We start from the raw sequence: 144,179 nt of genomic DNA on the forward strand, positions 1-144,179 counted from the left end.
CAGTTATCCTCTGTTGACACCAAAGGATCAAGATTCTTCAGGGACATGGACATTATCAGAGCAAATTTTTTGGCATTAAAATTTTCTAGTTAGGAGGTCGGCGAGATAGCATGGAGGTAAGGCGTTTGCCTTCCATGCAGAAGGACAGTGGTTCAAATCCCAGCATCCCATATGGTGCCCTGTGCCTGCCCAGGGGCCGATTTCTAACATAGAGCCAGGAGTAAAAGCCCTGAGCACTGCTGGGTGTGACCCAAAAACCGAAAAAAACAATTCTAGTTAGGGGGCCAGAGTGGTGGCACAGGCAGTAGGGCATTTGCCTTGCACACACTAACTTAGGTAAGACCGCGGTTTGATCTCCTGGTGTCCCATATGGCCCCTCAAACCAGGGGCAATTTTTGAATGCATATCTAGGAGTAACCCCTGAGTGTTACCGAGTGTGACCCTAAAACCAAAAAAAAAAATTTCTAGTTAGGGGGCCAGAGCGATAGCACAGTGGGTAGGGCATTTAATCACAATGGTCACTGAACTCCCTATGCACACAGCACTAACATGCTAGTTAGCTGACCCAGATTTGATCTTCAACATCCCATCTCTCCCCAGAGCTTGCCAGTAAGAACTTCTGAGCGCAGAACCAAGAGTAACCCCAGACTGCAACGGGGTGTGGCCCCAAAATTAAAAACAATAAAAACTTTTTGTAGTTCATATTCCTTGTTTTCTTTTTTTCTTTTGTGTGTGTTGTGGGTTTTTTTTTGTTTGTTTGTTTGTTTTGGTTTGGTTTTGGCTTCATCAAATGGTGATGAAACATCTTTCTGCCTGTACTTGCTTTCAAATGGTCTTGGAGGCAAAGGGAATATGGATATATACACAAACAAAACACAATCACATATACAAATACACACATGTAAGGGGAGAAACAAGAACACAAATAAAGCACAGTATTAAAATTATGGTGCATTGAGGCTGGAGCAATAGTACCCTGGGTAGGGCATTTGCCTTGCACACTGCCAACCTGGGCTTGATTCCCAGCATCCAAAATAGTCACCAAGCCCCATCAGAAATAATTCCTGAAAGCAGATCCAGGTATAACCCCAGAGCACTAGGTGTGTCCCTCCAAAAAATACCAACCCCCCAAAAATTATGGTGTAAAATGCTTTTAAGTAAATGTTGAAAAAAATTAAGCATCTCTTTCAACTCTTCTGAACGTTTGAAATATTTTCCTATAAAAAAAGTTGAGAAAAGAAAAATAATATATCAAAGTGATCTTTAAAAATACAGCTTAAGGGCTGAAAAGATAGTACAGAGTGCAGGGCACTTGCCTGCATGCAGTTGATCTGAATTTGAACCCCAGCATTCCAAATGGTTCCCTGAGCACCACCATCAGGATTAAGTCCTAAGTGCACAATCAGGTATGGGTTGAACATTGCTGGGTGTGGCCCAAGTCCTCCTCCCAAACTCCCCCCAAATGCGAATAGAACAAGACAATAAACATGAGCCTAAGGAGAATTCTTTCCCGGATAGACATCTATATGAGACTAAAGATATATAATATATAATTGGGGGCCAGGCGGTGGCGCTAGAGGTAAGGTGCCTGCCTTGCCTGGGCTAGCCTTGGAAGGACCGCGGTTCGATCGCCCGGCGTCCCATATGGTCCCCCAAACCAGGAGCAACTTCTGAGCGCATAGCCAGGAGAAACCCCTGAGCGTTACCGGGTGTGGCCCAAAAACCAAAAAAAAAAAAAAAAAAAAAAAGATATATAATTGACCCCAGAGTGATTGTTTTCTAAGACTCCTATGATTTTTCTTTGTCAAAATCTAGAATATTCATTAAGAAAATGGATACTTGGGTATTGCTCACACCAGACTGAAGCCAGACAGTCATGAACCTATTGCATTATGGCCGCCTTTTAGATTATCATTGGTAGAAGCAGAAGCTGGTTGGATGACAAACCAGACAAGGCAAATTCAGTAGGACCTTCCTGCCCAAGGCTAACTAATAGACATCAGGGGACTTTGGATAGATGGTGGTGATAAGAGTCCCATTCCCTTGTGCAGCTAGTAGTAATTCAAGATTCTAGATCCCATCTCTGAAGGTTCAGAGCAGTGTTTTTTCTTTGACTTTCATAGGGATCCCTCTACAGGCCAGAATGTGTCACTAATAGTAGCAACTCTATCCCATTCTCTAGAATGATCCCTCCCACAGAGGAACTGGCTATAGTTTAAATAGAGGTCCTTGCTCATCCCAATATTTCATTCTTCCCTTTGTGAGAGAGAGGACAGCATTCCTCCCATGTTGGCCAGGTGAGCAAACTAGTATGTTAGTGCTGTGTGCATAGGGAGTGCAGTGATCATTGTGATCAGACGGGCATGGCATGTATGAATACATTCTGGGGGAGTGGACATGTTGAAATGATCATTGGCAATATGAAGTGGGAAATGGAAATGGGAACACCTTGGATCTAGAAGTCCTTGTGTGGGACTAAAATTTCAGGTCATGAGGCCAGAGTGATAGCACAGCAGTAGGGCATTTGCCTTGCATAACGGTCCAGGAAGGACCCCGGTTTGAATCCTGACATTCCATATGGTCCCCCAAGCCTGTCAGGAGTAATCCCTGAACACCACCAGTTGTGACTACCAAAAAACTAACAAACAAACAAACAAAATATTTTTTAAAAATTTTCAGGTTATAGGGGCCGGAGAGATAGCATGGAGGTAGGGCGTTTGCCTTTCATGCAGGAGGTCATCGGTTCAAATCCCGGCGTCCCATATGGTGCCCCGTGCCTGCCAGGAGCAATTTCTGAGCCTGGAGCCAGGAATAACCCCTGAGCACTGCCGGGTGTGACCCAAAAACCACAAAAAAAAAATTTCAGGTTATGGGTTTGGAAGGTAAAATGTTTTTTTTGTTTTGTTTTTTTGTTTTGTTTTTTTGGGGGTCACACCCGGCGGTGCTCAGGGGTTACTCCTGGCTGTCTGCTCAGAAATAGCTCCTGGCAGGCACGGGGACCATATGGGACACCGGGATTCGAACCAACCACCTTTGGTCCTGGATCGGCTGCTTGCAAGGCAAACGCCGCTGTGCTATCTCTCCGGGCCCTGGAAGGTAAAATGTAAGCTAAATATAAAATGATTGTATTAGGAAAGTTGTAAAAACAAGCCAAATACCCTGGAACTGGAGGGTTACCATTCTGTACCAATTATAATCGTAGTTATTTCTTTTAATGTAATTAATTTTATTTTAGCAGCTATTCTCAATCACTATTCGTGCTTTGGGGAACTTTAAGTGTAGGTAGCAATAGACTTTTGCTTATCTTGATTTCAGCAGTCATGTGGCTATTTACTAGACTTGGTACCAAAGCTAAGACTTCTTATTTTGTAACTGAATGGTATGCCATTGTTTGTATAGAATTAATTAACCCAAAAGTGTAATCAATATATTTGATTAAAAATGATGGCAGCAGAGGCCCGGAGAGATAGCACAGCGCCGTTTGCCTTGCAAGCAGCCGATCCAGGACCTAAGGTGGTTGGTTCGAATTCCGGTGTCCCATATGGTCCCCCGTGCCTGCCAGGAGCTATTTCTGAGCAGACAGCCAGGAGGAACCCCTGAACACCGCTGGGTGTGACCCCAAAACAAAACAAAACAAAACAAAACAAAATGATGGCAGCAATTTGTATTTTGAGGCACAGCTTGTGAACTGTAAGAAAATTTATGGCAGGGCTGGAATGAGCACAACAGGTAGGTCATTTGCTTTGCATGCTGCCAACCCAGGTTCAATCCCAGGCATTTCATATGGTCCCCTGAGCCAACCAGGAGTGATTTCTGAGCACAGAGCCAGGAGTAACCCCTGAGCACTGCTGGGTGTGGCCCAAAACCAAAAAGAATAAAATAATAGAAAATCTATGGGGCCAGAGAGATAGTATGGAGGTAAGGCGTTTGCCTTTCATGCAGAAGGTCATTGGTTCAAATCCCAGCGTCCTATATGGTCCTCCGTGCCTGCCAGGGGCTATTTCTGAGCAGATAGCCAGGAGTAACTCCTGAGCACTGCCGGGTGTGGCCCAAAAACCAAAAAAAAAAGAAAAGAAAAGAAAATCTATGTGATTTGTGACAAAATTACCAGTACTGCTAATACTACTGAAATGTGTTACTTTGCTTTCTATTGGAAGGAAATTATGATTTTGAAGTAAACACTAATAAAACAAATTAAAAAAAGTATCTTTATTCCCAATCAAATGACAGGCTGCAAAGTCTATTACTAATCTCCACTCTAGAACAAAATTCTAGAGTCATTTTATAATGAATCCAAACCCTGAGAGACCATTTCTAGCTCCAAACTCTACTCACGGGAAAAAATAGGACCAATTTTCCCAGATGATCTAATTCAATTGACTGAACAGTTACAAAGCATGGAGGCAAAAACTTTTTTTTTTTTTCTAAATCCAAACTTTCAAACATGTTGACGTATAAGCCATAATAACTGTACTTTTCTCTGAGATTCAGAACACATCCACAAAACTGAAACTAAAATTTCACAAAATGCTGCCTGACTACACAGTGTACAGTTTCCTAGGGCTGTTATAGCCAAATAGCCCAGACTGCATTGCTTGCACAGCAGTAATTAGTTTCTTACCAGTCTGGAGGCTGGAGTCCAAAACCAAAATATTGAGAGGTTTGGTTCATCCTGGGAACTCTCTTTGGTTTGCAGGCATTTACCTTTCATTGTTTGTTTTGGGGCCACACATTGTTTGTTTTTGGGCGGTGCTCAGGTTTACTCCTAGCTCTGTACTCAGAAATTACTCCTGGCAGGCTTGGGGTACTATATGGGATTCCGCATGCAAGTTAGACATCCTACTCACTGTACTATTGCTCCACCCCTGGCATTTACATATGCATTTCCTCTATGCTTGTCATCCCCGGTGTGGCCTTATTCTGTGAGAGTATAGTCCTTCCATAAGGCTGCTTTTTTTGTTTGTTTGTTGGTTGGTTGGTTGGTTTTTGTTTTTTGGGCCATACCCAGTGATGCTCAGGGGTTACTCCTGGCTCTGTGTTCAGAAAATCGCTGCTGGTTGGTTCCGGGATGCCAGGGGATGAAACTGTGGTCTGTCCTAGGTCAGCAGCATGCAAGGCAAATACCCTACCACTTTGCACCACAGCTCCAGTCCTGCCATAAGACTTTTATGGCTGGATTAGGAACCAGTCTTCAGAACTTCCCTTTTTTATTTTTTTGGTTTTGGGTCACACCCGGTGGCAGCGCTCACTCCTGGTTCTGTGCTCAGAAATCACTCCTGGCAGGCTCTGGGGACCATATGGGATGCCAGGATTCAAACCATATCTATCCTGAATCGACCTTGTGCAAGGCAAACGCCCTACTGCTGTGCTATCTCTCTGACCCCAGAACTTCATATATATATATATATATATATATTAGTTTTTGGGTAACACCCGGCAGCACTCAGCGTTACTCCTGACTCTACGCTCAGAAATTGTTCCTGGCAGGCTCGGGGGACCATATGGGATGCCAGGATTCGAACCAATGACCTTCTGCATGCAAGGCAATTGGCTTACCTCCATGCTATCTCTCAGGCCCCAACTTCATATATTTTTAAATTCCCCTTCCTTCCTTCCTTTCTTCCTTCCTTCCTTTCTTCCTTCCTTCCTTCCTTCCTTCCTTCCTTCCTTCCTTCCTTCCTTCCTTCCTTCCTTCCTCCTTCCTTCCTTCCTTCCTTCCTTCCTTCCTTCCCTTTATGTGTATGTATGCGTTTGTGTGTGTGTGCGTGTGTGTGTGTGTGTGTGTGTGTGTGTGTGTGTATGCCACACCCAGTAATGCTCTGGGCTACTCCTGGCTGCAAAGTCAAGAATCACTTCTAGAGGGATTGAGAGACCATACAGGATGCTAAGAATTGAACCCAGGTCAGTCTCATACAAGGCAAGTGCCCTACCTGTTATACTATTGCTTCCAATTCCACATCTTGGCATCCACCCAAAGGACACAAAGACTAGTCTTTTGCAGTCCTTTGTTCACTGCAGCACTATTTACAATAGCTGGAATCTAGAAATAACCAAGTGCCTGAGAACAGATGAGTGGATAAGGAAACTGTGGTACGCACACTTGCATAATAAAATACGATGCAGATGTTAGGAAAAATGAAGTAATGAAATTTTCTTATACATGGATGGATATGCAGAGTATTACGCTGAGTGAAGTGAGTCAGAAGGAGTGGGATAGACATAAAATACTCTCATCTGTGAGATATAAAAAAAAGAGAGGATGGTAATAATTTACAGAGATAATAGAGATGAGGTTAGGAGGACCTGTCCATGGTAGTAAGTTTGCCACAGATAGCAGGGGAGTGCAATTAGGGCAGAGTGCAGTCAGGGCATAGTGTCATCACTCTGACAATGATAGTTGGAAATGATCACTGTACAAGAATTGGATGCTAAACGGAGATAAAATTATAAGCATGATAACCCTTCAGTAATAGCAGTATAAATGACAATGTCTAAAAGAGGGAGAGAAGAAGAAAAATAAATGTCTAGCCTAGAGGCAGGCAGAGGGGAGGCGGGAGGGAAACTGGGAAACAGAAAATATGCACTAGTATGACTGAAACTCAATCACAAGCAACTTTGTATTTCTGGAAAAAAAACCAACTGTATTATGAATAATCTTGTAACCATGTGTTTAAATAAAATAATTTAAAAATGAATTTCAAGTTCATTCTTTAAAAATATAAATTAAGGGTCCAGAGCAATAGCACAGTCGTAGGGCATTTGCCTTGCATGTGGCTGACCCAGGATGGACCTAAGTTTGATCTTTGGCGTTCCAGATGGTTCCCCTGAGCCAGGAGCAATTTCTGAGTGCATAGCCAGGAGTAACTCCTGAGTGTCACAGGGTGTGGCCCAAAAATTTAAAAAAATTTTTTTAAAAGAAACTATAGCTAAAATAAAACTACAACCTTGTGAATATATGTACACCACATATATTTAATAAGGATCTCATATTCAAGATATATAAAGTTTACAAAAACTCAACAGCAGGGACTGGAGCAGTGGCGCAAGCGATAAGGCATCTGCCTTGCCTGCACTAGCCCAGGACGGACCACGGTTTGATCCCCTGGCATCCCATATGGTCCTCCAAGCCAGGAGCAATTACTAAGCACATAGCCTGAGTGTCACTGGGTGTGGCCCAGAACCAAGAACAAACAAACAAACAAAAACTCAACAGCAAAACAAGCATAATCAAAAAGAAGGAGAATAGATGCTTCTCCAAAGAAGACATCAGTAACGTCAGAAATACTGGTAATCATCACTGATTATCAGGAAGATACAAACAGAAATGAACCATCACTTCATACCATTGAGAGTGGCTTATTAAAGGCCAAAAACAGAGTTTGTAAAAATATTGATGAATTGTGTACTCATTTAGTCTCTATGGAAAACAGTCTAGAGAAGTCTCACAAAAATAATAATAGAACTACCATATGATCCAGTAGCCCTACTCCTTGATATCTATTCCAAGAACACACAGAAAAACATTGGTTTGAAGATACCTGGGTCCGGGAAGGTGGCGCTAGAGGTAAGGTAAGCCTTGCAAGCGCTAGCATAGGATGGACCGTGGTTCGATCCCCCGGTGTCCCATATGGTCCCCCCAAGCCAGGAGCGATTTCTGAGCACATAGCCAGGAGTAACCCCTGAGTGTCAAATGGGTGTGGCCCAAAAACCAAAAAAAAAAAAAAAAAAAGAAGATACGTGCATATGGGGCTGGAGAGATAGCATGGAGGTAAGGCGTTTGGCTTGCATGCAGGTCATTGGTTCAAACCCCGGCATCCCATATGGTCCCCCGAGCCTGCCAGGAGTGATTTCTGAGCATAGAGCCAGGAGGAACCCCTGAGCGCTGCCGGGTATGAGCCCCCCCTCCAAAAAAAGTAATTCATTGAAAATAAAATACTTAGGATTACATATTTATCCTAATTCTATTATCTGCATTAATTTTTTTGTTTGTTTTTGGGCCATACACGACAGCGCTCAGGGGTTCAGAAATAGCTCCTCAGCACTCAGAAATAGCTGCTGGCAGGCTCAGGGGACTGCAACCTCCCGTGGGGGACCCCCGACCCGCGGGGGTGTGGAAATGAAGGTTGCTAGTTATTCGCGGGTTTGCCCGAGCAGAACTGACCTGTGAAGAAAAACTTGAGAAGTTAGTAAGAGAAGCCCTCAAGATGACACATGCTGTTCAAAAGGGAAGTTTATTGTTGGGGGATCAGCTTTTAAGGGCTGAAATACGTCAGAGGGTGTTACGGGGTCTTTCCACCAATTACAATTACAAGCATTCATTAGCATAAGCTGGGGCAGGTAATAGGGAGGGGCAAAGAGGTAGAGAGCACGTTTTACCTGAAAGCATAAGATTCAAACAGAGTTCTATAAATTTTACTTAGCAAGCATAAATAAAAACATCAGTTGTAATCATAATAACCTTTTGCTAACACAAAGGCAAGTTGCTCTATATTTTTCTTTCTGGCTGGATGTATTGGGCTGCTTTGAATTACTTTAGTATTTGTCTATTTCCTTTGTTCTCAAGGCATGGGCGCCTTTGGTCACATGGGTGACAAGATTAGGAATTACTGAGGTGTCCTATGTTCTAGGTTTCATCAGCTAGGCTCCCCACAGGGGACAATATGGGATGCCAGGGATCGAATCAAACCTGGGTCTGTCCCAGGTCAGCCGTCTGCAAGGCAAACTTCCTGCCACTGTGCTATTGTTCTGGCACCGATCTGCAGTAATTTTTAAAAGGGGGTCAACAAGATAGTAGAGGAGGTAAGATGCTTGCCTGGCATCAGCTTGATTCCTCACACACATAAACTTCCATCAAGCATGGCCAGGAGTGACTTCTTGAACACAGAGCAAAAGTAAGGCAGTTGTGATTCATTGCAGGGCAGAACAAAATGACAAGTCCAGTATTGCCAGCATTGTTTTGGGGATAATACGGAACACCATTTCTAGTACTGGCATTTTGCTGATATTTCTAAAAAACACAAAGTATTTATTTATTTAAAGAGAATGCATCACATAGTGGACATAGTTTATCATAATACATTTGTTCCAGATAACTGAAAGCAAAGTTATTGAAAACATAGAAAGAAAAATAAGTAAAATGGAAGAGAAAAATTGAAAAAGGGAAAAGTACAGTAACAAGCACATTGGTGAAAATTATTGTATTTTACTGATTTATTTTTAACGTTCTATGGCTACTGTGGTGACATAGTTATAATAGTGTTCATACTGTTCATGTCAATGCTTTTTCTCCACAGTCATTGCCTCTCCATAACCACCAAAATAAAAAACCCTATACTATTGTCCTTATGTCATGTCTAGGCTACCACTCAAGCATTTGATATGTACAGAATTTATAAGATGAGGGTGAAATACAAATACAAATATTTATAAATCTGAATAAATGTCTCCAGTTCATCGAAACTTTGTCACTTCAGTCGCCCCTCTATCTAGGAACCCTTGGAAGCTGCCACAAGAATTATCTACTAGCTCTGTGTATATGCTTTTCCCCCAGCAGTCAAGAGCACATCCTCTGCTGGAGACTTCAGTCTAGCCAATGATCAAACTGAAGGGCTCGGCCGGAGCGGTGGCACAAGCGGTAGGGCATTTGCCTTGCATATGGCTGACCTAGGACAGACCTCGATTCCATCCCCCGGTGTCCCATATGGTTCCAAAAGTCAGGAGCGATTTCTGAATTTCTGAGTGAATAGCCAAGAGTAACCCCGGAGTGTCATCGGGTGTGCCCCCCTCCAAAAAAAAAAAAAAAACTAAAATAAAACCAAAACTGAAGGGCTTCCCACTTCTTTATTGTATATCTCGGACAATCTGCCTCTTTGTATATTCTGACTCCTCTGCGAGTTTAACCCAAAGTCCTTAAAAGCAAGAACCTATCCTAGATATGACCGGAGAGAAGAGCTGGAAGGAGAAAAGATTCAAAATAGAAGAGGCGGGGCCGGGCGGTGGCGCTAGAGGTAAGGTGCCTGCCTTACCTGTGCTAGCCTTGGACGGACTGCGGTTCGATCCCCCGGCATCCCATATGGTCCCCCAAGCCAGGAGTGACTTCTGAGCACATAGCCAGGAGTAACCCCTGAGCGTCACCGGGTGTGGCCCAAAAACCAAAAAAAAAAAAAAAAAAAAGAAGAGGGATTCAACACACAGTCTGATCTAAAGATAGAAAGAACCAAGACCTTATAAAATGTGGTAACGTAACTCATTTTTTCTGAGGTGGGGTCACACCCGGCAGCACTCAGGGGACCATATGGGATGCCAGGATTTGAACCACCGTTCTTCTGCCTGCAAAGCAAATACCTTACCTCCATGCTATCTCTCTGGTCCCTGGTGACGGAATTCTACGGAAATTCTACAGAGAACTGTAGAAGAATTGACTATCATTCTAATCCATTGTCACCTGGGAACCGTGTGGCCTCTGCTGGGCCAGGAGACCTGGCGGGAAGACCCCAGCCTTGAGGCCTTCACTGGCCGATGGGTAACTCTGACCACTCCAGCTCAGGAGCAGAAAGACAGAGAACACCATTGATAACATCTGAAAGGAAGGAAACAGTTCCCTGTGTTGATCTCAGTGTGTAATGAAAGAATTTTCATTTTTTTCAGCCCAACTCCCAACTCATCTCCAGCAATGGACTATCTTCTGTTCCTCTTGGCAGTTCTTTATGCAAATAAAGCTCTATGCCTAGAGATGCATTGGGATACAACTGTTAAACTTGCTGAGAATATGACTCTCGAGTGTATCTACCCAGCCAAAGGCTTCTTAACCCAGACGGAGTGGTTCAAGATCAAGTCAGGCCAGAGAGAATCCATAGCCATCTATAACCCGGACATTGGTGTCCTCATTAGGGATCAGTATGAAGGCAGGGTGTCCTTTTTGAATTCCACTGAATCTCGCAATGATATCACCCTGTACTTTCATAATGCCTCTGGAGCTGATGTTGGCTACTATAGCTGCTTTCTTCACACTTTTCCTTATGGACACTGGGAAAAGTTGGTCCGGGTGGTTGCAACAGATGGCTTTGAGATTGTGGAATCACCTGAAAAACAGGTGGTTTCGACAACTGGAAAAAATATCACACTCACCTGTCCTCTGCCTGTGGATTCACCAATAGAAAGGATTACCTGGGAAAAGATACAACCTCATCAGATCGATCTCCTGTCAAAATGTGACCTACCCCTAGGGCAAAGTGATGCTTCTAAGTTCCACAGAGAGATCTGGAGTTCCTGCTCTAAAGACATGCCAGTGAGCATCATTATCCTGTACCAGGTTCTGGTCTCTGACTCTGCAATTTACCAGTGTGAATTCCAGACCTTGAAAGCACAAAATGCAAGCTGTCTGATAAAACTGACGGTCAATTCTGATGACCATGATAGCCTATATATTCTCTTCATTGTTGGAGGGATAATAATATTGTTGGTACTGATTAGCCTAATTTCAATGGCCATTTTCTTTTTCTATAAGAAGACCACGACAAAATGAGATTCTATTTGAGATATCCTGGAAAACTCAGAATAAGGCTACCATGAACTACCAAAGTCCCACCTCACCCAATCAACTGCTGAATGATGCCAAGGAGGTTATTTATGTCAACTACCCAAACTTCTCTGATAAACCAAAGACTAGAGTCTAAGCTTTCTCCATAATCTGGGCAAATTAATTATGACCATGTCCAGGGATTTTTATATAATTACTTCTACCTTTATTGTGTACCTTGAATACTGGTTGACAAATTCATTTCACTTGACAGTAATAAACACCATCTTGCCTAGAGAAAATTCTTAGCAGAAATATTGCCACCAAACTGACCTAATTAATTTATGTATAAGGAAAAATTTACTAAATAATCGAAAAGAGTTATTCTGGTGAGATTAAGCTTTAGACTTGATTTATTTACTGGGGCATAATCCTTTGGTCTGGGAGCCAGATCAAAGTCAGGCCAGTAAATTGCCTGATTTGTACAAGTCCTAAAAACCACTGGTATGAACCACAATTTAAAAAAAAAATCTCTTGAAGAACCTTGTATCTGGAAATGTCTGACGATGGAATAAATATTAACTAGATTCTCATGAGCTTCTGAGGTGCTTGGGCTCATTTTCTGGATTTGAAAACTCTATCAGGATATTTCTCCTTGGCAAGTTGAAGATTACTACCAACATCTGTTGAGATGTCATGATCCTTCTATCTGCTAGAGACTTTGCTGCAATGAACAGTCATCTTGGGTAGGAAGGAAAAAAATGGGTTAAATAAGGATTCACCTATAGAGGAAGAACTGGGCTGAAGCACATTGCTGGGACATTGAGTGTCTACAGAGATGAACAGGGAACTTGAAGGCTTCAGAAGCTGTAACAACTGTTGACTGAGAGGCTATGCTAGTTGACACATTGCACATTGCTTAAGGTGAGTGCCTAGAACTATATGGGGGAACCAAGATTATCCCCATCTCCTTACTTCTAGAAACTGTTGTATCAGCATAGTGCAGAAGTGCCTCTGTCAGTAGAATAAATGAGTGGTTGAAAAGAAAATTAATGTGGCAGGAAAATCTTTTCCCTTTACCATCCCAAATAAATTCTCTGATTCGGGCCTGGAGAGATAGCACAGCAGTGTTTGCCTTGCAAGCAGCCGATCCAGGACCAAAGATGGTTGGTTCAAATCCCAGTGTCCCATATGGTCCCCTGTGCCTGCCAGGAGCTATTTCTGAGTGGACAGCCAGGAGTAACCCTTGAGTGCCGCTGGGTGTGGCCCAAAAACCAAAAAAAAAAAAAATTCTCTGATTCAATTCTTTAAAAAAAAAAAGGGGGGGGCAGAGAGATAGCATGGAAGTAGGGCATTTGCCTTGCATGCAGAAGGACGATGTTTCGAATACCGGCATCCCATATGTCCCCTGAGCCTGCCAGGAGCAATTTCTGAGTGTAGAGCCAGAGTAACTCCTGAGCGCTGCTGGGTGTGACCCCCCCCAAAAAAAAAACCCCCAAAAACCAAAAAATACGAATAAATAAAAAGAACTGAAGAATCGCAGAACAATAAGAGGAGTTCAACATGGGTTTTTTTTTTAAGCTATAGTTATTACACCAGCAATAAGAAACAGAATACATTTCAGATCCATACTAGAGGCATCAAAATGGATCATACAGCAAATCTTCCAGAGGTAAAAGCAAGGTGTTGTGGACATCCTACGCACCAGCATTTAGGGGCAGTGTTAGGAGGCTGGGCTCCGTGCGCACACAGATTTAGCCTGGCTCTAAACATGGTTCCAGTTCCTGGAAAAGATTCAGTTTTCAGTGACTGTCCGGAAGATCTCTATAAAGACCTAGAAATCAGCCGATCTGCCAGCCCTTCACAACAATTTTCAACTGTGGTTCTATTTTAAAAAACAAAACAAAACAAAACAACAAAAACAGCAGGTAGAGTGTTTGCCTTGCACGTGGCCAACCTGGGATAGAGCCAGGTTCGATCCCCATTGTCCCATATGGTCCCCCTCCAAGCCTGCCAGGAGTGATTTCTGAGCACAGAGCCAGGAATAACACCTGTCGCCAGGTGTGACCCCCAAAACAAACAAACAAACAAAAAAAAAACGAAACTACTTTAACAACTCTAAAGTGAGATTTCTGTGACCACATGTGCTTGAGAGTAAAAATAGTCATTATGTTGGCAACAAATGATTGGTTTCTTGACCCTGGTTTTACACTGTAAAGAATTTTTGTTTTTTGTTCTTTTTTTGGGGGGAGGGGTCACACCTGGCATCGCTCAGGGGTTACTCCTGGCTCTCTGCTCAGAGATCGCTCCTGGCAGGCTCGGGGGACCATATGGGATGCCGGGATTCGAACCACTGTCCTTCTGCATGCAAGGCAAATGCCTTATGTCCATGCTATCTCTCTGGCCCCTTGTAAAGAATTTTTGTTATATATTATGTGACTCTTCCTGAAGGTGATGATGGGTCTATTTCACTGGTTCTGCAGACCCACTCACTGGGTGACTACTGTCATTCAAGCTGTGACCTGGTCTTCTAGTCTGTATCATGGAACATGTGTTCTTGCTGTTCTCTCCTCTGTATGCTGGCTAGGTAATCTCACCTGTCATGGCTGATACTACATACACACACACACACATACACACACACACACACACACACACACACTAATCTAATCTAATCTCTGATGGGGAACTCTCAGTTCTGTTTCTGGCAGCCACTGTCACATCTCAGAGTTGGGGTCCAGGGCACCAGTATTTGTCACCATGGAAACTGCTTCCAACTACCTGTGGTTCCTTGACATCTCAGCAACCTACAGAGTATACAGTGGAAGAACACTTTTTTCTGTGGCTCTCTGTCCTTGGTTCCATGCGAATACAACGGGTGCTCTATGAATAGCTAATCTTGTCATTCTTTTTTTTTTTTTTTGGTTTTGGGGTCACACCCAGCAGCGCTCAGGGGTTACTCCTGGCATTATGCTCAGAAATTGCCCCTGGCAGGCACGGGGGACCATATGGGATGCTGGGATTCGAATCACCATCCTTCTGCATGAAAGGCAAATGCCTTATCTCCATGCTATCTCTCCAGCTCATTCTTTCTTTAAAAATATCCTGACCCGGGGCCGGGCGGTGGCACTAAAGGTAAGGTGCCTGACTTGCCTGCGCTAGCCTTGGACGGACCGCGGTTCGATCCCCCGGTGTCCCATATGGTCCCCCAAGCCAGGAGCGACTTCTGAGCACATAGCCAGGAGTAACCCCTGAGCGTCACAGGGTGTGGCCCAAAAACAAACAAACAAAAAAAAAATCCTGACCCATGGGTCTGGAGCGATAGCACAGTGATAGGATGTTTGCCTTACACGCTGCTGATCCAGAATGAACATGGTTTGATCCCAGGCATTTGGTTACCCTAGCCAGGAGCAATTTCTGAGTGTATAGCAGGAGTAATTCCCAAGCATCACTGGGTGTGGCCCCAAAACCAATATATATATCCTGACCCACTGTATATTGCTCTGTCATCAAAACTTATTGATCTTTAAAGAACAGACTCTTTCTCTTGGCTAGATTGGCAACAGATATGGTAAAGTAATTGATTTGTCTGATCTTTGTAGTGGGTTCCTGGCATCAAACATCAAACCCTTTGAATTTTCTCCAATTTTTCTACTGTTTCAGAAACAAGATTCAGTCTTTAATCATTCTGACCTCATTTCTCTATAGTATGTGAGAGAAATAATCACTTCTATGATGTGTTTGGGGGTTTGACTCCAAGACCAATGAAAACAGAAGGGAAAAAAGTGACTCTCAAACTAAAAAAACTTATGCATAACTGAAAAAACTACTAAAAGGTGAAGCAAAGCAATAGCACAGTGGTTAGGGCACTTACCTTGCATGCAGCAGATTCAGATTTTAATCTTGAATCACATACGTCCCGAGTCGGCCAGGAGTGATTTCTGAATGCAGAGCCAGGAGTAATACCTGAGTGTCTCGAGGTATGACCCAAGAGCAAAACAAACAAACCCCGCAAAACTATCACTAAAAGGAAGACATCCTACAGAATAGGAGAAAATGTTTCAGACATACAAAACTCAGCCAAAGAAAATGTTACACCTGAGTTTGCCTAAAGTCAATGAGTCACCAACACCAAAAATAGGAGAGAGCTGGACATAAAGTTTATTCTTCACTACAGTGGGGTCAGGGCCTCGAATCTGTGATAAGTGACTCAAAGACTATGATTACATTTATACCCTAAACTACTTTCCAATGTGTCAATTAAGAGCATGTAAGAATGGGGTGGGAGAGATAGCATGGAGGTAAGGTGTTTGCCTTGCATACAGAAAGTCGGTGGTTCAAATCCCGGCATCCCATATGGTTCCCCGAGCCTGCCAGGAGCGATTTCTGAGCTAGAGCCAGGAGGAACCCCTGAGCGCTGCCAGGTGTGACCCAAAAACCAAAACAAACAAACAAAAAACATTACCCCACATTTTGACAAAATGCCAGGGCAACAAGATAACGTTATAATTATAAGATTAAAAAGAGAAAAATGGTTTCTTTTATACCACTCAGGGTCAGTGCACACTTTCTCATAATTTATCTGAGAGTCAGTACAGATGGTCGCTGGCAAATCCCAAATTCTAACAGTGCAGAATTTCAAAGTTAGCATAGATGGGTGATAATAAAGCACAGGGACAGATTTTTTTTTAGTTTTTTGTTTTGTTTTGTTTTTGAGTCACACCCAGCAGTGCTCAGGGGTTACTCTCAGCTCTGTGCTCAGAAAATCGCCCCTGGCAGGCACGGGGAACTATATGGGATGCCGGGATTCGAACCACCGTCTTTCTGCTTGAAAGGCAAATGCCTTACCTCCATGCTATCTCTCCAGCCCCACAGGGGCAGATTTTTAACTGTTTACCTGACCAATAAAATGTGGATGCATTTTTCTTTACCCGTTCAATATGTAATATTATAGCTATTTATAATAGATTGGTATATAACAAACAAGTTAATAAATAATGAAGGTAAAGGGGGCCCAAGAGGTAATACAGGAGGTTAGGCTCTTGCCTTTCATGCAGCAGAATCAGATTTTTTGTTTGTTTGTTTGCTTGCTTGCTTGCTTTGGGGCCACACCCTGTGATGCTTAGGGGTTATTCCTGACTATGTGCTCAGAAATTGCTCCTGGAGATAGTGAAGCGGTAGGGTGTTTTAGACGCTGAAGGATGGTGGTTCGAATCCTGGCATCCCATATAATCCTGGCATCCCATCTGGTCTCCCGAGCCTGCCAGGAGCAATTTCCAAGCATAGAGCCAGGAGTAACCCCTGAGTGTTGCTGGGTGTGACCCAAAAACAAAACAAAAACAAAAACAAAAAAACAAAAAAAAATTGCTCCTGGCTTGGAGGACTAAATGGGATGGCAAGGATCAAACCAAGGTCCATCTTGGGTCAGCCGCGTGCAAGGCAAGCACCCTACCAGTGTGTGCAATCACTCTGTCCCCCATAACCAGATTGGATCTCTGCCATCCTGTATGGTACTCCAAGACATTGAGCAGTATTCCCTGAGTACAGAGCCAGGAGTAAGCCCTGAGCACCATCAAATGTGGCCCAAATACTAAAATATAAAAAATTAAAATTAAAAAAGAGGGGAATGAATACATTTTTTTTCATTAAAGAAGACATGCAGGGGGGCCGGAGCAATAGTTCAGCAGTAGGGTGTCTGCTTGCAAGTGGCCGACCCAGGACCAACCCTGGTTCTATCCTAGGCATTTTATATGGTCCCCTGAGCCTGCCAGAAGCAATTTCTTTTCTTTTCTTTCTTTCTTTTTTTTTTTTTTTTTTTTTTTGGTTTTTGGGTCAAACCCAGCGGTGCTCAGGGGTTACTCCTGGCTGTCTGCTCAGAAATAGCTCCTGGCAGGCACAGGGGACCATATGGGACACTGGCATTCGAACCAACCACCTTTGGTCCTGGATTGGCTGTTTGCAAGGCAAACACCGCTGTGCTATCTCTCCGGGTCCCCTTTTTTTTTCCCCTTAATTTGGTTTTTGGGCCACACCAGGTGATACTCAGAGGTTACGCCTGACTATGTGCTCAGAAATCGCTTCTGGCTAAGGGGACCATATGGGACACCGGCGGATAGAACCGCAGTCCATCCTAGATCAATTGTATATAAGGCAAATGCCCTACCGTTGCGCCACTGTTCCAGCCCCTACCAGGAGCAATTTCTGAGGGTAGGGCCAGGACTAAGCCCTGAGTGCTGCAGGGTGTGGCCTAAACACACACACACACACACACACACACAACACACACACACACATATACACACGACATGCAGAGACTGGAGCAATAATATTGAGTGAGAGCCTGAGCAAATGTTTTCCCTCACTCCGCCAAAAAGACTTGCAGATGTTAATAGGCACAAGAGTAAAAATATATCATTTACTATCTGGGAAATGCAAATGAAAACGATTTCACCTCATGCCTGTAAAAATGCATAATTCCGCATGACTAGAAATATGCTAGAGAAATAATTCAAAGGGCTAGAGGTTATATATGCTTTACATGTGAAAGCCCTCAGTTTAGTGCCCTGCCTGGTGCCTTGAGATCATTGGGAACAACCCTTGTCACAGTGTCATGGGGAGACCCCAAGCATTGGCAGGTATAGCCTCAAAAAAAAAAAAATTCTATCATATGAGTTAGGAATTCCATGCAAAGAACACACACCTACTAACCTCATTTGAAAAGATATATGCTTAGCTATTTTCACTGCAAAATTACTTAGTATAGCCAATATATGGAAATAACTCAAGTGCCCAAAGGCAGAAAAATAAAATGTGATATAGAAACACAATGGAGGGCCCGGAGAGATAGCACAGCGGTGTTTGCCTTGCAAGCAGCCGATCCAGGACCAAAGGTGGTTGGTTCGAATCCCGGTGTCCCATATGGTCCCCCGTGCCTGCCAGGAGCTATTTCTGAACAGACAGCCAGGAGTAACTCCTGAGCACTGCCGGGTGTGACCCAAAAACCAAAAAAAAAAAAAAAAAAAGAAACACAATGGAATACAACTCAATCATAAGGGAAAAATGGAATCTTATTTATTTATTTATTTATTTTGGTTTTTGGGTCACACCCGGCGGTGCTCAGGGGTTACTCCTGGCTATTTGCTCAGAAATAGCTCCTGGCAGGCATGGGGGACCATATGGGACACCGGGATTCGAACCAACCACTTTAGGTCCTGGATCGGTCGCTTGCAAGGCAAACACCGCTGTGCTATCTCTCCGGGCCCAGGAATCTTATTTTTTTTTACTTTTATTTTGATCATATTGGCTTACATATCTTTCACAGTAGTATTTTAGGTACATATTAACATTGAATCAGGGGAATACCCATCACCAAATTTGTCCTCCCCCGAAAAATGGAATCTTAACTTTTGTCACAAGATGGATGGCACTAAAGGGTAATAACTCAGAAGGAAAAAAGACAACTATTAGTTGATCTCTCTCATCTTTGCGATATATAAAGTATAGGAAAAGACAAAGCCAAATGAGAACAAGTCCATGGACTCAGACCATAGATCTGAGGACTCCAGGGAGAGAGGCGGAGTCAAGGGAGGAGGGATCAAATGAACTGTGGGTGTAGAAATAACAGTACTTTGGCTGATAACATACACTTTGATGTGATGTGAAATCATATAGAACATAGAAACTAATGTAAATGACCAGTAATTATTTTATATTAATACATTAATAAGGAGTGAGAGATAGCATGAAGGTAAGGCATTTGCCTTACATGCAGAAGGAAGGTGGTTCGAATCCAGGCATCCCATATGGTCCCCCGAGCCTGCCAGGAGCGATTTCTGAGCGTAGAGCCAGGAGTAACCCCTGAGCGCTGCCGGGTGTGACCCCCCCAAAAAAATTAATAAAATATTAATAAAAAATTGATATTACTAAACGATCAAATAATAATAATAATAAAACACATATAAACTAATATCTCGACTTTAAAAAGAAAAGATTAAAGGGGTCCAAAAGATAGCGCAGTGGTAGTGTGTTTGCCTTGCACATAATCGACTCAAGACAGACTGTGGTTCAGATCCCAGCATCCCATATGGTCCCCTGAGCCTGCCAGTAGCGACTTCTGAGCACAGAGGCAGAAGTAACCCCTAAGCGCCGCAGGGTGTGACCCAAAAACCAAAAAAGAAAAAGATAAAAAAAAAAAAAAACCGCAAAAAAAACCCTTCACTTAGGGGCCGGAGAGATAGCAAAGCAGTTGGGCATTTGCTTTGCATAATGGACGGATGGATGGTCGTTTGATTCCCGGCATCCCATATGGTTCCCCGTGCCTGCCAGGAGCTATTTCTGAGCACAGAACTAGGAGTAACCCTGAGCACCTCCAGGTGTAGCCAAAATAAAACACTTCAAAATTTATGACTTCTACAATCAGACTCACTTAAATTAATGCCAATATTTCAAATAACATTAGGCAAGGCTATCATGAAGAACTAGCTGGTTACCCTTAATGCCCCTGTTCTGTTCCAAAGATTAAATCTACAGGTTACTTTGGTTTACCTGGGGTTAATTAATCTCACACCATGTATAGAATTGGGCCTCTCCCTTTTCCGACTTTGACTGGTAGCAAGCTAGTTGTCCTGGGAACTCCAGGCTACACTTCCCTGTTTTTGTCTATTTGGTTTGGGTCTGAGGGTTATACCTAGTAGTCCTCAAAGTTTACTTTGGCTTTGTGCCCAGATCTGGCTGAGGGACCATATGTGATGTTTGGGATTGAACCCAACTATATACAAGACTGTACAATAGTACCTACCCATTGTACTATTGTTCCATCTCCTACACTTTTCTGACTTTAGTCTATTCTTTCCTTCCTTCCTTCCTTCCTTCCTTCCTTCCTTCCTTCCTTCCTTCCTTCCTTCCTTCCTTCCTTCCTTCCTTCCTTCCTTCCTCTCTCTCTCTCTCTTTCTTTCTTTCTTTCCTTCCTTTCTTTCTTTCTTTTCTTTCCTTCCTTCCTTCCTTTCTCTTTCTTTTTTTTTGGTTTTAGGGTCACACCCAGTGATGCTCAGGGGTTACTCCTGGCTCTGTGCTCAGAAATCATCCCTGACTTTGGGGGGACCATATGGGATGCCAGGGGATTGAACCATGGTCCATCCTAGGTCAGCCACGTGCAAGACAAATGCCCTACCACTGTACCACCGCTCCATCCCCTTTAGTCTATTCTTATTTCAATGTTATTATTTTCTCATGGATTTAGAGAAATTTTAAGAATTTAAACTTAATTTAAGGGGCCAGAGAGATATTACAGCTGGTAAGGTGCTTGCCTATGGTTAAGGTACACCATATGGTTCCCCCAAATTTTCCAGAAGTGATCCTTGAGTCAGAGCCAAGAGTGCAAATGATCATTGAATGCAAAGCCCTGAGCACAGCCAAGAGTGACCTCCAAACAAAGACAAGACAGAATAATAAAATCAATTTAATTTATTTCCCAAACAGTGCTCGGGAAGACCCCAGTTGAGCTGCCAACCAGGCATGCGGTTCAATGCAATGATCTGAAGCTGTGTCAGTATTTGGGCCAAGTGGGTACGGGGCAGAACTGGGCCATGCTGGCTGTGCTCTAGGCCTCTAGGTCTACCCTCAGCAATGACAAGAGGACTTTGTGGCAGGGTTGGTCATATGCCTTGCATATGCCTAAACCCTTATACTATCTCTCTGGCCTGCTTGAGCTTTTATAATTGTGCTCCTTCTACTCTCTCTGTACCATTTTCAAGTGCAGGACAAAACCAAAAAACCTGGTCATGTGGCTGACCCCAAACAGATTCCTGTAACACTATAGTGGACCCCGAACACCACCAGAGTGATCCCTGATAGAGCCTTAAGTACTGCTGAGTGTGGCCCCAAATTAAAACCAAACACCATACTATAGTGTGCAATCGTATTTTGCCTAAAAAGCAATGTACAAGCTTTTTACTTAAAAATAAAAAGCTATGTGTTGTAAAAAAAAAATGGCGTTGATCAATTTGGTTCATGAAGACTTGCCACAAGCCTTCAAAAAAATGTTTAAAGCAGTATATGTAAAGCATAGTAAGTAATAAGCCAGGGGCTGGAGCGGTAACATAAAGGGTAGAAAGTTTGCCTTGCATGCAATTGGCAGATGTTCCATTAGCAACAACCCATATCCCTGGCATACCCCACCTTCCTGCCTCCAGCCCCAGCACCACCGCCAGAGTGTTTCCTGGGTACAGAGCCAGGAGTTTTGCCTAAGCATAGCCCGATGAGGAGGGGGGAAATGTATTAGATCAATATATGCCTGCATTTGTGAGAAAAGAGAGAAAACAGCATTCAGGACAGGGAGAGATGGATAAGAGAGAAAAGAGAGGACAAGATAGGAACGGTGGCAGGAGACCAGCTCAGAGGAAGCAAGGACCACTAGGTGAAATCAAAATGTGTCTTTGGGAACTACTGGGGGGTGGGGGGAGAAGGAGTCCAGGTTGAGAAGGGTGTCAAGAGCAGAATCCAATAAGGAATAGTGTACCCTAAAAAAAGGGCAAAGCTAAAGTATTATCAGTCGCATGAATGGCTAATTTTAAAGTTTGCAAAATGCTTGGAGGAAGAAGAGAGATCTGAGAATCATTCTTGTTTCTCCCAGTTGCCATAAGCTCCCCACTTCCTAGGCAATGAATGGTTAGTTATCTGAAGTGCTCTCCACTGCCAGTAGTCGCGTCCCTGCACCCCGCAAACTAAGAAGCCCTTAAGTGCAGTATCTGGAAATGGAGGAGGGGCACATCTACTGAATGATCAGATCTACATTTTGCATGGGCAGCTTCGGTTCAGACTTCCACAGGTGTTTTATCCCCCAGCCCTTACCTTCCTTCCCAACCAAACACCTCCAACATCCCCTCATTCTCTTCTTTGTGCAACAAGCTGCAGAGAGCTTAGAAAACCCTTCACCGAAACCACGGGCCTGCAGGAGTTCTGGGCCTTGCATTCCCAGCCTTCTCCGGAGCCTGCTTCCCTAAGAGGAAAAAAAAAAGAAAGAAAGAAAGAAAGAAAGCCGGTGCAGTGAGAAGAAGCAAAGTGTGGGTGTAAAAAAAAACCACTCTCTTTACGAGGCCAAAAAATAAAAAAAAAAAAAAAAAAAGAAAGACAAGCCGAAACTAACTCTAGACTGCAGAGAGAGAGAGGGCGAGAGGTGTGTGTGGCCCTTCCCGGGTATCTCCCTACACGCCCCGCCCCGCCCCGCCCCTCCGTGGCAGCCGGGGACTACATTTCCCAGAAGCCCTCGCGAGCCCGCGGCGAGGGGCGGGACCGTTTGCTTTTTTCCTCTCACCCTTGAGCGCTGATTGGCTACCGCGCAGGCGGGCGGGGCGTTCGCTAGCCAATCACAGAGGAGCTCCGTTACGGCGGCGGAAGCAGCGGCGCTGAGCCGAGGGGTGGGGGGCAGAGTGCTCGAGCGCCCCGGCGGCGGCGGCGGCGGGTCGGGAGCCCGAAGCCCGGAGCCCGAAGCCCGAGGACGTCGGCGCCCCCGTGAGCGGGGAGGCGCGCGCGAAGGAGCGAGCGAGGGAACTCGAGGCAGCGCGGCGGCCACTCGGCGCAGCACCCCGAGGTAATGGCGGGACGGGGTGCTGGGGAAGACGAGGGGGCGGGGCGGGGCGGCCGGGCCGGGCTGCAGCGTCCGTCCCCGGGGAAGGCGCGCAGGCTGGCAGGGCCTTGGCAGCGCCCACCCGCGGGCTCTTTTCCTTGCGCTCGCCGGGCGCGGCGCTTGGCAGGAAGAAAAGAGGCGCCGGGCCGGGCTGGACGGCTGGGACTGTGGGGGCGTGGCGGGCCAGTGGCGCGGCTGCCGGGGAGCCCGAGCGAGCGGGCGCGGGCGGGCGGGCGGCCCGGGGAGTTTGGCTTGTGGAGCAGTTTAAAGTGACTCTCCACATCCGGGCCCTGCGCCCGCCGCTTTCCAGACCCCGAAGGGGGCGTGGCTTTCCCTAGCCACGCTCCGTTCGCCGTGAGGGGCTCGCCCGCGCGCCGCCATTGGCTCAGCTTCCAGGTGGGTGGGGCTTGGCGCGGGAGAAGCTCGCGCCGGATTGGCTGGCCGTCCGGCGGGAGGCTGGGGCGGGCTCAGAGCGCCACCGCGGTTGCTGATTGGTGCGGGCTCGTGAGTGACGTAGGGCGGCGCTGGGCCAATGGGAGCGCGAGGGGGCGGGCCGGTCCAGGCAAGGTCCTGGGGAAGAGGGCCGGAGGGAGTGGGGTGGTGGCGCGTGGCGGCGGCTGCGCCGGGCGGTGCGGGGGAGCTCGGCGGGCGGGCTGGGCTGGGCTGGACAGCGGCAGAGACCAACCCACGACCCTGCCAACTGCACGGGGGCTCCCCAAACAGATGGGAGCGGGAGATGCGGGTGAGGGCACCCTGGTTAGAGACTCCCCTCTTGCCTTGGAGCTCCTCCTGATGCTGCTCCAAATTGCACCCGGAGGCCAAGTGGCTGCAAAACTTGTGTTTTTTTTGTTTTTTTTTTTTTCTTTCCATTTTGGCGGGGTGGAGGGCCTGGGGGTTTAGGGCGAAGGAGAAAGAGCTTGAAGCAGAACTTGGCTGGCTCGGGGTAGGAGGGCAAAGTTGGGGGGCCCCTCCTGAGCCAGCAGGGTCCTGTGAAGCTCTCACTCAAAAAGGGGGCGTGGGCCCAGGAGTCGGTCAGCGGAGGTGTGTGCTTTTGCAGAGTTCTTTTTGGGGTCCGATTTTTTTTTTTTGGTTTTGTTTTTGGTTTTTGGGTCACACCCGGTGATGCTCGGGTTCCTCCTGGCTCTACGCTCAGAAATTGCTCCTGGCTGGCTCAGGGGGGGAACCAAATGGGATGCCCGGATTCGAACCACTGCCCGTCCTGGGTTGGCCTCTTGCAAGGCAAAACGACCTACCGCTGTGCTGCCTATTCTCTCCATCCCTGGGTCCGATCTTGATGTTTCTGGTTCTTAAGATTGGCGCTTCTGCTGTCCCTAACTCCCCCCCCCCCACACACACACACATACCGGGTTACACCCATGACCCACACTGGTGACAGTTTTTTGTCATCTCGTGGAAGGCTGGAGTCTTTGAAAGAGACATACAAAGCCTTTTCCAGGAACAGTTGGCACAGATGCATTTATTTGCATTTGTGTTTTCCAGGTTTGAGTGTGTCTGGCTAGCTACAAGTGTTGGCGTAATTGTTGTGTTCGGTATTTCCCCAGACTCCATATAATTTAGTACTAATTGAGTCTGTACGCTTCAAAACTTACAGAATTTATATAAATTCTGTAAATTTATGTAAATGCTGCTGATTCCTAATAAGTCATTGTTTTCTTTTTTTTTTTTTTCCGGCCACACTCGGCAGTGCTCAGAGCTTGGCTCTGCCCTCACGCAGGGTGGGTTTATGGGTCTGTATGGGGTTCCTGGATCAAACCTGGGTTGGCCGGTGCAAAGCAAGTGCCTTACTGCCTTATTGGATTTTTTCCAAGAGAAGATAATGTGATAGATACTTAATGCTTTAGTTTTCATTGTTGATTATAATACTTGAATTCAGTAGTAACCTTTCAACTGTACACACTGCAGGTGGAAATGAGTTCTCAACAGTTTCCTCGGTTAGGAACCCCTTCCACTGGGCTAAGCCAGGCCTCTTCCCAGATTGCAAACAGTGGCTCTGCAGGACTAATAAACCCAGCCGCTACAGGTGAGATCTGTAATATTCTGGTTTCTTCTTTTTCCTAATTTGAGATTTAGATTTGTGATTGTAGTAAATACCACGTTACTAAATTTAAAGAATATTTTCACAATTCCAATTTGAAGCCGTTTTTTTCCTTTCTATTTTTATGTATATGTAACTTTACAGTTAAGGAGTCCTACAAGGAATTTAAATTTATTTAAAATTTATTTAAAAATTTTTGTTTTGGGGGGTTATCTCCAGTATTGTTCAGGATCTGCCTTTAGCTCCATGCACATGTGTTCTGGGTGATTCTGTGTTCCAAAGATCCAACCCAGGCTTTCTGCTGGTAAAGCATGTACAGGAGCCTGTTGACTATCTCTTTGGTCCCAGGAACTTTTTATTTCTTTTTATGTTGAGGCCACATTCAGAAGTGCTCTACTGGTTCTGCACTCAGAAATTGCTATGGGGAGGGTTTGTAGGGATAGCACAGCAATAGGGCATTTGCCTTGCATGAGGCCAATTCAGGATAATCCCGGATTCAATCCCTGACATCCCATCTAGTCCCCTGAGCCTGACAGGAGCGATATCTGAGCACAGAGCCAGGAGTAACCCCTGAGTGCTGCTGGCATGGCCCCCACACAAAAAAAAGGGGGGGGGGAGAAATTGCTATTGCCAGACTCGGGAAGACCATATGGGACTCCAGGAATTGAACCCAGGTCAGCTGTGTGCAAGGCAAACACAAGCCCTCTGCCTGCTGTGCTGTGGTTTTAGCCCTAGCAGTGCTCTGGGGTTACTCCTGGCTCTATGCTCAGAAATCGCTCCTGGCAGGCTCGGAGGACCATATGGGATGCTGGGATTAGAACCACTGACCTTCTGCCTGCAAGGCAAAGTCTTACCTCCATGCTGTCTCTCCAGCCCTTTAGTATTCTTTTTGTTGTTGGGCCACATCCGGTTGCTCTCTAGTTACTCTTGGCTCTGTGCTCAGAAATCCCTCTTGGCAGGCATAAGGGACCATATGGAATTCCAGGATTCGAACCACCATCAATCCTGGATCGACTGCTTGCAAGGCAAACGACCTACTGCTGTGCTATCTCTCTGGCTAAAGTGTTCTTATTTAATTAAGATCCCGGAGGTACAGTGTTTGAGGGAGTGCAAAGGTGTGTACAGTTTAAATCTTGCCTTTAAGGAGCTTATTAGATAGGGAGAGTATATTGTTGAGTCAAATTACACATATATGTAGCTTAGTTTAAATTACAATTTGAATGCTTTAGGTCATTTCTCAACTAGGTGATACTGTTGGCCTTGATATTTACAGGCAGAACTACTACTAAAAACTCAATGTTCTACTGTTCCTTTGAATAATTTGAAGTAGAAAGAAGACACTACAAAATGAAAATAATACTTATTTTCTAATCCTTTTTATTTCTTTTAGACATAGAATTGCTTTAAGGTTCTTTATGCCCCTGCTTAATTGTAGCTACTTAAAGCGAATGCTTTGAATGGAGGAGGCCTGGGTTTGATCCACATGCCACATGGTTCTTTGAGCATGTGGAGTAGCCTCTAAGCGCTCTTGGGTGTGACACACTTCTCCCTCCAAAAGAAAGGTGCTTATTCAGATTTCTAAATGGATGGTAAAACTTTCTGTTTTCTTGCCCTTGGGACTTTATATATTGTTTCTTTTGTTGCAGCCTTCTTGTCACATATTTGCCTAATATCTATTCTTCTGGAGGTTTTATCTCAGATGTCACTGTCTCCTGTCTAAGCAGTCTACTGCTTAGCAATTTCTCCTCTGGTAGTCATGGGAACTTTTATAGTGCTGAAGATTAAACTGGGGTCAGCTGCATTCAAGGCAAACACCTTAATCCCTGTATATCTCTGCTTCTAAAGAACGTCTTATATGGCTACTAAAACTAATAAGGGAAATTAGTAATGGTCGTAGATTCCAAATTCAATGTACAAAATAGTTACGTACATTTCTGAATGTCACTTGAAATTTCTAAACTATGTATAGTGATATAAAATATTAAAAAAGTACAGATAAATTTAACAAGATACCTGTAAGATGTGGGTTAGAATACCATGTAACACACTACTGAAGAAAATTAACAACCTAGATAATGTAAAGGCATATTTGAAGACATTCTAATCAAAGTCTTGTCAAATGTTCTATAAAAATTGATAGCCTGAAACTAAAATTTATTGAGAAACCAAAGGACATAGAAGAAGAAAGTTGCGGATTTTTGTGAAAACTACGTTCACCAAGACTAATATCTACATAATGATAGAAATAGGGACCATTGAGAGAAAAGTATAGGATCCAGAAATAGACATGCCTGTTAATGGTCAATTAAATTTTAACAAGTGTTTAGGTAATTAAATAGGATAATTTCATAATTCATAATTTCACATTAATAGGTAATTTCTTTCAACAAAATAGAGGTAGAACATCAGACTTATACATGGGAATAGGGTGGGAATGAATCTATCTTTACCTTTGTCTTAATGAAAGTAATTACGGACCTAAGCATAAAAGTGAAAAATTGCTAAAAGGGGAGTTGAAAGCTCAAATTGGTATCATGCATATTTTTTCAGGCTTAGATTCTCTCCCCGAACCACTAGCAGTTGACCCCAAGCACTGAACTGAGAGCATATCCTGAATGCTGCCAGGTGTGGCATAAAAATAAAAGCGACATTTCTTTTTTTATTGCAGCCATTGTGGTTTACGAAGTTCTTTATAGTTGGGTTTCAGACATACGATGTATCAAGGCCAGACCTACCACCAGTGTCCATCTCCCTCTTCTAGTGTTCCCAAAGTGCATTCCCTGCCATAACCCTCTGCCCTCTAGCCTGCCAGTGTAACAGGCAGGCTAAAAGAAAACATTGGAGAATGGGTCTTAAGCAAAAATCACTTAGGTTAACTTACAAAAAACAGTTCTAAATAGAATGTTTGATACATTATTTTCATCAACATTTAAGTGGACTGGAGCCAGAGTGATAGCACAGTGGGTAAGGCATTTGCCTTGCATGCAGCGACTTGGGTTTGATCCCTGGCATCTAATATGGTTCCTTGAGCCTGCCAGGAGTATTTTTCTGAGCGCAGAGCCAGCAGTAAACTCTAAACACCATTCGATGTGGTCCAAAAGCCTAAAAGGAAAAAAAAATACACATGACAAATCATGATTTTTAGGAAGACTAAACAGACAGTCCGTGGTTGTGGAGCTGCGAAAACTCACACTTGAGAAAAGTTCGGAACTTTTCTTTGTTTTGGGGGCTATACCCAGCTAAGTTCAGGATTTATTCTTGGCTCTGCACACAGGAATTATTTCTCGAAGAGCTCAGGGGGACCGACCATATGGGATGCCAGGAATCAAACCTGTTTGCCTACTTACAAGGCAAATTCCCTATCCACTGTACTATCACAATGGTATCCAGTTTGGAACTTCTTACAGAATTAAACACCCCCAAGAAGTCTTACCAGAAGTGTTTATGCAAAGTAAGTGAAAATACACATGCAAAGACTTTAGTGGAAATGGAAGTAGCTAAATTTTATCAACTATAATAGGATAATTAAAATCTGGTGTAACCATATAATAAGTGGTTGTGGTTTACACTGGTGTTCCTTAGCCTTTTACTGACTGTTCTCCCCTTTCAATCTTCCTGGGCGTCAGAGAGATAGCACAGCAGAAGGGCGTTTGCCTTGCTCAAGGCTGACCCAGGACAGACCCGAGTTCAATCCCTGACATCCCATGTGGTCCTCTGACCCTGACAGGAGCAATTTCTGAGCACAGAGCCAGTAATAGCTGCTGGGTGTGGCTAAGAAAAACCAAGAAAAAGAAACACCTTGGGGACTGGAACAGTGGCGCAATTGGTAGGGCATCTGCCTTACACATGCTAGCTTAGGATGGACCGCGGTTTGACACACCCTCCCACCCCTGCGTACAAGTGCATAGCCAGGAGTAACCCCTGAGTGTCATTGGATGTGCCCAAAAACCAAAAATACTTGTTTTCTTCTGTGCCCTCAGTTTATCATCTGACATTTTGGGCTGTGCCCCCATTTACCCAGTTTTCACTGCTGGTTCTCCTGGAATATTCAAGAGGGCCTATAGGAGATCATGGTCATGGCTGAGAAATGCTAGTTTACACAATATGAGTAAACCTCCAAGATATTTTAGGGCTCTCAATATCTGGAGCACATGCTTTGCATGCAGGAGACTAGGTCCTAGTACTTCGTGGGCTCTGAGTACTGCCTGGTTTTTTTGGTCACACCCATAGGGCTCAGGTTACTCCTGGCTCTACACTCAGAAATCGCTCCTGGCAGGCTCGGGGAACCATATGGGATGCCGGGATTCGAACCACCATCCTTCTGAATGCAAGGCCAACTCCCTACCACCATGCTATTTCTCTGGCCCGGAGAGTAATATATTTATTTTACTGAAGGGCCAAGTGGTAGATCACGTACCTCGAATGTCTGAGTGCTGAGTTTAATCCCTGGCCCTGCAAAAAAAGTAAAGAGAAAGAGATAAAAAAAAAAATACCGGGCCAGGCGGTGGCGCTAAAGGTAAGGTGTCTGCCTTGCCAGCGTTAGCCTAGGATGGACCGCGGTTCGATCCCCCGGTGTCCCATATGGTCCCCCAAGCCAGGAGCGACTTCTGAGCGCATAGCCAGGAGTAACCCCTGAGCGTTACGGGGTGTGGCCCAAAAACCAAAAAAAAAAAAAAATACCACATGAATTTGCATGAAATTTCAGGGAAGACAAACTTTGCAATGAACAGATCAGTACTTTGAAGGGAGTATAGAATTGGGAGCAAGGGTAGTGGTCATAAAAGAATGAACTTGTCAGTTTAACAGAAAGAAGGTGCTATGTATTATGATTATGTTGTGGTTACAGAACTCTGCTCTCATGTAATTTAGTTGGCCCAGTGTTGTTGATAAAAAAAAAAGTAAAAGTTTTAGGGGCCGGAGCCGTAGCTCAGTTGGTAGGGCATTTGCCTGGTTGCAGCTGAACCAAGTCCAAGCCCAGGCACCAATATGGTTCCCAGACCAGCCTGCCAGGAGTAATTTCTGAATGCAGAGCAAGGAAAACCCCTGGTGTGGTTCAAAAACAAATAAAAGTAAAAGTTTGGAAATAACCTAAAAGCCCAGCAATGCAATGATCTTTTAAAAAAACTAGTACTTTTGGGGCCCGGAGAGATAGCACAGTGGCGTTTGCCTTGCAAGCAGCTGATCCAGGACCAAAGGTGGTTGGTTCAAATCCCGGTGTCCCATATGGTTCCCCGTGCCTGCCAGGAGCTATTTCTGAGCAGACAGCCAGGAGTGACCCCTGAGCACCGCCGGGTGTGGCCACAAACAAAATAACTAGTACTTTTATGAGTAATTCCATTTAGCAATTTCAAAATAACTGGCAGGAAGCACTCCAGTGATTAGGGCATGTTTGATTTTCAGCGCCACGTGGTCTCCCCAAGCATTGTTGGGTGCAGCCTGGGAGCTCCTTGAGCACCACCATGGGTGCCTCTGGAACTCTTGGCTCTGCACTCAGGAATTGCTTCTGGCAAACTTAGGGGACCATATGGGATGCTGAGGATTGAACCCAGGTCCGCTCCAGGTCAGCTGCATGCAAGGCAGATGCCTTACTGCTGTACTATCGCTTCAGCTCCCCACTCAACTTTTTTAAAATTTAATTTTTAAATAGACTATGTGTTCTTGTGTTGTAAAATTTTAAAAGGTAGAAAGAACTATAGAGTGAAAAATAATTTCCTATTCCCAATTCCCTCACTCCTCAGTCACCACCTTTTGCCCTTTACTCTTAGTTCTAGTGTAACCCCTGTGACCGTGCTCAGGGACTTGGTTCTAGTGTTCTAGTGCATACCCCTATGGTTGTGCTTAGGGAAGAGAACTCCTTAGCTTCAGCTGCATCCAACCTGTACCTGGTAGTGCACAGCCAGAAAGTGCTTGTGACATTTTTATGAAACTGAAAGATCAGTTTGTTTCCCTTCAAATCATCAAATGCTTTGGGAACTAATATCCATTACAAATGTAGATGCATAATTTGTGTACAGCAGGGGTCTCAAACTCGTGGCTCGCGGCCCAGGAGTTGTGTCTTAAGTGCATAAGCTGTGTCTTAAGATTCTTGGCTTTGTTTGACTTCTTTGGAGCAGTTTCTTCATGGAAGCATGATAGGAACTTTCCAGGTATAGCTAGTTCTATGAGACTCCCAGTCAGGGGTCTCAAACTCGAGGCCTGTTTGCGGCCCTCCATACAACATTTTGTGGCCCTGCCCTAGAGGAATCTTTTTTTGCTTTGTTTTGTTTTAGTTGTTTGGGTCACACCCCCTAATGTTCAAGGCTTACTACTGACTTTGCACTCAAGGATCACCCCGACTTTGCCTCCTGCGGCCCCCAGGTAAATTGAGTTTGAGACCCCTGGTGTACAGTTTGACAGTTCTGACCTTTTCTGTCGGGGTACTATATCTTCTTTTTTTGTTTGTTTTTGGTTTTTGGGCCACACCCTGTGATGCTCAGGGGTTACTCCTGGCTATGTGCTCAGAAATCACTCCTGGCTCAGGGGACCATATGGGACGCCAGGGATCAAACTGCGCTCTGGCCCATATCTTCTTGTTTTTATTTCAAGGTCTGTGATTTAGGACTACCCTTCAAGTACTGCTGAGTTTAACCACATTAACTACATTTTTTGTTATTTAGATCATACCTAGTGGTGCTCAGATGCTCAGGAATTACTCAGGGTGGTACTTGAGATCCAGTTAAATTCCCAGATGCTAAATATGTCTCATTATCTTTCTAATGTTTGGAATTTCTTTTCATTGTTTGTCTAAGGACACACCTGGAGATGGTTCGGGTCTACCTCCTACACAGTGATGCTGGGGCTAGAACCTAGGCTATCTGTATACAAATTATGCACTTAGATAATTTTTTATTTTTTTGGTTTTTGTTTGTTTGTTTGTTTGTTTGTCTGTCACATTGGCAGCTCTCATGGGTTACTCCTGGCTCTATGCTCAGAAATAGCTCCTGACGGGCTCGGGGGACCATATGGGATGCCAGGATTTAAACCACTGTCCTTCTGCATGTAAGGCAAACGCCCTACCTCCATGCTATCACTCCAGCCCCACACTTAGATAATTTTTCTTGGTGCTTTTTCACTTTCATTGTTTTGGAGTCTACCTTGCAGTGGACTCTGGCTCTGTGCCCAGAGGTCATTTCTGGCATTGCTTGGGAGATCCTTATGGTGCAGAAGATTGAACCAAGGTCAGCTGCATGCAAGACAAGCATTCTGTCTGCTATACTACCTCTCTGACCCCTTAAATATTTTTATGGAATTGTCTTATATCTTTTTTTTTTTTTTTTTTTTTTGGTTTTTGGGCCACACCCGGTGACGCTCAGGGGTTACTTCTGGCTATGCGCTCAGAAGTCGCTCCTGGCTTGGGGGACCATATGGGACGCCGGGGGATCGAACCGCGGTCCGTCTCCTAGGCTAGCGCAGGTAAGGCAGGCACCTTACCTCGAGCGCCACCGCCCGGCCCCATTTATATCTTATTTTTAGCTATATTGAGCTCATATTGTGAGGTCTTTTGTTCATATTCATGGGCAAACTACAATGTTCAAAATAAGTCCTGTGTCCTATAGGGTAATCTGATGTCCAAATTCTTTTTGTTAAGAAAACATAACGACGGAGAGGTAGCACAGTGGTGTTTGCCTTGCAAGCAGCCGATTCAGGACCAAAGATGGTTGGTTTGAATCCCGGTGTCCCATATGGTCCCCCGTGCCTGCCAGGAGCTATTTCTGAGCAGACAGCCAAGAGTGACCCCTGAGCACTGCAGGGTGTGGCCCAAAAACCAAAAAAAAAAAAAAAACCAAAAAAAAAAAAACATAATGAGCCAGAGAGATAGCACAGCAGTAAGGTGTTTTGCCTTGGAGTGCAGCCGACCTGGGAGGGACCTGTTTCCATTCCCAGCTTCCATATGGTCCCCCAGCCTGCCATGGGCACTTTCTTAGTGCAGAGTGAGGAGTAACCCCTGAGCATCGCTGGTTGTAGCCCAAAAACCAATCAATGAATCCATCAATAAATAAAAGAAAAAAAAAAAAGAAATCATCACAGGGAAATGGCCAATTTATCAAGCGTGAGACCTTATTATTACTACTATGTTTGTATGCGCTTTTGTGTCCATGTTGGAAGGTTCTTATTTCACCCTTAATCTCTTCTCTAGTTAATGATGAACCTGGTCGCGATGCTGAAGTCACTGCCAGGGAGCACCTGGGTTCCAGCAGCTCCCTCCAGTCTCGTGAAGATAAGCAAGAGCCTGTTGTGGTGAGACCCTACCCACAGGTGCAGATGTTGTCCACACACCATGCCGTTGCTTCAGGCACCCCCGTCACAGTGACAACTCCACCAGCACATCTGACGCCAGCAGTGCCACTCTCTTTTTCGGAGGGACTCATGAAGGTAATAGGCTCAGGTTGTAACACTGAGTCACAACTAAAGACTGACTAATAATTCTGCTAGTTTCCACAGTCTTATTGATAACCTTTATGATTGTTAGTTCATCTCTTCTATATAACACCGGGGTCTCAAACTCAATTTACCTGGGGGCCGCAGGAGGCAAAGTCAGGGTGAGGCAGGGCCGCGTAAGGGATTTTGCTTACCAAATATTCGCAATAAAAAATCGCATTAGTAAGGAAAAAAAATCGTAAAAAATCACATTAAACATTTGCATACCCCGAACAGAACTGCTCGGGGTATGCGAATGTTTAATGAGATTTTTTTCTTACTAATGCAATTTTTATTGCGATTATTCGGTAAGAGAATAATTGCAAATACTGCGATATTTGAAGGCCGGCCGCGGGCCACAAAATGTTGTACGGAGGGCTGCAAACTGCCTGCAGGCCTCGAGTTTGAGACCCCTGATATAACAGATGTTCTGAGGAGCCTATTTTTAGCCATCGGTATAGGTGGGATAACAGAATTTTTACATTAATTTTATACACTTTTTGGTTATGTTGAGTCAACTTTTACCAAGAAGTGACATACTGTGAGGTGTTCTTTTGTTTATTTTTGGGCCACACCTGTGATGCTTAGGAGTTACTCCTGGAGGTGCGTGGGGGACCATATGGATGCTGGTGATCGAACCCTGATTGGCCATATCAAAGGCAGGCTTCCTACCTATTGTACTCTCTCTCCAGGCCAAACTGAGATTTTCTTTTCTTTTCTTTTCTTTTCTTTTCTTTTCTTTTCTTTTGTTTTTGGGATTTTGAGTCACACCTGGTGACACTCGGGCTACTCCTGGCTGTGCACTCAGAAATCACTCCTGGCTTGGGGGACCATATGGGATGCCGGGAATTTAGCAGAGTTCTGTCCTGGGTCACCTGCTTGCAAGGCAAGCACCCTACCACTGTGCTACCTCTTTGGCCCCAGACTAAGATTTTCTTTCTTTTTTTTTTTTTTTTTTTGTTTTTGGGCCACACCCGTTTGACGCTCAGGGGTTACTCCTGGCTATGCGCTCAGAAATCGCCCCTGGCTTGGGGGGACCATATGGGATGCCGGGGGATCGAACCGCGGTCCGTTCCTTGGCTAGCGCTTGTAAGGCAGACACCTTACCTCTAGCGCCACCTTCCCGGCCCCTAAGATTTTCTTTTAATCATGTTCTAAAACTTGATGGTTGTCAGAGAATCATGCCTGTGTATTACCTTCTGATATTGTTTCAGCTATTGATAAGTGTTTTTGTTACTTGGGCCCAAAATTGAAAGGGCAATCACTGTTTATTTTGCTTGCTTATCTGTCAAGTGTAAATGCTAGTACTTTAGTGTGTTGTTAAGGGAAAAGATATCAGCTGTAAGGATCTTCCCTGGTAATCACCAAGATTGATTGTAGGCTTTGAATGAAGTCCACAAGTAGAATAAAAGTACATCACTGCTGAAAAACTACTGATCTATTTCATGTCAATTTCTGTTTGCAGCCACCCCCGAAACCCACCATGCCTAGCCGGCCCATTGCTCCTGCTCCACCTTCCACTTTGTCACTTCCTCCCAAGGTTCCTGGGCAGGTGACTGTTACCATGGAGAGTAGCATCCCTCAAGCTTCAGCTATTCCTGTGGCAACAATCAGTGGACAGCAGGTACTTTTTTTGTTAATTTGCTATCTTCAGAATGAAGATAGCAAACTGCTGATCTTTCATTACTAAATGCCAGCAGTACATTGGGTATTGGATTAAGGAAAAATGAGTCATTGGGATCTGCAAAAAGAGATGAGGTCTGAGAGAAGACAAAGGTTATAGGGAGTAAAAGGCAATGTGTGTGGTGGTCTTTGCCATTTAGCCATGCATTGGCATGCATTAAATACCTCAGTGATAAATGTACAGATGTATCTTGCTGAGATCATCAGGAACTGTGAATCCATTTGCTTGGTATACATAGAAAAATGGTTGCTAGGAGGAGCTGGAGTGATAGAACAGCAAGCAGGTAAGGCATTTGCCTTGCAAGTGGGTGACCTGTGTTACAGGTAAGGCATTTGCCTTGCAAGTGGGTGACCTGTGTTACATCCATCTTGAGCCCCAGCAGGAATGATTCCTGAGCACGAGCCAGGGGTAAGCCTTGCTTGACACACACCCCAATTTTTTTTTTTTTTTTTTGGTTTTTGGGCCACACCCTGTGACGCTCAGGGGTTACTCCTGGCTATGCGCTCAGAAGTTGCTCCTGGCTTCTTGGGGGACCATATGGGACGCCGGGGGATCGAACCGCGGTCCATCCTAGGCTAGCACAGGCAAGGCAGGCACCTTACCTCCAGCGCCACCGCCCGGCGCAGTCTTCTTTTTCACTTTTTTTTGTTTTGGGTTTGGGGCCATACCCCATGGCATTCAGTGCTTACATATTGCTCTGTATTCAGGGGATCACATGGGATATCAGGAATTGAACCCAGGATGGCTAAGTGCAAGGCAAACACCCTATGCTCTGTGCTATCTATCACTCTGGCACTCTAGTCCCCCTTTTAACTTTTTGTCTTAACTACCCTATAATTGCACTGGAACTCAATTTGAGAAGTTCTGGCATTTTTCTGGGTTGGGAGTATGTGCAGAAGGAACTTCCTTTGTAAGAGTTGTACTCAAGGGTGAAACAGTGCTGGGGATCAAATCTTGGCTTGAGCATGCAAGAAGCATGTTCTTTGAAAACATTTTAGGAGTGGATTAAAGATCTAGTAAGAGGGGCCGGAGCTATAGCACAGTGGTAGGGCATTTGCCTTGCACACGGCCGACCCAGGATGGACCCAAGTTTGATTCCTGGCATCCCATATGGTCCCCCGAGCCTGCCAGGAGCGATTTCTGAGCGCAGAGCCAGGAGTAACTCCTGAGTGCTGCCAGGTGTGGTCCAAAAAAAAAATCTGGTAAGACTGTATCTCTTGGATACTGACATAATTAAAAATCCAATATTGTAAGAAAGCATTGTTGCAGAGGATGAAAAAGTGGGAAGAGTAGAAAATAAACTTTTGGCAAAGATAGGGCCGGGCGGTGGCGCTGGAGGTAAGGTGCCTGCCTTACCTGCGCTAGCCTAGGACGGACCGCGGTTCGATCCCCCGGCGTCCCATATGGTCCCCCAAGCCAGGAGCGACTTCTGAGCGCATAGCCAGGAGTAACCCCTGGGCGTTACCGGGTGTGGCCCAAAAAACAAAAAAAAAAAAAAAAAAACTTTTGGCAAAGATAAAAAAAAAATTTGAAATATTAATACGAAAATGACTATCGCAGGGCTGGAGCAATAGCACAGTGGTAGGACATTTGCCTGGCACATGGCTCATCCTGAAAGGACCCGGATTTGATCCCCAGCTTCCCATGTGGTCCCGCAAACCTGCTAGGAGTGATTACTAAGCTCAGAGCCAGGAGTAACCCCTGAGTACCACCAGGTGTGGTGCAAAAATCCAAAAACAAAAACTATCTCAAACTAGACTGTTTTAGGGATTTACCAGCTAGTTGTTGAGGAAGCTGATAGATTTTCAAAGTATTCCTTTTTTTTTTTTTTTTTTTTTTTTGAGGAGTCAGCTGACACCTTTATTGATGGGGGAGCATTCAGGAGCTCTTGGTGGGGCGGGCCTGCTTCCTCTTCATCGCCTTGGGCTTCTGGCTGCGCTGGATGGCTCTGGCTCTACGAATAGTGGCCATGCACAGGTCCAGGCAGTACTTGTTTTTGTGGATCATGTGGCGGACACTGCTGAGGGTGGCCCTGGCATTCTTGTTGATGGTGGTCTGCACATAGGAGGTAGCGGGCTTCCGCTAGCCGGATCTGTGTTTCATCACCACGACGATGCCTTTTGCCTTCCGCAGCCGGCTCCACGCCCACCGTCTTGCGGTGGATGAGGCCGTTGTAGTGGAAGGAGTTGCGGGCCTTGAGGTTGTTGGGCTCGGTGCTGTAGGTCTGCTTGTTCCTCTTGATGAGGAAGCTGGAGCAGTTGTGAACGACCATCCACTGCAGGTGGGCGGACATGGTGGCGGCTCCTCTCGCCGCTGCTGCCGGAGACGGAAAGAGCAATTTTCAAAGTATTCTAAAGTATGCTTTGGATTTTGTTTTTTTCCTAAAATAAAGCCAATATTCTCTTCTATTTTGGCAGAAAAGGCTAGGGCCACACCCAGTGGTATTCAGGGCTTACTCCTTGCTCCACACTCAGGCATCACTCCTGTTTTTTGGGGGATCATATTGAGTTCAGGGAATCAAACCTAAGTTGGCAACATGAATGGCAGGAATTCTATCCTCTGTACATTTCTCACCCAATAGTCCTCTTTTCTGTGGGGGGAGGGTTGGGCACCACACCCAGTGATGTATAGGTCAGTCCTGGCTCTGCACTCAGGAATTACTCCTGGTAGTGCTTGGGGACTTTATGGAATGTCATGGATTGAACTTGGGCCAGCCATGTGTAAGGCAAACACCTTACTACACTATTGAGTCATGCCCCTATTTGTCATTTTTTCAAAAGTTGAATTATTGGGGTAGAGTGATAGTACAGAAGGCAGGTTGCTTGTCTTGCACAAGTTCTACCTGGGTTCAATTTCTCAGTATCCCATAAAGTTCCCCAAGCCTGCTAGGAGTGATTTCTGAGCGAAGACCCAGGTGTCACCCGAGTACCCCAGGTATAGCCCCAAAACAAAACAAAGCATTATTGCTCGTATGGTACACACTAAAAGGTTCAACTGTATGTGCTGGAGAGATGGTACTAGTAGTGCTAGTAGACCCAGGTTAATCCCCAGCACTATACACAACCCCAGATCCTCAGCAGGAGTGATACCTATGCAACAAAGCCGAGAGTAAGGCCTGAGAACTGCCGGGTAATGCTCAAAAACCACTTAATAAAATGAAATGGATCAACCCACTAGATTTTGAGGCAGCTAACTTCTTAGAAGTAATAATTCAGTACCAATTGCTGAAACCAAGATCATGATAGTAACATTGCATATTTCATTTCTGCAGGGACATCCTAGTAATCTGCATCATATCATGACCACAAATGTACAGATGTCTATTATTCGGAGCAATGCACCTGGGCCTCCTCTTCATATCGGAGCTTCTCATTTACCTCGAGGTAAAGAAAATTTATTTTCAAGCACTCAAATATAGAAATCTCAAATATATGCTCTGTGGAAAATATGGAAACATAAGACATCTACATCAGTTTTTGAGAGATGGAGAACTGCTTAAATAAGTGTGGACCAACATGCATTTTTGGCCTAATCTAAAAAGTGCTTTTAATGTAGCTACATTGCAAGTCTGTGTGTTTGTGTATAAATTTGGTATGCTAGTCTGAAAAATGGTCTTAAATTTTAACAAATAATCCATAGGCTTTAATGTTGGTTTTATTGAGGGGGGTGCATATTTGTGTATGTGCTAGGAATTGAACCCAGGGCCTACCCCATGCGTTTTATTGCTAAAGCAAAATCCCTGGTGTCAATGCTGTTTTTTAGAGATTCATTACCCAACTGTTCAGGGGACCATGATTACTCATAGTATTAGATTGGATGTCACAGGCCTCACAACTTGGGAGTTTAGGTTCTCAGTGACTTGGATTGTGCTGGGAAGGCTGGAGTGATCGAACACAGGGCCTCAGACTTGCTATTCATGTGCTTTGCCACTTGAACCATTCCCCTGACCCTGTTAAATACTTTTAAAGTTTAGAGATGATGATTTACTAATAAATCTCTTTTACTATGTAACAATAAGATGAACTAAATGAGTTGTTAGAATTCAACCAATAAGATGAATGATAAGAACTTACTCTTACAATTAAGTCCTAATCATTTGTAATCATAGTTTTCTCAACTACCTAATTGCAAATTATTACATTCTTTCAGAGACTGTGAAGTCATTGACAAAATCAGGGCAGTGTGCTGGGGAAAGAGGTCTAAGGCCTATATAGTGCATGCTTGGAACGCTGGAGTCTCAGTTTGTGGCTCCAAATTTGTGTACTAAGCCAGGAATAACTCCAGAGCACTGGCTGTTGTAACCCAAAACAAAATCCAAGCCACAAATCTAAAACCAGGCTCTGTTGATCATTACTCAGTGAACACTTCATAGCCCAGGGATGGTTCTATAACAGTACTCTTTGGAAATCCCAAAGCCTCATTTCTTTCTTTGTGGTGCACAGGCAGTTCAGGTGAACTGTCAATCTGCTCAGCTGCTGGAGCTCTGCTCAAATGGAGATGGGAAGTGCCCCATGCTGGGCTATTCACTGTGTGCTTTGCTGCTATGTACTTCAGTTCAGAAAAAATGGTCTTTCAAGCCAGTTTTCATTTAAAACTAGCCTTGGTGAATCCATGTAAGTTAGCAATTTAAACGGTCAGTTCTTGTGTATGTTTTCATCTTCATTATCTGCTTGATGAAATGGGAAGTACACACAGAATTTGTACTGAATACTGACAGGCTGAGTTAGAAATTATTCTGATTTTCCAAGGGAAAGTAATTGAACGATTTATCAGATACTAATTAAGCTTTTTTTCCCAGGTGCGGCGGCAGCTGCTGTGATGTCCAGTTCTAAAGTAACCACGGTCCTGAGACCGACTTCTCAGTTGCCAAATGCTGCTACAGCTCAGCCAGCAGTACAGCACATAATTCACCAACCAATCCAGGCATGTCAAGTTTGTGGGTAGTCAGTCAGCAAGTGTGAAATGCCTTCTCTGCTTTGTATGTTCTGCTAGGCATTGTGAGACCCCTTTATCCTCGAGTGACTTTAGGTCTAGTTTGCCAAGGTATAGGGGAGATTGACTTACTTACATTAACACATGAATTTTTCCTTTGGATGGGTGTGTAAGGGAAGTGAAGGGGACATTATTAGGAACAGTGTCAGGAAGACAGTAGTTATATACTTTGTTTAGTAAAGACCCAACTGGAAGGGATAGATTTCTAATTTGGATAGGGATTATGGGCCCAGATGTTTTATGTGGTTGTTTTTGTTTGTTTGTTTTTTGAGAAAGGATTCATCCCTTTCAACGTGTCTTTTAAAAACACTAGGACCTGAGTGATAGCACAGCAGTAGGGTGTTTGCCTTGCACGCAACTGACCTAAGGCAGACTTGGGTTTGATCCCTGGCCTCCCATATGGTCCCCAAGCCAGGAGCGATATCTTTTTTTTTTTTTTTTTTTTTTTTGGTTTTTGGGCCACACCCATTTTGATGCTCAGGGGTTACTCCTGGCTATGCGCTCAGAAATTGTCCCTGGCTTGGGGGGACCATATGGGACACCGGGGGATCGAACTGCGGTCCATCCTACGCTAGCGCTTGCAAGGCAGACACCTTACCTCTAGCGCCACCTTCCCGGCCCCTAGGAGCGATATCTTAGCGCATAGCCAGGAGTAACCCCTGAGCGTCACCAGGTATGGCTCAAAAATCAAAAAAATAAAACCGAATCCAGAACCATGACCTATATATTACTGGAGAATAATCTAATACTAAAGATTATTGTGGCAAGTCCAAATTTGGAACTCTTACGATATGGAGTATAACTATAGTTTCATACAGAACAGGGAGCCATTTAATTATTTGAATAAAATACGTGTTACCAAGGAAATGTCTTTGAGAAATTAAATTATAGAAAGGAATAACTCATGCTTTTGTGGGCCAGCTTGGTCTTAGGTATAAGACATGGGTTTAAGGCTGAGGAAGAGAGTAGATTGGACATGGGGACCACATTTCTCTATCTCTAAGCTTTCAATTTAAAATTGAAGATCTTGATAACCAATAACATGTTTTGGAGACTGCTTATAGTTTACATAAAGGGTTGGAGAAAGAAACAAGGAAAGGAAGCCACTAGTAAGGGAGGAAGTCTGATAGTTTTTGTGTGACACAATAACCTGTTGGAACATGGAGGGCTGGAGATGAGAAATGGGTGACAAAGGGGCCGCAGAGATAGCATGGAGGTAGTGCTTTTGCCTTTCATGCATATGGTCAGTGGTTCGAATCCCGGCATCCCATATGGTCCCCTGAGCCTGCCAGGAGCGATTTCTGAGCATAGAGCCAGGATTAACCCCTGAATGCTGCCGGGTGTGACCCAAAAAGAAAAACAAAGAAATGGGTGACAAAGTTTGACAAGAGTTGACAAAGTTTGCTCACCAACTTTTTTTTTTTTTTTTTTTTGGGCCACACCTGGCCGTGCTCAGGGGTTACTCCTGGCTGTTGGCTCAGAAATAGCTCCTGGCAGGCATGGGGGACCATATGGGGCACCGGGATTCGAACCAGCCACCTTAGGTCCTGGGTCGGCTGCTTGCAAGGCAAACACTGCTGTGCTATCTCTCTGGGCTCAAAGTTTGCTCACCTACCTATTTCTTTTCTGGGTAATAGAAGGGAACATGCAGGTGAATGGAGGACCAATTGCAGATCAGTCTGTGAAGTCCTCCTGCAAGGAAATTGTTTACTGGTGATGACCTTACAGATTTCAAATGAAATGGGAAAAATACTGAGAAAGCTCCAATTCATGCTGAGTCTTTCATTGGCAGGAGATATGGTTACTGCATCTTTGTTTTACATCCTAGCATCTATGGTCCTAGAACCATAGACCTAGGAGTGCATCTTTGGGAAGCAGTTGGTTTTATATCTGTCTGCACTAGGACTTTTTGCTGACCTGTTGGAATACCAGAGCTAGAAGACTAGAGCCCAGTTTGAACATTAAGAATTTTGAACTCTGTCATATTTGGAAAAAAGGGGATTGTGCACTATGTAATCAAAGTAAGAATTGGAGTAGCTCTGACTGTTTGTTTTAAGACAGTCTGCCTGAAAAGAGATATCCTCAGGACACACTAGAGGCCCAAGTCATACTTTTATGTTTATCTTACTACTATGGCTTTTGTTTAAAATTATTTCTTTTGTTTTTTTGGTAGTCTCGGCCGCCTGTGACCACTTCTAACACCATCCCTCCTACTGTGGTCGCTACTGTCTCCGCCACCAGAGCCCAGTCTCCGGTCATCACTACAACAGCAGCACATGCTGCAGATTCAGCACTTAGGTATGGGGGTGAAGGGCAAGCCTATTTTCCTTCTTCCTCCTCTCTTCTCTTGGTTAAACTTTATATTGTGAGCATTTTTTTAAGAATCTATTTAGTGTTCCAGACACTTGAGAGTCAAATCAGTGTTGTAGACACTTGTTGGGTTAAATCAGTGACCCAAAAAAATTCCTGTTTTCATTGAGTTTCTGTTTGTGTGGACTGGAAACACAGAGGAAAAAATAGGTGGTGGGTGGTAGAGAGATTGATAAATCTGAGAATATGTTTTGCATATGGGAGGCCAAAGTTTAATTGTCAGCCTCTGCATGGTGTCCCAAACTCCACCAGGAATGGTCCCTGAGCATTGAACTGAAGTAGCTCCTGAGCACCACTGGTTGGGTATAGTTCAAATACTAAAAAGTGTAAAAGAATTTATGGGGTGATCACAGCTCATTCCTGGAGGAATGCTCAGAGGACACATCTTGCAATACTGGGGGATACCAAGTAGCGCTAGCCATTGAATCATGCACTCCAGTCCTTGGAACTGTCTCCAAGTCCCTAAAAATAAAATGGTGAAAAGTACTTGGGTAGGTGGGACAGTTAGAACAGTGGAGATTGTGAGAATCTAGGTTAGACCCTGGCACTGGGAAAAGTAATGGACTTGAATACTTTTGAGCCAAATAAACTTGAGCACAAAGTTGAAAAGTGAGATAAAGCCAGCCATATGGTTTGTTTAGAACAAGACCATTCACATCTTTGCAAAGGCCCCAAGATAATGGGGCTGTGGGGAAAGCTGAGTGCAAAGCAAATTCCCTACCCACTATACTATCACTTTGGCCCCAAGGGTGCTCTTGATTCTTTTTTTTTTTTTTTGTTTTTTGTTTTTTGGGCCACACCCAGCGGTGCTCAGGAGTTACTCCTGGCTGTCTGCTCAGAAACAGCAGCTCCTGGCAGGCACGGGGGACCATATGGGACACCAGGATTCGAACCAACCACCTTTGGTCCTGGATCGGCTGCTTGCAAGGCAAACGCCGTTGATCTCTCCTGCTCCGGCCCGTGCTCTTGATTCTTGCCACTTGATGTGGATTTCAGGGAAAGCACCTGTGGCTGTTAAACTAGTAATTTGCTGATAAAAAGTGGGAATAACCTGGGAATAGCTCCCTCAGAAGCATCAGCCCTGGGACTTGATTACCATTTGGGAGCAGGACCTTAATGGTGAGGAAGGAAATCTGAGATGCTTCCTTGGTGGTTTCATTGCTTGACAAGTAAAGGAAAGGAAGCTTATATGGAAGAGAGGTTTGAGAAAGAAGGCTGGATTGGTGTTTAGAAGTGGCTCTTGTCAGTAAGTGTTGATAATGGGTTTAGGAATCATCAATATGTTAATTAATCCAGGGGGCAGGAATAGAATAAGAAGAGGAATAAGAACAGAATTATGCAGAATCTAACATTTAGATGCAGAGTAATGCCTGAGGCTTAACATTAGCCCCTCTCAAAGGCTATATTTAGACCTTTATGTATGAACAGTTTGCTTTTTTGTAATCTGTTGCCTTAGATATAAAAAGACAGCTCTCCAGGCTGGAGAGATAACATGAAGGTAAGGCATTTGCCTTTCATGCAGAAGGTCATCGGTTTGAATCCCAGCATCCCATATGGTCCCCTGAGCCTGCCAGGAGCAATTTCTGAGCGTGGAGCCAGGAGTAACCCTGAGCGCTGCCGGGTGAGACCCAAAAACCAAAAAAAAAAAAAAAGACAGCTCTCCAGCATAAAAAAATAGACTGGTTTATTTTTGCCTTATATTCAAAAATAATTTGGTTAAATGAAATTCAAAACATGTACAATGAAAGTACTGAACTTTTTTGACATATTAGAGACATATGTTCCGATATATATTTACTTTCATGATTTACTCAGGCAACAAATATTATGTATTACGTGCCAGACTGCTAGAATCGATAACAATATATATTAGTGAATTACACAGAAAATAAGGATATGTCTAATTGTAATAAATCTATAATGTGCTACTCCCATAAAATTTGGAAGTAAAATTTTAACAGACTAAAAGTTACTCTTATTAAATGTTGAGTCCCTTCCAAGTAATTGATCTTTTGGAGTTTTTTTGTTTTGTTTTGTTTTGTTTTGTTTTGTTTTGGTATTGATTTTGATTTTTGGGTCACACCCGGTAGCGCTCGGGTTACTCCTGGCTCTACGCTCAGAAATCGCTCCTGGCAGGCTCAGGGGACCATATTGGATGCCAGGTTTTGAACCACCGTCCTGCATGCAAGGCAAACATCCTACCTCCATGCTTTCTCTCCGGCCCCAATCTTTTTGTTTTTTAAATTAAAAAAAAAAAAGATTTTATTGAATGAAAAAATTTTTCTTTACTTTTAGGGGGTCACTCTCAATAGTGTTGAGGATACTAGGTGGTTATACCAAGGATCCAATCCATATAGGTCTCTCTCATATGCAAACCGTGTGTTCTAGACCCTCAGCTATTTGTCCAGCACCCACATTGTTCATCCATCCTAATACTTGTCATGATTTTTAGTTTTGTATACATGTGCCCCTCAATTCATTGTAAGTGGTGGGAATGATTGCTTTCTTGGCCCTATACTTGGTGACCTTGTCATTAGCTTTGGGGAGGACAGAGGAGCACACCTGGTAGCGCTCAATTGCTGCTCCACTGCAGGAGATCCCAATGTGAGCTAGAGATTGAATATGGGGCTCCCAATGCAGAGCTTGTACTCCTGTTCTTTGAGCTAGCTGAACTCTCAAGACTGAATTTTGAAAAGTTGATGACAAGAGCCGGGGAGATAGCTCAAAGGGTTGGAATATCTTTGCATACAGGAGCCTTAGGGTTTACCCCCAACACCACCTGGCTGCCTGACTCCCTCCCCCTCACCCCTCAAGCATTGCCAGGTGTTACCTCAAAGGGGAGGGAGGTGCTACAGTCATTCTCTAATGGAAAGTTCTCAGACTTGATTGATTGAATACCTGAACCTGCATTAGTTCGTTAGTTGTATTTCTAGCCAGATTTTCGATTTTCCTTTATCTTGAGCGATAGGTCAATTAGCTCTCTCTGGAGGAAATCCTTCCTTCATCTTGTTTAACTTTATTGCTCTTAACCAGGTTTGATCTTGAAAGCATTTAGATTAAAAACATTGTTTAATTTGTACATGTGAAGTTGTCTCAGTCTTTTTCACCCTCAGAACTCAACATGTTTATTTCTTCTAAATTATATTCAGATAGTCTCAATATAAAGAGAAGCATAGAAGAATAAAATACAAGAGAATGTGTCCTCTACACTTCCCTCATCTACCAACTTCCTGTGTTCCTTTCTTTGCTTTATTCTGAGGTATTATTACAGTTTTTTAGATAACCTTCCAGTGTTCTTAGTACATTCTGATTTATATGTGATTTCCTTTCATCTTTTTTTGCCCAAACAATGGGCAAGTCTTGGGCAAGTCTTCCTGCTTAGTTTTTCAGTAATAGCATATTGAAAGTTTTTCATTTTAATACATGGAATTTGTCTTTCTTTAGTAGCAGTATGGTGATTTCCTTTTACAAGTAAGTATATTGATATTTCTAGGACATCACTATCATAAATAGCCTTATACTAATTTCATGCAGATGTATAAGAATATAAATAGGATAAAATTCAAGAGTGATTAAAAGTAAACAATTATGATTTAATTCCTACTGTTTGATTGTTTTCCTTAGCTAGCTGCTAAATGCCAGTGTACACATTTAATAATACTTAAAATTTTCTTTATAGCTTGAAAGGCAAAATATGGCATCAACGAGGTTGGAGAGGTAGCACAGGGAGTAGAGTGTTTGCCTTGCATACAGCTGACCCAGGTTTGATTTCTAGCATTCCATATTGTTCCTGTCGCCTGTCAGGATTTGTGAATGCTGCCGGGTGATTTCTTCCCCTCCCAATAAAGTCAAAAACAAAAAATACATATATGGCATCAACTGTTTGGGAGGGATTGGGCCACACCCGGTGACACTCGGGTTACTCCTGGCTATGCGCTCAGAAATCGCTCTTGGCTTGGGAGAATATATGGGATGCTTGGGATCAAGCCCAGGTCCATCATTGGGTCAGCCACATGCAAAGCAAACACCCTACCACTGTGCTATCACTCCTGGAGTTTTGTCAGTTTGATATCTTTCATCTTTTAAATTGGATTTTATTTGTTGTTGTTTTTTGTTTGGGGGCCACATCCAGTAGTGCTTAGAATATACTTCTGTCTCTTTACTCAGTGATCACTCTTGCATTCTTGAGTACATATGGGGTACCCAGAATCAAACTCTTCTCAGCATGCAAACAAATGTCCTACTAGTTTTACTATTGCTCCAGCCCTGCCTTTCCTTTCTTATGAGTTGGAATGACTATTAAGCAGCCATTTGTTTTTTCTTTCTGTAATCTGGCTATCATTTAAACTGTTACTTTTCTCATTGACTTTAAGGGTGTTATGTTAACATTCCACTTTCTTTTTTTTTTTTTTTTTTTTTTTTTTGGTTTTTGGGCCACACCCATTTAATGCTCAGGGGCTACTCCTGGCTATACGCTCAGAAGTCGCTCCTTGCTTGGGGGGGACCATATGGGATGCCAGGGGATCGAACCATGGTCCATCCTACACTAGCGCTTGCAAGGCAAACACCTTACCTCTAGCGCCACCTTCCCGGCCCCAACATTCCACTTTCAATTGAGTCACTGACCCTGCTTGTAATGTGTTTTGCTACATAGGAGGTTTGCTTATTTGATCACAAAGTTTGATCACGACCAGTCTTGGATTTGAGGGGAAATTGGAGTATGTGTGGGATGTCTATTTTTTGGGGAATCAGAACCAAAATCTTTTCTCTTTAAAAGAGCTGCTCTGCCACTAAGCCTCATCCCCAGTTACTTTGCTTATTATTTTTTTGTTGTTTTTGTTTTTTAGCCAAACACCTGTCAGTGCTCCTGACTCTACTCTCAGAGATCACTCCTAACAGGGCTCTAGGGCCATATTGGACACTAGGGATCAAATGTGGGTTGGCTTTGTCCAAGGCAAATGTCTTATACACTGTACTATCACTATAGCTTTCTCTGTTTTTTTGGAGTATTTTTTTGCTAATTTTTTTGTTTGTTTTTTTGGGGGTGTCACACCCTGTGATGCTCAGGGGTTACTCCTGCTGTACACTTAGAAATCGCTCCTGAGTTGGGGGACCATATGGGACGCCAGGGGATCAAACCAAGGTCTGTCCTGGGTCACCAACATGCAAGGCAAACGCCCTACCACCGCGCCATTACTCCGGCCTCTTTTTTTGCTGTTATTGTTCTTGTTTTAAAGCCACACCCAGCAGTGCACGGGGCTTATTTCTGGTTTTGTGCTCAGATATCACTCTTAGTGGAACAAGAGGGACCTTATAGGATGCTGGGAGTCAAACCCAGATCAGCTGCATTCAAGGCAAATGGCCTGTTTGTTCACTGTACTATTGTTTCAGTACCCACTTTGCTTCTCTGTTTGCCATTAAATCTGATTTTGTTTTTGTGTTTCATCATGTTGTATGTGAAGTGTGAATTAAATTTTATATTTTCAAGTGGTTATAGTTTATGAGCATGTTTTATTAAGTAGACTGTTCTCTAACTTGAGATGTCAACTTTATTTCATTGCCAAGTTTTCTTAAATTTTCTTGTAATAGAAATAGCAACTTCTGTTGCTTACTGCCAAGTAATTGGACATTCTATATGGATGTCTCTTTTGGTCATTTTGCAGTGTTGATTATCTGGTAAAATATGATAAAAGAAACTGGAGGAGTCCATAGGGTAGAAGCTGCTGTTAATCAGGGTTAAGGGTAATCTTCCCTTATAACTTAAAAGTGTGTTCAACTTTGAACCGATTGAAGTACGTTTATTATAGTAATGCTCACTTGAGATTTGCCACTATGTTGACTAGCTGTATCAAAAATAATGAGAATGGCTATAGGCTAACACATTCCATTTGCGGCTCATATTGGTACCTTTTAAAAAGAGACTGCAGGGGCGGAGCGATGGCGTAGTGGTAGGGCATTTGCCTTGCACACAGTTGACCCAGAATGGACCTTGGTTCGATCCCCGGCATCCTATATGGTCCTCCAATCCAGGAGCTATTTCTGAGTGCTTAGCTAGGAGTACCCCCTTAGGTGTCACTGGCCCAAAACATTCACTCACTCTCACTCTCTCTCTCACTCTCACTCTCTTTCTCTCTCTCTTCTCCTTTCCTCCCTCTCTCTCTCTCTTTCCTCCTTCCCTCCTTCCCTCCCTCCCTCCTTCCCTCCCTCCCTCTCTCTCTCTCTCTCTCTCTCTCTCTCTCTCTCTCTCTCTCTCTCTCTCTCTCTCTCCCTCCCTCTCCCTTTCCCTCTCCCTCTCCCTCCAGTTTCAGGAGAGAAACTCTATTAGTGTTTTTGTAGATACCACAGACCTTGAAAAAATATAGCTGTATGCCTGTGCTCTAGTACATAGTAAATGGCCTTGACCAACTGCAGTATCTGGAGACAAGTTATAAATCATCATGTGTTTTCTGTCTTTTCAGTCGGCCAACATTGTCAATCCAGCATCCACCATCAGCAGCAATTAGTATTCAGCGTCCTGCTCAGTCACGGGATGTGACAACGAGGATCACACTGCCATCTCACCCTGCCTTGGGGACACCCAAACAGCAGCTACACACAATGGCTCAGGTAAAGCCCAAGAAGAGAAATCGTTTGTATGCTCTTGGTAGAAACCAGAATGGTGCAAACACTCAACAGTTTTGAAGGCATTACATGCTTTTCAGTTGGGTTGGGAGTGGTTCTCATTATAATTCTGTTTTGGGATTCCCTCTACCCTCACTAGAAAACCATCTTTAGTACTGGCACACCAGTGGCTGCAGCAACTGTGGCACCCATTTTGGCAACCAACACCATTCCTTCAGCAACCACGGCTGGTAAGTCAGCACTCTTGTTTCATGCTTAGGAAAAGGAGGGAGAGGGGTAAATTAAACTCTCATTTTTCAGTTTTACAGAGAAAGAATATATTGACTAGAGAAATTCACTTAAATTTTCCCCAGCGCTTGTTTGTAATGTGTTGAGAAAGACCATTGTGGAAGAATTTTTTTTTCCCTGTTTCAGGATCTGTGTCACATACACAGGCTCCCACAAGTACGATTGTTACCATGACAATGCCCTCACATTCATCCCATGCCACTGCTGTGACTGCCTCAAACATCCCAGTTGGTAAGTGTTATGCAGCTTCCAGAATGATTCTGACAGGGAACTTTTGAGTCTTTCTGGCCATCTTCATAAAAATGACCACTGCTAATGCTTGTTAACATAGATAATCAAGCACTGTGGAATTAGAATTTTAACATTACTTGTCATACAGATTTGACATTGATGGTAGGCGATAATTTTCTTTTTTTACTCCCCCTTTTTATTTATCACATCTACGCATCCCTACCACAAAGACCTTTGAAGATCATAGGCCATACAAAAAGGTTTCACATAGAATTTGACTCAGATTACCAGATAGGATTTCTGGTAACTTCCAAGCCAAATCTTTTTTTTTTTTTTTGGTATTTGGGTCACACCCATTTGACGCTCAGGGGTTACTCCTGGCTAAGTGCTCAGAAATCGCTCCTGGCTTGGGGGGACCATCTGGGACAAAGGGGGATCGAACCGTGGTCTGTCCTACGCTAGCACTTGCAAGGCAGACACCTTACCTCTAGCACCACCTCTCTGGCCGCCCCAAGTCAAATCTTATTTGACTCAGATAACCAGCATTTAACCTAGGGTCTGTTATTTCTAGACCATAAAGGTCTTTTAATTCTATGAGTCACTGGTTGTAAATCCAATTGTTGTTGCCTTTGCCCTGGTGTGTAATGAATAGCATATCATCTTGTCCCTTTACTCCCAAAGATCATACCTTTCACCATTATCATACTGACCCAGTCTACCTGTATTCCTATTCCCCTTCCCCTATGGTTCCACCATGTTTTTCTAGGATTCTGGTCTTTGTTACTTTATTTTTGTGATATGTATTTTATATAAGAAATATACTTTTCTGATATAAAATTACTTATATTTATGGGGCCGGAGCAGTGGCGCAAGCGGTAAAGTGTCTGCCTTGCCTGCGCTAGCCTAGGATGGACCACAGTTTGTTCCCCCACCCCACCCGCCTGGCATCCCATATGGTCCCCCAAGCCAGGAGCGATTTCTGAGTGCATAGCCAGGAGTAACCCCTGAGCGTCACCGGGTGTGCCTCCCCCCAAAAAAAATTATTTATATTTACATCTGATTTTGTGAATAAGTTCCTTCAAAGTCACAGATTTCACGCTAGACCTAAGCTCATGAAGAAGGGGATCTTGTGCCTCTAGGGATATTAAGATGAGGATGAAGTGTGTGGGTGAAGGAGGTGGGAATTGTGGAGGGGGTAGCTTTGGGTACAATTGTGGGATACTTTGAGTTTGCATAAGAAGGCAGGTTTCCTAATAGACACTGAGAGGGCCTTTCTTCCTTCCTGAAAAGGAGGCAGTACATCAAATAAACTAAGCCAAATATTGCAGCATTGTGCTTTTCTTTGACTTGTTTGGTTGTTTTGTTTGGGGCCATACCTGGTGATACTCAGTGGTTATTTCTGGCTCCGCACTCAGAGCATTTGTGGTACTAGGGCTGCCAACCAAGGCCAGCTGTGTCTAAAACAAGCACCATAATGTCTGCTCTATCTCTGAGGTGCTTGATGAAGTAAATTTATGAGTTGGTTATTAACCAGTACATAACGACTCTGCCAAGTGATGGTTGTATTCCTATTGGAAGCAATATTTTCTCCAATGTTTTATGGATACAATAAAAAGTACAAGGCTTAGTTGCTCCATCCAACACCTTTTTTACTGCTGGAGAATGTTTTTCCAACTTTTCTCCCTCTCCATTATGTACCATGATCCATCATGTAATGTTTGTTCTCTTTTTAGTTTGGTATTTCATGTGCTGCACATGGGGTGCGGGTGACATCACCCTAGTCATTAATGTTTGTTCTGCTGCAACTGGTATAACCTTGGTCCTTACACACATTGAAGCTGATCCTTTGTATTGCTGAGACAACATTAGTACTTTTTTGTCCAAATTCCCAGGCCAAAGACAAGATATGTCCGTTTCTGTGCTCAACTAAACAAAATTTGGTTGCAGATTATAAAAGACACCAGCATTGTTGGCCCAGGAAGAGAGTACATAAAAGCTGGTAGGGCACTTGCCTTGCATGTGGCTGACCCAGAGTTGACCCCCAGCATCCTATATGGTGCTCTTAGTAATTCCTGAGTGCAGAGTCAGGAGTAATCAACCTCTGAGCATTGAGGATGTGACCCAAAATCTTAGTTAAAAAAATAACAAAAGGGGGTCAGAGAGATAGCACTGTGGTAGGGCATTTGCCTTGCACGCGGCTGACCCAGGGTGAACCCGAGTTCAATTCCCGGCATTCCTTATGGTACCTTTAGCCTGCCAGGAGCGATTTTTGAGTGCAGAGCCAGGAGTAACTCTTGAGCACTGCCGGTTGTGGCTCCAAAGCCAAAAATCAAAAAAACAATAAAACAGAAATCAGAAGTGGCAAAAATATGTGATTCTACTTTAGGATTCATAATTATTTATTAATCTGTTAATCTATTACTAATTAGAAAGACCAAATCATTTTAATTTCCAAATCACTGTCTTACCTATGGTCATCTATTCTAGATTATCATCATTTGAGTTCTTCTGAATATCTCGTGCTTAGGGATTACTCTGGGCTCTGTACTCAAAAATTACTCCTGGCAGGCTTGGGGGACCTTATGGGATACCAGGGATCAAACCCAGGTCCGCTGCATGCAACACAAATGCCCTAATCTCTGTGCTATATCACTCTGCCCCCAGCTCTGTATTCTGTATCCATACTTCATTAAATTTTTTGTTTAATTCAAAAAGCTTTCTCATTTAAACAAAAGGCCATCAGAACGTTAGATCAGGGGAAATAGACCTGGCTACTTGCAAGTTTTATGAGAGTACTAATTTTGAACCCTGTTTTAACCAATGACAGTAATGATTATTATATGGAAATTACATGTATGCATTTTCCTTTTTTTTAATTTGAGTAAATCTTTTTAAAAAACCCAGACTTCATATTACTATTTGCTAAGATTGTTGCTGCCTGAGAATGTTTTGGCATGTTAGTACAAGTAAATGCGTGATGACTTACAATTTGCTTTTTGTAGCTAAGGTGGTGCCACAGCAGATCACACATACTTCTCCACGGATCCAGCCTGATTATCCCGCCGAGAGGAGTAGTCTAATCCCCATTTCAGGTCATCGGGCCTCTCCAAATCCTGTGGCCATGGAAACACGAAGTGACAATAGGTAGGAGGGAATGTGTCCATTACACCATGCCATGCCATTGTATTATTGTTTTAATTTTTTAGGGGAAAAAAATAGACCCACCTGCTCCCATTATACCACACTTTAGCATTTCAGCCCTTACTTTCTTCCCACCATGACAAGGAACTACAGATTCGTTATGAATTTTGCCTATGCCTTGGACCCCCATTATTTCTTTTCATTATTTAGAGATCAAGATTTAGGTCATTGGCTCTTGCTCATTGCCTTCTGATTGTCCTTTCCCAGCTCAGAATCACTGTAGAACATGCTGCTTACCCTATTCACCTTTTTTTTTTTTTTTTTTTTTTTGGATTTTGGGCCACACCCGGCGGTGCTCAGGGTTACTCCTGGCTGTCTGCTCAGAAATAGCTCCTGGCAGGCACGGGGGACCATATGGGACACCGGGATTCGAACCAACCACCTTTGGTCCTGGACCGGCTGCTTGCAAGGCAAACGCCGCTGTGCTATCTCTCCGGGCCCACCCTATTCACCTTTTAACTCTTCTGTATTTTCACTTCCTTTCTCCCCCGGTGACAACCTGGCACCAAATTTTTTCACTAGAGTATGTAGACTAGGAAGCTTAGAGAGTCTCATGTTGACTTTGTGTTCCATTCTCTGTTAAGATACCTGCTAGTTCTTGATTTTCCTGGATTTACTGTGTGGATATTTTACAGATAAAGACAGGCTTTTTAGGGCCAGAGCAATAGCACAGCGGTAGAGCATTTGCCTTGCACGCGGCCAACTGGGGACAGACCCGGGTTTGGTTCCCGGCATCCCATATGATCCCCCCGAGGCTGCCAGGATTTCTGAATGTAGAGCCAGGAATAACCTCCAGTGCACTGCCATGTGTGGCCACAAACAAGCAAAAAAAGACAGGCTTTTTAACTTTTTTTTTTTTTCTTCCCGTTTTTGGGTCATACCCGGCTGCACTCAGGGGTTACTCCTGGCTCTATGCTCAGAAATCGCTCCTGCAGGGCCAGAGAGGTATCATGAAGGTAAGCTAGTAAGGCATTTGCCTTTCATGCAGAAGATGGTGGTTCAAATCCCAGCATCCCATATGGTCCCCTGAGCCTGCCAGGAGTGATTTCTGAGCATAGAACCAGGAGTAACCCCTGAGCACTGCCGGGTGTGGCCCAAAACCAAAAAAAAAGAAATCGCTCCTGGCAGGCTTGGAGGACCATATGGGATGCCGGGATTTGAACCACCTTCTGCATGCAAGGCAAACGCTTTACCTCCAGGCTATCTCTCCAGCCCCCTGCTTTTTAACTTCTTGTTAATGTTAATACTCTTTCATTCCTGAGAAAATTCAAAAATATATTTTGTCCAGTGGGCAGAACGCTTTCCTTGCACATGGCTAGCCTGGGTTTGATCCCTAACACATCATATAGTCCTCCAAGTACCACCAAGAGAAAGACAAAACATCAAGACCAAAACAAAAGACTTTTTATACCTTTTTTGCTGTTGTTTGTAGAGCTTTCAACTTGATATTGAGGAACAATAAGTGGCATTCTTGTCTTATTCCTGTCCTAAATGGAAAGTCTTGAAATTTTAGTATATATTTTATTAGGTTCATTTTCAGAGTGAAATTTTTGTGCATTGCTGTTTTCTTAAAGATTTATATTAAGAATAAGTATTAGAAATTATTATAAGTCGGGGCCGGTGAGGTGCACTAGAGGTAAGGTGTCTGCCTTGCAAGCGCTAGCCAAGGAAGGACTGCAATTCGATCCCCCGGTGTCCCATATGGTCCCCCCAAGCCAGGGGCGATTTCTGAGCGCTTAGCCAGGAATAACCCCTGAGCATTAAACGAGTGTGGCCCAAAAAAACAAACAAAAAAAAATTATTATAAGTCTACTGCAACATTTCATAAGATTCCTTTACTTTGGGAGGCTAGGTGAGTTGGGAAGAGCACTTTCCAGTGTGCTCAGAGGACCATGCAGTCAGATGTCAGAATGAATGTATCACACAAGCAAGGCAGGTACTCTTTCACTGAGTAGCCTCCCTTAACCTTCTTTAAATTTTTTAATATATAAAATAAATTCTTATATTTAAGCTTTTCTATCTTCCTGTACTAAGCCTAATTTGATTATGATTTATATCTGATATGGTAGTTAATTCTACTTTATTTAGGAGTTTTTTGCTTGAATAGAGAATGAAATTTGTTTATGATTAGGTGTTTTGTTGTTTTTTTTTTTTTGTTTTTTGGTCAACATCCAGCGATGCTTAGGAGTTACTCTTGGCTCTACACTCAGAAATTGTTCCTGACAGGCTCTGGTGACGATGGCTGGGGATCGAACCCAAGTCAGCTGCGTGCAAGGCAAAAACCCTACCTGCTGTGCTATCGATCCGGCCTCATAATCAAAGTACATTAAACTCAGAAAATAAATGAAATACTTTCATTCTTGGAGCTCTTAATCAGTTTGTAGAATTTTGGGTATATCTTATTTTATTTTATATATGTTCAATAAAATATGACAATAAAGGGATCAGAGCAATAAGGCAGTAGGTAGAGGTACTTGTTTTGCATGCAGCTGACCTGGATTCAGTTCCTGGCAACCTCTATGGTCCCATGTGCATCACCAGGAGTGATTCCTGAGTGTAGAGCCAGGAGTAAATCCCTGAGCATCACCAGGTGGCACAAACAAGCAAACAAGTTGAGTTTAGAATTTTTCAAGTAGGATTGATTACTGGTGAATTTTTCAGAAAACTTGATTATTCTGAATACTTCTGTATTTGCTATAATTAATTATGGTACTCAGTTTTTTTAAAATTGCTATTTTTAGGATTCTTTTCTTATACTTTGGGTAATAGTTGGGAGAAATTTGATGTAACAGTAAAGTGTATGAGGAGGCTTTGCGGGACAAATCAGATGAAAAGAAGAAAAGGATTTGTCATCTCTTCCATTTCTAGACCATCTGTTCCTGTTCAGTTCCAGTACTTTCTGCCCGCGTATCAGCCTTCTGCATACCCCCTGGCTGCACACACGTACACCCCAATCACCAGTTCTGTGTCCACCATTCGACAGTATCCAGGTATGAGTATTCTGTTTTGGTTTGGGTTGTTCATTTTCTTTTTATCTCTTTTTTTCTTTTTGGTTTTTGGGTCACACCCGGCAATGCTCAGGGATTACTCCTGGCTATGAGCTCAGAAATTGCTCCTGCTCGGCATGGGGTTTCAAACCACTGTCCTTCCTGAATTGGATGCATGCAAATGCCCTACCGCTGTGCTATCTCTCTGGCTAATTATGCTAGTTTTTTGCTCAGATTTAGTTAAGTCAATCTCAATGATTGTAAATTTTTTTCTTATTACTAGGTTTATGATCCCTAAAAAGATAATGATTTTTTTTTTTTTTTTTTTTTTTTTTGTGGTTTTTGGGTCACACCCGGCAGTGCTCAGGGGTTACTCCTGGCTCCATGCTCAGAAATTGCTCCTGGCAGGCACAGGGGACCATATGGGACGCTGGGATTCGAACCGATGACCTCTTGCATGAAAGGCAAACGCTTTACCTCCATGCTATCTCTCCAGCCCCCAGATAATGATATTTTTATGGGTTTTGGGGCACTTTTTTTAGTAACTGTATTAAAAAATAATTTGCATACTACACAGTTCATGTCTTTTATTTGGGACCTTTACAGAAGTACATACTCAGTAGGCTGAGGGAACTAGAAATCTGTGACCAAATGATTCATGGCCAAGCAGACCAGAACTTTGATTGAAGGGCCTTAGCATACCATACTGCTTGGGCCTCTATTAGGTCTCAGAGGCCCAAACATGTTAGATCTCTGGTCCCTGATTTTTTTTTTTTTTTTTTTTTTTTTTTGGTTTTTGGGTCACACCTGGCAGCGTTCAGTGCTTTCTCCTGGCTCTACCCTCAAAATCACTCCTGGCAGCCTTGAGGGACCATATGTGATGCCAGGATTTGAACCACTGTCCTTCTGTGTGCAAGGCAAATGCCTTACCTCCATGCTATCTCAGGCCCAAGGTCCCTAAATTTTCTAAAAATATCCAATAAATTGCAGCATAAAAAATGTCTGCTTCCCTATTAGTCTTTTTATGTAGACTATCTCCAAACAGAGTTAACATCTCTCTTTTTACATTGTTTAGTTTCTGCTCAGGCTCCAAACTCTGCCATCACTGCACAGACTGGTGTTGGAGTGGCATCCACAGTGCACCTTAACCCCATGCAGTTGATGACCGTGGATGCATCTCATGCTCGACACATCCAGGGGATTCAGCCAGCCCCCATCGGCACCCAAGGGATCCAGCCACCTCCCATTGGCACCCCAGGAATACAGCCAGCGCCTATTGGCACACAGGGAATTCACTCAGCGACCCCAATCAGCACACAAGGACTTCAGCCTACACCACTTGGTGCTCAGCCACCTCCATCTGAGGGAAAGACTTCAGGTAATCTGATCCTTCCTTCCTTCCTTCCTTCCTTCCTTCCTTCCTTCCTTCCTTCCTTCCTTCCTTCCTTCCTTCCTTCCTTCCTTCTCTCCCTCCCTCCTTCTCTCATTTCCTCCCTCCCTTGCTCTCTTCCTCCCTCTCTCCCTCCCCCCTCTCTCCCTCCCCTCCCCACCCCCTTCCCATTTGGGGGTTACTCCTGACTCTGCGCTCAGAAATCTATCCTGGCAGGCTCAAGGGTACCCTATGGGATGCTGGGAATTGAACCTGTGTCTGTCCCAGGTCGACCATATGCGAGGCATACATGCCCTACTTCTACCTCTCTAATCCACCTTTCATTCAGAAGGTGGTGTGGAAGAAAGAGGTGCACTTGCATTTTAATCTTTGCTCTCCTCTGCCCCCTCTACGTCTCTCCCCCAGCCCCCAGCTTCTACCCCATCTCCATCCCCACCCCAGCTCTGTGATCTTAGCTAATTTCTCTAGGTCTTGGTTTCCTCTTTGGAATGCAAGTTACTGACAACTCATGTCACAGTTCTATCAGACTTAGAAATTACATACATAAAACTGGAGAGAGGAGCTGGAGAGATAGCACAGCAGTAAGGCATTTGCCTTGCATGTGGCCAACCTGGGATGGACCCCATTAGATTCGTGGTATTCCATATGGTCCCCCAAGCTTGCCAGTAGTGATTTCTGAACACAGAGCCAGGAGTAACCCCTGAGCATCTCCGTGTGTGGCCCAAAAATCAATCGATCAGGGCCCGGAGAGATAGCACAGCGGCGTTTGCCTTGCAAGCAGCCGATCCAGCACCAAAGGTGGTTGGTTTGAATCCCGGTGTCGCATATGGTCCCCCGTGCCTGCCAGGAGCTATTTCTGAGCAGACAGCCAGGAGTAACCCCTGAGCAACGCTGGGTGTGGCCCAAAAACAAACAAACAAAAAAATCAATCGATCAATTAATAAATGAATAAACCTTTAAAAAAAACTGAGGAGAGCTGGAGCAATAGAACAACAGTAGGGAGTTTGCCTTGCACATGGCTGACTCGGGACAAACCCAGGTTTGATCTCCAGCATCCCATATGGACACCCAAGCCTGCCAGGAGTGATTTCTGAGTGCAGAGCCAGGAGTAACCTCTGAGTACTTCGGGGTGTGGCCCTAAAACAAACAAAACAAAAACTGAAGAGATAGTACAGTGGACTGGATGCTTCTCTTGCACATGGCTGATGTGAGTTTAATCCCAAGTATCATGTTTCACCTAGAACCACCAGGACTGATCCTTGAGCACAGTCAGGAGTAAGCTCTGAGCACTTCTGTCACTCTAAACCAAAATTAAGAAAATAAAGCTTTCAGTTGTGCAAGCCTTTAGGGCGCAGCCGCGGATGCTCCCTGGTGGGTTTGGGGCCTGACCCGGCCTGTGGTTATAGCAAGATTAGGTCCTGGACCCACCTTGGGCCTAGGGAGTTCGTGAGGATCTGCTGGGGTGCAGACCTGGTTCCAAGTGCAGGTAAATGTACTGTCCTGTAGTGACATGAAATGGGCCAGGCCCAGAGCACATGGTCAATGGCTGCCGGAAGGGAAGGTTCCTGGGGCTGTGCAAGGCTCCGACCTAATCTGGGCCCTCCTGGACTGTTCCCTGCACGGGCTCCACCCAGCAGTGACTTCTAAAGGGTTTCATTCTTGTTCCAGAGTCTGCTCTGACCCTCCTCCCTCCGTACTCCTCTAGAAATGGGACTGCAGAACTTTTGTGGTTCGTTCACCCTTTCCAGTGCCCTTTTAAAGCTGACTTGGTGCTTTAAGAGGCTAACACAGAAGGGCAAAGTAAGTCTCCATAAAACCCAGAGAGGAGATTGTACAGACTCCTCCTTGGATCCTGTCTGGAGTCACAGCCGAACAAAAAGATAAATAATTAAAATAAAAATTAAGAAAATAAAGAAATTGCACACAGTCTAAAATGTGTTTGCACATTGTGAGAAGCATTATATAAAGAGGTTTTAATTGAGATGAGTTCATAGACTACTAGTAGTGTTTTCATTCTGTTGGAGATTTTCTTGTATCAGGCAGGAGATATAGTATAGATAGAATGTAAGACATTTGTCTTCCGTGCATCCAACTCAAAATCTTTTATTCCTGATATTACTTATGGTCCTCTCAGTTCCCCTCAAACCCTGTATGGTCCCCTCAGTCCCTCTAGGAGTAAGCCCTGACCGTAGCTGGGTCTTAGCTAAAAATAAAATGACTGTAAATTAAATTGACTGGAATATTGATACAATTAGAAATTGAGGATCAGTTGTTCTTGATAAGAGCATTTCTTTTTGTTTGTTTTTGAGCCACACTCGGTGGCCCTTGGGTTATTCCTGGCTCTAACTCAGAAATCACTCCTTGCAGGCTCCAGGGACCATATAGGATGTCAGGGATAGAACCCAGGTCTGTCCCAGATCATCTGCGTGCATGGCACACACCCTACCACTGTTGTATTGCTCTGGCCCTTTTAGAGCATTTCTTGAAATACTTAATTTAAGTTACTTTTCTTAGTAATTCTGAATATAAAGCAAAGAAAATTAAGTAATTGTTGGTTACACATTTGCACACTTCATATCCTCTCCCACTTTGCTATCTGTTATTAAGTGGATGGACATTGCTCCTCTCCACAATCGTAGTGTGGACACGCCATTGCTGGTGCTCTTAATCATTTTTATTTATGTCTTATATGATACCTTATTACTATGACTTCCTTTTTCTTTTAATTGTTCTCACTGCCCCTTCTCTTTTCTTCAGCAGTGGTTTTGGGAGATGGAGCCACAATTGTAGCCAACCCTATTAGCAATTCCTTCAGTGCTGCCCCAGCAGCCACCACCGTGGTGCAGACCCACAGCCAGAGTGCTAGCAGCAGCGCTCCAGCCCAGGGCTCCTCCCCCCGCCCAAGCATACTTCGGAAGAAACCAGCCACAGATGGGTGAGTAGACCCAGAGATGCCAGGTGGCATCTGGTTCTGGGGAATGAGCTTGAGCCACAGGCATGCTTCCAGTGCTGTAAACAAACTTACCTTCTCTGGCAGTTTTGCACCCACACACCTACCCCTACCCCACACACCCCACCCTACCCTACCCACGCTCAAAGTAATGAAACTATAGAATATGTGGAAGACTATCTATTGTAACCATTGACTTTGTAGTCTGTGTATAATAATGATATTACAAGGACACTACTGGTGAAAACTGCATAAATGCCACACAGCATAAAGAAATCCTACAGCTGGTTACTGTAGGAAGCAAGAAAGGAGTCAGGGAAATCATTGAGAAGCATTTGTTTGACATCATTGTTAGCATGCTTAGTCTGTAGGAGGCCCTGTCCCATCATCTTATGAGTGTCTGGTATCCTCCTGTAGAACCTTTTTGTACTAGAACCCCTGAGGACACTTGGCAGTGAAATCTTTACATTTGTTATTTCTTCTTTGTTAAGCACAAATTTATTGCTCAGGGCAGATGGTAGTTTTCTGTTTTTCTGTTTTCTTTTTTTTTTTTTTTTTTTTTTTTTTGGTTTTTGGGCCACACCCGGCAGTGCTCAGGGGTTACTCCTGGCTGTCTGCTCAGAAATAGCTCCTGGCAGGCACGGGGGACCATATGGGACACCGGGATTCGAACCAACCACCTTTGGTCCTGGATCGGATGCTTGCAAGGCAAACGCCGCTGTGCTATCTCTCCGGGCCCTGTTTTTCTGTTTTCTTAATTATTTAAAGAACTGGTTTACAAAGTTACTGATAATTGAGTTTTAAACTCCTACCATCACTACCTTCACCTGTGCTCCCATACTCCATCATCTCCCAAACTTCAGCCAGCACCCTGCCCCACCCCTCATTCCCAATACCACCTGCACCTTAGCTGGCAGGTTAAAGTTTGGTGATTTCAGCATATATACCATGCTTTCAGTGTTGTTCAATCTGTACTTTGGATTTATAGCTGTACTGTTTTTCCTCATTCCCATTTTTTTTTTTTTTTTTTTTTTTTGGTTTTTGGGCCACACCCTGTGACGCTCAGGGGTTACTCCTGGCTATGCGCTCAGAAGTTGCTCCTGGCTTCTTGGGGGACCATATGGGACGCCGGGGGATCGAACCGAGGTCCGTCCTAGGCTAGCGCAGGCAAGGCAGGCACCTTACCTCCAGCGCCACCGCCCGGCCCCCTCATTCCCATTATAAATGAAATGCAGACCCCTGTTCTCCCATTACTTCCTTTCCTCATCTTCTTCCTTTCCACCTTGATTTCTTTTCTCTGTCTTTTTCCTCCCTAGTTCTCTTGGGTCCTGGGTGATTTAGACATCCCCTCTACTTTATTACATTTCCCAAAGCAGTTACTTTATATGCCACAGATCATTCTGCATTTGTCTTCTGGCTTGCGTACTTGACTCAGCATATCTTCCAGTTTCAACCAAGATGCAGCAAATTACATGATTTCATCATTCCTTGCTGCATAGTATTCCATTGTTTATTTGTATAGATATATAATCTATTAGAATCTATTATGTATGGTCTGTATTATATTCATAATCTATTCATCTGTCAATGGACATCTAGTTTGATTCTGTATCTTCTATTGTATTCATTGTATTCATCCATATTGTATTCATTGAAGTAATTAGTGTGCAAGTGTCCTTTGGAATGAATGTTTTTAAGTTCTGGAAATAGATACCCAGAAGTGGAATTGCTGGGTCATATGGTAGCTCAATTCTAAGTTTACTGAGGACTTTCCATCCAGTTTTCCATAGGACTTGAATCAGACGACATTCTCATTAGTAGTGGATGAGTTCCCTTTTCACCACATCCCTCTAGCACAGATTGTCCCTACAATAGTTGATATGTGCCCTTCTTTAAGGCAAAAATGTGTGCCCCTTACTCCCACTATGCTATAGCAGCAGCCCTCTATCTCCATACTTTTTTCCATAGGGATCAAACCATACAATATTCTCACCATCAGTGGGTGATAGTACCACATCCCTGCAAACACAGGTTGTTGCTCCCTTTGAAGTCCAACCAAGTCTTGGGAGTGTTCTGTCTATTTTTTCCTAGTGTACTAGATTCTGGTCTGATCTTAAGGTCCTGAATTCACTTTGAGTTGACTTTTGAATGATATTTGGATCCAACTTTTAATTTTTTTTTTTTTTGGTTTTTGATTTTTGGGCCACACCCATCTGTGCTCAGGGGTTACTCCTGGCTATCTGCTCAGAAATAGCTCCTGGCAGGCACGGAGGACCATATGGGACGCCGGGATTCGAACCAACCACCTTAGGTACTGGATCAGCTGCTCGCAAGGCAAACACTGCTGTGCTATCTCTCCGGTCCCCCAACTTTAATTTTTTAAATGTGGTTATTTAGTTTCCCAGCACCATTTGTTGCAGAGAATGTTTTTTTGGGTTTTTTGTTTGTTTTGTTTTGTTGTTTAGAGAATGTTTTTATTCCACATGCTCTCAGCTCCTTAGTTAAAAATTATCTAAGTAGGGCCCGGAGAGATAGCACAGCGGCATTTGCCTTGCAAGCAGCCGATCCAGGACCTAAGGTGGTTGGTTCGAATCCCGGTGTCCCATATGGTCCCCCGTGCCTGCCAGGAGCTATTTCTGAGCAGACAGCCAGGAGTAACCCCTGAGCACCGCCGGGTGTGACCCAAAAAACCAAAAAAAAAAAAAAAAAAATTATCTAAGTATAAAAAAAATTTATCTAAATATGGGGACCGGAGCAATAGCATAGTTGTAAGACATTTGTCTTGCATGCAGCCAACATAGGACGAACCCCAGTTCAAATTCCAGCATCCCATATGATCCTTTGAGCCTGCCAGGAGCGACTTCTGAGAGCAGAGCCAGTAGTAATCCCCTGAGCGCAGCCAGGTGTGACCCAAAAACCAAATAAATAAATAAATTTAACTAAATATATAGAGATTTGTGTGTAGTTGACTCTGGCCCATTAGTCTTACTTAGTATCTATCATTATTCCAGTTCAGTGTCGTTTTTGATCACCATGGTTTCAAGTGAGATATAAGGTACTCCTAAGTTTTTATTTTTCAGTATGATTTTGGCAGTTTGGGTTCTTTTAAGATTCCATATAAGTTTTATTGCTGACTCTTCTAAGTTCTTAAAGTATGTTGTCTGAATTTGCTGGGGAACTCACTGAATCTATATAATAGTTTAAGTAAAATGGTCATTGAGATAGCATTTATTCTTCCAGTTGATGGGCATGGAATGTCTTTTTCTAAGGTCTTGTTTTATTTATTTGTTTGTTTGTTTTTTGGTTTTTGGTTTTTGGGTCAAACCCGGCTATGCTCAGGGGTTACTCCTGGCTCTATGCTCAGAAATCGCTCCTGGCAGGCTCAGGGGACCTTATGGGGTGCTGGAATTCAAACCACCGTCCTTCTGCATGCAAGGCAAAGGCACTACCTCTAGGCTATCTCTCCAGCCCCTGTTTTATTTCTTAAGTGTGTTGACATTTTCTTTTCTTTTTTTTTTTTTTTTTTTGGTTTTTGGGCCACACCCTGTGACGCTCAGGGGTTACTCCTGGCTATGCGCTCAGAAGTTGCTCCTGGCTTCTTGGGGGACCATATGGGACGCCGGGGGATCGAACCGCCGTCCGTCCTAGGCTAGCGCAGGCAAGGCAGGAACCTTACCTCCAGCGCCACCGCCTGGCCCTGTGTTGACATTTTCATGGTGTCGATCTCCCTCCTCTTTTCTTGTTAATGTAATTCCTAGGTACTTGATATATATTTTTTGTTTTGTTTTGTTTTTGTTATTTTGGCCACACCCAGCAGTGTTCCGGGACTCCTGGTTCTGCGCTCGGAAGTTAATCCCAGCAGGCGCAGGGGACTAAATGGAATGCCGGGATTGGAACCAGGGTCTGTCCTTTCTTGGCCTCATGCAAGGCAAACGCCTTACTGCTGTGCTATCGCTCCAACCCCCATTTTTGGACACTATTTTAAACGGGATAGATTTTTTTTTTCTTTTTTGCCTCTCTTAATTGATTACTTGTATATAGGAATACAATTAGTTTTGTGTATTGACTTTGTAGCCAGCCCCTTTGTGGTATTGGTTTATTGTTTCTAGACAATAGGGTCTTCTATGTATATTGCCATGTCATGCGCAAACAGTGATAGTTTCATGACTTCTTTTCTTTGTATTACTTTGATCCCTTTTTCTTGCCTGGTTGCTGTTTTCATCTATTTTGGTTTTGGTTTGGGGACCTTACCCAGCAGAACTCGGATAAGGCTCTCCACTCAGGGTCACTCTTGGCAGGCTCAAGGGACCAAATGGGGTGCCAGGAATCGAACTGGGGTCAACTGTGCAAGGCCATGATCACACAGAACAGGGCTTCACATATAAAGCATGTGCTCTACCTCTTGCTCCTTATTCTTGGTTCCAGAATCTGTACTCCTGATGAGATATTTTTCTTTTGGCAAAACTGTGTTTTGTGTTTTGTTTGTTTCTGATGTTATCCTTTATGACATGTTAACAGATTTCATGGCTAACATCTGCATCCAATGTTTACTAGGCAGCGTGAAATTGTATATTATAGGACTAGCTGTTTTTTCACAGATTCACTCTCCTTTTGTGTTTGTTCACTCTACTGAGTCCTGACTCACTGTGTCAGGGATGGTAGCTTAGAAGGCTGGGGCTGTTGTACTTGCTTTGCGTGAGGATGGTCCCCAGGTATTGAGGAGTAGCCACAAACAAGACAATTCAGAATGAAAACTGTCAAGATCACCCATGTTTTTTCTCAATGTTATCCTGGTTAATTTCTTGTTTGAGCCAATCAGGGGCTCTATTGTGTGATGTAGTTGAATACTATCTTTTTATTTTCACTGAGTTTCTTAAGAACTGAGAATATAAGTGCATTGACATAATAATCATTGCAAGTACTCTGGACTTTAATTTTAATATTAATAGACAAGAGAAGCAACTGAAAAATCCCAGTGGTAATGAGAGATTGATGGGAAGTAATAAGCATGAGGAAAGGGGGGACACAGAAATAGTACATTGGGTAAAGTGTTTGCTTTGCACACAGGCCAACCCTAGTTTGATTCCCAGCATTCCATACGGTCCCTAAACCAACCAGTGGAAATCCCATCTGGTAGTGCTCAAGAGTAACTCCTGAGCACTACCAGATGTGGCTCAAAAGCTAAAGCAAAATAAAAAGAACAGAAAAGGACCCGTTTTTGTTTTTGTTTTTTATTTTTATTTTTAGGGGTTAGAAATGTGACTTAGCATATCCCTTACATGCATGCGATGCACGAACATAGAAAATAAAGCTTTTTGAAACTATTTGACTTTTTTTTTTATCAGGGAGCCACACCTGACAGTGCTCAGGTTATTCTTGGTTCTGCACTCAGAACTTACTGCTGGCAGGGCCAGAGAGATAGCATGGAGGTAGGGTGTTTGCCTTGCATGCAGAAGGATAGTGGTTCAAATCCCGACAGCCCATATGGTCTCCTGAGCGTAGCCAGGTGTGACCCAAAATCAAAAAAACAAACAGAACAAAAAAAAAAAAAAAACAATTTACAGCTGGCAGTGCTCAGGGGACCATGTAGATCTCCAGGGTTCAAGCCCAAGTGGCAGTGTGAAGGGCAAGCGCCTTACCCACTGTACTATCTTACTGCCCCTATGTAGCTTTCTAACTGACATTACTTTGATACAATTCTAGAATCCAGGAAACAGATCATAGCTGAAAGGCTAGTCAGTGCTCTGAATGCAGGAGGCATTTTCATTTTCTCCCATTTCACCATAGAATCATCTGAGCACTGCTGAGCCCCAAAATAGTTGATTTACTTCATTACAAAAGAAACATTCAGAGAGGCAGAGGGAGATGGCTGAGGGGACTGGAGGCATGCTGGAGCCCCAAGTTCTAGCCTGATCATCATGTAGTCTCCCAAGCACTACCAAGAATAACCCAGGCCGAAGAGATAACACAGCAGTAGGGCATTTGCCTCGCAAGCGGCCGACCCAGGACCAACGGTGGTTCAAATCCCAGCATCCCATAAGGTCCTCTGTGCCTGCCAGGAGTGATTTCTGAGCAGAGAGCCAGGAGTAATCTGAGTGTCACAGGGTATGGCCCCAAAACAAAAAAACAAAACAAAACAAAACAAAATAATAACACACCGCACAGAAAACCAGCTTGCCTTCGTAGCACTTTTCCTTGGCCATTGGTCTGCATAGCAATTTTTCCTTGGCCATCGGTATGCCTAGCAATTGTGTGTCTTGTAATCCTCACTCTCTGATGCCCTCAGACATGTTTTTCAATTTGTTTCTTTTAGAATGGCAGTTCGGAAAACACTCATTCCTCCCCAACCCCCTGAAGTGACTAGTCCTCGAGTGGAGAGCTCTATGAGGAGTACATCCGGGTCACCTAGGCCTGCAGGGTGAGCATATAAATGTTCTATAACTCTTGTTTCCAGTGGTACATAACCAGGGAACAGGGAGGAGAAAAGAGTCTAAGGGATCTGACAAGAGTTGTACTGTTTGCACATGCTTGGCTGCTGAACAACTGGAAATTGCTTGGGGCTGCCGGGATCACTCAGTGCATGAAGCATTACCAGGAATCAATCTCATGGCCTTTTACTTGTAAGATAGGCACTTTAGCAATACTCGCCTTACATTTCTGAGAATTTTTTTTAATTTATCTTTTGCAAAGAAGTAGATAATTTTTCATCTGCTTCTACTACTTCTACTTAGACTGAAAAACAAGACCTTTTTGTAGCTTAAATTTTTTTAATTTGACCTTCTCCTTTGGTCTTTACCATGTAGCTTTCTATAAACCTAGGACTTGTCTTCTTGCTGTTGCCATTTTGCCACTTTCAAATTTCCTAAGTGCATCCCATTTTACTTCTAAGATTACTTTTCTTCTGCATTTTTATCTTTATTAGCCAGTAGTTTCTTTTGCTAATCAAATTTTTGTCGTTGTTGTTTTTGGATCAGACCTAGCAGCACTCGGGTTCCTCCTGGTTCTACACTCAGAAATCGCTCTTGGCAGGCTCGGGGGACCATATGGGATGCCGGAATTCGAATCACCGTCTTTCTGCATGCAGGGCAAATGCCTTACCTCCATGCTATCTCTCTGGCCCCTTGCTAATCAATTTTTATAAGATTTTACCTGGTTTTATCACTGAAAAATAAGAAACAGTACATCCACATGATTTACTTTTTTTCATGAACTGAATAATAGATACATGGTGACCAATCATTGAATACTTTAAAAGAAGTCATGCTAAAAGAAGTAGGAAGTGTAGGAAATTGTCTGGACTGAGATCCTTGATTTACTATTTGTAACTTAATGGTGTATGGATTAAAGACATAGTAGCAAAGTTTATACCTGATGTGATTCTGTTAATATAGTAGTGACTAAAATTTGAACAGTGTTCATGGCAGACAGGTTTAATACAGCTAAACATAAATCTGAAATTTTTACTTATCAGTATCAGAGGTGAGGACTGCTGGATTATTAAAATTAGCAAAGCAAATATCCTAAAACAGGAGAGATTTGTCCAGAGATGTATTTGAAAGCTAGATTATCTAGAATTTATGGAGCCTTTCAAAAAGCTGTTGGATTTTATTCTGGATACCATAGAGCTAGTTGAGGGTTAAGCCAGGGAGTAATTGTGTTTGGCTTATTATACTAAGAATGAACTTCAAGGGGCCAAGATGACTGAAAAGAATTGTTCTTGAGAGCTTCTGTGTCACCAACACAAAGAACATGTAAAAATTTGTAAGAGCACAGCATCTTGTGAGGGGTCTTGCTGAGAAATTTAACTGGAGAAAACAGCCTGAGAGACTGCTCAGCATGGAGCTACCCATAAGTTTAAAGCTAAGCTTCCCCTTGGTGGAGGGTACAAGCAAGCAGAGACTGAAAGAGAAAATGAACCAAGCAAGCCTTACAACATAACCTTAGGGCACACAGGTACTGAAGTCAAAGGACTCCGAGTATCAGTTTTGTAACAGCTCACTGTGCTAGCAATGGGCTCAGTCTTTATTTGCCCAATGCAGTAGGCTGCTGCTCCAATAAAAGCGGGGACCCAGCAACTTGCAGCAGCGTGAGTTCCACTGAATAGTTGTTACTGTGTCACTTCCACCCTGGTAGACTCATTGCCTGAGCCACCCACAGGACAGGTTCTTGCTGGAGTTTCTGAGTGCTTCAATTTTTCATAGAATGCCTTTGTACTTGAACTGAGTCTTAAGAGTCTAGAGACTTGGGGCCGGAGAGATAGCATGGAGGTAAAGCGTTTGCCTTTCATGCAGGAGGTCATCGGTTCGAATCCCGGCGTCCCATATGGTCCCCCGTGCCTGCCAGGAGCAATTTCTGAGCCTGGAGCCAGGAATAACCCCTGAGCACTGCCGGGTGTGACCCAAAAACCACAAAAAAAAAAAAAAAAAAAAGAGTCTAGAGACTTGTTAAACCCAGCTGAGCATGTTGAGCTGCAGCCTTGACTCAACCCAAAGGAGTTGCAACCTCAGTCATGCCCCAAAAGACTCAGCCTCAGTTCTGCCCTACAGTTACAACTTTAGCCCCACCCTACACGTCCAAGCTGCCAGTTTGGCAGGCTTACAGTCTCAGCCCACTTAGAATCAAAGGAAGCTTTCCCAACCTGGGCACACCAGGCTTTATCAAAGTCAGAGACACAAAGTAAGTGAAGGGCACTAAGTGTCAAGTTTTTATTTTGTAGCCGTACTTGCTGTGTCATAACAAGACTGTGAACTGGCAGTGCCCCCCCCCCCAAACATAGAGTACAGCAGTCCTAGGGCCACCGCTGGGAACAGCTAGTCCTGAGGCCATCGAATATCTCAGGCACTTCTATCATCATCGCAGGCAGTTATCCCCCAGCTGTTGCTGGTAAAAGCAGACATCTTCCTATAGACAAAGATGAGTTTGCTGCGTACTGCATGCGCCCACAATCTCCAGTCACTGGCCAAGTCAGTTGAACTGTGACACCGCATAAACTACCACATACCCAGCAACTGTAAACCTTGGGCCAGAACCCAGACCAACTAGACCTAAGCAGTTACAGAGCATATTGACACAAATCCCCTGTTGTCATTCAAGTACATACTACTCAAAACCTTAGGCACAAGTTAGTTCTTACAAAGCATTTAAGAAATCCTCAAAAGGGGCTGGGCGGTGGCACTAAAGGTAAGGTGCCTGCCTTGCCTGCGCTAGCCTTGGACGGACTGCGGTTCGATCCCCCGGTGTCCAATATGGTCCCCCAAGCCAGGAGCAACTTCTGAGCACATAGCCAGGAGTAACCCCTGAGCGTTACCAGGTGTGGCCCAAAAACCAAAAAACAAAAAAAAAAAAAAGAAATCCTCAAAAGGGGCCAGAAGAAAAACAAAAGTGACGAGTAGGGCAACTTGCCTTGTACACAGGTAGGTTCAGACCCTAGTATCCCATAGATTCATTCCCCAAGCCCTGAAAGGAATTCAGAGCCAGGAGTAGCCTTGATCATCATTAGGTATGACTATTCCCGTCTCTGTCTCCCTCTCCATCCCCAAGATCTCACAAAAAAATCTGTGGCTGCTAGAAATTAGCTGAGTCACAGAACCAGTCTGCTAATAGAACACAAACCTCTGCTTGGATCATCTGGAACCCTGAGCTCCACCTTAGCTTCCATAAGGAACTAGAAATAATGGAAAGAATGAAGTCAGCCAGCCATATCAACAGAAGGGAACAGAAGCCTAGAAAAGTACTCAAATGTTTCAGCTTTATGCCCTGCTTGAGGATGACTTCAGTGCAACAATCCTTGATGTTTGTTGGAAAATCATTGGGAAAAAGTATTGATAAATCTGAAGAAAGACTGATGGGGGAGGGGCCGGGCGGTGGCGCTAAAGGTAAGGTGCCTGCGCTAGCCTTGGACGGACCACGGTTCGATCCCCCGGTGTTCCATATGGTCCCCCAAGCCAGGAGCAACTTCTGAGCACCTAGCCAGGAGTAACCCCTGAGCGTTACCGGGTGTGGCCCAAAAACCAAAAAAAAAAAAAAAAAGACTGATGGGGGGCCGGAGAGATAACATGGAGGTAAGGTGTTTGCCTTGCTCGCAGAAGGACGGTAGTTCGAATCCTGGCATCCCATATGGTCCCCTGAGCGCTGCCAGGTGTGACCCAAAAACCAAAAAAAAAAAAAAAAGATTGATGGGAAAAAAATGAAAAATCTCCCTCAAGCAAAAATAAAGAAGCTCAGGAATGTAGTATCAGGACTTAGCAACAGAATCAAACGTAAGTCACATGGCATTGTCAATAAAGAGGTACAAGTCATTTCTTTCTTAGTGTTGTACAGTGGTTTTGAGAACATGGAAAAGTAAGGAGTCAGAAGTTACACATCTCAGGTAATATGGACTGACCTCTAAGATACAGAAAATATTTCAGAGTCAGGGCACACAACCAGGTGGTGATGCAAATACACTGGCAATTAAAAAAAAAGATAAGATATATGTGAATACATAAGAAATATTTTATAATATTGAGAATTAACCTCTACATCTTAGAAATCCCAGGAGAGCAAAGAGAGAAAGAAGAGTGGACTGATAGAGGTAATAGCTGACAACTTCTCCAGTCTTGAGTTTAAGAACATGTATATTAACCCAGGAGGCCAAGGAGTATCTAAGAAAATAAACTCAAATTGAACTGCACTAAGACACTTTGTAATCAGAATGTTAAGATAAACTCCTTGGGGCCGGGCGATGGCGCTCGAGGTAAGGTGCCTGCCTTACCTGCGCTAGCCTAGGAGACGGACCGCTGTTCGATCCCCCGGCGTCCCATATGGTCCCCCAAGCCAGGAGCGACTTCTGAGCGCATAGCCAGGAGTAACCCCTGAGCGTCACCGGGTGTGGCACAAAAACCAAAAAAAAAAAAAAAAAGATAAACTCCTTAAAACAGCAAGAGTAAAACAAAGCCTCAAGCAAAGGAAATAACATAACATTCACATCAGAGTTCTCAGATTATAAAAAGAGGGTAGAATAGTAAAGTGCTGAATGGAAAGACTGTAACCAAGAATTCTTTACCCTACAGGGTTATCACTTAAACTTGAGGGAGTGATTAAAACATGCTGGGACAAACAATAGCTTACTGGCATTTCTTGGATCTAAGCTACATCTGCAAGGAATACTGAATGGTCTGTTAAAAAAGATCAAAAGGGGGGCCAGAGAGATAGCATGGAGGTAGGGTGTTTGCCTTTCATACAGAAGAACGATGTTTTGAATCCCAGCATCCCATATGGTCCCCTGAGCCTGCCAGGAGCAATATCTGAACATAGAGCCAGGATTAACCCCTGAGCACTGCCAGGAGTAACCCCTGAGCGCTGCCGGGTGTGACCAAAAAAAAAAATCAAAAGGACAAACAACCAAAATGTCAACACATATCTTCATATCAATAATTTCTCTAAATGCCAGTGAACTGTACTGTCCTTTCAAAAGGTTTAGGGCGATTTTATGGATCAGGAAACAAAATCAAACTTTCTGCTATATATGAGACACATTTGAACTCTTACAGCAAATACCAGCTTGGAGTGAAAGTTTGGAAAACAATCATAGAGTAATGATAGATTTAATAAAAGTAGGGACACCCTGCCTGTTTCTGAACAAATAGTGTTTAAGCAAGAAATTAAAAAAAGGGGCCAGAGAGATAGCATGGAGGTAAAGCATTTACCTTGCATGCAGAAGGACAGTGGTTTGAATCCTGGCATCCCATATGGTGCCCCGAGCCTGCCAGGAGCGATTTCTGAGTGTAAAGCCAGAAGTAACCCCTGAGCGCAGCTGGGTGTGACCCAAAAACCAAAAAAAATAAGATAGGAAGGTACATTATTTACTGGTTATGGGATCATAGATAGAGGACGTAGCTCTTAATGAAAGATTTGCTTCAAGGGGCCAGAGAGATAGCATAGAGGTAGAGTGCTTGCCTTGCATGCAGAAGGACAGTGATTCAAATCCTGGCATCCCATATGGTCCCCCGTGTCTGCCAGGGACAATTTCTGAGTGCAGAGCCAGGCATAACCCCTGAGCGCTGTCGGGTGTGACCCCCCTCCAAAAAAAATAAAATAAGAGATTTACATCACAGCTTATAAAGCAGCAGTTTATAAAGCAAAAGCTAATATATCTGAGGTGATACATTGATAGGGCATCTCAGCATTGTAGAAGACTTTAACACTAACACTCATGATTGGACAGATCAACAGTAAACATCTGAATCCTCCCAGCGTGTTAGAAGATTGGATGAAGAGGGACTATGTAGATTTTTTTCCTGGCTTTAGCGTGGAGAAGCTATCAACGCTCTTGCCTTATTTGCAGTAGATACTCTGTGTTAGTGGCACCAGAAGGAGGAAACAGTTTGGATTATGAAAAAATAGCAAAGCAGTAGATTGATCTCCCCCCACAGACCCACTCCATACTGAAAATAATATCATCTGATAGGATTATGATGATGATAACTAAAAACAGAAAAAGATTAGCATAGGCTGATAAAAGATTATCAAATTAGACTATTATCTTCACTAAGATCACTCACCAGAAAAGCATTAGGAGATATGTAAAACTTATAACAAAATATTTTATGAATTGAAATTAGTGCTCGAATTGAAATTAGTGCTCTAATCACAACACCTTTGAAGAACACAAAAATTCAAAGACTAGGAGCCAGGAAGGTGATGCTAGAGGCAAAGTGTCTGCCTTGCAAGCGCTAGTGTAGGACGGACTGTGGTTCGATCCCCCGTGTCCCATATGATCCCCCCCAAGCCAGGAGCGATTTCTGAGCTCATAGCTAGGAGTAACCCCTGAGCGTCAAACGGGTATGGCCCAAAAACCAAAAAAAAAAAAAAAAAAAAAAAAAAATTCAAAGACTAAAATAGAAACAAAGTAGACATAGAGGATAGAATGAAAAATGTACACGCTTTTAAAATAAGACAAAAATGCAGGGCATACTTTGTTGTATCATCAAATATAAAGTGACTTTCTTTAAAATGTTTACTTTCGGGGCCGAGAAGGTGGCACTAGAGGTAAGGTGTCTGCCTTGCAAGTGCTAGCCAAGAAAGGACCGTGATTCGATCCCCCAAGCCAGGAGTGACTTTTGAGCGCATAGCCAGGAGTAATCCCTGAGCGTCAAACGGGTGTGGCCCAAAAACCAAAAAAGAAAAAAAAAGTTTGCTTTCTAAATTTCATTACTTTGAATAAAACATAGATATGGAGGAGATGGGGAAGTTTTTACTTAAAATTGTGGCTGGGCGGTGGTGCTAGAGGTAAGGTGCCTGCCTTGCCTGCACTAGCCTTGGACGGACAACGATTCGATCCCCCGGTATCCCATATGGTCCCCAAGCCAGGAGCAACTTCTGAGCACATAGCCAGGTGTAACCCCTGAGTGTTACCAGGTGTGGCCCAAAAACCAAAAAAATAAAATAAAATAAAATTATTATATATTTTTTTTATTTTACGGGCCACACCCGTTTGATGCTCAGGGGTTACTCCTGGCTAAGTGCTCAGAAGTTGCCCCTGGCAACTTGCCCATATGGGACGCCGGGGTATCGAACCAGGGTCCTGATCCTTGGCTAAGCGCTTGCAAGGCAGACACCTTACCTGTAGCACCACCTCGCCAGCCCCTATTATTATTAAATAATTGTTTAAAATTATTGTTTTTATAAGGGCCACATCCAGTAATACTCAGGGCTTACTCCTTGTCCCATGCTAAGTGATCACTATTGGGGGTCTTGGGATTATATATGGTGCTGGGAATTGAGCTTGTGTCAACCACATGCAAGGCAAGTTCCCTATCCACTCTGCAAATGTGGGGGGGAAATATATATATATATATATATATATATATATATATATATATATATATATATATATATATATGTATATATTTGGTTTTCGGTTTTTGGGTCACACCTGGCAGCACTCGGGTCACTCCTGGCTCTATGCTCAGAAATCCCCCCAGCAGGCTTGGGGGACTATATGGGATGCTGGGATTCGAACCACCGTCCTTCTGCATATAAGGCAGATGCCTTACTGCTGTGCTATCTCTCTGGCTACAAACTTGAATATTTTTACTTTGAGTAATAGTTTTCTTTCTACACACTCTCACTTCCCCCCAAAAAATAAAAAGGACAAATACTCATGTTTTGAGGTATTCCTATTAAGGTAGTTTTTTGTTGTTAGCTATGTCATCTCTGCTTTTGTGTTTCAGTGCCAAACCCAAGTCAGAAATCCATGTTTCAATGGCCACTCCAGTCCCTGTGTCCATGGAGAATGTGTCCAGTCAGAATAGTGATCAGCCGACCATTGCAGTTCCGCCTACTACCCAGCAGCCTCCACCCGTCATTCCAGCCATGATCGCAGCAGCTAGTCCCCCATCCCAACCAGCTACCGCCCTTTCCACCATTCCTGGAGCTGTCCCCATCACCCCACCTATCACGACCATTGCTGCTGTTCCCCCACCATCAGCGGCCGTGGGTGGCAGCCTTTCTTCGGTTTTGGGTCCTCCTGTACCTGACATCAAAGTTAAAGAAGAAGTGGAACCAATGGACATCATGAGGCCAGTATCTGGTAAGCTCCTTCACAAAATGCATTCTGTTAGCTTTTCTTGCAGAAGTGTAAATGTTCCTGTTTTGAGAGTAAAGAATCAACTCCTTGATAGTTCACTCGGCCCTTTTAGACCCAACTCCTCACCCCTACTTTGATAACCTCAGTAGCGACTTTGGTTTGTGGGTTACGCTTCAGTTTGGAGGTGGGGCTTTATTTTCCTTCTTTATATACACCTTCAAAGAAGAGATCACCCAGGAATTGTATCTCTCACAGAATACTCTGCACTCAGAAATCACTGCTGGCAGGCTTTGGGAACTATATGGGATACCAGGGATTGAACCTGGGTTGGCTGTGTGCAAAGCAAACGCCCTAGTCACTGTGCTATCGCTCCAGCTCCTCAGAATACTCTGAACTGGTGTTGCTTCTTTCTTTTTTAATATTCTACAGCATCTCAACTCTTGTTTTACCCTCAGCCAGAAAGCCTGGCTTCTTGATGCTTATTTTAAATTAGCATTTCATTCATTTTTTTGTTATTATTTTGTTTGGTGGTACATCTCTGCTGCGCCAAGAGGTCATTTTTGGCAGTGCTCAGGTGACCATGTGTGATGCCAGGGATCAAATCAGAATTGGCTCTGAGCAAGGCAAAGGGCTTGTTCCCTGTACTATCTCCTTGACCAAATTTCATTAGTTTATAATAAAAGAAGAAAAAAAAAATTTGGGGGGGGGGTTTTTTGGGCCACACCCGTTTGATGCTCAGGGGTTACTCCTGGCTATGCGCTCAGAAATCACCCCTGGCTTGGGGGGACCATATGGGATGCCGGGGGATCGAACCTTGGTCCGTCCTATGCTAGCGCTTGCAAGGCAGACACCTTACCTCTAGCGCCACCTTCCCGGCCCCGAAAAAAATTTTTTTGTTTTGATTTTGGGCCACACCCAGTGACACTCAGGAATTAATCCTGGTTATGCGCTCAGAAATAGCTCCTGGCTTGGGGAACCATAAGGGATGCCGAGGATTGAACCCAGGTCCCTCCTGGGTCAGCAGTGTGCAAGACAAACACCATACCTCTGTGCTATTGCTCTGGCCCCAATAAAAAGAAAATATTAAGCAGCTGTTGAAAACTAAAATCATTTGCCCTTTTATAAGTTTTATCAAGATTATGAAAAAAGTTAGTATTACCCTAAGATTTTTTTTTTTTTTTTTTTTGGTTTTTGGGCCATACCCGGCAGTGCTCAGGGGTTACTCCTGGCTATCTGCCCAGAAATAGCTCCTGGCAGGCACGGGGACCATATGGGACACCGGGATTCAGACCAACCATCTTAGGCCCTGGGTCAGCTGCTTGCAAGGCAAATGCCACTTTGCTATCTCTTCGGCCTCTACCCTAAGAATATTTTTTAAGGGGTCCCATCTAGTCAAGGGACCAAATGTGGTGCTAGAGATTGACCCTGGTTTGGCCACATGCAAGGCAAACACTCTTACTTACTCTATTATCACTCCACTCAATCTGCTCTAACTACAACTGATCCCCGAGAATCTTGAAAGATAGGTGCTTAGGGCCAGAACAGTAGTACAGCCAATAGGGCACTTGTTTGATCCCTGGTGTCCCTTATAGTCACCCAAGCCTGCCAGAGTAATTCTGAGCTCAGAGCCAGGAATGACCCATGAGCAACACTGACTGTGGCCTATAAACAAAAAAAGAAAGATAGGGGCCAGAGAGATAGCATGGAGGTAAGGCATTTGCCTTGCATGCAGAAGGACGATGGTTTGAATCCTAGCTTCCCATATGGTCCCCCGAGACTGCCAGGAGAGATTTTTGAGCATAGAGACAGGAGTAACCCCTGAGCACTGCCGTGTGTGACCCAAAAACCAAAAAAAAAAAAAAAAAGATAGCTTAGAATTTATTTGTAAGTTATTGCCATTCTTTTCAGCCACCAAATTTGTTCCCTTTTCTCCTGGAAAATTTTCAGTCATCCTTCAGTACCCTGTCTTCTCAGAAGTTAAATTGAACCTAAGCAGTAGTTTATTTAGAAGGATGGATATTACTATTCAGAAAGTGTGAATTGTGAAATGCATGAATTATTTAATTAAATAGATTTATACATTAAAAAATAAATTGCTACCTTGTAAAGGGCAAAATAAGATCATAGCTGAGTACCAATTATTTACAATGTTTTCCTTGCCAGCTTTTGTAATGTTTTTGTGCAATAAAGGAAGATTTATGTTGCTAAAATATTTTGAGAGGGGAAGGCTTGTTCCAAAGACTCTTAGCATGTGCAAGGCAAACGCCCTACCGCTGTGCCACTGCTCCAGCCCCCAAAGACTTAATATTGTGGGCTTTTAGTTTTCCTAATTACCAAAGTAACATTTAGTATATACATTTAGTGAAATACAGACAGAGCCAAAATGTAAATCAGTTTGCTCCAGTTTATCCAGGCCTTTATTTCATCAAGAAACCTTCCATTTCCTGTGCTTTATGTTCAGTCACTAATGTGGTTGTACTTTTTGTGAATATATTTATTTCCTATTTATTACTATACTACGAAATAGCATTCTGTGTTACACATATGTAACTTAAAGAGTTCTATTGGAAGAGACTATGACCCAAGAAAAGGAATAGTTCTTTTTTGTTTAGATTTTTGGGCCACACCTGGCTCTTATCAGCAAACAATTTGATGCTAGGGGTTCAAGCACAGAGCTGGGAAGATCGCCTGAGAGCTGCCAGTTGTGGCCCAAAACAAAAGAAGTGCAAGCTCTAAATCCAAATTTCCTCTGTCATCTCCCAAATCTGCCACTTACTATTTTGGGATTTGTTGTGCTGTGTTTTCTCATATGAAGTCTGGGATAATAATAATAATCCCTATTTGATTAGATTATCTTTAAGGTTATTTGGGTTAAGACTGGAGATAGAACTAAGTCTTAGAATGGTTGAAAATCAGGAGTTTAATTGCTGGCCCTAGTGTTAAGAAATATATATGTGGGGGGCCGGGCGGTGGCGCTAAAGGTAAGGTGCCTGCCTTGCCTGCGCTAGCCTTGGATGGACCGTGGTTCGATCCCCCGGTGTCCCATATGGTCCCCCAAGCCAGGAGCAACTTCTGAGCACATAGCCAGGAGTAACCCCTGAGCGTTACCGGGTGTGGCCCAAAAACCAAAAATAAAAGAAATATATATGTGATAATAGGTTATCTCCTAGGAATTGTTACTGAAAGACTTGGAAAATGGTCACTTGTTGAAGCTGGAGATATGGTAGGATGTTTGCCTTGCATTTGCTCACCTGGGTTTGATCACTAACATCACATATGGTCTCTCAGTCCCTTCCAAGAGTTACCCCTGAGTGCTGCCAGATGTGGCCCAAAAACAAACAATAAAAGGGAAATAAAACAAGTGAAAAGCGAAGGCCCTTGGACTAAAAAGGGTAAAGATGTGTAATATTAAGCAATTGGAGTGTTTTGCAGAGTAGCAGAGACGCAGGAGATTCTATAAACATTAGCTCCCCTTTCCATTCTAACCCTTCATTTAGATTGGAATCACGCTGTCTCGTGTTTGGGTTCTCATATTTGTATGTGGTCTTTCCTTCTAACAGCTGTTCCTCCACTGGCTACCAACACTGTGTCTCCATCTCTTGCATTGCTGGCTAACAACCTGTCCATGCCCACAAGTGACCTACCACCTGGTGCCTCCCCAAGGAAAAAGCCTCGAAAGCAACAACATGTAATTTCAACGGAGGAAGGGGACATGATGGAGACCAACAGCACTGATGATGAGAGGTCCACTACCAAGAATCTCCTGGTGAAGGCAGAGAAGCGCAAGTCTCCTCCCAAGGAGTATATTGGTAATTGGCACTTGGCTGACTTTTTTTTGTTTTGTTTTAGTTTGCTTTTTATTTTGGGCCACACCAGGCTGTACTTAGGTCTTTAAGGTTCATACTCCTGGCTGTACACTCAGGAATTACTTCTGGCAATGCTTGGGGGCCATATTGATGTGCCAAGTATCATACCTGGATTGGCATGCAAGACATCCACCCTACATGCTGCACTGTCTCTCGTGTCACTAAGTATTGTTACACAGGGGTCAGAGCAGTGGCGCTGGTGGTAAGGCATCTGCCTTGCGAGCGCTAGCCCAGGACAGACCTAGGTTCGATCTCCAGCATCCCATATGGTCCCCCAAGCCAGGAGTGATTTCTGAGCGTCACCGGGTGTGGCCCAAAAACCAAAAAAATAAAAAAGTATTGTCACAGCCAACCCAGTTCAATTCCTGCCATGCCACATGGCCTCCCAAGCATTGGCAAGAGTGATTCCTGAATGTAGAGCGAGGAATAACGCCTGAGTACTGCTGGGTGTGTCCCAAAACCAAACGAGAATCTACATGAACCTGCTTGGTTAAGTAGATTGAATAAGACTCACTAGAATTATACCTTGAGGATTACTGCAAATCTATAATAAGCTATTTACTGTCTTTTGTTTGTTCACTTTTGAATAGATGAAGAAGGGGTAAGGTATGTTCCAGTGCGCCCAAGACCACCTATTACTTTGCTTCGTCACTATCGGAACCCCTGGAAAGCTGCTTACCACCACTTTCAGCGGTACAGTGATGTCCGGGTCAAAGGTTAGTTTCCCAGACACCTCTAGAGTTCCGTCTTTCACTGGCTCTGTTGTAGTCATTGTAAACTAGGGAGCTGCAATTGCTTTTGTCACTTTTCAAAGCCTCATAAGTTTTTTATAATATAACCTTGAGGCTTTAACTTGGGCAAAATGTTCAGTTGTGTAGAAAGTTTAGAAAATTATCTTTTGCCTCAGAAAGTTGTGTGTTTTATTGGAAATCTGCCATATGATGAAACTTTTGCTTTAGGTAGGTTCATGTGATGCCAGTTCCTTGGGTGCTAACAGGACTTTCCCTAGTGTAGTCAGGACGAGTGTTAGTAATTGTTATTTGACATGTTCCACAGTGGTGTATAAGGGCTCAAAAGGTGCTATACAATAAGCCCTGCAAATATTTCTACTGACATCTAGCAGAGACTTTAAAGATCATTAATGGGGCCAGAGTGATAGTACAGCACGTAGCAATTTGCCTTGAGCACAGCCAGCTTAGGTTTGATCCTTAAGAGCCCTTGTAGTCCCATGAATACCACCAGGAGTGTTCCCTTTGTACAAAGCCAGGAGTAAGCCCTGAGCACTATTAATCTCATAAGTAATCATTGTACAGTGAAGTTAAGTTTTTGGACCATTGGTCATATTTCTACTTTGAAATTTTTTGGTGGAAGAAGAGCATTAGGCCCATACCAGGTGGTGCGCAGGGATCACTCCTGGCAGTGCTAAAGGACCCTCTTTAGTGGCTGAGATCAAACGAGGTTTGGCACATGTAAGGCAGTATGCCGTACTGTACTGTGTCTCTGAGCCCTGTAATTGGAAACTGTTTGTAATGCTTCCTGGAAGCCCAAAGATGAGTCTCAGTACCATAATTCTAATGTCTGTGAGCTGTGCTGTAAATCGTCACAATTCAGATTCTGCATCACCGTTTTTGTTCTTGTTTGGGTACCATACCTCATGGTACTCAGACTTTGTCTTGGTTCGGCACTCAGAGATCACTTATGGCGGTATTCAGAGAGGTCTTATGGGGGTGCTAGGGATTGAACCTGGGTCAGTCATATGCAAGGTTCCCACTGTGCCCCTCTGACAGTTTAGATTCTGAATGGAAGTGCAGGGATGGCTGTACCCCCTCCATCTGTTCTTTCTTGTGACTATCCAGGTTTGAAAAGAAGTTGAGATTTCTGAAGGTCAGGGAATATGTCTGTGGTGGAAGTCAATCAGGATTATTATGCATCTCTTTGCACTCTATTCTCTGAAATTCATATGAATTATTTACCACAATAGATCATTTAAATATTTGGTAACCTTTTAAACCATACTGACAGAGTATTATTACTTTTTGAGACTCCAAAATCAGAAATTCTTACCAACAGTATTGATAGTAGAAGATATCAGTGACTCTTTAATCTGAATTTAGACATGTTCATTGTGAGCTCTTTCTTTTTTTTAAATAATATATTTAAGCAGTATGATAGAAACATATCATAGTCATAAAAAGAACACTTCCAAATATATGAGGGAATACTTCACATTCATCTTAGTAAACCATTATTTCCCTAAAAACAAAAAACATTTGAAGAGAGTAAAATTTAGAAAACTATAGATCAGTATTCTTCATGATTATCAATTTAAAATATTCTTTAGAATAACAGCAAACTGGGGCCCAGAGAGAGAGCACAGCGGCATTTGCCTTGCAAGCAGCTGATCCAGGACCAATGGTGGTTGGTTCAAATCCCGGAGTCCCATATGGTCCCCCATGCCTGCTAGGAGCTATTTCTGAGCAGACAGCCAGGAGTAACCCCTGAGCAACACCGGGTGTGGCCCAAAAACCAAAAAAAAAAAAAAAAAAAAAAAGAATAACAGCAAATTGAATCCACTAGTATAAAAATAGAATTTTACTGGGACCAGAGTGATAGCACAGCAGTAGGGCATTTACCTTGCACATGGCTGACCAGGACAGACAGGGTTCAATCCCCAGTGTCCCATATGGTCCCCTGAGCCAGGAGCAATTTCTGAGCATGAAACCAGGAGTAACCCCTGAGCTTCACCAGGTGTGGCCCAAAAACCAAAGAAACAAACGAACAAAAATAGAATTTTACATTTTGGTTGGGGTTAGAAAGGTAGCACAAAGGTCTGTACAAATGTGATGCTGGCTGAAGATCCAGGTTCAATTCCTGTCTTCTGTTCCCTTATTGCTACCAGAAGCAAGCCTGCAGCATTGCCACTTGTGGACCCCCAAAGAAGAATTTTATAGTTTGATCAAGTGGGATTAATGTATTCTAGCTATGCAATTCTGATTGCTCCTTTGGAAATCAAGATAATAGCTCAGAGGTACAACACTCCTTGCATGGATGAAGCCCCTGGGATTGATTCTCAGCTTCCCTACCCCGCCAAAATAAAAAGAAAAATCAATGTTTTTTAGCATTGTTAATAGACTATCTTAATTTCTTTGGGCTTTTACAACAAAATAGGTGGCCTGAAATAGCGTGTTTTAAAACAGCTCAGGGACACGTAGCATTGCCCACATCCATTTCACATTCTGTAATTTAATACTGTCACAACTTGGGGCCAGAGAGATAGCACAGTGGTAGGGCATTTGCCTTGCACGCAGCTGATCCAGGACAGAAGGTGGTTCGAATCCCGGCATCCTATATGGTCCCCCATTCCTGCCAGGAGCAATTTCTTTTTTTTTTTTTTTTTTTTTTTTTTTGGTTTTTTGGGCCACACCCAGTAACGCTCAGGGGTTACTCCTGGCTATGTGCTCAGAAGTTGCTCCTGGCTTGGGGGACCATATGGGACACCGGGGAATCGAACCGCGGTTCGTCCAAGGCTAGCGCAGGCAAGGCAGGTACCTTACCTTTATCGCCACCGCCCAGGCCCCAGGAGCAATTTCTGAGTGCAGAGCCAGGAGTATCCTCTGAGCGCCGCCAGATGTGACCCCAAAACAAAACAAAAAATATACTGGCACAATTTAATTCACGTAATGGCCACACTTAACTTTCTTGTCATCCCTCCAATGCACCAAAAAAAGACCATAAAATCTGACGAATATGGAGTAAAACATAATAATTCTGGTGATGGGGAGTCCAAAATATGGGTCTCAGGATCATGCTAGCTGAAAACTCAGGAGTCTTTCCTTGCCAATTTTTACCTTGTAGTTGTTTGTTTTGGGATGAGATCCAGCAGTGCTCATGGGTCATGACTGTTCTATGCTCAGGAATCACCCTTGGTGGACTCGGGGACCATATGTGATGTTAGGGATCAAACTCAGGTTGGCAGCATGCAAGGCAAACCTCCTACCCGCTGTACTATCACCCTGGGCCCTTTTGTTTGTTTTTAAACTTTATTAAGCACTGTGGTTTACAAAGTTGTTCATAATACAATAATTTAAGCACTCGGTGTTTTAACACCAATCCCACCAACAGTGTGACCTTTTTTCTACCAATATCCCCAGCTTCTTAGCCACCCCCAAAACCTGCCCCTTTAGCAGGCACAAAATACTTTTTTTCTATTTCTTGTTTTAACAAAACAGATAATGGATGATCAAAAAATACTTCAGAGAAAACTTGTGAACATTGTTGTATCTCACAATAGGGTTATTAAATCATTCTCCAAGGGTTTACTGAGCTGTTTGTTCCTTCTCGTGTTGTTTTTTTCTTATCGAGCTTAGTTGACTTTTTTTTTTTTTTTTTTTTTTTGTGTGTGTGTGTGTGTGTGTGTGTGGTTTTTGGGTCACACCCGGCAGTGCTCAGGGGTTATTCCTGGCTCCATGCTCAGAAATTGCTCCTGGCAGGCACGGGGGACTATATGGGACGCCAGGATTCGAACTGTTGACCTCCTGCATGAAAGGCAAACGCCTTCATGCTATCTCTCCGGCTCCCTTAGTTGACTTCTATGCTATTTTTCCATCTAACTTGGTGTACTCCATCTGGGTGGTCAGTATTGTGGAATTTGGAGGCGTCTGCACCTGTACACTCCAGGAACCCTAAGATCTGTAGAGCTGATCTATGAGTTTCAGCAGCTTGGCTTGGATCTCTGCCAAGATTTCTCGTGAAGATGTGCAGCTGGGCCATAGCTCACGCTAGCTATGGAATGTGGGTGAGGCTGCTGGGTCTTCTGGCAGTATGGAAGTCTGGGGGTGGTGGGCTGCACAACCCCACTCCAAAAAGACGTGGGAGTTTTCAACCTGAAAACCAGTATACCTGGTATTTTTGTTAGCTTTGTGTCTGCAAAGTTTAGTTGTCTCCTTGCATGGCAATGACTTTGAGGTGTGGTTGGAGTTGGTGGGGCTTAGACAGGGTGGGAGACTCAGTCCATCCCCTCCCAAGGCCATCCCAGAGTTTTCAGCCAGAAAACCAGAATATTCATTTGTTTTAGCAGCTTACCTTCCATCTCTTCCGAGATAAGTTGTGCAGCTTGGTCCTACATTGTGTATTGCCTACAATCTTTATATCATATGATTGCAATTGTGTCATTTCCATACCTACTTCTGTCTTCAAATAGTACCTCTGCCTGTGTTCCTGCTCTCTCTCATGGTATGGACATCAGTCTGTATTTAGGACTCATCATCTTTGCAGATAGAATTTCCAATTATGGTCATGAGGTACCAAGAACTAGTACTTAAACATATCTTTTGTTAGGGACTCAATTCAAACCTATACCAAAAATCTTACTCAGAAAAATTGTTCAAAATTTAATACCTTTTTACAACAAAATCTCTCAAAAAGGATTTTAGGTAAGATAGAAAGGCCAAATACATGCTTCGAGTTGCAGGAGGCCTAGGTTTGATCTCCAGTATGACATGATGCCCTAATTACTGCTGTGTGAGCATCCCCTAAGCCATCACTTTATATAAATTCTCCCCTCCCAAAAAAAGAGGACCTGGAACCCCCAGTGTGATTTCCTCTCAACATCACTGAGTATAGCTTTTGTAGCCTGAGAGGTCCTTGAGCACCATCACATTGGTTTGCATAGTCTCAGGTACAGCAAAACCTAAACAGTGCTCCATCCTCAGGTTCTTGCATTGAACCCCAGCCAGGTTGGGGAAAAAAAAATACCCAGAAAGTTCTCTATGTCTCCTAAGCACCACTCAAGAGGTTCCTCCAGAGTAAAAGAGGCTGGAAAGATCATGCACTGAATACCTGCTTTGCATGCAGGTGACTGGCTTTGATCCGCAGTACCATATGTCTTCCTGAACCTCTCTAGAAAGGACCCCCAACAAACTTGAGAAGGGAGGAAGGAACTTTCTGTTCTTAACGACCATTATTTCTCAATTTTCCCCCTTTTTATTATAACACCATGATTTACCAAGTTATCCATAAAACAGCAGTTTAGACATTAAATCTTTACCAATCCCACTACCAGCATGACCTCCCTCTCATTGATTTTTGTCTTCCTAGTTCTTTTAGAATGCCAACAATATGTTAGCCATCGTGCAGTGTTTTTTAAGTTCTTTTAGTTTTGAGGGGATTGTAAAACTAAACATTTTGGGCTATATCTACCATTGTTGGAGGGACCATATGTAGAGCAGAAATTGAACCTAGATACGGCCCCTGTAAGGCAAGCACCCTATCCCTTTCCAGTCCGTGAACTTTCGAAGAGTTTTTCTTTTTTTTTGTCGGGGAGGGGGGTGTTCATACCGGTAGCACTCAGAGGTTACTTCTAGCCCTTTGCTCAGAAATCGTCCCTGGTGGGCACAGGGGACCATATGGGATGCTGGGATTCAAACCACTGTCCATCCTGGATTTGCTACTTGCCAAGCATACAAACACCCTAGCACTGTGCTTTCTGTCTGGCCCCCAAATAGTTCTTTTGAAGTCATTGTCTAACTTTCCATTCTATATAAGATTTCCAGTCTAGCCACTAAGTTTGGTTTATGAGGAGCTGGAGTGATAGTACAGCAAAAAGGGCTTTTGCCTTGCACACATCTGATCCAGATTTGATCCCCGGGATCCCATATGGTCTTGTCTCCCTGAGCACTGGCAAAAGTGTTTCCTGAGCATTGCCAGCTGTAACTCAAAAATCAGCAACAACAAAGATGTATCTGAGGAACATTTTTTCCTCACTAGTCTGTGACCAGATTTAACCTTTCTCTGGTATTTGCTTTGTTTTTTCAGTAAGACATACTGTGGTTCTTGATGTTGTTTTGCTCTTGCGTGAGTAAGAGAGGAATTGATCTGTCGGAGGTTTTCCTGGATGAGAAGGATAAACTGGAATAGGAAATAGCTCACTACCACCTTTTCTATTGTTAGCAGACCAGTTCTGTCAGAGCTCAGTGACTGGTTCCACATCCTTCCTTTAGGCCATTGTTTCTCAAAGTAGATAATACCATTGCAGTGTGCACTGGGAGAATTCAGCTCTGGTGCACTTGGGTACACCTGTTTGTTTAAAGGACGTAGGTTTCTAAGTTCTTAGGACCTTTTGTAGGAGTTTTAAATTTTACTTTCCCAGGGCCTGGAGAGATAGCACAGCAGCGTTTGCCTTGCAAGCAGCCGATCCAGAACCTAAGGTGGTTGGTTCGAATCCCGGTGTCCCATATGGTCCCCCGTGCCTGCCAGGAGCTATTTCTGAGCAGACAGCCAGGAGTAACCCCTGAGCACCGCTGGGTGTGGCCCAAAAAACAAAAAAAAAAAAAATTTATTTTCCCCAGTTTCTCTGGGGAGTGGTATTATTAGCACTATCATATCCCAAGCCAGTTGTGTCTTCTTTTTTTTTTTTTTTTGGTTTTTGGGCCACACCCGTTTGACGCTCAGGGGTTACTCCTGGCTATGTGCTCAGAAATCGCCCCTGGCTTGGGGGGACCATATGGGACGCCGGGGGATCGAACTGCAGTCCGTTCCTTGGCTAGCGCTTGTAAGGCAGACACCTTACCTCTAGCGCCACCTTCCCGGCCCCCAGTTGTGTCTTCTTTTTTTTTTTTTTTTTTTTTTTTGGTTTTTGGGCCACACCCGGTGACGCTCAGGGGTTACTCCTGGCTATGCGCTCAGAAGTCACTCCTGGCTTGGGGGACCATATGGGACGCCGGGGGATCGAACCGCGGTCCGTCCTAGGCTAGCGCAGGCAAGGCAGGCACCTTACCTCCAGCGCCACCGCCCGGCCCCCCAGTTGTGTCTTCTATCCCATTGAATTACTATGGAAAATATTTGGCACTTTTGCTAAAATTTGACAATTATTGTGTGACCCAATTGTTGCACTCCTGGGCATTTATTCCAGACGAAATGAAAACCTGCATCTCTACAAATCTCTACACAATTACACATATCATCTTTTTTTGGTAATTGCCAAAACTAGGAACACAGCCGGAGGAGCAGTGGCGCTAGAGGTAAGGCATCTGCCTGTGTGCCTAGGACGAACCGCGGTTCGATCCCCCAGCGTCCCATATGGTCCCCAAAGCCAGGAGTTATTTCTGCGCACATAGCCAGAGGTAACCGCTGAGCATCAACGGGTGTGGCCCAAAAACAAAAAACCAAAAACTAGAAACACAAATGAACATAGATAAATAGTTCAATAAACTGGTATTGTTGTGTACAAAGGAAGGAAAAGGTAGCCAGAGAGATAGCACAGCAGGAGGGCATTTGCCTTGCATTCAACCAACCCATGATGGACATATGGTCCCCCAGACCTGCCAGGGGTGATTTCTGAGCACAGAGCCAGGAGTAACCCGTGAGCGCTGCTGGGTGTTACTGAGCCCCCCCATCTATGCAACGGCTTAGATGGATCTTAAGGACATTGTGCTCAGTTTTATTGTTTTTTTAATCAATTTTAAAGTAATACATGCCAAGAAAAACACCGTATGATTTCTTTAATAGGACATTCTCAGAAAAACAACTAGATGAATAGAGAACAGACCAACAGTTGTCAGGGTTGATGTGGAGGGGTGGGAGAGCTACAAAGCTGCACCTCAAGGGACACATTCAGGTGACTCAGGAGTACACAGTACATTCAGACTGCAGTGTGGGTCACATTGCCCTACAAAAGGGAGAAAACGGCAGAGATCTGTCGTCACACTTCACCTCAGTGGCAGCTTCTAGTTTATTTTGTTGTTGGGTTTTTTGGGGTTTGCTTTTGTTTTTCCTAGTTGTGACTATGCAAACAAAGAGGCAGGGATGGGACTCAGTGCTAGGGCACATGTCTACATACGTGAGACCCCAGGTTTGATTCCCCAGCCCAGGAAAATGTGAGAAATGGTATGAGGGTAGAACATTTGACCTATCTTGTTTGCTTTTTCTTTGTTGTTTTAAAAATAACTTGATTGAGGAACAGGAGAGATACTACTGTGGGTAAGGAGCTTACTTTGCACACAGCCAACCCAGATTCAGTCCCTACCTGTCGGTCTCTCAGTTGAATTCCACCAGGAGTGATCTCTGAGCACATTTCTGCTTTTTGTTTCGTTTTCTTTTGTTTGGTTTTGGTGGGTAGGAGCTTGGACTTAACTCCTGGCAGGGCAAGAACTGGGAATCAAACTTAAGTCAACCGCATCCAATGCAAGCACTTAACTTGCTCCTCTCTTTCTCTGGTTCTGTTTCTGCATTTTTATTATGAATAATGATAAATACTTGAATCAGATTTTGTGGGGATACGCTGTCATGTTTTCTTGACTGTGTATCTAGAAATAGAATTTCTTTCTAGGTAGGTTTGATTGTGGGGGGGTGGGGTGCACACCCTGCAACTCTCAGGGGGTTCCTCCCAGCTCTATGCTCAGAAATCACTCCTAGCAGGCTCGAACCATACGGAATGCTGGAACCATACGGAATGTCCCTCCCAGGTCATCCGCTGTGCTATCACTCTAGCCCCAAGGTTTGATAATTTTATATTTAAGATTGTAGGAACTACCAGTCTGTTTTCCAAAGCAAACATACCCATATATTTTTTCACATGGAGTATATGAGGCTTTCTGTTTCTTCACATTCTCCCCAACTTTTTTTTTTTTTCGGGGGGGGGGGGTGTTCACACCCAGCGGTGCTCAGGGGTCACTCCTGGCTGTCTACTCAGAAATAGCTCTTGGCAGGCACTCCCCAACACTTTATTTTTGCATTCTAGTAGGGATAAAGCAGTTTCTTTTCATTGGGGGAGGGGGGCTCACACCTAGCAGTGCTCAGGGGTTACTCCTGGCTCTACACTCAGAAATCACTCCTGGCAGGCTCAGAGGACCATATGTGATGTCAGGATTCGAACCACCGTCCTGCATGCAAGGCAAACACCTTACCTCCATGCTATCTCTCCAGCCCAGGATAAAGCAATTTCTCTTATGGTTTTTATTTTTGTTTCTCTATTTATTTATTCACTTTTTTGGTTTTTGGGTCACACCAGCAGTGCTCTGGGGTTATTCCTGGCTTTGTGCTCAGAAACCACTCCTGGCGTGCATGGAGGACTATATGGGATGCCGGGATTTGAACCACCGTCTGTCCTGGATTGGCTGCATGCAAGGCAAACACCCTACTGCTGTAATATCTCTCTGGCTCATTTGCCTACTATTTATGATTTGAATACTTTTGTATCCTTATTATATACTTTATGTATGTCTTTTTCGGAGCTTATCTTCAGATCCTATGACCTGATTTGTGTATTTATGGAGTTATAAGAATTCTTGTTCTGGTTGCCGCTGCATGTGAGTCTATAACATCTCAGCTTTCTAAATCATCAGTGCTAACATTTGCCTACTAGATAGTTTTATCAGTAACGTTATTTCTTGGCTTAAATTTGCAACAAAATTAATGGAGGCTACAGAAATTTCGCCCTACACCCATTTTCATACACGCACAGCCTTCCCCACTGTATGATGTATTACATGATGAATATGAACTAACAAAATTTAGTCAGCTTTAGTCTTGGTGGTGAACATTCTATGCATTTTTCAAAACTTGGGTAGTGTATTTTTTTTTAAAAACTGGGTGGGGCTTGGTTTAGGATTACTTTCACTGGTGCTTGTGGGTTGCTCTGTGTGGTTCCAGAAATTGAACCTGGCTTGAGGCTTCCAAATGTAAAGCAAGCATCCCAGTCCATTTGAGCTATGTCCCTGGCCCCAAGATTAATTTTTTGGTTTTTGTACCATATCCACCAGTGTTCTAGGGGATATTCCTGACTAGTGATATGAGATTGCTCCTGTGCTTGCTTTCAAGAACCATGAGGCCTCCTGTTTGCCGAGTATGCCTGTTGAACTCTGGCTCTGGCTCACCCTGATTTAGGGGCCAGAGTGAGAGTAAGGTGGAGAGGATGCTTGCCTTGCTTGGAGCTGATCCACATTTAGTCCTTGACACCTCATATTGTCCCTTTAGCCTGACCAAGCATGATCCCCGAGTGCAGAGCCTGCCAGGTATAAGCAGTTGTGGGACATTCCCCAAACCCTAACTTAACTTAAAAAGGTTGGAGTTTGGTTTGTTTGGTGGGGGGTAGTTGTGCTCGAGGCTGGCTCTGTCTTCAAGGATCATTCCCAGCTAGACTCTGGACAGTCTGGGGTGCTGGGGGTCAAACCCTGGTCAGCCGCATGCAAGGCAAGGGCCTACCTACTGTACTATCACTCCAGCCCTTAATATTTTTAAGTTTTAAAGGCTTCCAGGGATGTGCCTCCATGTAAGACTGCATGCCTTGCCTGAGTAAAGCTGCCAGTTCAGTCCCACACGCATCATTGATTGCCATCACCAGCACTATTATTCTGATCCCCAGGAGTCACAACTGTGTCTTTGGCCCTCTACAGCCAAGTGTGAGCACCATGGTCAGTATCATCCCCTATAGCAGCTGCAGAGGAAGAAGAGGAAAAATTGATGTAACTGATATGTGAACACACTGCAGGCTTGGTTCCACTGTAATCAGTTGGAGAAAGAGCTCAGAGGGCTGATCAAAGTAAGGGAGGCCCACGTTCAATCTCAGCACTACGTGGACCCTAAGCGGAGTCAGGAGTGGCTGCTGAACACCACCGGACTTGTTCCCAAACCAAAAATAATTTATCATTGTAATTAACAAGTATAGCCATTCTCACTTTGACAACACTATTCGATTCTAGTTAGATCTCCTCAGTCTAGAAGCTTTATTTTATATGTTATTTTATTTGTTCTTGTGACTGAATTTTTTTTTTTACCAACTCACTTGGTTCTTTTGATTTTTCCCAAATCTAGACAAACATCAAAGATCAAAGGTTTTTTGCCCAACTCCCCACAGACTCTCTGGCTTCAGCAAGGTTCCATTTGTAAGAGATTAGCATATCAGCTTGCTCTTTTATGAATTCACTAAGTTCGCTCTATATGTCTTTATTCTTTTAGTGTGCTCAAAAGAAATTTTCTATTCATGCTGTGACTTCTATCCCTAAAAGCTTAAATGCACAGAATTGTTAAAAGCAATTTAAGTATAGAAATGAGTTACAAAATAGAGGCACTTGACAGCTTGAACATAATTATTTTAGCTTTATGAAATTAAAATATATTTTTTTCTCCCCCATTGATTCAGAGGAGAAGAAAGCTATGCTGCAGGAAATAGCTAACCAGAAAGGAGTGTCCTGTCGTGCCCAAGGCTGGAAAGTCCACCTCTGTGCTGCCCAATTACTACAGCTGGTAGGTACTGGTGTGTTTTGCTGAAGTGAAAAACACATGCTAAGAATTTTGTGAGTTCACAGAAAACTTTCTTTTGAAAAATTTTAAACTATTCCTAATCATCATGAGTCCTGGTGGAAATGGATGTGTGCTGCATAATCACTGTTAAATCTATTCTGTGGATAAAAGCACACCCTACCTATATTTGGGGGGACAGGGAGGCAGTGCAAATGCCTGGAGCTCTTACTTGGCATACCGGAGCCCCAGGCTTATTCTCCAGCACTGCATAATTCCTCCGATACCACTAACCAACAAAGCAGTACCTTTGCACCATTAGCGTGCTTCAAAAACTATTTGCATCCTTAAGGTATCAAAATTCATAGAACAAATTTAGTGCAAGACTTAAAATTGAGTGTTGCTGTGGCCTCAGATGACCTAATTCTTAGCTCCTCCTTCCTCTGCTCCTTACAAGAACCAGGCATGGTTTACTAAGAACTGGGCTCCAGTTCCATATCAGCTTGCAGAATTATTCAGGTAAGCCAGTCACATCCTTTCAAGGAAACATCTTGGTATCACAAAGCCTCCTGCAGCCTCAGTTTATTCACTGTGTTGCCTAAGGCCCTGTGTGATAATCTGTGTCCTCCTCTGGTCTGTGAGTGTAAGTATTATGACCAGTAATATGCTCAGTGCTCCATCTGCTGTTGGCAGGTGTTAAAGTGTGTGGGCATATCCATAACCCCAGTGGAGAACTCCTTTCCTGCCAGTGAGATGAAGAAGTAATCAAAGCATCAATCTGATGAAACTGTCTGTCATGAGACAAGCAGTGATTGAAGGACATTATCTTTAAAAAAAAAAAATATTGCCCTGTGAGTTATACTTAGTGGGAAAGTGTTCTCCTTTAAAAATCACACTTTTCTATATGAATCATAAAATAAAAGCACTCTTTAAAAACTGTCCTTAAGGTAAGGCATTTGCCTTTCATGCAGAAGGTCAGTGGTTCGAATTCCGGGCATCCCATATGGTCTCCCAAGAGCACCAGGAGCGGATTTCTGAGCGTAGAGCCTGGAGTAACCCCTGAGTGCTGCTGGGTGTTACCCAAAACCAAAAAACTATCCTTGAGGCCAGAGAGATAGCACAGCTGTGTTTGCCTTGCAAGCAGCCGATCCAGTTTGGTTTGAATCCAGTGTCCCATATGGTCCCCTGAGTCTGCCAGGAGCAATCTGAGCAGACAGCCAGGAGTAACCCCTGAGCACCACCGGGTGTGGCCAAAAAACAAACAAACAAACAAACAAAAAACTATCCTTAAAGATATGGGATAGTGGGCCCGGAGAGATAGCACAGCAGCGTTTGCCTTGCAAACGGCCAATCCAGGACCAAAGGTGGTTGGTTCGAATCCCGGTGTCCCATATGGTTTCCCGTGCCTGCCAGGAGCTATTTCTGAGCAGACAGCCAGGAGTAACCCCTGAGCAATTCCGGGTGTGACCTAAAAACCAAAAAAAAAAAAAAAAGATATGGGATAGTGCAGCGGTATGGTATTTGCACACAGCTGAACCAGGACCTTGGTTCGATTCCCCTGGTGTCCTAGGAGTAACCCCTGAGCATCATGGGGTGTGGCTCAAAAAAAAAAATCCTTGAAGATAAACTTTATGGCAGATAATCTCTTATCTCCTTACTGTGCTTTGGTCCTTAGAGAAAGGGTTATCCAAACAGGTATAATACCAGTTTCCAGAGGTAACCGGACATGGGTTCATTTGCCTGATTGTTCGAAGTATTTGAGGTCACTGAACCCTTCCTCTCGTGTGTTGCAGACAAATCTAGAACATGACGTTTATGAAAGACTCACCAACCTGCAGGAAGGGATTATCCCAAAGAAAAAGGCAGCGACTGACGACGATCTGCACCGAATCAGTGAGCTCATACAGGTCAGAAGCAGCCCTCCCTCCTGCTCTCTTAAACTGTTGGCACTAAAATTGTCTTCTCCCACTTCTTTTTCCCACTAACATCATTTAGCCTGTGTTACCAAGAACCATTAAGACTTTTTTTTCTATATGAATGCCTCAAAATGGTTCATTGTAAAATAAATTCTTTGGAAAGCTTTATTGTCTTCAAGATTGGTAATTAATGCAGTATTTTTTTTTCTTTGTTTCAGGGAAATATGCAAAGGTGCAAACTGGTGATGGATCAGATCAGTGAGGCCAGAGACTCCATGCTTAAGGTCTTAGATCATAAAGATCGGGTCCTGAAGCTTCTAAACAAGAATGGGACTGTGAAGAAGGTGTCAAAATTAAAGCGGAAAGAAAAAGTCTAGACTGAGAAGAATCAGGACTTTGAAAACAGAATTGATGACAAATGATTATGAGGGTAGTGGGGAGGGTTTGGACAATTTTCAAAGTGGAACATTGAAATAAAGGAAGCTTTCCTTACTTCAGATGTGAAAGCAGAAGGGACCCTTGGCATCCAGTGGCACAAACGGATCAGGGCTGACATGACACGGTGAACTCCGTCTTTTCTTTCAGGTGTACCCCTCAACCTTCCTTCCTGCCGTGTCATAAATGGCCCCTGGTGCATCAGTGTCCACTGTTTGGAATCAGTGACGCAAATGAATGGCTGGCATTTTTCAGCCTCCCACTTTATAAACTCTTATTTATCTGATGGATTCCTTCAGGACCCATACTGAGCCCGGACTGAAAGTATCCTCTCGGACCATCTGTTCTCTCTACACTGAAAGTCCAACCTCTTCCCTGCACCACACGGTGGGTTGTTTGTCTGACCTTCAGCTGCCTGAGCTGGCCTTTCTACAGTAGTGCCATGGTCCTGGAGAACTGCCACTGCTCACTCTTAACGGGGTTCAGCTACCAATTCTTGTCTTTTTTCCCCTGGGAAGAACCATTTCAGAGTGAAATCATTCTTTTGTCTGTCCTGCGTGTGTCAAGAGTTGGATTTTTGTGGCCGGTGCAGAGCAGGCAACAAACACCATTAAGCTTCTCTGGATGCTTGTTCTGAAGTATACTCTTGGTTTTCAGTACTTCGTGCCTGGTGTGATCCTGTTATTGTATGTACTGCACATCTCCAAACGTTAATAAAGGACTCAAAGGTTTTTGTACATGAGCAATTTGTATCTTTATTCAGTTCATCCAACCTATGCTGGATCACTGGAGTGTTTTTACCCTCCTGTAACTCACATCAGGAGGAGTCTCATCTGTTAGTATTATTATGTTGCAGAAAATTCTGGTGTTTTGAAATGTGTTATGATGGTAAAGTTTGTTAGCTCTCGCTTATCTTTACTACCAGACTATGTTGCGTTGTGTTGCAGATAGGAAATGGTCAGATTAAGCATCTAGAGCAGGGGTCTCAAACTCAGTTTACCTGGGGGCTGCAGGAGGCAAAGTCGGGGTGAGGCAGGGCCGCATAAGGGATTTCGCTTACTGAATATTCGCAATAAAAAATCACATTAGTAAGAAAAAAAATCACATTAAACAAACGGAACTGCTCGGAGTATGCGAGTGTTTAATGCGATTCTTTTCTTACTAATGCGATTTTTATTGCGATTATTCGGTAAGAGAATAATCACGAATACTACAATATTTGAAGGCTGGCCGCGGGCCACAAAATGTTGTACGGAGGTCCGCAAACGGCCCGTGTGCCGCGAGTTTGAGACCCCTGATCTAGAGCGATAGTGCAGCAAGTAGAGTGCCTTGCACCCTGGTCGACACACAGGTTTGATCCATATGATACCTTGAGCAGCACCAGAATATTTTCTGAGTGCATATCCAGGAGTAACCCCTGAGCATTGCCAGATGTTGCAAAATTAAATAAGAATTTTCAAATTTGTTTAGAATTTTCAAATATGTTTAGAATAGAATGGTTTTTAGAAGAAAGAAAGCTGTCAGATAAGAGAACAGTGGAGGCTGCAGTAGTCAGGTGGAGCAGGCAAGGAGTTGCCCGTGGAAGGCTCTTAAGGTGCCGATTGGTTTGTGTGTCTTCCTCCTGTCTGGATTCTGCCAAAAACAATTCTCTTTGAGCTGACCTAAACAGGTTTGAGACATGGCATCTACCAGTTCTGACCAGCTCTTGCTCTGGAGCCCTGGCCCTGATTCACAGCCTTTATCCCATTACAATAGTAAGCTCTCTTCTGATCAGGTTTGGAGAAGCAAGAGCCAGCTTCTGCCCTTCCTCTGCTAAACCACTGATGTCTACAGTGGAGTTTAGGAAACAATGGAGGCTGTTTCCTGAAAAGGTTTCATTGCATGTGGAGCTAACTTTAAAAGAACTTACGTAGTTAATAGTGTGGTGAGACTTTGCTAGGATGCTATTGTTTTGCCTCATTTGTGCATATAATACCCTAGTTTTATGATATATGCTTTCCATATGCTTGGGGAACATGCATTATTACAGAGATGCTCTCTTTCCCAAGTATTTTCACCATTGGAACATCAGAGGATGCTTGTTTGTATGAATTTTGTTTTGTGTTTGGGTCACACCCAGCAGCACTCAGGAGACCATATGGGATGCCAGGATTCGAACCACCATCCTTCTGCACACAAGGCAAACGCTCTACTTCCACGCTATTTCTATGGTCTTTTGTATGAATTTTTTTCCCACCCCCCCCCTTGTATGAATTTTGAGATTGAGTGAAGACAAGAGTTTTCTGTGTTCCTTTCTTATGGCCTCAATAAAATCAGAAGTTGGGATAAGCAGGAAAAGGAATCTTCCATACTAAAACAATATTATGTAGAAACAGCATTTGGACGAACTAATTGACATAAGTAGTATAAAGCATTCATATGGAGAGCTGCAGAGAGATCAATGGGCTGAACCCATACTTTGCATAGAGGAGGTCTGGTTTCAGTCTCTGCCACTGGAATCCCAGAGAACTGCAGAGCTCAATTCCTGAGCAACACTGGCCTGGCCAAAAACCCACACAAAGAAGCAGCACTAGACTAAGATAGAATATAATGTACACACTTAAGAAATTGTAGCCAAAATAGAGCCAGAGCCATAGCACAACAAATTGAGTGTTTGCCCTGCACATGGCTGATGCGAGTTTGATTCTTGGCATCCCACATGGTCCCCCAAGCCTGCTAGGAGCAGTTTCTGAGCACAGAACCAGGAGTACTGCCAGAGGTGGCCCAAAAACAGTCAAAATAGTAAGCTCAGGGCTGCAGCAATTCTAAAGGATAGTACAGTGGGTAGAGCTCTTTCTTCACATACAGCCAACTGGGATATGATCCCTAGTACCTCTATTGCCCCCAAAGCCCTGCCAGGAGTAAGAAGCTCCTAGCACCACCAGGTATGGTCCAAAAAAATAAATAGTAAACTCATCAGACCCTAAAACTCGATTAAGCTGTTTGTGATTTCATGCTTCATATTTCTACCTATCCCCAACTTATACTTATCTACTTTTAGTCACTTGATTAGTTTGCATTTTTCTGGATTTTTGTTTTATTTTTGGGCCACATTCTGCAGTGCTCAGGGCTTACTCCTGGCTCTGGCTCAATGATCATTTTTTGTGGGGCTCGAGGAACCATATGTTGTGCAAATAATTAGCCTCTGATTGTCTGTGTACATGACAAATTCCTTTAGCCTTCTGTACTTTCTCTCCAACCCAATTTTTAGGAATTTTAAAAGGGAGAAATCACCTTTATGCTAATTGTTCACCAGTCATGATAATCAAGAATTTTCATCTGGGCCCGGAGAGATAGCACAGCGGCATTTGCTTGCAAGCAGCCGATCCAGGACCAAAGGTGGTTGGTTTGAATCCCGTCATCCCATATGGTCCCCATGCCTGCCAGGAGCTATTTCTGAGCAGACAGCCAGGAGTAACCCCTGAGCACCGCCGGGTGTGGCCCAAAAACCAAAAAAAAAAAAAAAAAAAAAGAATTTTCACCTGTTTTATTTCAATTATCTATATTGCTTTTTGTTGCAAGTAGCAAGTTTTATCATATGAATACATGTTCATCCAGTTACTAAAAACATAATTATTCACAATTTTGGACTACTACATATCAGCTATTTTGGCACATTTCTATTTTTGGAAGGACATATGTTTGTACATATATTTTAATGGTGGTTTTATCTTAAAATTGTTCCCAGGGATTTATAAACAGGAAATAGTCTTGAGAAGTCTAGCAATTTGAAGAAAATAAAATGTCCAGATATTCAGTGATCCACCTTGGAAATCCACCCACATCTCATTTTTTTTTTGCCTAAAACTGTACTAAGAAACCCTCTCCCCATTTGTTTTGTTTTGGGGCCACACCCAGCAGGACTCTGGGGTTACACGAGGCTCTGAGCTCAGAGGTCGATCCTGGCAGACTCAGGGGACCATATGGGAGGCTGGGAATTGAACCCAGGTCTGTCCTGGGTTGGCCATGTACAAGGCAAATACCCTACATCTCTGTTATCTCTCTGGCCCCAGCTGTTTGCCACTTTTAACTGGTACATTACAAAAGTCAGTGGTTGTGGCTTAGATGTTTCAGTGTTGCTGAATCTGTGTTTTGGATGTCTAGAGACCACTCACATATCACCAGTATAACCAAAGCCTCAACCCCATTACTCTTTCTCACTTTCCCGCCTTGATTTCTTCTTTTTGGGGGGTTGGGGGGCACTACACCAAATGATGCTCAGGGGTTGCTCTCAGCTATGCACTCAGAAATCGCTCCTGGCTTGGGGGACCACATGGGATGCTGGGGGATCCAACCCAGGTCTGTCCTGGGTCAGCCATGTGCAAGGCAAAGTCCTACCACTGCGCTATTGCTCCGGCCCTGATTTCTTGATTTCTTCTGTCCTTCCTAGGCACTGGGTCAATCTAAGCAAGTCAATCAAGCCAATCAAAGGTGTCGAAGCATACTTTACATTTTCTCATCCAGTTGTTCTATACCACAGATAAATGAGATTACCCTGTGTTTGTCTCTCTTCTTCTGACTTCACTCACCATCTTCCAGTTCCAACCAGGTTGCAGCAAATTGCATGGTTTCATCATTCCTTGGAGTTGTATGATATCTCATTGTGTATCTATACCACAGCATCATAATCTATTCAACTTTGATGGACACCTAGGTTGATTCCATTTCTTTTTTGTTTGTTTGATTTTTGGGCCACACCTGGCTGCACTCGGGTTACCCCTGGCTCTCTGCTCAGAAATCGCACCTGGCAGGCTCCAGGGTTCATATGGGATGCCGGGATTCAAACCACCGTTGGTCCTGGGTTGGCTGCTTGCAAGGCAAATGCCCTACCACTGTGCTCTCTCTAGCCCCTTGATTCCATATATTTTTTTGTTGTTGTTGTTGTTGTTGTTTTGGGGCCACACCTGGTGGTGCTCAGGGGTTACTCCTGGCTGTCTGCTCAGAAATAGCTCCTGGCAGGCACGGGGAACCATATGGGACACCGGGATTCGAACCAACCAGGTCCTGGATCGGCTGCTTGCAAGGCAAACACCACTGTGCTATCTCTCCGGGCCCGATTTCTATGTTGTTTTAACTATTTCCCTACTACTACTTTTTGGGCTTGTTTACTGTACTACTGTTCTTTCTCCCAGTTTCTGAGATGTGTTTAAAGTGTTGACTTGAGCTTTTTCTTCTTTATTAATGTAGCCTGCATTGCTTTTTATTTTACCCTAGTACAGCTTTTGCTGTATCCCAGAAATTCTTAACTACTTGTATCTTACCATTAGTTTCAGGATCCAGTAGTTGTTTAGTAGTATTTTGTTCAGATTCCATATCTGAAGAGTTAGAGGAGTTTTCTCTTTTTTTTTTTTTCTGTGGTTACTTTCTCGTTTCATGGCATTAAAGTCTAAGCATATACTTAGTACAATTTCTGTATTTGTAAATTGATGTATGTTTGAGTTATTCCCTAATTTGTGATCTTTGAAGAATGTCCTGTAGAGAAGAATATGTGTATTCTTGTTTTGAGGGACGGAGCGCCCTGTAATATGTCCAACAAGCCCAGTTCTTTTAGCTCTCATTCAGAGCTCTTGTCTCTTCACTGATATTCCATCTGATCTAAGTGGTGACAGTGGAATGCTCAAGTCTTTCACTACTATTGTGTTTCTGTCAATGTGTTTCTCCAGGTTTGTTAGCAGAAGCTTTATGAACTAGCTGGGCCTTCATTTGCATAAATGTTGATGATAGTATTTCTAGATCTATTGGCCCTTTAACCAATAGGCAGTATACATCACTGTGTCTAATCTTTTTTTTTTTTTTTTTATAGGTCACACTTGGCGGTACTCAGGGAAAGTCGCTCCTGGGGGCTAGAGAGGTGGCGCAGTGATAGAGGATTTGCCTTGCACACAGTTGACCTAGGATGGATCACAGTTCGATCCCCAGTGTCTCATATGGTCCCCCAAGTCAGGAGCGATTTTTGAGCACATAGCCAGGAATAACCCCTGAGCATTACCAGAAATAAATGTAGAATAAATGTCTAACAAAGAATTATTCACTCTATTTCTTCTCTTTGGTCTGGTTACTCAGAAATATGTTATAAGCTATAATTGTTGTTGCTTGTCGCCTCACATTGTTTTTTGTTTTTTTTTGTTGTTGTTGTTTTTGTTGTTGTTGTTGTTTTAGTTTTTGGGTCACACCCGGCGTTGCTCAGGGGTGACTCCTGGCTGTCTGCTCAGAAATAGCTCCTGGCAGGCACGGGGGACCATATGGGACACCGGGATTCGTACCAACCACCTTTGGTCCTGGATCGGCTGCTTGCAAGGCAAACGCCGCTGTGCTATCTCTCCGGGCCCTTCTCACATTGTTTTTATCTGTATATTCACCATAGTCTACTTTCCCTTCCACAAATATTCGAGACCCCTTTTTCACTTACTGATATGCCACATCTCGGAGGCCTGGCCGGAATACTGATAGTCTATGCCACATTTGTCTTTTGACTGACATCACCCATCTGATACGCTTCATTTTCTCCCGATCACCACATCTCATTTGTTGCTAGAGAAAACATCGTGACTGGGTTTTTTCCTTCCACTTGTCTCATCACAGGGTCCTGGCCCACTCGTCCAAGTAACTGCACACGATTCAGAGATCACTCAAGAACCAAGCTGCTGCTTGCTACCTCAGACTGATGTCTTACAAACTGGTGAAGCACCTGTAATACAGGTTTTCGGTGAAGCACCAGTTTGTGCTTCGAAACATGGTTTCTAATGTCCTTTCATACAAATTTAATCTTTAGCCTTTTCCTGCCTCTGCTTGCAACCAAGACTCCTCTGATCTTTATCAATATATAAGTTTTGTCTTTTCTTTGAGGATAGGGGAAGGAATTTGAACCACTCCTAACAATAGTCAGAAGTTATTCCTGGGCCAGAGAGATAGTACAAATGGTAAAATGCTTGCCTTACACAGTGCGAATGCTGGTTTAGGTTTTAGCCATGGCAGACCTCTGGGTCTGTGTTCAGGGATTACTCCTGGCAGTTCTCAGAAGATCATATTCTATTTTTTGTTTGTTTGTTTGTTTGTTTTTGGGTCACACCTGATGATGCTCAAGGGTCAGAAATCGCTCCTGGCTTGGGGGGCCATATGGGACACCAGGGGATAGACCCACAGACCGTGCTAGACTAGCGTGTGCAAGGCAGACGCCTTACGCCCTGCGCCACTGCTCTGGCCCCTCATATTCTATTGAGTCTGCAACAATTTATCAGTTTCTCTATTAAAGGACATCACATTTGCTTGCATTTTATAAATAAAGCTGCTAATAAACTTTTGTCTGCAGGTTTTTGAGTGGAAAACAGCTTGGTTTTAGTGAGTAAAAATCAGTGTTGTTAATGGACCAGAAAGTTGTGAGTTTAAATAATAAGTTCTGTAACTGCCAAACTGGGTACCAAAGTGGTTGTACCCTTTTTAACTTTAGCACCAGCACATAATTAGAGTATTCCTGCTGCTCCATGCACTCCTTAATAATTGGTGGCATTTTAAGATGTTAATTGTTCTTGGAATGAGCAGTAGTCCAGTGGGCAAGGCACTTACCCTGCATGCAGTTGGCCTAGATTCAATCCCCAGCATCCTGTATGGACCCCTGAACATGACCAAGAGTGATTTCGGAATACAGAATCAGGAATAAGCCCTTTGCATCACCAGATATGGCCTAAAATCCCAATAAGATATTAACTATTCTAAGAAGTGAGTAGCATTACCTCATTGTTTTATTGTTTGGAGGCTTGTTTTCATTTGTTTTGTTTACTTTTGGGCCACTCAGCTATGCTTAGGGAGTAGGGATTACTCTTGGTTTTGTGTTCAAGAATTAGTCCATCCTTGTTGAGAGGATTTCTTTATAGGGTTTATAGATTTCTTTATAGGGTTCCCCAGATCAAACCTGGGTTGGCTGTGTGCAAAGTAAGTGAACATTTCTTCCTAAATTCCTTTGTCTTCTTTATATCATTTATGGGAAGTATCTTTTCAGATTTTTGCCCATACTTTAATTCAGTTATATTCTTACTGAGTTTTAAGATTTCTTTGTGTAAAATACAATACAAAAACCCCTTCCTCACACCTATATTCATTGCAGCACTATTTACCATAGCAAGACTCTGGAAACAACCAAGATGCCCTTCAACAGACGAATGGCTAAAGAAACTGTGGAACATATACACAATGAAGTATTATGCAGCCATGAGGAGAGATGAGGTCATAAAATTTTCCTGTACATGGATGCATATGGAATCTAGTATGCTGAGTGAAATAAATCAGACACAGAATAGTCTGTGTCTGTGAAAACCTTTTAAAGAACAAGTTTTTCTCTCTCTTATTCTTTTGGTTTTGGATGACACACAGTGGTGCTTAGGATTTACTCCTTGCTCTGCATTCAGGGATCATCCCTGGCACTTGGGGTGCTGGGGATCAAACCCAGTTAGCCACATCCAAGACAAGCTCCCTACCTGCTGTACTATCACTCCAGCCCCAACAAGTTTCTCATTTGAACAGAGGACAATTTTATATTATAACACCATGATTTACCAAGTTGTTAATAATACAGTTGTTTCAGGTATTCAGTGTTCCAACCAGTTCCACCACCAGCATGACCTTTCTTTCACCAATGTCCCCAATTTCCCACCCACCTCTGAGCCTATACCTATGTACACATATACCCTTAGTGTATACAAACAAATTTATTGTTTGTTACAACACACAAGCAAATGGAATTATAAAAAAAAAATCAATAAGTCAATTTTTAATCATTGTTGTGTCATTGTCTGAAGATTTACTGGACATGGTGCTAATTGAAACTTTTGTTTTCATGCAAAGAATTTAGTGGTTTTCAAGGCAATCTTTGCTTTGCATTAGATTTGCTGCAAATTCCCATTAGATTTCCTACTGGGCTCTAAGTACTGTGAAATTAGCAAGTGTCAGTCCTGTGACCCAGGAGCTGTGGAGTTTGAATAGTGTGTTGGGTTGGCAGATTGATGATATTCACTTCTGGATCTGGAAGGAGCAGCTCTGGACTGCTCTGCCTTCAGGCAGAAAGGGGAATCTATCTACCCACCACCATCTGAGAAGGCTCCAGAGTTGCCACTCACATCAGCATCATGTCAGCTTGGATTCAGCAGCATCATGTTCTTTCTTTTCTTTTCTTTTCTTTTTTTTCTTTTTGGTTTTGGGTCACACCCGGCAGTGCTCAGGGGTTACTCTTGGCTCTATGCTCAGAAATCGCCCCTGGCAGGCACAGGGGACCATATGGGATGCCGGGATTCGAATCACCATCCTTCTGCATGAAAGGCAAATGCCTTACCTACATGCTTATCTCTTCGGCCCCAGCATCATGTTCTTTCTGAGATTAGTTGTCCAATTTTTTAAAATATTGTCAATAAGATATAATTATATCATTACCCTTTGGTTCCTTTCCACTATACATGCTTCACTTTTCTGCTGTTCAGTGTTCCAACACACTAGAAGGAAACCCCAGTACCATTCTGGAAATGGCTCTTCAAAAATGCCAGGTACAACTCAAAAAGAAGTATATTGGGGCCGGAGCGTTGGCGCAAGCAGTAAAGCATTTGCCTCGCATGTGCTAATCTAGGATGGATCATGGTTCAATCACCCCATGTCCCCATATGATCCCGCAAGCCAGGAGATATTTCTGAGCACATAGCCAGGGATAACCCCTGAACGTCTGCAGGTGTGGCCCAAAAAGTAAAAAAGAAAAAAAAAAAGGCAAGTATAGAGGCCACATCCACAAAAGCTGAGGCCCCACAGTCACTACCAATGGTACTTGGCACAATGGTTCAGACTGGGTTCAGTGCTCAGACTTGGTGCTGGGAGGCCACTGAGGTCTCACCCATGGTAGTTGGGGATGCATGTAACTCTGCATTAAACTCATGGCTACGTGCATGCTGGAGTTACCTCTCCCAGTCCTTATCTCAAGTTTTTTTTTTTTTTTTTTTTTTTTTTTTGGTTTTTGGGCCACACCTGGTAACGCTCAGGGGTTACTCCTGGCTATGCGCTCAGAAGTCGCTCCTGGCTTGGGGGACCATATGGGACGCCGGGGGATAGAACCGCGGTCCGTCTCCTAGGCTAGCGCAGGTAAGGCAGGCACCTTACCTCCAGCGCCACCGCCCGGCCCCTTATCTCAAGTTTTTAGGACAGATATAATTTACAACACATAGACTTCATCTGTTTGAAGTGTACAAGTATATGTTCATAGCCTGGCTTTCACTCAGTTTGCATCCATCACCACAATCAAATTTTTTTTTGTTTTTTTTTGTTTTTTGTTTTTGGATCACACCCAGCAGTGGTCAGGGGTTACTCTTTGCTCTGCGCTCAGAAATTGCTCCTGGCAGGCTCAGGGACCATATGGGATGCTGGGATTCAAACCACCATTCTTCTGCATGCAAGGCAAATGCCCTACCTCCATGCTATCTCTCCGACCCCATACACAATCAATTTTAGAATTTTTTTTACCTTACAAACCCAGAGAATCCATTGGATATTGAATCTATTTTGAGTTTATTCTTTCACCAAATGTAAAGTAGGAAGAACTTTCTTTTTTGGCATGTGGCTAGCCAGTTTTCCCCACACCATTTGTTTTTTGTTTTGTTTTTGGGCCACATCCAGTGATGCTCAGGGGTTACTCCTGGCTGTGCACTCAAAAATCTCTCCTGTCTTGGGGGACCATATGGATGCTGGGGATGGAACCCAGGTCTGTCATGGATTCATCCACATGCAAGGCAAATGCTATCCCCCCCACCCGCCCTCCACACCTTTGTTGAAAAGGCTTTTCTTCTACCAGTTTGTTGAAGATAACTTAGTTTTATATGTGAATGTTCACTTCTGAACTCAGTTCTGTTCCATTTATTAATACATTAATACCACATTGTTTAAGGGGTATTTTTGTTTGTTTTGGCCACACCCAGCAGTGCTCATTTTTATGGGGATCATTCCTGGCTGTGCTCAGGGGCCACATGAGATGCCAGGTATTAAACCTGAAGCAGCTATGTGCAAAGCCAATGTCAAACTCTCCCTCTTATTTATTTATTTATTTTTGGTTTTTGGGCCACAGCTGGCAGCTCTCAGGGATTACTCCTGGCTCTGCACTCAGACATTGCTTCTGGCAGGCTGGGGGGGGCTATATAGGGTGCTGGGAACTGAACCTGGTTCATCCCAGGTCAGCCTCATGCAGTGTGCTATCACTCCAGCCCCCCTAATTCTCTATTTTTAAGATTGCTGTGGCTATACAGGATTCCTTGAGTTTCCAGATTAAATTTAAGATGATCCTTTCCATTTCTGCAAAGAAGCCACCTGGGATTTTGATATTACATTGAATCTATTTATAAATTTGAGAAAATCTGCTACCCTAACTTGAAGTCTTCTAGGTTTTAAAAGATAGTTCAATGAGCTGTAGAATCTCTCCATTCCTACAAATATAATTTATTTTACAGTATTGTATATTGGGCCAGAGCAATAGTACAATGAAAAGGGTTCTTGCATGCATGCAGCTGACAAGAGTTCAATCCCTGGCACCACATATGGGTCTCTGAAAACTTCCAGGAGTTATCAACTAAGTTTAGAACTAGAAGTAAGCCCTGAGTATTTCTGAATGTCCTGATCCCACCCCCCAGATAATAAAACAAAGTAAGGAAAAAAGATGGGCCCAGAGTGATAGCACAGTGGTAGGGCATTTGCCTTGAATGTGGTCGACCCAGACAGACCCGGGTTTGGTTCCTGGTATTCCATATTGTCACCCGAACCTGCCAAGAGCAATTTCTGAGCACAGAGCCAGAAGTAACCACCAGGAGCTGCAGGGTGTGACCCCAAAAACAAACAAAAAAAAAAAAGGAAGAGTATTATATGTAGGGGCCAGGCAATAGAAAAGCAGGTACACTTAACCTTACACACAACTTACCAGGTTAGATCCCCAGCACCTCGTATAGTCTCCCAATCCCTAACAGGGGTGATTGCTAAGCATAACTAGATATTGTAATATTAAATAATAAAGAGGCCTTTGGATGGAGCTGGATGGAGGTGAATGGTGATGGAGGCCTTTCTCCTCCAGCCCAGGACCGCGTGTATGCACCTCCTGTTCAGCCGGCGGTTCTGAATGTGATCGCGGCGGGTAGAAAACTCACTCACAGGCTTCAAGGTAGATCATCTTTATTCCAGGCCCTGGCCTACATGCGTAGGATTCCTAGTCAGCCCTGCATTGTACCTTGTCCCTCAGAGATCTCCTGCTTCCTCCTCCATCCTTCATCCATGCAAATCCCCCTTTTGCCTGGGCCAAACCTTTTGTAACCTCCCCAAGACCCCTCCCAGAAATGGGAGGGTCTTTCTTGTAGGTAAGGTTGCACGAAGAATGGGGGTGGGGTTACAGATATAACCCATAAAAGCCAAGCAAAATATTTATGTATTATTTTGAAACAATTGTGTGAAATATAATTCACAATTTACCTATTCACCATATAATTCAATGATTGATAATATCTTAATATTTATTTTTCAAATGCTCAGGCTGGATATTGCCATACACCAAAAATAATTAAAATGTTAATTTGATTGTTTTGTTTGAGGGCCACATCCAGCAATGTTCAGGCTGTGTCCCTGGCTGTGTCCCTGGCTGTGAACTCAGGATTTACTCCGGTGAGTTGGGGGGACCCCTATGAGCTGCCAAGGATCAAACCCTAGTCAGTCACATTCAAGGCAAGAGCCCTACACACCACCATACTATCACTTCAGACCCAAATTTGACATTTTAACATTTTTAAAGATTACAAATTAGTGACATTAATTATACTCACCTATTTCACAAACATTGTCACTCTGTTTCCAAAATGTTTTTATGGGGCCAGAGAGATAGCATAGAGGTAGGGTGTTTGCCTTGCATACAGAAGGACGATGGTTCAAATCCCAGCATCCCATGTGATTCCCGAGCCTGCCAGGAGCGTTTTCTGAGCATATAGCCAGGAGGAACCTCTGAGCACTGCCGAGTGTGACCCAAAAAACAAAAAACAACAACAACAAAATGTTTTCATTATTCTTACCCCTAACTTGGTAACCTCTCAACTATTTTCTGTCTCTCTGAATTTGTCTTTTTGAGGTATTTCATATAAGGAAACCATAAATTTTCTTATATGAAATAAAGTACAGTATTTGTACTTTTTTATCTGGATTGTTTCATTTATCATAATTTTTTTTTTTTTTTTGGTTTTTGGGCCACACCCGGCAATGCTCAGGGGTTACTCCTGGCTGTCTGCTCAGAAATAGCTCCTGGCAGGCACGGGGGACCATATGGGACACCGGGATTCGAACCAACCACCTTTGGTCCTGGATCGGCTGCTTGCAAGGCAAACACCGCTGTGCTATCTCTCCGGGCCCTATCATAAGATTTTTAAGGTTCATCCATGGTGTGTCATCCATCAGAACTTCATTCTGTTTTATGTCTGAGTAACACTGTCACATGTATTATTCAAATTGTCTTACCCATTTGTCTAGGAATAGAAACTTGGCTGTTTTCATTTTTTGGCTACTACGCCATAATGTTCCATTTCTTTGAGATATCTAGGAATAGAATCTCTGAATCAGATGGCAATTCTGTTTTTAGCTTTCTGGGGAGCTACCAAATTGCTTTCCATATCAGGCTGTGCTCAGATGTCACACCCAGCTCTGCACTGGGGAGACACCCTCCAGATGTCAGGTGCCCATGCTGTGTCAGGACTGACGGAGGCTTCCTGCTTGCAGGATCTGCGACCAGCCCTTGGAGTTCTCTTTTCAGCTCTGAGCTATATGCTGCTTTTTATAATGCTAAGTATTCTTTTTTTTTTTGGGGGGGGGTCACACCCAGCAGCGCTCAGGGGTTACTCCTGGCTCTAGGCTCAGAAATCAGCCCTAGCAGGCACAGGGGATTATATGGGATGCTGGGATTTGAGCCACCATCCTTCCACATGCAAGGCAAATGCCTTACCTCCATGCTATCTCTCCGGCCCCCTGCTAAGTATTCTTTAAAAAAAAAAAAAAAAAAAAGCTTCTGGGGTCAGAGCCATGGTGCAGCAGTAGAGCGTTTGCCTTGCACGTGGCTGACCCAGGATGGACCAAGATTTGATCTCCCTGGAGTCCCATATGGTCCCCCAAACCAGGAGCAATTTCAAGAGCACAGAGTCAGGAGTAACCCCTAAGTGTCACTGGGTGTGGCCCAACCCCCCCTAAAAAGCTTCAATGCATTGACATTGTCAGTCTGAAAGCATAACAGACTTTTTTTTCTTTTAATAAAGCAAGATTGTTTTCAGTCTGCCACAGCACATCTTCACCTCCAAAACAAATGTGTCAGACTTCAGAGTAGCTTATTCCTCACTCACATTCACAATTTTCACACAGCTGCCAGAAGTCTTCTCGTATTTGCTATGAATTCTGTCTTCACCGTATCACTCGCTGCTTCTGCATAGATATGGGAGCAGCAGAGGCAGCTGGGCCAGCCTGTTCCCAGTAGGCCAACCACGATGTCACATGTGGCCCCATGGCTATTTTACGTGTGTATGTTTGGGCCACACCCCAAGGAACTCAGGGTTACTCCTGGCAGGCTCAGGGGACCATAAAGATGCCCGGGATTGAACCAGGATTGGTCCTGTGTTGGCTGTGTGCAAGGCAATTTGCAAGGCAGATACCCTACCAAGCTATCACTCTGGTCCCATATTTTACTCTTTTGAATTCTATTATAAACGAAGTTATTTAACTTTATGTAGTTTGTTTTTATTATGAAGAAAGGAGTCACACCCAGCTGAACTCAGGGTTTACTTCTGACTTGAAACTCAGGGATCAATCACTTTTGGCCAGGCTCAGGGGACAGTGTGTGGTGCTGGGGATTGAATCTAGGTGGATCACATGCAAGGCAAGTGCCCTATGCCTGTCCTATTGCTTGAGTCTCTATTTGTACCTTTTGTGGGGACAGGAATTGAATGCAGGCCTCACCTGGTCCCCATATTTTGCTTTTAAATTGTTCATCGTAGGGCCGGAGCAGTGGCACAGAGTGGTAAGGTGTCTGCCTTGCCAGCGTTAGCCTAGGACGGACCGTGGTTTGATCCCCCAGCATCCCATAGCTCCCCCAAGCCAGGAGTGATTTCTGAGTGCATAGCCAGGAATAATCCCTGAGCATCACTGGGTGTGACCCAAAAAGCCCCCAAAATTATTTTTTCATTGTAGGGTCAGAGTGATAGCACAGCGGTAGGGTGTTTACCTTGCACAAGGCTGACCTAGGATGGCCCTGGGTTCGGTCCCTGGCATCCCAAGCAAAGAGTGATTTCTGAGCACATAGCCAGGAGAAACCCCTGAACGTTATCGGGTGTGGTCCAAAAACAAAACAAAAAATATATTGTTCATTGTAAATGCACAAAAATACGACTGACTTTTGGTATTGTTTTATATCCTGCATGTATGCTGCATTTATTTATTCGTTCTCACAGATGTGTGTATCTGTGCGCATACGCAATTTTTAGTTTTGTTTTTGTTTTTGCTTTTTTTTTTTTTTTTTTTTGCTTTTATTTTTGGTTTTTGTTCCACACCTGGAAGTGCTCAGGCAAACGCCCTAGCCTCTGTGTTATTGCTCTGGCCCACTACCTATAAGAAGATGTCATTTAGATGCAGTGATAATTTTTCTCTTCCTTTCTAATTTGGATGGTTTAATTTCTTTTTCATGCCTAATTGCTCTAATTTTAAACATTCTGATTTATGTTGAATAGATGCGCTGGCTTTGTTGTCTAGCTCGTACATTTATTTACAGAATGGGGAGGGGGACTGGATGAGATGGACTACACTCAGTATTGCTGTGGTCTTACTCCTTACTCCTGGCTCTGTGCTCAGTGACAATTCCTTTCCATACTTGGGTGTTAGCATTTAGAGGCTTTCAAGGATATTTCTCTTTGGTGTGTTTTCTTGCCTGCTTCCCCACCATTCATTTAGGGGGCGCTGTTTGGATCTGAATGAAGAGGAGTTAACCTTGGGGGGACGAGGTTCTTTTGTTTGTTTGTTTATTTTGTATTTTTGAGCCACACCCAGTGATGCTCAGGGATTTTATTCCTGGCTATACGCTCAGAAATCGCTCCTGGCTTGGGGGGGAGCATATGGGACACCAGGAATCGAACCTAGGTTCCTCCTGGATCAGCCGCGTGAAAGGCAAACACCCTACTACTGTATTATCGCTCTGACGCCATGATTGTTCTTTTTTTTGTTTTTGTTTTTGTTTTTGTTTTTAAGGCCACACCCAATGGCACTCAGGGGTTTCTCTTGACTCTGTCAGAAATCACCCCTGGAAGGCTCAGGGGATTATATGGGATGCTGGGGGATTGAACCCAGGTTCGTCCCATGTTGGCCGCATGCATAGCAAACGCCCTACTGCTGTGCTCCGGCCCCTACAATCAAACATTCTAACTCATGAAACCCATGACATTAACAAATTAATCACAGGCTTCCTACAAGTAAAATAGGCAAGCCTATAGTTTTTCTTTTCATTTATTTTATTTTTCCCTTTATTTTTATGGTATCAGGGATTAAACCTAGGGCTGCTTACTTGCAAGGAAAATAATCGACTGCTTAGTTATAGAAGCCTAAATATTCTCCACTGATTTGTATAAGCATAAAAGTCTACATTTAATGAAAACAAAACTAACCCAAACTGCAAAACCCTTTTAACAAGGATTATAAATGAGCCAATTTTGCATCTAGGACTCTTTTCACATGCAGCAGCCCTCAAATGAGGGGAAGGCTGAGTCCCCTTGAGGAAAGACCCTCGTACATTTCCAGAAATTTATGCCATCTTTCTCCCATATTTTCCCTTTGAGAAAACTCTGCCTTGCACCAGGGCGGTCTTGTACTGTGAAAAATTAAACCCACTTTTTTTTTTCCAAAACCCACTTTCCCGGGCCCGGAGAGATAGCACAGTGGCGTTTGCCTTGCAAGCAGCCCATCCAGGACCAAAGGTGGTTGGTTCAAATCCCGGTGTCCCATATGGTCTCCCGTGCCTGCCAGGAGCTATTTCTGAGCAGACAGCCAGGAGGAACCCCTGAGCACCGCTGGGTGTGGCCCAAAAACAAAAACAAAAAACAAACAAACAACAACAACAAAAAAAAAACACTTTCCCTTGAGTACTGAATCCTGCCAAGTTTGATTCCAGAGATCCTCAGTGCTGGCACAACAGGCAGAGTGCAGCTATAAAGCTGATGTTCAGGGGCCGGATCGGTGGCACAAGCAGTAGAACGTCTGCCTTGCATGTGCTAACCTAGGACAGACCGTGGTTCTATCCCCGGCCCATATGGTCCCCCAAGCCAGGAGCGATTTCTAAGCACATAGCCAGGAGGAACTGCTGAGCTCACCGGGTGTGACCAAAAACCAGATAAATAAATAAATAAAAGGAAACTAAAGCAAAGGCTATGAGCCAGGACCCCTCAAGGGTGATAGGGATCAGGCAGAAAGTGAGCTGTTCCTTGTGCCTGAGGCAATGGCAATCCCAAATCCCATCCCTGTTTAAATATGAGGATTCACTTACTCCTGTAAGAATGGCACATATCAAACAAAACTGGGGAACACTTTACATGAAACCCTGCCATTATCAATATTGTAAATCACAGGTGCCAAAACTAAATAAATAACTGGAAGCAATCTGTGTTGGAGTCAATGTAGTACAAAAGATACTTTCATCCACTGCTGGTGGAAATGTTGTCTTGTTCATCATCGCCTGTGAGCTTAGAATTAAACTGTCATGTGATCCAGCAATTCTACTCTCAAGCCTCCCAAATATTCTTGAAAACACAGATGCACACTTTTGTTCATTTACAGCACTTAGTAAAATTCTAGGATATGTAATTACCGCCAGTGTCCATTGATAGAAGAGCAGATACTGAAGGTGTGATATGCACACTGGAAGGAAGTTAACCACAGAAACGATGAAATCAGACAATTTGCTGCAGCTTGGATGAAACTGGAGGATATCAATGTTAAATGAAGTGAGTCAGAAGGAAGACAAATGCCAGTTGATCTTATTCATCTAAGATCTATAAAATAACATGATAGGAGAATGCAAGGTATCAAAGGGAGGAATATTCTTGAGCCTAGATTATAGAACTGAGAAGCCTTTTTTATTTTTTATTTTTTTTCAAGCAATACCTGGTGATACTCAGGGGTTATTCCTGGCTCTGTGCTCAGGAATCTCTCTCCTAGCAAGCTTGGGGGACCATATGAGATGCCAGGGATCAAAGCCAGGTAGGCCATGTGCAAGGCAAACACCCTACCCTTTGTGCTATTGCTCCAGCCCCAGAAAAGAACACATGTGAAAAGTAACGCTAGTGCTCCAGTATGATATAATTATTCCTCTTCTTAATATCTACCCCCAAAACATAAAAAACATTAACTCAAAACATATATTACAGGAGCCAGAGTGATATCACAGTGGTAGGGCTATGAGCCTTGTACATGGCTCACCCAGGACAGACCCAGGTTCGATCCCCGGTATCTGAAATGATCCCCTGAGCCTGCCAGGAGCGATTTTTGAGTGCAGAGCCAAAAGTAACCCATGAGCACTGCCATGTGTGCTCCCACCAAAAACAACAATAACACATATACACACCTATATTCATTGTAGAGCTGAGTAAAAAGACCAATATATAAAAATACCCAAAATGTCCAACAACAGATAGATGAATAAAGAAATTTATACAATAGAATACTATTCAGATATAAGACAAAATCTTGCAGTTTGTTGCAGACTGAATAGAACTGGAGGATCTCACATTAAGTCAAATTAGTCAGAGGGAGAAAGACAAATAACAGATGATTGCATTCATCTGTGATTTAGAGAAAGAAAAGGGAATTGAGTTAGGAAAACCTTTGATTTCAAAACTGTGATAAGCAGATAAAACCGGGGCCCAGAGAGATAGCACAGTGGTGTTTGCCTTTCATTTCAAGCAGCCAATCCAGGACCTAAGGTGGTTGGTTCGAATCCCAGTGTCCCATATGGTCCCCGGTGCCTGCCAGGAGCTATTTCTGAGCAGCCAGCCAGGAGTAACCCCTGAGCAACACCGGGTGTGGCCCAAAAACCAAATAAATAAATAAATAAATAAAACCAATTATAGGCCCAGGGATAAGGGCTAAAGAACACAACCTGTGTGCGAGAGACCTTCAATCCTATCTCTAGCACCATGTGGCCACCAAGCACTGCCAGGTTGACCTCCAGCACCATCAAGCAGAACACACAACTGCCAGGCTGGCACCATGAGCTGATTGCAAGATGAAGGGCCCCAGGGGCTGGAGAGATAGCACAGCGGTAGGGCATTTGCCTTGTACACGGCCAACACAGAATGGACCCCCATTTTTTTTTTTTTTTTTTTTTGGTTTTTGGGCCACACCCGGTAACGCTCAGGGGTTACTCCTGGCTATGCGCTCAGAAGTCGCTCCTGGCTTGGGGGACCATATGGGACGCCGGGGGATCGAACCGCGGTCCGTCTCCTAGGCTAGCGCAGGTAAGGCAGGCACCTTACCTCCAGCGCCACCGCCCGGCCCCTGGACCCCCATTTTTATTCCCAGCATCCCATATGGTCCCCTGAGCCTGCCAGGAGTGATTTTTGAGTGCAGAGTCAGGAGTAACACCTGAGCACTACCGAGTGTGGCCCAAAACCAAAACAAAACAAAAGAGCTAAGGGGCCCCCAGCTGCCACTGGGAAAGCTTCTCCCACCATTAAACACAGCCATGTGTGGGGATAGCTCAAAAGATTGGTGTTCGAACCTTGAGTCTCTGAATGGGAGAGTCAACTAGATGAGGACAGATGCCACATACAGGCACCCAGATTTCCATCCCAGTATTTCATGATCTCCTGAGCACCACCGTAAGTAGTCCCTGAGCATCACCTAGTATGACCCAAACAATAAATAAAAATACCTTGATATTTCTTCTCTCCTTTTATAAATATTTCCACTCCTGTATTTAATTCATTGCTGTTGGTGTTAGTGTTTAAGTATTACTCCTGACTCTGTGCTCAAGGGTCACCACTGGAAGTACTCAGGGATTATTGCAGGAGCCAGAGAGATAGATACCATAGTGGTAAGGCGTTCGCTTGCACGAGGCCTACCCGGGAGGGACCCAGGGTTGCTCCCTGGCATCCCATATGGTCCCTGAACCTGCCAGGAACGATGTCTGAGTGCAGAGCCAGGAGTAACCCCAGAGCACTGCTGGGTATGGCCCCCAAACAAACAAACAAATAAATACAATTGAAAAAAAGGGCCAGAAAGATAGCTTGAAGGTAGGGTGTTTGCCTTGTATGCAGAAGGACAGTAGTTCGAATCCTGGCATCCCATATAGTCCCCTGAGCCTGCCGGGAGTGATTTTTTTTTTTTTTTTGTTTTTGGGCCACACTCGGCGGTGCTCAGGGGTTCCTCCTGGCTGTCTGCTCAGAAATAGCTCCTGGCAGGCACGGGGGACCATATGGGAGACCGGGATTCGAACCAACCACCTTAGGTCCTGGATTGGTTGCTTGCAAGGCAAACACCGCTGTGCTCTCTCTCTGGGCCCAGGAGTGATTTTTGAGCATAGAGCCAGGAGTAACCCCTGAGTGCTGCTGAGTGTGACCCCCCAAAAAAAATAAAACCAAAAATATAATATAAAATAAAATTGAAAAAATAAAAGAACATGCAGGGGCCGGATAGCATGGAGGTAGGATGTTTGCCTTGCGTGCAGAAGAATGGTGGTTCAAATCCCGGCATCCCCTATGGCCCCCTAGTGTGCCAGGAGTGATTTCTGAGCATAGAGCCAGGAGTAACCCCTGAATGCTGCTGGGTGTGACCCCAAAACAAAACAAACGGGGCCGGGCGGTGGCGCTAAAGGTAAGGTGCCTGCCTTGCCTGCGCTAACCTTGGACGGACCGCGGTTCGATCCCCCGGTGTCCCATATGGTCCCCCAAGCCAGGAGCAACTTCTGAGCACATAGCCAGGAGTAACCCCTGAGCGTTACCGGGTGTGGCCCAAAAACCAAAAACCAAAACAAACAAACAAACAAACAAAACAAAAAAAGGAATATGCAGTGCCTGGGATAGGAGATTGGCTGCATGCAAGGCAAGCATCTTCCTGTACTATCTCTTCAGCTTCTTTATTGTTGTTGTTATTGTTTATTTGTTTTTGTTTGGTTTGGGGCCACTCTCATCTAAGGTCAAGGCTCACTCCTGAATCTGTACTCAGGGATCATTGCTAGTAGTGCTGATGGGATTATATTGGACAGTGGAGATCCAGCCAAATCTGGTCATGTGCAAGGCAAGCTTCTTAAATCCTGATCTCTCTGACCCCGCTTTTCATTTTTCCTATTTCCTAATGAAATTTGTCTATAATCACTTTGGATATTTGCCAACTGCCTATCAGAAGATTACAAAAGTCTTACAATCTTCACAAAACTAATAATATTTTGTTAGTTTTATTTTCCCAGAAATTTTACTACTTTTCTTTCATTCATCCTCATGTTAGCAAACAATTCCCAATATCGTCATATTATTTCCTTTCAAGTAGAAGAAAGCTAAACAGAAAAATAAGTTCCTAATTTGCTCCCTTCCCATTTTTTGTGTTTGAAAGATTTGGGGCCACACCCAGTTGGGGACTAGACCCAGCTCAGTACTCAAGGTTACTCCTTTTTTTTTGGGGGGGGGGATCACACCTGGCAGCGCTCAGGGTTTACTCCTGACTCTGTGCTCAGAAATCTCTCCTGGCAGGCTCAGGGGACCTTATGAAATGCTGGGATTTGAACCATTGTCCTTCTGCATGAAAGGCAAACGTCCTACCTCCATGCTATCTCTCCGGCCCCATTTTTTGGGGGGCGGGGTTTGGGTCACACCCGGCATCCCTCAGGGGTTACTCCTGACTCTAAGCTCAGAAATCGCTCCTGGCAGGCTTGGGGGACCATATGGAAAGCCGGGATTCGAACCACCGTCCTTCTGCATGCAAGGCAAATACCCTATTGAGGTTACTCTTCACAGTGCTCATGGGATCATTTCATGCTAAGATTGGAACTTGGGTCTCCTGAACACTTCTGACCCTAACCCATAAGCTGTCATAGGCCCCACCCTCTCTATGCCTGCATATTCATGCAAGTTAACACTGATGTTCAAAAAGCCAGTTTTATTCTCTTTTTTTTTTTTTTTTTTTTTGTGGTTTTTGGGTCACACCCGGCAGTGCTCAGGGGTTACTCCTGGCTCCATGCTCAGAAATTGCTCCTGGCAGGCACGGGGGACCATATGGGACGCTGGGATTCGAACCGATGACCTCTTGCATGAAAGGCAAATGCCTTACCTCCATGCTATCTCTCCAGCCCCCAGTTTTATTCTCTTAAATATTCTTTTTAGTTTTTGTTTTTGGGTCACACCTGGGGGTGGTGCTCAGGGGTTACTCCTGGCTCTATGCTCAGAAATCACTCCTGGAAGGCACGGGGGATCAATTGGGATGCCGGGATTCGAACCACCGTTTATCCTGGATCGGCTGCATGCAAGGCAACGCCCTACTGCTGAGCTATCTCTCAGCTCCCTCCCCCACCCCCAAATACTCGGAATCTACCACTTTCACAACAGCAGCAGGGTATCTCTTCTTGTGAGTGCAGGCATAACTTTGGGGCACTTATTCACTGGCTCCCTCACTGCAGAGAACAGCATGACATGGTACACTTAAATAACATCTCCCTTGCTGCATGTCTGAGTGGCTCTCCACTGATGATTTTCTATTCATTCTGCACTGTTTTTATTCACTGGAAGAAACCATACCTAGCACTGTGGGCTTACCCTTGGCTCTGCACTCAGGAATCACTCCTGGTAGTGCTTAAGAGACCATATGGGATGCTGAAGGTAAACATGAGTCTGCCATAGCCATGTGCAAGGCCAATGTCTTACCTGCTATACTCTCCAGCCCCAGGGATCATTCCTGGTGGAACTCAGGGGACCATATGTGGTACCAGGGATTGAACCTGGGTAGGCCCCAAGCTAGGCAAGGACCCTTCCCACTGTACAGTCTCTGTCCTCATTCTGCACTTTGATATGTATCTCCCAGGAGGGAATTATATTACCTTACATTCCCAGAAAGCTGTTGTGTGGCCCATCCACCCATCCAAGGCTATGGTAGGTGGCCTGGAAGAAATAAAGGGGCAATCAGAAATGCTGTTCTAGCTGCCCTAGAGGATCGGTGATAAATTTTGATGTGGATGCTCAGATTAAATATGAAACAGGAAGGGGCCGGGTGGTGGCGCTGGAGGTAAGGTGCCTGCCTTGCCTGCGCTAGCCTAGGACGGACCGCGGTTCGATCCCCCGGCGTCCCATATGGTCCCCCAAGAAGCCAGGAGCAACTTCTGAGCGCATAGCCAGGAGTAACCCCTGAGCGTCACAGGGTGTGGCCCAAAAACCAAAAAAAAAAAAAAAATGAAACAGGAAGATATAATCACCATCAGATCTGTCTCACAGCAAGCATCTGAGTATGTGCAAACAATTATAATGGTTATTAGTCATCTAACTGACCTTTTGCAAAGAGGGCCACACTTGGCAATATTCTGGGATTACTCAGTGTTTGGATTACTCAGTGATCACTCTTTGTAGGGCTCAGGGACTATATAGAGTGCCAGTGATCAAGCCTGCATTGGCTGCATGCAAGGCAAACACCTATATCCCTGTGCTATCTTTCCTGATCCCTAACATACATTTAAAATCATGTCTCTCCACAAAGAGTGGTGAGTGCAGGGGCCAGAGAGATAGCATGGAGGTAAGGCATTTGCCTTGCATGCAGAAGGTTGGTGGTTCGAATCCTGGCATCCCATATTGGTTCCCTGAACCTGCCAGGAGTGATTTCTGAGCATAGAGCCAGGAGTAACCCCTGAGTGCTGCAAGGTGTGATGCAAAAAAAAAAAAAAAGAGTGGTGAGTGCAGTTAGAGAAATAACTTCACTGAGAACTATCATAACAATATCAATGAGTGAGAGAAGTAGAAAGCCTGTTTTGAATACAGGGGGAGGAAGTAGTGGGGGCGTTGGTGATGGGAATGTTGCACTGGTGAAGTGGGTTGTTCTTTCTATGACTGAAACCCAACTCCAATCATGTTTGTAATCACGGTGTTTAAATAAAGATATTATCTTTAAAAAAAAAACTAAAAAAAAAAATCATGTCTCTTTGGGGCCAGAGTGATAGGACAGCAGTAAAATGTTTGCCTTACACTCAGACAACCCAAGATGGACACAGGTTTGATCCCTGGCATTTCATAGGGTCCCCTGAACATGCCAGGAATGATTTCTGAATGCAGAGCCAGAAGTAACCCCTGAACACTACCAGGTGTGGCCCCAAAAGCTAAATAAATAGGAATATACCCTAGGAACACAAAAATACAATACAAAAACCCCTTCCTTAAACCTATATTCATTGCAGCACTATTTACCATACCAAGACTCTGGAAAAAACCAAGATGCCCTTCAATAGATGAATGACTAAAGAAACTGTGGTACATATACACAATGGAATATTATGCAGCCGTCAGGAGAGATGAAGTTATGAAATTTTCCTATACATGGATGTACATGAAATCTATTATGCTGAGTGAAATAAGTCAGAAAGAGAGAGAAAGATGCAGAATGGTCTCACTTATCTATGGGTTTTAAGAAAAATGAAAGACATTCTTGCAATAATAATTTTCAGAGACAAAAGTGAGGAGGGCTGGAAGTTACAGCTCACCTCATGAAGCTCATCACAAATAGTGATGAGTTTAGTTAGAGAAATAACTACATTGAGAATTACCCTAACAATGAGAATGTATGAGGGAAATAGAAATCCTGTCTAGAGTACAGGCAGGGGTGGGGTGGGGAGGAGGGATATTTGGGACACTGGTGATGGGAATGTTGCACTGGTGATGGGGGGTGTTCTTTACATGACTGAAACCCAACCACAATCATGTTAGTAATCAAGGTGTGTAAATAAAATATTAAAAAAGCTAAATAAATAAACAAATAAAATCATGTCTCTGTAGGCACTTAAGTTACATGATAACCTCTTAAATTAATGCACAGTACAGCAAAGAGGCATCTTAATCTCCCCTGGTGAATTTCCTGCTGCATTTCCTAAATTGTTCAGGCTGCGACGTGGGCAGGGTCATGACTGGTTCGTTTTGGCAGCTGGTCAGCAGGAAAAGCTTCCATTAGGTTAAGTTGTTTAAAGTCACTTCGGAAGGTTCTGTTTGGCATCGCTGTCTTGGCATAGTCGTCACCAGCAATAGCTTAATGTGGGAGCTGGAATGGCAAAGGATTTCCTGGAAGGTGAAAAGGTGAATTGCATTTCTTGGAAAGTTGTATTTGCTCCAGCTACATTGAGGCTTCAGCCAGCAAATGCTCAGGGATGGACAGCCTTGGCCAACTGAGCCTGTCCAGTGGCCTGCTCCCGAGGCTCTGAACTCTATATGAATGGAATCATATTCCAGAATTCAGTCCACAAGAGTGAGCAGACTTCCTCAAGCTCTCCCCTCCCTCCCAGCCATGCACCCCATTTTTTTTTTTTTTTTTTTTTTTTTGGTTTTTGGGCCACACCCGGTAACGCTCAGGGGTTACTCCTGGCTATGTGCTCAGAAGTCGCTCCTGGCTTGGGGGACCATATGGGACACCGGGGGATCGAACCGCGGTCCGTCCAAGGCTAGCGCAGGCAAGGCAGGTACCTTACCTCTTGCGCCACCGCCCGGCCCCCATGCACCCCATTTTATGAGCTCCTCCGCATGTGTTTACAAGAAGCATGCCACTATAGGGCATGGGTAGCTGTCATGTGATTTTAAACACTCACTCTTGGGGGCCGGAGCGGTGGTGCAAGCTGTAAGGGGTCTGCCTTGCCCACGCTAGCATAGGACGAACCGTGGTTTGATCCCCTGGCGTCCCATTTGGTCTCCCAAGCCAGGCGAGATTTCTGAGTGCATAGCCAGGAGTAACCCCTGAGTGTCACCAGGTGTGTCTCCTCCCACCCCCCAAAAAAAGAGAACTTATTCTTTGGGCATTTATTTATTAAGCAAACAAGAATGCTGAGACCCAGCAGGGTCAAGAGATCAGCTCTGCAACAGATAAACTGAATTCCAGGCTTAAATTAATGAAGATTTCTTCTTGTATGATGCTACTTTTCCTCATGATGCATGAGTTTTCCTCGTCCACTTAGTTCATTTGTGTATTTCTTTTTTTCTTTTCTTTTTGTTTTTGGGCCACACCCAGCAGCACTCAGGGAATACTCTTGGCTCTGCTCTCAGAAATCACTCTTGGGGCAGGAGAGATAGCATGGAGGTAAGGTGTTTGCCTTTCGTCCAGAAGGACAGTGGTTCAAATTCCAGCATCCCATATGATCCCCCGGGCCTGCCAGGGGTGATTCTTGAGTGTAGAGCCAGGAGGAATCCCTGAGCACTGCTGGGTGTGACCCAAAAACCAGAAAGAAAAAAAAAAAAAGAAATCACTCCTGACAGGCTCAGGGAACCATATGGGATGGCAGAGATTGAACCTGGGTTCGTCCTGTGCAAGGCAAATGCCCTACTGCTGTGCTATTGTTCCAGCCCCCACTTGTATATTTATTTGGCCTTACATAAAAGGTAGAAGAAGGCTGGAGAGAGGACCACAGGCAGGGCATTTGCCTTGCACATAATCTACTACAGTTTAATCCCTGGCACCATATATGTTCCCCTAGCCCCACCAGGAGTGTCTCGTGTCTCGGTACTCCTGGGGAGACATTCAAAATAGGCAGGAGAGATGAAAAACAACTCTAGTAAGTATATCCTAAGTGAGAAAAAAAAATCCTTTAATCTCCTTATAAATATATATATATATATATATATATATATATATATATATATATATATATATATATAAAACCTCACCTTCTCAGTTCTTGTTTTTGTTTGAATACTGATGACTTGAGGTCCACTTCTGGCCACACTGGGCCTGGTGGCCCAGGCCTGATGGCTTATGTCTAGAGTAGTGCTGCTCTGGCCTACTGGTACCATGCAATAGAAGGAATGGGATTTGGGGTTTTGTTCATACTAGGCCTTAGTCCATCCTCTACAGCTATCTTACTGGCCTTTTATCTGCTCATTTTTTGTTTGGGGGCCACATCACAAGAATATTCAGATCTTACTCCTGGCTCTGTCCTCAGGAATCACTCCTGGTGGTGCTGAGGGGGAACATGTGTGGTGCCAGGGATCAATTGGTCACACAAAGGGCAAGTAACTACAGAGAGAAAAATATTCAAATATGTGTTTGTATACAGCCCAGTATATTTACATGAAGTGAAAACATATGTGTCATTACACCCAATTCAAGTCAAAAACTATTACCAATGTTCCAAGCTCTTTCAGCAATGAATGCCAGGTACCACTTCTCAGCCAGTCACACGTCTGGGTTTTGAACTTTATATGAATGGAATATACTCTGTATTTGCCTGTTATTGTTCAATACGATTAAATATTGCTCAATATGGACACATAATCTATTCTACTTTTTTTTTTTCAGGTTTCAGGCCATAGCTGTGGAGCTCAGGGTACTCCTGCCACTGCATTCAGGGATCATTCCTAGAGGAGTCAGGGACCATATGAGGTATCAGGGATTGAACCCAGATCAGCTGTGTACACAGCAAGTGCCCTACCAGCTAGACTATCTCTCTGGCGCCTATATTTTTTTTAATGGCATAAATAACACACAGATAATCTTGTCCTACTGTTGATAGGCACTTGAGTCATTATAAAAGGTAGGTGCCTACTTTTATTTTACAATTGACAAAACTGGGGCTGGAGAGATAGCACAGCGGTAGGGCATTTGCCTTGCACATGGCCAACCCCAGACAGACTCTGGTTCGATTCCCTTCATTCCATATGCATCTCCAAGCCTGCCAGGAGTGATTTCTGATTTCTGAGAGCAGAGCCAGGAGTAACCCCTGAGCACTGCTGGGTGTGATCCAAAAATAAAAAAACAAAAACAAAACAAACAAACAAAAAATCTGACAAAATCTGAAGCTCCCAAAAACTGATCAATTGGTTAAGGAGCCAGAATAATTAGACTTTAATTCTTTTTTTTTTTTTTTTGAGGGGGGAGAGACAGGTTTGGGTCACACCCATAGTGCTCAGGCCTTACCCCTGGCTCTGTGCATAGGGGACACTCGTGGTGGAATTCAGGGAATTCTATGTGGTACTGGAGATCAAATCAGGATCAGTTGTATGCAAAGCAGGGGCCTTATCTACTGTACCCCCTCTCCTGTCCTTAAGTCATCTATTTTTTTTTTCTTTGGTTTTTGGGTCACACCCAGCAGCGCTCAGGGGTTACTCCTGGCTCTACGCTCAGAAATCACTCCTGGCAAGCTCGGGAGACCATATTAGATGCCGGGATTCAAACCGATGACTTTCTATTAACTCATCTTGACCTCATACTGTAATTTCCATTATATCTCAGAAGTACAAACACACACACACACACACACACAAAACTTCTTTTTTTTTTTTTTTTTGGTTTTTGGGCCACATCCAGTGGTGCTCAGGGCTTACTCCTGGCTGTCTGCTCAGAAATAGCTCCTGGCAGGCACGGGGGACCATATGGGACACCGGGATTCGAACCAACCACCTTAGGTCCTGGATTGGCTGCTTGCAAAGCAAACACCAATGTGCTATCTCTCCGGGCCCCAAAAAAACTTCTTATCTCTTACCTCTTACTTTCTTATGCCATACACAAAATCTTAGATCAGCTGTGAAGAGTTTACCCCTGAGCATCACCATGTGTGGCCCAAGGAAACAAACAAAACTCTCAACATTGCGTAGAAATTCCATCAGTTATTTCAAGCTTCTGTATTGTAACTTGTGTGGGTACATGCCCTGCAGTGCTTTCTGAACAAAAAGTTCCCACCTAGGGGCTGAAGTGATAGCACAGTGGCAGGGTGTTTGCTTTGCAAGTACCAACTCAGGATAGACCCAGGTCTGGTTCCCAGCATCCCATATGGTCCCTTGAACATGCCAAGAGCAATTTCTGAACTCAGAGCCAGGAGTAACCCGAGTGCCGCTGATTGTGACCCAAAAATGTTTAAAAAAAAACATCCTCACCTATTTTGACTCTACCTGGGGTACTGAAGTGTGGGTCTAATTTTTTTTTTTTTTTGGTTTTTGGGCCACACCCTGTGAGGCTCAGGGGTTACTCCTGGCTATGCGCTCAGAAGTTGCTCCTGGCTTCTTGGGGGACCATATGGGATGCCGGGGGATCGAACCTCGGTCCGTCCTAGGCTAGCGCAGGCAAGGCAGGCACCTTACCTCCAGCGCCACCGCCTGGCCCCCCTTTTTTTTTTTTTTTTTTTTTTTGTGGTTTTTGGGTCACACCCGGCAGTGCTCAGGGGTTACTCCTGGCTCCATGCTCAGAAATTGCTCCTGGCAGGCACGGGGGACCATATGGGACGCTGGGATTCGAACCGATGACCTCTTGCATGAAAGGCAAACGCCTTACCTCCATGCTATCTCTCCAGCCCCGTGGGTCTGATATTAAGCACCAGAGCAGTTAGCCTGGGGTTCCATAGGTTTGAGGGTCCTAATACAACTACCCAACAATTCCAGGTGCCAGCCACAGCCAGTTCTGCCAGCTACTATGTCAGATTCAATGTTTGATAAAAGAGACTCACAGGGGCTGGAGACATAGAATGGAGGTAGGGTGTTTGCCTTGCATGCAGAAGAATGGTGGTTCAAATTCCAACATCCCATATGATCCCCCGAGCCTGCAAGGAGCTATTTCTTTTGTTTGTTTGTTTGTTTGTTTTGTTTTTATTTTTGAGCCACACCCAGCAGTGCTCAGGGGTTCCTCCTGGCTATCTGCTCAGAAATAGCTCCTGGCAGGCACGGGGGACCATATGGTCTTGGGTTGGCTGCTTACAAGGCAAACGCCCGCTGTGCTATCTCTCCAGCCCGCAAGGAGCTATTTCGGAGCGTAAAGCCAAGAGTAACCCTTGTGAGCAATGCCGGGTGTGACCCAAAAACAAACAAACAAAAAAAAAAGAGAGAGAGAGAGAGAGAGACTCACAGAATTCAGGAAAATGCTTCCACCCTGTACAGTTATGGGTTTAAGAGAAAGGATTCAAATTGGGTTCGGCTGCTGCTCAGCAGGAGAACATTTACCTTGAATAGACGAGACCATAGATTTGTTTATCAGTACCTCCCTGCTGCAAAAACACAGGATGCAAATCAACCAACATCAGCTCAATAGATGTTTGAAATATGTGATGTAGAAATACATAATAAAATAAGTGTAGAAATTTGTGGGAGGTTCGAAGAGGATGCTGACCTTTCCTTTGTCATCAGAGAACAGCACTCTTCTGCTCATTGGTGGTTCAACCAGCAGGAAGAAGCACTGAATTTTGGTACACCCAATTTTGTTTGTTTGTTTTCCCCTGGAAGGGATCATAGTGTGTTGGGATCACTGCATGAAGCAGAGCCAAAAATTAAGCCTGTGGGCCTGGCCCTAGAGCGATCTAACAGGGGTGAAGGCCCTTGCTTGTAACTAACTTCAGTTCAATTGTCAACACCGCATATGGTCCCCCCAGCACTCCCAAGAGTGACCCCTAAACACAATACAGTACTAGGCCAATATGATAACCACTGAACCATTTTTCAGGTTCCTTAGACCATAGATTTGGGGAGGGGGGTGCCACACCCGGTCATGCTCAGGGGTTACTCCTGGCTCTATGCTAAATAAAATCACTCCTGGTTTGGGAGACCATATGAGACATTGGAGATCAAATCGAGGTTCGTCCTAGGTCAGGTGTGTGCAAGGCAAATGCCCTACCTCTGTGCCACTGCTCTGGTCCCCCTCAAACCATAGTTTTTTTGTTGTTTGTTTTTGGGTCATACCCGGCGGAGCTCAGGGGTTCCTCCTGGCTCTATGCTCAGAAATCACTCCTGGCAGGCTCGGGGGACCATATAGAATGCTGGGATTTGAACCACCATCCTTCAGCATCTAAGGCAAATGCCTTACCTCCATGCTATCTTTCTGGCCCCATAGATCAGAGTTTTTAATTCAGATTTCAATATGCAGAAATGCTTGATTGAATGTTGACTATGTGATTGTACTGAATCTCCAATCCCCTCCCACTCCCGAGCTTCTGAAGCTGTGCTGATACTACATGGCTCAAAGCCTTAGCCTGATAATCAAATGGTTAGTCCTTTTTATTTTATTTATTTATTTTGGCTTTTGGACCACACCCGGCAGTGCTCAGGGGTTACTCCTGACTCTGAACTCAGAAATTCCCCCCGACTCCAGGCCTTCCCTGGGTGCCAGTTCAGATGGAGGGTGGGCAGACATCTGGCTTCCGGTCTCCTCTTTGATTCTGGAGACCAGCCCTTGCCAGGTATAGGGTTTGGGAAGGCCCCATACCAGAGCCTTTCTCCCTAGCCTAGGGAGCTGGGGAGTGCTGGGAGGCTTGGCAGGCCCCCAGCCATCCTTGTCTTTTTCCCCTGACTCCAGGCCTTCCCTGGGTGCCAGCTCAGATGGCCAGAAGTGGGTTCAGGTGGACTCTTAGGGGTCCTCCGTACTCCAGTGGGGAGGTGCATGGGGAAGAGGGTGGCCAGATATCTGGCTTCCGGAGGCCAGCTCTTGCCAGGTATGGGGTTTGGGCAGTCCCCATGCCGGAGGCCTTCTCCCTAGCCTGGGGAGTGCTGGGAGGCTTGGCAGGCCCCCAGCTGTCCCCCCTTTCTTCCCTGGACTCCAGGCCTTCCCTGGGTGCCGGTCCAGGTGGACTCTATAGGGGTCATCAGGCTTTCCCCCTACCTCTCCCTACACTAATAGGAATGTGCTTTGGGAAGAGGGCAGGCCATTTTAGCACTGGTTTATGTTGGGACAGTCACTGGAAATTTTTCTCCTTGGTCTCCTATTGATAGTATTGTATGCATAAAGTTTATATATGCATAATATCCATCTTGTATTATGACCTTGATACTGCCCTACAAAGCTCATTTCTGTTTTGTTTTGTTTTTGTTTTTGGGCCACACCCGGTGATGCTCAGGGGTAATTCCTGGCTATGCGCTCAGAAGTCGCTCCTGGCTTGGGGGACCATATGGGACGCCAGGGGATCGAACCGCGGTTCATCCAAGGCTAGCGCAGGCAAGGCAGGCACCTTACCTCCAGCGCCACCGCCCGGCCCCACAAAGCTCATTTCTTTTTTTTTTTTTTTTTTTTTTTTTGGTTTTTGGGCCACACCCTGTGATGCTCAGGGGTTACTCCTGGCTATGCGCTCAGAAGTTGCTCCTGGCTTCTTGGGGGACCATATGGGACGCCGGGGGATCGAACCGTGGTCCGTCCTAGGCTAGCACAGGCACCTTACCTCCAGCGCCACCGCCCGGCCCCACAAAGCTCATTTCTTACTGCCTCAGTTCCAACCCTTATTTCCCCCCATTTTCCCATGTAGGTGCAGCTCATGACATGAAGATCACCACATGCAGGGGTCCTCAAACTTTTTAAACAGGAGGCCAGTTCACTGTCCCTCAGACCATTGGAGGGTCTGACTATAGTAAAAACAAAACTTATGAACGAATTCTTATGCACACTGCATATATCTTATTTTGCAATGAAGAAACAAAACAGATACAAATACAATATGTGGCCCGCGGGCTATAGTTTGAGGACCACTGAAGAATGATGAGTGCAGTTAGAGAAATAACTACACTGAAAACTATCATAACAATGTGAATGAATGAGGAAAATAGAAAGCCTGTCTTGAGTACAGGTGTGGGTGGGGTGGGGAGTGTTGCAAGTCAGCCCCTGAAGAGGTTGACCGATAGAGGGATGGAGAATGAGGCTTTTCTCTTCCAGCTCGGAGCAGGCGTCTGCCACCCTGTCTAGCTGATGGTTCTGAGGTGAAACGGTGGGTAAACAGCTTGCAGACAGTCAGGCTTGTGGAAATAATGGCTTTATTCGGTGGACAAAACTGAAGTCCAAAGACTCAGCCTCAGTTCCAGCAAAAAGCCCCTTGCCTTCCTCAGACCCTTGTTTTTATCCCCCAGAATCAGGTACCACCCAATGGTGGGATGAGATACCAACCAATGGTGGAAGCAGAATCAGGTACTACCCTAGGTGGGGGCAGAATGCCAGGTCACACCCTAGGGTAGGGCACAATCACCAATCAGGTTAGGGTGAGTAACATAGCAATCCTCTAAAATATTTACATACACAACAATTTTCATGTTTGTTTTTAGTAAACAGACAATATTGTCTACAATTATTAAAGGAAAAATTAGTCAATAATAAAAGAGTGGCTGTTTGCATAAGCGCATCACAGGAAAATGTAAAGAAAAACTTCTAACCTAAACACAGGGTGTCTAAAACCAGAAACATGTATCAAGGAATCAACTACAAGCTCCTGATAAGATAAATCTAAGACCTACAGACGTACATAGATCCTTCGAAGAGATGGCAGAAAGGTTGTGTAGCAGGCAAGAAGAAGCACCTTTTCTTTATTTGTTGTTGTTGTTGTTGTTGTTGTTGTTGGTTTTTGGGTCACACCTGGCAGTGCTCAGGAGTTACTCCTGGCTCCACGCTCAGAAATCGCTCCTGGCAGATACCAGCATTCGAACCAATGACCTTCTGCATGAAAGGCAAACGCCCTACCTCCATGCCATCTCTCTGGCCCAATGTCATTCAAGTCCAGGTAGACCAGAAAGCCCATCTTTGAGGGCATTGAACTAGGCCTTTATTTTGGAGGAAGAGGCACATACACCCCCTGCACAGTAGGGAGCCACTGCAATGATGATCAATAGGTATCTGAACTTAATCCAAGTTCTTAATCCAGACTGAAGTCCATATGATGTCTGAAATTGATGGGAGCTTAAGTCACAAACCAAAACAAAATGTTTAAGGCAGAGACCCTCCCTGTGTAAATAAACAACTTGAGGGCCCATCCAAAATGGATGGAACCTCCTATAAACCTAGTATTTTGCCTATGATGCACCCATGCAAAAAACTCTGAGAACAGACAAAAATATCATTTAGGAAATTATAGACAACAATATCTAACTCACAAACCTAAAGTCAAGAAAGCAAAACCCGGGCACAGAGAGATAGCACAGCGGCATTTGCCTTGCAAGCAGCCGATCCAGGACCAAAGGTGGTTGGTTCGAATCCCGGTGTCCCATATGGTCCCCCGTGCCTGCCAGGAGCTATTTCTGAGCAGACAGCCAGGAGTAACCCCTGAGCAATGCCGGGTGTGGCCCAAAAAACCAAAAAAAAAAAAAAAAAGCAAAACCCTAATGTAATACATCAATTTCTAAGATTAAAAAATAAAATAGAAAAACATTAATTACAATAGTCAAAAGAAGTGTAGTACCAAATATAACTTCAAAGGATTACAATTATAGGAAAAATACAAAAGGTGAAATTTCTACAGAGTCCAATACCAATCTGTAAATATGAGGGGTCTGGAACTCTGAAAAGACCGGCAAAAGACACTTGATGGGTCTGGAAAAGCGGGTTGAAGCCTTGTACTGGAGATAACATCAAGCTGAATGAAGAAGGAAGGCCAGTACAGTCATCCATGTGTTGGGGCATCCCCAATTGTTACATCATTACATCATGAGTTGGTTGGGCTTCTGCATTTCCTTTGGGATCGGTGCAATCTTGGGGTAGCCATTGTAGAAACGGTCAACAATAGCACTGTGTATGTGGATGGAGAACCAAAAATTCAGATAGCACAGTTTAACTGGGATTCAGAGACTGTGGGTCTTATCCATGGATCTTTTCTCTGGGGTTACATTGTGACACAAATTCCAGGTGGCTTCATTTCCAACCAGTTTGCAGCATATATGGTGTAAAACTCCAACAGTCACGGATTTCTTCCTCAGGCTGAGATCAGGAGGCTTGTAGTTGTGGGTGAAGGAGATGAGTTGCACATGTGAAGGGAATCCTGAAAATTAAATGTTAAGGACTAGGAAGAGAGAAGGAAGGATAAGGAACACTAAATTGGGGAAGATAAAGTAAGGAAAAAGGGAACTATATACAAAATATGCAGAACAGACAGACACTAAACAAGACATACACATACAGACTTCACAAAAAATATGGCCATAACACTCACTCATACTAAAAAATATTTGTTGGAAAGGATCCAAAATAGAGCAAAAGAAAAGAGAATTCAGCTGAATCAACTAAAAGCGTCTTAAAATGTAATAGCCGGCAACTGTTTAGATAAATCATTTCAAATTCAAAAAAAAAATATTTTTTATGGCAGAGCAGAGCAGATCTGAAAGAGAATTTCATGTGTAATACAAACATGGAAAACTCTACTATAAGTGTATAACAGTATATATACAAAGTTATTGTATAACAGTAATTCTATGATAATCAATCATAGGCAAGAAGCACTATGAAGAAAGTCCACCTAAAAATTATCATTATGTCAGCGTCTTAAAACCTAAATTGAGGGAAATAAAGCAATGATGTTAAAATAAAAAGAGTGAAAGTCATTAAATGAGTATACCTAGAAAGAAAAACAACATTAATATGATGAGAAATTTCTCTTTCAGGTGAACCTTGACTAAATCAAATTGTAAAATTTTATGATTAACTGAGACCTAGAGCAATAATGAAATTAAGACATAAATCCATCATACAAGGAAACACATTGGGGGTCCATGATTTTCAATCCATATTCATTGATCATGCCTGTGGAAAGAATTCTAGAGCGTTAATAGCAACCGATAAGGAAGTGAAATGATTATCTGGTGTTCATTGTAGATCTTTAAGAAGTATAAAACAGGGCCCGGAGAGATAGCACAGCGGCGTTTGCCTTGCAAGCAGCCGATCCAGGACCAAAAGTGGTTGGTTCGAATCCCGGTGTCCCATATGGTCCCCCGTGCCTGCCAGGAGCTATTTCTGAGCAGACAGCCAGGAATAACCCCTGAGCACTGCCGGGTGTGGCCCAAAAACCCAAAAACTCAAACCCCCCCCCCAAAAAAAGAGTATAAAACAGGATGGAATAACCACAGGTGATGGTAAACCAGTCTGCAATTTGCCCATTGGTATCATGGATAAATTTACAGCTCTGAGATCCATCAAAAGTCTCCATTTACCGGATTTCTTCTTTATAGTGAATATAGGTGAATTCCATTGAGAAAAAGATGGTTTAATATGTCCTAAACTTAGCTGTTCCTCCACTAATTCTGTCATCACCTTCAATTGATCAGTTTTAAGGGGCCACTGACCATACAAATTGGTTCATCAGATTTCTATTTTATTTTTATTGGTGCTGGTGTTTTTATGGTAGTGGCCCCTACTAAAAATTTTGGGTTTTTAAATCAAAAGAAGGTTCGGGCTCTTCTGGAGCTAATGGGATGTGGAATTCTGCTTTCCACTGTTTTTGTAGGTCACGGCCCCACAGGGATGGTGAAAATGGGCCCACGTGAGGTCTGATTATTGCTTTTTGATTTTCTGGGCCGTAAAATATCATAGTCCTCGTACTCAACAGACAGGAGCTCAGGCCTCCTATTCCTTCTAGTGAATACGGGATTTCCTGAAGAGGCCAATTTTCTGGCCATTCTTTATCAGAAATTATGGTAACCGGAGCACCCGTATCTATCATTCCATCAAAGGGTTGCCCTTCCAAGTGAAGTTTGATCATTGGGTGTTCAACTTTACATTTAGTAACCAGAGCCACGATTGGGTTTTGAGCAGCATCTGGATCTGTGCTTCCAAAACCTCCAATTCTAGTCTTATCTGAAGTCCCAAATTTGACATAAGGCACTATTAGGTTATTATTAATGAGGTTTCTGGATCTGCAATCTTTCGCCCAGTGGCGACCCCTTTTGCATTTTGGGCAAAGACCTGGTTTACGGAAAGTGTCCTGTCCCCAAGGGGAGTAAGGCATTGTTCCCTTGGTAACTGGGAAGGTTTTTACTGAGTCTAAGTGGGGTGGGGATTGGGGTTCCTCATAGACATTCCGACAAGCATAAAGGTAATCATTCACATCTGCCTTTTCATTTAATGTATTCAATACTAATCTACAGGCTGAATTTGCATTATGATAAGCCAAAGATTTTACTAGGAAGTTTCTCATCTCCTCATCTTCGACGTGTAACTTCAGAGCATCTTTAATCTTACCTACAAACTCTGCATATGACTCATAAGGGCCTTGGGTAATTTTTAAAAAGTTTCCTCTACCAATGCTGTTAGAATCCATTTTTTCCCATGATAACAATGCAATATCCCTAATTAAATTTAAGATTTCCTTAGGTAAAGCTGCTTGTGTCTGAATATTTGCAAATTGATTTTCTGCCATCAATAATTCATATGATAGAGTAACACCTGCCACTTGCTTTTTTGTACCATCCGGGCTATATAATTTAGCTTTTATGCCTTCTGAATAGTACATTTCCCATTCAGTTCGCTGTTTAGGTGACAGGCATATTTCAGTGATTCTTTTAAAATCATACAAATTCCAAGATGAGTTATGACTCCAAAGTCTTAATAACTGCACACTGTATGAAGATTTTGGCCCATACTCTTTACATGCTTTTTCAAACCGAACTAATTCTTCCATTTGATAGGGTACATAGTTAGAAACATTTACCCCGTGTAAAGGGGATGAGGCCGGATTAACAAAATTACTCTGAATAGGGCTCTGAGACCAAGCATGGGGTCTCATGTGGTCTGAATCTGCACTGCTGTGCGATTCAATTTTGTGAATAGAACGAGGCCTCCCTTCTGGAGTTAGCACTGGAGGTTGATCATTGTCTGAGTCACTACTGTCAAGCGATTCACTAGAATCAGGCTTAACATTCCGAGTTGTTTTTCTTCCAGTAAAAATTTCTATATTGTTGATGGTGGGGCTGGATTCGTCAGCCCGAACCTTGGTCTGAGTTTTCGTCAGATAGATTTCCTTATTATCCATACTGGTTTTAGCCTCACCATTTCTACACTTTCTATTTCCTAAATACCAGCCAATAACTATGCTCACAATAATAACGTTAGTCAACACAGAAATTCCACAAACTATGATGGCTGGAGACACTGCAGTTTTCATTTGAAATATAGACCACAACCATCCAACTGTAGTGATTGTCCTTAGATCAAAACCAATTAGTTTTAAACAAAATGGAATAATCCACTTGTATACTAGAGAACCAATGCATAAGAAAAAGGGTGGCAGAATCCACATGACTAACCACAGAAACCATTTAATGGTCAGCAGAGGAAATTTCCAATGAAGTATTTCACTTACAGTTATTGAGGGTCCAGGTTCAGCCTGTTCGGGCATCATTATGTTGCAAGTCAGCCCCTGAAGAGGTTGACCGATAGAGGGATGGAGAATGAGGCTTTTCTCTTCCAGCTCGGAGCAGGCGTCTGCCACCCTGTCTAGCTGATGGTTCTGAGGTGAAACGGTGGGTAAACAGCTTGCAGACAGTCAGGCTTGTGGAAATAATGGCTTTATTCGGTGGACAAGACTGAAGTCCAAAGACTCAGCCTCAGTTCCAGCAAAAAGCCCCTCGCCTTCCACAGACCCTTGTTTTTATTCCCCAAAATCAGGTACCACCCAATGGTGGGATCAGATACCAACCAATGGTGGAAGCAGAATCAGGTACTACCCTAGGGTGGGGGCAGAATGCCAGGTCACACCCTAGGGTAGGGCACAATCGCCAATCAGGTTAGGGTAAGTAACATAGTAATCCCCTAAAATATTTACATACACAACAGGGAGGAGGAAGATCTGAGAAATTGGTGGTGGGAATCTTGCACTGGTGAAGGGGAGTGTTCTTTACATGACTGTTATCAAACAACTATAATCATATTTGTAAGCACGATGTTTAAATATAGATAATTATAAAAGAAAGATAAATTAAACTAAAAAAAAAAAAAAGAAAAGAAATTGCTCATGGCAAGCTTGGAGGACCATATGGGAAGATGGGAATAGAATCCAGGTCCATGAAGCAGAGATAAACTAATTGGATTATATTAAGTTGAGAAGCTTCTGCACCTCAAAGGAAATAGTGCCTAGGATACAAAAGCCACCCGCAGAATGGGAGAAACTATTCACCCAATACCCATCAGAAAAGAGGCTAATATCTAAGATATACAAGTTACTGACAGAACTTAATAAGAAAAAACATCTAACCTCATCAAAAAGTGGGGAAAAGAAATGAACAGACAATTCCTCAAAGAAGAAATACAAATGGCCAAAAGACACATGAAAAAATGCTCCACATCACTAATCATCAGGGAGATGCAAATCAAAACAACAATGAGGAACCATTTCACACTATAGAGATGTCACCCACACCATCTTCCTGGGTAACCTTACTTGATGGTAAAAACCAGCCCATTTCTGGGAGGGATCTTTGGTAGGTAACAAAAGGATTGCCTGAGGGATTCAGTAGGAGATGAAGGAAGCAGCAGGAAAAGACATGGCAGGAGAGGTTGAGATGTCAGGGCAGCTGAAGAGAGCATGCTTATAAAAGATTTCAGATTATAAGCCACACATGTTGTCCAGAAACTTAATAAAGTTGATGTCTCCTGAAACCTGACTGTCTGTGATCATTTCCTCATGGCTATCCTGAACCCTCAGATGTGCTGGCTGTTGGTGGGGGAGGGGGTTGGAGGAGTGTGGCCCAGGCTGGCAGAGAAAGGCCTCCGCCTCCATCCATCTCATCATCATTCACCTCCATCCAGGACTCAATAATTAATATGTTTTTCTATATAGAGACTGGCACACATCACAAAAAACAAGAACAATATGTGCTGGCTGGGATGTGGGGAGAAAGGAACTCTCATTCACTGCTGATGGGAATGCCCTCTTGTTCAGCCTTCAAAGCAGAGGTCTCAAACTCTCGGCCCTCGGGTCGTTTGCGGCCCTCCGTACAACATGTTGTGGCCTCCAAATATCGCAGTATTTGCGATTATTCACTTACCAAATAATCGCAATAAAAATCACATTACTAAGAAAAAAATCGCATTAAACATTCATATACCCCGAGCAGTTCTGTTCAGGGTATGCAAATGTTTAATGCGAATTTTTGCGATTTTTTTTTCTTACTAATGCGATTTTTTTTTTTCTTTTGGGTCACACCCGGCAGTGCTCAGGGGTTATTCCTGGCTCTATTCTCAGAAATCGCTCCTGGCAGGCTCAGGGGACCATATGGGATGCCGGGATTCGAACCACTGACCTTCTGCATGGAAGGCAAATGCCTTACCTCCATGCTATCTCTCCGATCCCACTAATGCGATTTTTTTATTGCGAATATTCGGTAAGCAAATAATCGCGAATACTTTGTGCCTAGCGCAGACGTCATTTCTGCTGCTTCTACCCGCTGTCTTTTGCATTATCGGAGGCCTAAGGGAGAGAAGGGAGAGAAGTTTATTACAGAATTAGATTTTGTCATACCTTCATCATGACTTCATCAAAGCCTGCAGTGAAGAGAAAGATTGATGACAAGCACAGACAATTTCAGGAAAAGTGGAGGATGTAGTATTTCTTTGTTGAGCACAGGGGCATCCCCACATGTCTTACTTGCTCAGAGAAAGTTTCAGTGCACAAGGAATACAACTTGAAATGCCATTATTCAACTAAACACGCTGAGGAATGTGCAAAATATCAAGGAAATGAGAGAGTCAAGCGGGTTGCCAGTCTTAAAGCATGTCTAATGAGGCAACAAGATTTCTTCAAGAAAGCAACCAAAGAGAATGTTGCATCAGTCGAAGCTAGTTACATGGTTAGTGAGATGATTGCTAAGGCAGGGAAATCATTCACAGAAGGAGAGTTTGTTTAAAAAAAAATTGCATATTACAGGCTGCAAGTATTATCTGTCCGGAAAAGAAAGGTCACTTTAGCAAAATCAGAGTTTCTGCCAACACTGTGGCAGAGCGCATTTCTCACATGTCAAGTGACATTTATCATCAACTGTGTGAGAAAGCCAAATGTTTTGATGCATACTCAGTTGCTTTTGATGAGGGCACAGATATAACAGACACTGTGCAGCTCACAATTTATGTTTGTGGTATTGATTGCAATTTTGAATTGACAGAGGAGCTGCTCACAATAATTCCATTGCATGGCCAGACCACCGCTAATGAGATATTTTGGCATCTATGTGATGCCATTGAGAATGCAGGTTTGCCATGGAAGAGGTTTGTTGGAATAATAACCGATGGAGTGTCATCGATGACAGGGAGGAAAAATGGACTGGTAGCACTTGTTCCAAAAAAACTTGAAGAGGAGGGTGTAGAGAAGGCCATTGCTCTTCACTGCATTATCCATCAGCAGGCCCTTTGCAGTAAATGCTGCCGTGTGACAATGTGATGTCTGTTGTTGTGAAATGCATCAACCAAATCAGATCCAGGGCCTTAAAGCACAGGAGGCTCCATGCTTTTTTAGAGGAAATGGAGTCAGAATATGGAGATGTGCTCTATTTCACCAGGGTACGTTGGCTCAGCAGGGGAAAAGTCCTGAAAAGATTTTTTTTATTATTTTTATTTTTATTTTTTTTGGTTTTTGGGCCACACCCGGCAGTGCTCAGGGGTTACTTCTGGCTGTCTGCTCAGAAATAGCTCCTGGCAGGCACGGGGGACCACATGGGACACCGGGATTTGAACCAACCACCTTAGGTCCTGGATCGGCTGCTTGCAAGGCAAACACCTCTGTGCTATCTCTCCGGGCCCCTGAAGAGATTTGTTGAGTTTGAGAGAAGAAGTGAAAGCCTTCATGGAGAAGGATGGGAATGCTGTTTCTGAGTTGAGTGATCACAAATGGCTCATGGACTTAGCTTTTCTTGTTGACATCACACATAAGCTGAATGTACTAAACAAGATGTTACAAGGCGGGGCCGGAGAGATAGCATGGAGGTAAGGTGTTTGCCTTTCATGCAGGAGGTCATCAGGAGAGATGAAGTCATAAATTTTTCCGATACATGGATATACATGAAATCTATTATGCTGAGTGAAATAAGTCAGAGTGAGTAAGATAGACACAGAATAGTGTCACTCATCTATGGGTTTTAAGAAAAACAAAAAACATTATTGTAATAATGCCCAGTGACAACAGAGATGAAGGTTGGAAGGATCAGCTCTCAATGTGAAGCTCACCACATAGAGTGGTGAGTGTAGTTAGAGAGATGACTCCACTAACTATCATGACAATGTTATTGAGTGAGAGAAGTAGAATGCCTGTCTCGAATACAGGCAGGGGGTGGAGAAGGGGGGCATTGGTGGTGGGAAGGTTGCACTGGTGAACGGGGGTGTTCTTTGTATGACTGAAACCCAATTACAATCATGTATGTAATCATGGTGCTTAAATAAAGAGAAAAAGAATCCAAGTCCTTTCTGGGTCAGCCATGTGCAAGGCAAATGCCCTACTGCTGTGCTATCTCTCCAGCCCCTTAATTTTTTTTTTTTAATTGTGGACTACACCAGGCAGTGCTTAGTATTTACGCCTGACTCTGTGCTCAGAGTCACTCTTTTTTTTTTTTTTTTTTTTTTTGGTTTTTGGGTCACACCTGGCAGTGCTCAGGGGTTATTCCTGGCTCCAGGCTCAGAAATTGCTCCTGGCAGGCACAGGGGACCATATGGGGCGCCGGGATTCGAACCGATGACCTCCTGCATGAAAGGCAAACGCCTTACCTCCATGCTATCTCTCCGGCCCCCAGAGTCACTCTTGGTGTGGATCAGGGAACCACATGTTCTGAGGATTGAAAGAGGGTTAACTGTGTGCAAGGTCAGTGCCTTAAGCCTTGGAATATCTCTTCATCCCCTCAAGTGACTGCTTTGGGCCAGAGGAAATGCAAAGTATGCAGCAATTCAATGTCTGGCAACACAAAGTTCTGCCAGGCACAGAGTAGGTGTTTGTGGAACCACTACTGGGTGTTGCACAAACAAAACAAATAAGTCTCTTTCAATGACCACTCCTCATCCACAATCATTCTGTCTTTATGGTCTTTCAGATGTTCATGCATAATAAATGTATGCATAAAACTAATTTTATATGGGGCCGGAGAGATAGCATGGAGGTAAGGCGTTTGCCTTTCATGTAGAAGGACGGTGGTTCGAATCCCAGCATCCCATATGGTACCCCGAGCCTGCCAGGAGCAATTTCTGAGCGTGGAGCCAGGAGTAACCCCTGAGCACTGCCGGGTGTGACCCAAAAACCAGAAAGAAAAAAAACTAATTTATACATAAAATGTATTATTTTAACTTAGGAAGTTCCAAAGTATTAAAGGCCCCTCCCAGAAATCAGCACTCAAAGTCAATCTAATTCTTTTTGTTTGTTTGTTTGTTTGTTTTTGGTTTTTGAGCCACACCCGGCGATGTTCAGGGGTTACTCCTGGCTGTCTGCTCAGAAGTAGCTCCTGGCAGGCACGGGGGACCATATGGGACACTGGGATTCGAACCAACCACCTTTGGTTCTGGATCAGCTGCTTGCAAGGCAAACGCTGCTGTGCTATCTCTCCGGGCCCATCAATCTAATTCTTTATTCAACATCTCTCTTAGAATTTATCCTCGGACCTTTCTTATAGCCTTTTTTGGGGGGCCACACCAGGCAGCACTTAGGAGTTACTCCTGGCTCTGAAATTGCTCCTACTATCTGATTCAGCCAAAAAAATAAATAAATAAATAAATAAATAAATAAACAAAGAAATTGCTCCTAGCAGCCTCTAAGGACCATATGGAATGCTGGGTATCAAACCCAGGTTCATCCTGGGTCAGCTGCTTGCAAGGCAAAAGCCCTACCACTGTGCTATCACTTTGGCCCATTATCTTTTTTGTTTCCTATCACAAGTTCTTGTACTTCATTCAGTGGTTTGTGATGGTGTTGCTGTAGGCTATTGTATCCCCAAATTCCTATGTTGAAATCCTATTTTCTAGTACTGCAGAATGTGACTATATTTGGAACTAGAACCATTACAGAGCTAATTAAGGTAGAATGAGAACCTAATTTAATATGCACAATGTCTTCTTTTGTTGTTGTTTGTTTTTGGGTCACACCCAGCAACACTCAAGGGTTACTGCTGGCTCTATGCTCAGAAATCGCTCCTGGCAGGCTCGGGGGACCATATGGGATGCTGGAGGATTCGAACTGCTGTCCTTATGAATGCAAGGCAAACACCCTATTTCCATGCTATCTCTCCAGTTCCACAGTGTCTTTTTTTTTTTTAAAGGTCACGCTGGCAATTCTCAGGTAGACTGCGGTGGTGTTCAGGATCACTTCTAGAAGTGCTTGGGGGAACTATGCAATGCCTGGGACTGAACCAGGCCTTCTGCATAAGATGCCTAAGCAAAAAAATAAAATAAGGGGCTGGAGAGATAGCATGAAGGTAAGGCATTTGCTCTGCATGCAGAAGGACGGTGGTTTGAGTCCTGGCATCCCATATGATCCCCCGAGCCTGCCAAGAGCGATTTCTGAGTGTAGAGCCAGGAGTAAACCCTGAGCACAGCCGAGTGTGACCCCAAAACCAAAAATAAAATAAAATGAAATGAAATAAAAGATGCCTAAGCAAAGAATAAGCTGCAGCCCTTTGACCATCTTCTGGCTTCCAAGCATCTTTTTAAGAAAAGATGAGGATGTAGGCGATTCACAGATCATTGGGTAGCTGCATGAGGACAAAAAATGAAGGTGTCCAGCTGCAAATTGAAGGAGAAACACTTAAAAGAAACTAAATATTGCTCTTTTGTCTCATTTTTCAGTCTGCTGAATGATGAGAAAAACAATTCTTGTTGATTCAGATATTAATAGCAAACTGATATCCTTGTCTGTCACACACACACACCAGCATTTTCCTGAGCAAACAGCCCAGCATTTCTTGAATATTATAGTGGGTCCAGCATTCAATGACTCAGACACAGCCTGTCTGGAGCCTGGGAGATAGCTCAGAGAAATGAGCACAAGCTTTGATTGTAGGAGGCCAGGTTATATTTTTCCCCCCGTGTTTTGTGCCTACTTTTTTTTTTTTTCTGTTTTATCTCTACTTTTTACAGTGTTTTTTGTTTGTCTTTGTTTTGGGTTCACACCCACTGGTGCTCTGGGGTAATCTTGACTCTGTGATCAAGGATCACTCCTGGGTTGGAAAATAGAGCAGGTAAAGCACTTGCCTTGCCAGTGGAAACCCTGTTTTTCCATCCCCAGCTGGCAAATGTTCCCCCAAGCACTGCCAGATCTGATCTCTGAAAACAGAGCCAGGAGTCAATCCTGAACATTTCTAGGTGAGTTCCCCTCAAGAATGATGTGATCCATGGGGCTGAAGTGATAGCACAGTAGGTAAGGCATTTGCTTTGTATGCAGCTGACTTGTGTTTGATCCCTAGCATCTCATATGATTCCATGAACCTGCCAGAAATAATTTCTGAGCGTGCAGAACTAGAAGTAACCCATGAGCACTGCCAGGTGTGGCCCCAAAACAAAAATAAACAGACAAGGGGCTGGCGAGATAGCATGGAGGTAAGGCATTTGCCTTCCATGCAGAAGGACAGTGGTTCAAATCCCAGTATCCCATATGGTCCCCCATGCCTGCCAGGGGTGATTTCTGAGCATAGAGCCAGGAGTAACCCCTGAGTGTGCTGGGTGTGACCCAAAGACAAAAATAAATAAATAAATAAACAGACAAAATAATGGTGTGGCCCAAATACAATTCCCTTCATACAACAAATATTTATTTATGTATTTATTTATTTATTTATTTGGTTTTCTGGGCCACACCCGGCGGTGCTCAGGGGTTACTCCTGGCTGTCTGCTCAGAAATAGCTCCTGGCAGGCACGGGGGGGGGGGGGGGGACCATATGGGTCACCGGGATTCGAACCAACCACCTCTGGTCCTGGATCGGCTGCTTGCAAGGCAAAAGCCGCTGTGCTATCTCTCCAAGCCCACAACAAATATTTAAAAACAAAACCCTAAAATAGCCCCTACCAAGACGTTGTTATAAGTCAACACAATCTATTTCTATGTAAACGGAGCAAGCCTAGGGCTCACCTGTTCTTGACATGCCCATATATTCCTCCATTCCCTGCCCCCCAAGTATTTCCCACTAAACCCTAAATATAATTTAATAGGCCCTAGAATTCATCAAGGCTCAGACCCTTTCAATCACTGTCAGAATGACAGTCCTGCTAACCAAGATCTAGGGAGCTGATTTTTTTCATCTTACCTCCACCCCACCCACTTCCATAGGTCGTGTGCCACTGCCTGATCTGGGTCACAATGTGGGGTCATGGGCCAGAATGATAGTACAGTGGGTAGGGCTTTTGTCTTACACATGGCAGACCACAGTTCAATCTCCATATGGTTCACAGAGCCCACCAGGAATGATTCCTAAGTACAGAGAGCCAGGAGTAAGCCTCAGCACCCAGGGTGTAACCCACAAACAAAACAAAAAAATAATGAGCAGAAGTGCTCAGGGAGGTCAAACTCACTGCCTTGGACAATCAAGACAGGCACAGAGGGGCCGGAGAGATAGCATGGAGGTAAGTTTGCCTTTCATGCAGGAGGTCATCGATTTGAAGCCCGGCATCCCATATGGTTCCCCGTGCCTGCCAGGAGCAATTTCTGAGCCTGGAGCCAGGAATAACCCCTGAGCACTGCCGGGTCTAACCCAAAAACCACACACACAAAAAAAAGACAGGCACAGAACCATTGACAGCTTACTTTCTTCTTTTCTTTTGTTTTTCGGTCACACCCTGCATCACTCAGGGTTTACTCCTGCCTCTGCACTCAGAGATGTCTCCCGATAGGTTCAGGGACCAAATGGGATGCCAAGGGATTGAATCTAGGGGAGCTGCATGCATAACAAATACCCTACCTGCTCCAGTCCCTGCTTACTTTCTTTTTTTTTTTTTTCACATGGATACTTTTATTTATTTATTTATTTATTATTTTTGTTTGTTGGGTCACACCTGGTGGCACTCAGGGGTTACTCCTGGCTCTGCGCTCAGAGTCGCTCCTCGCAGGCTCAGAGGACCATATGGGATGCTGGGATTCGAACCGGGGTCTGTTCTGTGTTGACCTTGTACAAGCCAAACGTCTTACCGCTGTGCTCTCTCTCCGGTCCTATTTTATTTTATTTTTATTTTTTATTTTATATGCCCAAATAGAAATCAGGAAAGCTGGGACAGAACAAATTGTCAGACTGGAACAATAGGAGAGATGGCAAATCACTTGAAACCAATCCAAATTCTTATAACATATTAATTTGTCTTCATTGTAATCATAGCTTAAATGGTGCTTTGATTACTATTTTTGTTGTTTTGTTTTGTTTAATTATTTACATATTATTTTTGGCCACAAGGAGCATAAGGGATGCGGGGATCAAACCAAGCTTGACCACATGCAAGACAATGCCCTACCCTCTGTACTATTTTGTGCTCTGACCCCTGTTCCCCTGTTGCATTGATTGTTACATGTAGCCACCACTGTTCTGAGACCTTATCTCTGTGATCATCTATACCCCCATCAGATGTGAAAGCTGAAACATAGAGAGGAAAACTGATTTGCTCTTAATGATACAGTTTAAATAATGGGGGGCCGGAGAGATAGCATGGAGGTAAGGCGTTTGCCTCTCATGCAGGAGGTCATCGGTTCGAATCCCGGCGTCCCATATATGGTCCTCCCGTGCCTGCCAGGAGCAATTTCTGAGCCTGGAGCCAGGAATAACCCCTGAGCACTGCCGGGTGTGACCCAAAAACCACAAAAAAAAAAAAATAAATAAATAAATAAATAAATAAATAAATAAATAATGGTGGCGGGAACCAAAGAGATGGACAGGACATGAGGCACTGAACTTGCATGCAATTAACCTTAGTTTGATTCCAGCATAGAGTACCCCAAGAACCATCACAGTTTACTATTGACAAACAGAAAATATCTCCTGGCTCTATTCCCCAAAGTAAGTATATTAATAAAATTTGTTTTTATTTTTTATTTTTTGGGTCACACCCGGCAGCACTCAGGGGTTACTCCTGGCTCTACGCGCAGAAATTGCTCCTGGCAGGCTTGGGGGACCATATGGGATGCTAGAATTCGAACCACCATCCTTCTTCATTCAAGGCAAATGCCTTGCCGCTGTGCTGTCTCTCCGACCCTTCTTTTTTCGTTTGTTTGTTTTGGGGCCACACCCAAAAAAGTTGATGCTCAGGGGTTACTTCTGGCTATGCGCTCAGAAATCGCTCCTGGCTTGGGGGACTATATGGGACACTCAGGATTGCTCGGGGATCGAACCATGGTCTGTCCTAGACTAGCTCTTGCAAGGCAGTCCTTACCTCTAGCGCCACTGCTCCGGCCCATGATGACCTGTCTTTTAAAGCTCTATTCCTAGCTATTAATTCTGTATCATTTTAAAATTACTTATTTGGGGGTTTAGGTAGAGTCACACTAGCAATACTCGGGTGCTTGGGGCAACATACATAGTTCAAACCAGAGTGAGTGGGTGCAAGGCAAGAGCCTTAAACCCTGTCCTAGTATCTTGACTGCTATAGTCTTCTGTCTTTCTAACTTCTGTGTGCATGTGAAATGTGTAAATATGCACATCTATCTGCATTTTTCATATTGTGAGCATCCTGCACATAAATTTGATATTTTCCTTTCTTGACTTAGCCTAACCTCAAAAAATATAGTTCCCACATCATGGAAAGTATCTCAGGAAAATTGTTGGTGCCTAAAAACTGTGACAGATATAAATTAGAAACAGGTTTTTTACTTTGAAATACTTATGCCTTTTATTAACGGACCCCTTTTAAGTTCAAAGGACGCCTACTCACATCATATTTCTCACCCTGAGAAGTGATCTTAAGCCTGCTGCATGACTCACTTCCTGCCAGATAATAGCCAAGTCCATTTAGGAGGTGACTGGCAGACAGGGCATGGTCATACACGATGTAACCTCTCCCCCAACTTCCTGTCTAACTTACCTGGATGGGAGGGGTCCTGAGGGGTGAGAGAGAGGATTGCTGTTTTAAATATTTAATATGACCCTTTGGATGGGCTTGGATGGAGATGGATGGTGATGGAGGCCTTTCTCCTCCAGCTCAGGACCCCGTGGCTCCAAACCCCTCCAGCCGGCAGGTAAGCAGGTTCAGGTAGAGGCAAGGAAATCATTCACAAACAGGTTCCAAGAAATATCAGCTTTATTTGCCCTGGCCAACATGTGGGGCCTATAATCTTAAACCTATCTAAGCATGGTCTAGTCAGCTTGCCCTGCGTCTAGCCTTTCCAGCCATCTCTCCTCCTCCTACTTCTCCATCCAGGCAAATCCCTTTCCCTTCCGGCCAAAAGCCTTTTGTTACCTCCCAAAGACCCTTCCCAGAAATGGGAGATCTATTAGCAGGTAAGGTTACACCGGAGGAAATGGGGGTGTGTGGTTACAAGGATCAGTAAGGAAGACCTGCAGGATGGAGAGAGGAGAGACAGGATAGATTCAGGATCAGCAAAGAGGCTTCTTAGCTTAGAAGTCATGTGAAATATGTACATGGTGGTGAGGGCCTTATAAGAAAGCTGCGTGTCTCCTGACTTCTAATGACTGGCTGTGAGTCATTTTCTCGCCATTATCCCAAACCCTCAGACCCACTTGTCTAAAGGGGCACACTTGTGTGTGCAAATTGGGTGCCTAGAGAGGACAGGCTTGTCTACCTGTCATGTACACTGTGGTCTTTATCAGTTCTGTATCCATAGAGCTGGAGAAACTGAGTTCGACACTCCATAGTTTCAGATCTGCAAAGCCAGTGACCGTTCAAGCCAGTCCTTAGGGAAAGTGGACAGATTAGTGTTGCGATGCCACATTTCATATTGACCCAATGAGATTAGCTACATATTGGAGGCTGTTGGAGCAAAGTGTGCATGTTAGTGTGACTTACCAGGGGCTGATAGAATATCTGGAACCTTCCCTCCGAGGTCACTGTGTGCAGAGAGAAAAATAATTCACTGCCTCCTTTTGCTTTTTTGATTTGTTTGTTTGTTTGTTAAATATTTGGGTCAGGGCCCAGAGAGATAGCACAGCGGTGTTTGCCTTGCAAGCAGCCGATCCAAGACCAAAGGTGGTTGGTTCGAATCCCGGTGTCCCATATAGTCCCCCGTGCCTGCCAGGAGCTATTTCTGAGCAGACAGCCAGGAGTAACCCCTGAGCAACGCCGGGTGTGACCCAAAAAAACAAACAAACAAAAAAAAATATATATATATAAAATTAAAACCAAAACATTAATAGTGCCACTGTGCTGCAGTGACCAATTCTGAGGAAATTCAGCAAAAGGCAGAAATCAATGATATCCTTTCAGTAACAGTACTGTAAATCACAGTGCCTTAGAAAAAGGAGAAAAAGAGTGAGAATATAGTTCTATAGTGACAAGTTAGGAGTGGGGTTGGGGGGAGGGAAACTGGGGATATTGGTGGTGGGAAGTGTACACTGATGAAGGATGAGTGTTGGAACTCAATTAAAAAATTAGGGGGCTGGAGAGATAGCATGGAGATAAGGCATTTGCCGTGCATGCAGAAGGACAGTGGTTCGAATCCCGGCATCCCATATGATCCCCCCGAGCCTGCCAGGAGCAATTTCTGAGCTTAGAGCCAGAAGTAAACCCTGAGCGCTGCCGGGTGTGACCCAAAAACCAAAAACCAAAAGAAACCCCCTCCCCAAAAATTTAAAATTTAAAGGAGAGGCCAGAGCGATAGCACAGCAGTGGAGCATTTGCCTTGTATGGAACTGACCCAGAATAGACCTGGGTTCGATCCTCGGCATCCCATATGGTCCCCAAGCCAGGAGTGATT

At 43.9% G+C, this 144,179-nt stretch overlaps 2 protein-coding genes, 1 non-coding gene and 1 pseudogene across 4 annotated transcripts; 3 read left to right on the forward strand and 1 right to left on the reverse strand.

Annotated features, from left to right (window-relative positions):
- The first annotated feature begins 10,732 nt into the window (after positions 1–10,732).
- Positions 10,733–11,524, forward strand: LOC126001622 (CD226 antigen-like). Its single transcript, XM_049768900.1, has one exon. It carries the CDS (start codon positions 10,733–10,735, stop codon positions 11,522–11,524), a length of 792 nt encoding a protein of 263 aa, XP_049624857.1.
- An 11,455-nt stretch (positions 11,525–22,979) lies between these two features.
- SAP130 (Sin3A associated protein 130) lies at positions 22,980–94,125 on the forward strand. 2 transcript variants are annotated; one of them, XM_049769297.1, is made up of 21 exons: positions 22,980–23,105; positions 25,065–25,182; positions 33,374–33,609; positions 35,120–35,278; positions 38,610–38,721; positions 40,137–40,261; positions 42,504–42,628; positions 49,159–49,306; positions 49,461–49,551; positions 49,736–49,840; positions 52,843–52,984; positions 55,910–56,031; positions 57,104–57,406; positions 60,176–60,353; positions 66,682–66,786; positions 74,582–74,940; positions 78,498–78,746; positions 79,394–79,519; positions 90,940–91,043; positions 92,831–92,944; positions 93,172–94,125. In XM_049769297.1, the coding sequence occupies exons 2-21, from the start codon at positions 25,071–25,073 to the stop codon at positions 93,328–93,330; spliced, it is 3,174 nt and encodes a 1,057-aa protein (XP_049625254.1). In that variant the 5' UTR covers positions 22,980–23,105; positions 25,065–25,070; the 3' UTR covers positions 93,331–94,125. The 2 variants fall into 2 exon arrangements, with proteins under 2 accessions (XP_049625254.1, XP_049625255.1); XM_049769298.1 differs by having other exon boundaries at positions 60,179–60,353.
- LOC126002101 (60S ribosomal protein L28-like) lies at positions 37,185–37,667 on the reverse strand (annotated as a pseudogene).
- LOC126002764 (small nucleolar RNA SNORA26) lies at positions 59,166–59,288 on the forward strand. The gene has a single exon (XR_007493404.1). It is a non-coding gene; the product is annotated as a small nucleolar RNA SNORA26 (small nucleolar RNA).
- Positions 94,126–144,179: the final 50,054 nt, after the last annotated feature.

Source organism: Suncus etruscus, chromosome 2, assembly GCF_024139225.1.
Source record: "Suncus etruscus isolate mSunEtr1 chromosome 2, mSunEtr1.pri.cur, whole genome shotgun sequence".
NCBI lineage: Eukaryota > Metazoa > Chordata > Mammalia > Eulipotyphla > Soricidae > Suncus > Suncus etruscus.

Bases quoted from the DNA above. Each gene is read 5' to 3' on its own strand.
- SAP130 (XM_049769297.1), top strand. From the start codon at position 25,071: ATGAGTTCTCAACAGTTTCCTCGGTTAGGAACCCCTTCCACTGGGCTA. The intron at 79,520-90,939 runs GTTAGTTTCCCA...CCATTGATTCAG, and splicing joins CAGTGATGTCCGGGTCAAAG to AGGAGAAGAAAGCTATGCTG. The intron at 92,945-93,171 runs GTCAGAAGCAGC...TCTTTGTTTCAG, and splicing joins GAATCAGTGAGCTCATACAG to GGAAATATGCAAAGGTGCAA.
- LOC126001622 (XM_049768900.1), top strand. From the start codon at position 10,733: ATGCATTGGGATACAACTGTTAAACTTGCTGAGAATATGACTCTCGAG.